General features: G+C 36.0%; 8 protein-coding genes and 1 pseudogene across 11 annotated transcripts; 6 read left to right on the top strand and 3 right to left on the bottom strand.

Annotated features, from left to right (window-relative positions):
• The first annotated feature begins 26,203 nt into the window (after positions 1-26,203).
• On the top strand, positions 26,204-26,794 carry LOC120128847. The gene has a single exon (XM_039146467.1). The coding sequence runs from the start codon at positions 26,204-26,206 to the stop codon at positions 26,792-26,794; it is 591 nt and encodes a 196-aa protein (XP_039002398.1).
• A 14,319-nt stretch (positions 26,795-41,113) lies between these two features.
• On the top strand, positions 41,114-41,578 carry LOC120128849 (ethylene-responsive transcription factor ERF020-like). Its single transcript, XM_039146468.1, has one exon. The coding sequence runs from the start codon at positions 41,114-41,116 to the stop codon at positions 41,576-41,578; it is 465 nt and encodes a 154-aa protein (XP_039002399.1).
• A 1,158-nt stretch (positions 41,579-42,736) lies between these two features.
• Positions 42,737-44,429, top strand: LOC120128850 (probable serine/threonine-protein kinase At1g09600). The gene is made up of 6 exons (XM_039146469.1): positions 42,737-43,006; positions 43,093-43,377; positions 43,476-44,021; positions 44,131-44,231; positions 44,316-44,365; positions 44,419-44,429. Exons 1-6 carry the CDS (start codon positions 42,737-42,739, stop codon positions 44,427-44,429), a joined length of 1,263 nt encoding a protein of 420 aa, XP_039002400.1.
• Positions 44,430-58,397: 13,968 nt separating this feature from the next.
• On the top strand, positions 58,398-59,624 carry LOC120128668 (acetylglutamate kinase, chloroplastic-like). Its single transcript, XM_039146306.1, has one exon. It carries the CDS (start codon positions 58,449-58,451, stop codon positions 59,517-59,519), a length of 1,071 nt encoding a protein of 356 aa, XP_039002237.1. The 5' UTR covers positions 58,398-58,448; the 3' UTR covers positions 59,520-59,624.
• A 3,456-nt stretch (positions 59,625-63,080) lies between these two features.
• On the bottom strand, positions 63,081-66,345 carry LOC120128763. Of its 4 annotated transcripts, none has more exons than XM_039146394.1 (6): positions 66,032-66,345; positions 65,864-65,919; positions 65,607-65,754; positions 65,294-65,395; positions 64,990-65,217; positions 63,081-63,351 (listed from the first exon to the last, which is right to left on the bottom strand). In XM_039146394.1, exons 1-6 carry the CDS (start codon positions 66,176-66,178, stop codon positions 63,208-63,210), a joined length of 825 nt encoding a protein of 274 aa, XP_039002325.1. In that variant the 5' UTR covers positions 66,179-66,345; the 3' UTR covers positions 63,081-63,207. The 4 variants fall into 4 exon arrangements, with proteins under 4 accessions (XP_039002325.1, XP_039002324.1, XP_039002323.1 ...); XM_039146393.1 differs by lacking the exon at positions 63,081-63,351 and adding an exon at positions 63,449-64,098 and having other exon boundaries at positions 64,990-65,214; XM_039146392.1 differs by lacking the exon at positions 63,081-63,351 and adding an exon at positions 63,449-64,098.
• A 6,591-nt stretch (positions 66,346-72,936) lies between these two features.
• On the top strand, positions 72,937-74,584 carry LOC120128851 (beta-amyrin 28-monooxygenase-like). Its single transcript, XM_039146470.1, has 3 exons — positions 72,937-73,940; positions 74,016-74,209; positions 74,285-74,584. Exons 1-3 carry the CDS (start codon positions 72,968-72,970, stop codon positions 74,582-74,584), a joined length of 1,467 nt encoding a protein of 488 aa, XP_039002401.1. The 5' UTR covers positions 72,937-72,967.
• A 4,109-nt stretch (positions 74,585-78,693) lies between these two features.
• Positions 78,694-102,860, bottom strand: LOC120128852 (annotated as a pseudogene).
• Positions 102,861-106,964: 4,104 nt separating this feature from the next.
• LOC120128801 (carboxymethylenebutenolidase homolog) lies at positions 106,965-108,321 on the top strand. The gene is made up of 3 exons (XM_039146432.1): positions 106,965-107,173; positions 107,272-107,543; positions 107,634-108,321. The coding sequence occupies exons 1-3, from the start codon at positions 106,985-106,987 to the stop codon at positions 108,160-108,162; spliced, it is 990 nt and encodes a 329-aa protein (XP_039002363.1). The 5' UTR covers positions 106,965-106,984; the 3' UTR covers positions 108,163-108,321.
• A 21,837-nt stretch (positions 108,322-130,158) lies between these two features.
• LOC120129026 (patellin-3-like) lies at positions 130,159-132,357 on the bottom strand. Its single transcript, XM_039146625.1, has 4 exons — positions 131,173-132,357; positions 130,953-131,077; positions 130,716-130,857; positions 130,159-130,630 (listed from the first exon to the last, which is right to left on the bottom strand). The coding sequence occupies exons 1-4, from the start codon at positions 132,340-132,342 to the stop codon at positions 130,376-130,378; spliced, it is 1,692 nt and encodes a 563-aa protein (XP_039002556.1). The 5' UTR covers positions 132,343-132,357; the 3' UTR covers positions 130,159-130,375.
• Between the last annotated feature and the right edge of the window lie 11,822 nt (positions 132,358-144,179).

The following is a 144,179-nucleotide window of genomic DNA, read 5'->3' on the forward strand; positions in this document are numbered from 1 at the left end:
TTACAGAGCATGATGCTAATGACTCTGATATATTATTAATTACTTCATCATCAACATTCCATTAAGATGATTAGATATTAGATTCAAGTTGTACCTATCATATGTCCCCTAATCGGGAGTAGTTCTCCGATTCAGTATAACTAACTGCAAAAGTTATTTATATGGGCAATGAAAATGCTTGTAAAACTGTTGGGATAGGTTCAATTCGATTGAAGAATCAAGATGGATCAACCAGAGTTATGATTGATGTTCAATACGTGCCTAGTTTGAAGAAAAATCTCATCTCGTTGGGAGCCTTGGAATCCAAAGGCTCAGTAGTCACTATGAGAGTAAAAGTCACATCTGGCGCACTTGTGATGATGAAGGGCATCAGGAAAAATAATTTGTATTACTACCAAGGTAGTACAATTATTGGAGCAGTTGCAACAGCTTCCGGAGGCGATAATTTGGACACAACCTAATTGTGACATATGCGGTCGGGACATGCTGGAGAGAAATCCTTACAAATTTTGGCAAATAAATGATTGTTGAAAAGTGCAAAGGCTTTCAAATTGAACTTTTGCGAGCATTGTGTTCTGAGAAAGCAGAAGAGAGTGAAGTTTGGCACCATTATACAAAATACAAAAGGTATTATGGATTATATTCACTCAGATGTATGAGGTCCTTCAAAGACACCATCTTTGGGAGGAAACCATTATTTTGTAACTTTTGTAAATGAATTTTCCAGAAGAGTTTGGGTGTATCCGATAAAGTCTAAAAATGAAGTGCTCTGAATTTTCCTTAAATGGAAAATTTGATTGAGAACTATACTGGTAGAAAGATCAAATGTCTTATGACGGACAATGGAGGGGAATATAAAAGTGATCTATTCTTTGACGTTTGCCATAAGTATAGTATTGTTCGACACTTCACTGTTAGAAATACACCAAAATAGAATGGGGTGGCAGAGCGTATGAATCGAACACTATTGGAAAAAGTTTGATGTATGTTGTCTAATGCTGGGTTAGGTAAAGCATTTTGGGCTGAGGCTGTGACATATGCTTGTCATCTCATCAATCGTATGCCATTATCAGCGATGGGAGGAAAAACACCATTGGAGGATGGTCTGGAAAATCTGCTACTGATTATGATTCCTTACATGTATTTGAATCCACTGCTTATTATCATGTGAAGCAATACAAGCTTGATCCGAGAACAAATAAGGCTATCTTTATGGGAAAGAACCCATGGAGTGAAGGGATTTCGCCTTTGGTGTTTAGACACCAAGAAGATAATTTGTAGCAAAGATGTTACCTTTGATGAATTTGCCCTAGTAAAGAAGGTAACAAATGAAGTTTTCCAGACAAGTAGTACTCCGCAACATGTGTAGCACACTCCAAAACAGGTGGAGTTTCAGGAGACGATGATTCCAGAAGTTGATGCAGTTGATTCTTCAAATCTAATAGAAGAATCAGAAGATGAAGAGGTTCAAACCCAAGAACCATTAGAGACACCAGAACCACTTGCAGTTACTAGGCCAATGAGAAAAATTCGTAGACATGCTCGATTTGATGATATGGTGGCCTATGCTCTTCCAGTTGTTGATGATGATATCCCTATCATTTACCAAGAAACAATACAAAGCTTAGAAAGTGATAAGTGGAAAAGTGTCATGGATGAAGAAATACAATCTCTCCAAAAGAACAACACTTGGAAACTAACACAATTACCGAAAGGTAAAAGAGCAATTGGATGCAAATGGGTATTTACAAAAAATGATGGATCTCATAGCAAGAAAGATATTTGCTACAAGACAAGGTCGGTAGCTAAAGGCTATGCTCAAAAGGAGGGAATCGACTACAATGAATTATTTTCCCCTATTGTGAAGCATTCTCCATTAGAATATTGTTGGCGTTGGTAGCACAATTGAATTTGGAGCTAGCTCAACTTGATGTAAAGACGACTTTCTTGCACGGTGATTTAGAAGATGCGATCTATATGACTCAGCTAGAAGGATGCAAAAATGGTGGTTGTGAGAAATGGGTTTGTAAGCTGAACAAATCGCTATATGGATTAAAGCAATCTCCAAGGTAGTGGTACAAGCAATTTGATAGTTTTATGAGGAGGCAAAAGTACACTAGAAGCAAATATGATCGTTGTGTGTATTTGCAAAAGTTTAAAGATGGATCTTTCATTTATCTCCTCTTATACGTTGATGATATGTTGATCGCTTCGAAGAGTCAAAAGGAGATGGACAAATTAAAGGCTCAATTGAATCAAGAGTTTGAGATGAAAGATTTAGGTTAGGCCAAGAAAATTCTTGGTATGGAGATAAACTGAGAGAAAAACTTTGTTTAACACAGAAGCAGTATCTGAGAAAGATATTACAATGTTTTGACATGAATGAAAATACCAAACATGTAGGTATCCCACTGCTTCTCATTTGAAACTTAGTTCTCAGTTATTTCCTAAAACTAATGAAAAACGAGAGTATATGGCAAAAGTTCCATATGCTAATGCAGTTGGGAGCTTGATGTATGCAATGGTGTGTACATTTCCTGACATTTCACAAGTAGTTGGAGTTGTGAGCAGGTAAAAGCATGATCCTGGAAAAGGACATTGACAAGCTATGAAATGGATTATACGATATCTCCAACAAACCGTGGATGTTGGTTTAGTTTTTGAACAGGATGAAGCACTTGGTCAATGTATGGTTGGATATGTTAATTATGACTATGCTGGTGATTTGGATAAGCGTCGATCAACTACTGGTATTTGTGTATTTGTTTACTCTTGCTAAAGCCCCAGTAAATTGGAAGTCTACTTTGTAATCTATGGTGGCTTTGTCTACTATAGAGGCAGAATACATGACAGTTTCAGAGGCTGTAAAGGAAGCAATTTGGCTTAACGGGTTGATGGAAGACTTGGGAGTTGTTCAAAGTCACATTATTCTCTATTGTGACAGTCAAAGAGCTATTCACTTAGCAAAAAATCAAGTCTACCATTCAAGGACTAAGCATATCGATGTGAGGTATCACTTTGTGCGTGAGATCTTTGAAGAAGGAAAGATTCTACTTCAGAAGATTGCGACAACAGAAAATCATGCAGATATGATGACCAAGGTGGTAACAGTAATCAAGTTCAATCATTGTTTGAACTTGATTAACATCTTGAAAGTTTGAGCATCTTCGGGTGTGTGGCACTTGTGAGCGCAATTAGAGGCACTACATTAAAATAACTTCATCAAATTTGGGGAGTTGAATAAGTTGAGTAGGCTTGGTAATTTCAAGTCAATGTGGAGATTTGTTAAGTGTGACTTGAAGGCTTGCAAGTTGGTAAGTGGCCAACTTGAGCACATGGGATAATTGATCCTTGGTTGACAAGTTGTGCAAGTGGCCAACTTGTGCACATGGGAATTTCATCTTTGGTCACTAAAATATTAGGTTATTTATAAGTTTAGCCCTTAAAACTCAACTTTAAATAGGCCTAAGTATTTCCATTAGAAATCATCCCAAAACAAGTTTTCTCTTCCATTTGTTTTCTTCATTCTCTCACTTTTGGAATTCTAAAGAATTTCATTTGTTGTAATATTGGCGATATAGTGAAGTTATCATCCGGTGTGGTGCCCGAGGAGTAGACGATATTTTTGTCGAACCTCGTAAATTTAGTGTGTTCTCTCATTTATTGTTCTTTATTTGGTTTTTCAATTGTGTTTCAATATTCAATAGTTTAACGAGTTTGTCCGTTGTGCAAGCTTTGGTGGTTTTGATCTTGACATTTCAAATCAATTTTGAAATTACGGTCGTCTGGGAAATAACTCGGTTTCCCCAACACATAGTGGCCAACATAATGAATACTATATATATATATATAAAAGAAATCGTAACATGGTGATTGGTGTATGAATTATTGAACGAATTTTTTATTCATTAGATCATATAGTAGAAATTTTGCCAAGAAAAGCAAAACTCCAAGCCCATGCTGCTAACTTTGTTTGTTGAGAGACAATAAAGTTCTATCTGCAATGCTTGTTAAATATATCAGTGCTTCATTATTTTTATCCATAATTCATTTACATTTTTAATAACTTATAATTTTTAATAATTTAATACTTATGTATAAAAATAAAATAGTTGACGGTACATTTGATAAAAAAATAATACAGATTATGTCAATTTTATAAATTTATTATTATTTTTTCAATTGGTTTAGTTTAACAAAAGATTAAAAATTTATAGATCAAAAGAAATATAGCTATTAAAGGATTAAATTTTTATTTTTAAATACAATAAAGATAAAAAAATATCATTAAACTTAAATTTTATAACTAAATTTGTATCCAACAATTAAGAATCTAAAAAAATATATACAAATAAAATAAAATAAAAATATCCTAGCATTATTGAGACAGTAGGAACAAAATTCAACTTTTTGCACACTTAAGAAGTCCACACATTATTTATGAAAAAGAATAGATTCAGGTTGAGACATTATTAGAGGTTGTCTCATGTACGATAATTTTATTATACAGTTAAAGAAATACGTTATCAAAAATATTATTATTTTTTTAACATTTTCAGTAAAATGTTACGTAGAATATTATTTATACTACTGAAAATGTTAATATTGAGCATTACTTAAAATATTTAATATTTTCGGTAAAACACTACTTAAAATATTATTTTTTTATCAAAAATGTTAATATTAAATTCTACTAAAAATTAATTAACGAAAATAATATTTTTTGTAAAAATAATATTTTAGATAATATTTTAATAAAATTTTTTTAAAAAATAATAATTTCAATAAAATTTTTCCTTAACAATATATTAAATATGCGGTTATGCTGTCAACCTTTTTACTTCTGACTCATACTTTCTTCAAAGTCCATCCATCCCCCTGTTTTCTTTCTACAAACCCAAATTGCTAGCTTTTATATTAAAGTCGTCACTTGTCAGCATTGATTTTATTTTTAAGTCTGAATACGCCACGCCCCACCTAAAATGACTCAGATAATTTCAAGTCAATTTAAATTGAAATCATTCAAACTGAAATTAAATATATTTGTTTCAGAAATCCGAAATAAAATAGATTTGTTTAAAAAATAATTTGATAAAAAAATAACATCAAAGATTATTAATTGGTTTTAATTTATAACATTTAATCTGCAATTGCTATTTTGGAATATCATAGAGGATGTAAATACAATTCAATTTTTACAAACTGATACATTATATTTATTCTCTTATAAATTTATAGTTAATATAATTATGTATTTCTATTAAAAATATTATATAAATGCTATTTATGATTCATTTATTGTTTTTCATGTCGGCCTAACATAAATTATTAATTGTTTGAAAAAAAATCCACCCACGTTATCAGATGAAGTCAATCTAGGACTTATGACCTATTCGGTCCAACAATTCTTACCAACCGATTAAAAATTAGTTCAAAAAAGAAAAAAAAAGTGGGTTAATCACATAAGAAACATATTTATGTATTGTATTTTGGCATGTCAAACCTAAACCTGTATTATTTATTATTGTTAAGTCAATCACTCAAACAATAATAATTGAGTCTGAGTATAAATTTATGTTCATACGTTTAAACTAATAGTTTAATTGCATATTAAAATGATTTATTATAATTATGATTGTTTTAGATGTTAGATTAGAATTGTGTTTATATTTTGTTGAGGAGTAACACGTAAGATATGTTAAAAAAACATGTAAGATAATAATTCATGGCGATCTAAATTCATTTTAAAAAAATTCACTATCCAATCTCAAATGAGGGAGATAGTACCTTCTTTGTTTTTGGAAAGCTACATCATATACTTCAAATGTTTAAATACCACATAATCATTCACATGTTAAAGAAAATATAATATTTAGTAAGCCGAACTAAATTATTATAAATATGATGTAGGGGTGACCTATGTTTGATTGTGAATTTAGGACGGAAGCAAACTTACAAGTAAGTGAAGGCTTCAAAAAAGATAGACTTAGACGGTTGATGTAAATGGTATAAGGGTGGGCTTGAAATAATGAAAAGAGGGGTTGGTTTGTATGATAAGGGGTCGTGGTGTAGGTTTATGAAACAATGGCATGGTGAAGTGAAATAATATCTTAAAGAAGGCTCAAAGAAGAACCTATGCTAGAGATCATAGATCCAACCTTTATATGCTTCTTTAAGGGGTGGTAAACAAGGACTTGAACCCACTATCTATAAAGAGATAGGAACCACAAGTATCTATGGAAAATAGAGAGAGGTTGACGTCACAAGTATTGCTACTTGATAAGTCGATAAAGTCACAAAAGGACCAAGGAAGATAGAATAATCTCATACTGGTATTAATGATCAAATGATGAAGAAACCGAAGGCTAACGTTTTCACCGAACGTTGTGTTGTTTCAGAGGAAGAGGATGAAAATATTAGTACTTCTTTGAAGAATCATGATGATTGGAGTCAAAGAACATAACTTGATTTGAAGGTTCATGTTGTTTCCAATTAACACCAGGGACTCCAAAAAGTAAGTATCCCTTCAACCCAAACAACCTATTCTTTCATTTTGCAGGATGATTCACGTGAAAGGCAATCTTCAAAGGGCATGTCCTTTGAAAAAGACTTTTTCCAGAAAGGTACATGTTGGCAAGTTATTATCCAAAGAAAGACCTATGAAAACTCTTTATGAAAAGTCACATTTTAAAGAAGACCTATTCTAAAGGAAGTACCATGGTTCGTGGGAAGAAGAGACTCTTATGTCCTATATCTTGTTTATGAAGATGAAAACTCTAGGCGAGAGGAAACCAAGAGATTCAAGCATTCAGCCTTAAAGGAAGAAATAAGAAGATGGTGTGATTTAAAGAAGGATTCAAACCACCCTACGGAGGAAGACTTTAAAGGAACAAAGAACTTTGATTTGATGACAAATCGCGTCAAAGAAGAGAGGATGATACAATTCTACTTATGCACCTATTCATCTTCTTCATACTTTTTATGTTACACAATAATGAAGGCCAAGGGAGTTTTCAAATACTTTTTATATCTTTTCTTTGAATATTTCATACTTAGTCACATTATACTATCCATTAGACATATGTTTTATGTTAGCATCTTCATTCTCTATTATTATGCTATCTTACCTTATGTTATGCATCTTATGTTTAGATTATTGATTTTGTACATTAATCATCATATTATGCATGTTCACTAAGTATTTTGGCATGATAGTAGCCCCACATCTTTATACTTAGTTTATATCATATTTATGTTAGTTCATGCATCATATCTTAGCTCATTTGCATAATTAACATAGGCTTTAACATACATTTTGATTGTATCTAGCTCATAAACAATTAACTTGATTATTTTTATGATTTGCATAGGTGCACACAATGGTAAGGTATTATAAGGCAGCTTGGTAGATCAAAACTGAAAGCATAACAACTCAAAGCTAGCTCAAAACAAGGATAAAAAAGCTCACCTAGCTGAAATGAGCTCAAAACATGAAGATATTAACTCAAGGCTAGCTAAAGGAGCTGAAGGTAGTTGAAGAGTAGCTGAGGACTTGGTAGCTGAGCTAAGAACTGGAAGCAGCTGGAGGGAAGCTGAGTAGTTAGAGTGTCACTAGCTAGCTAGCTTGAGTTTACCTAGCTCATACTCACCTAGCTTAGAGTAGTTAGAGTGTCACCTAGCTTGAGTTTACCTAGCTTGAGCAGTTGAAGAGTAGCAGCTTGATGTCACCCGAGCATCAAGTGAGCACCATGGTCGAACCTAGCACCATCATTAGGCGTGGAAAACATGTGACATCAAAGCAACCTAAGGCATGGAAGGCATGTGATCCAAGAAGTGTTCTAGTGCAAACCTACACACTTCCTTACCATATGACAACCTTATGTGCCAATTTCAAATGAAAGGAATGCAAGAACTCGACTAAGGCATGCCTCATCACTTAGGCGCCAACATGAAATGATGTAATCCCTATTCTTTGAAGGATCACCACCCCTCATACTAGTCGAACCACTATCACTCTTTAATCCTTTTGTAATTCAAACAATTATGACTTTATGAAAGTAAACAAGGGCTTTCCAAATCAACGTGTTTCCATTCGGTCAAATCCTTTCATTTTCTATAAATAGGCTAGTCATTTGCATTGTAAGACATCGTCCTTTGATCATTAATACAAGTGTAAAATTATTCTCTATTCCTTAGTTCTTTTGTGACTTTATCGACTTATCAAGTAGCAATACTTGTGGCGTCAACCACTCTGTATTTTCCATATATGCTTATGGTTTCTATATCTTTAAAGATAGTGGGTTCAAGACCTTGTTTACCACTCCTTAAAGAAGCATATAAAGGATGGGTCTATGATTTTTAGCATATGTTATTCTTTGAGCCTTCTTTAAGATACTATTTCTGTAACACCCTAGTCCAATTAGACCCGAAGATCCATGGATTACAATGTTACACACGACTACTGAATAAGTAACCCAAAAATTTTCTTTTAAAATTGCTTGCTAATCTCTGAAATTTAGACATCCATGAAGTAATATAAAAACATAATAATAATATGAGTTTACAAATAATGGGGAGCTCCCAAAATACATTCAAAAAATAATACAAAATACTGAGTTTCAAAAGAGTTACGACTGAATACATAACATGGTCCATAACAGTACATTCCCTTTAAAGATGACTCAAGACATACTCTGAAAGGTCTCTGAAAATCTGAACATGCTGCATTGGAATACCTAATGACGATAGCTCCCTACGACCTGCTCCCTAAGAACCTGCACACAAAAACACATTCTGAACAATGAGCTTACAAGCTCAGTGCCTCACTAAAAACCATACTATACTATATGCATTCACTAGATGAAGTAACAAGTGGCACATGTCTGAGCGTACAACTATTGGACTGCTAATTTATGGTTGGCATCATGGTGCGACTGAGGGATTTTGCATGTCGGAGCTCACGTACCCTTCTAGCACTACCGAAACACCATCGGGTACTCTTGGGTAAGATCCAAAATTCTGCATCGGAACATACACCCACTGACTTACTCCATCGAGTCTTGGGCCATCTGTGCCCAGTCGGCTACTATTGTGTCGTGGAACTTGTCGTAACCGGTTTTCGTCCGGGCACGAAATTTTTACTCGGCAGGAAAAGTGATGTGAATAAATGGTTTTTAAAATAATTTGGGAGTCGCCATCGGCCTTTTGGGTTAGGTAGGTCGAATACCTAAAAATTATCTTTTAAAAGAGTTTTAAGAAAACATCAGTTAAAAGATGAATTGATCTGCGTTTATAACCAAAAATTCGTTCTTTTTAATAATAAAAAGGGATTCGTGGTCGATTACGTTTAGGGAAGGATTAGCACCCCTACAACGCCCAAAATTGGTACTTTTTTAATTATAAATTGTCTCTATTATTAGAAATTTAAAAATTTCTAGATATATTTAATTCATAAGTCTGTTATTTCAAATAATTTTAAGAAAATATATTAATATACATAAATAAGATATTTACTTATTTAGAAATATCAGAAAAGGACTTCCAGGTGCTTTAAGACAGCTCTTTTCTTCGATATTAAAAATAAATAAATATCAAAATATGATTATTTTTCTTAAAAGTAATTTATAAAATTAAATTTATAAATAGGAAAATAGAATAAATAAATAAATATTATATATATTTATAAGACTATATATATTGACATAATTAATAAATAATAATAGTAATAGTAATGATAATTAAATATATATAAATATATAAAAATAACATATGATTAAATAATGTTTAAAATAAAATTAAAACATGGTATGAAAAAAAAATAAAAAGTAATAAAGCTTGTAAAATAAATGAAAATATTAAACTTAGGGACTAAATTATAATTTAATAAAATTAAATACCTAATTTGTAATTAATTATTTAAAATTACAGGGATTAGACATGTTATTTTGCCCATTTATTAATTTAGTGACTAAAATAAAATTATATAAAATTTTAACATCAAATTAAAATAAATTAGAACATACTGTTCAGGATTAAAATATTAATTAACAAAATTACAAGGACTAAATCTATTATTTATCCTAAAATATATTATTTAATACTGGTAAGGACTAAAACATAATAAAATAAAATTCGAAGACTGAATTAGAATGTTCAGAAGTTAGTTTCAGTGACTAAAATGAATAATTACAAAACTTGGATGGTTGCGGAAAGGGTTTGGCCATGCACGAAATTACTGACATACCCCTCCCCAAAACGGCGTCGTTTGGGAAGGGGTATATATTTTCCAAACAGCTGGCCCGAAGGGCCAGCATCCTCATTTCTGTCATTTCTCTTCTCTCTAACTGAGAGAGAATTTAACATTCTCTCTCGGTTCTCTCTTCAATTCCCTCATCTGAGGGAAATGAGCTCCGGCCGACGGCCACGCTTCGGTCTCGACCACCGCCGCCGGCCATTGTACGTGGTGGCCGAAATTTGATAAAATAGCCCCGAATGACCCTTTTTTTACTCTAAGGTCGAATATGGCCTCTCTTTTTCCTAAAACCCTATAGATCTTCCTAGATCTAAAAAAGACCGTAGGTATTACCTTCGGTTTTACAGTGATTCCGGTGAGCAGAAGAAGTTTCCCTCTCTTTCCCTCGTTCGTTACTCTCAGTTACTTTCAATATGTTGCTTGTTGTTGGTATTTGGAACCTTGCTGTTAGCTCGGGTGTTGTTGTAGTGGTGTTGTTGTGTCTCTATGTCTTCCGTTCTTCTCTCCGTTTTTCTTTTTTATTTTCTGGTGCTCTCTCTGTCCCCTCTTTTTTTTCTTTTGCAGGATCCGATGGCTTTTATAGCCACAACCGGTGATGGCTTCAGACCGGTCCCAATAAGGTTGCTTAGGTGAGTCACCATAGCTATGGTGGTGACTCACCGTAGAGCTCAACATGTGGAGAGGCAGTTGGCCTTCTAGAGACTTCGGCGGCGGACGTGTGTCCTTCTGGAACCAACAGCGGTGGACGTGTGTCCTTCTGGAACCAACGGCGGCGGACGTGTCCCTAGGGTTATGATACCCTAGGGTTTTATCTAGAAAGATGTGGACCGTTTGATCAAACCAGATCCAGTGGCTGAAATTGATGCTGGCGGCTGAAAAAGATGAAACCCTAATTAGTTTAGGGTTTCTATTGGGCTGGCTCGAATTGGGCCAGAACTGGGTATTGTTGTAATTGGGCTCCGGGTATTGGGCCTGTAATATGTAATAATAATTTTTATTAATAAAAATATAATAATAGTAATAATAATAATTATAACAATTATAATAATAATTATAACAATTATAACAATAAAAATAATAAAACGGGCAAAAATTTAATGTCTACAGCTGCCCCTCTTTATACATTCTTGTGTTAACAAGAATAGGGCAAAGACGAAAAGATAATAAATTTTTGTTCAGTTGACTTTTCTTGATTAAGATGGAAATGTTGAACAAGTTCTTATTTGTTTGGATTAGTTCTTCTCATTATGAACTTTTCCATTCTTCCACTGGGGATGACAATTTATCTTCTTCTATGATGTAATCTAGCAAAAAGTTGAACAAATTCTTCTCATTATGAACTCTTTCACTGGGGATGACAATTCATTTCCTTCTGTGATGTAATCTAGAAATGTTGATGCTGATCTATCTCCTTCTGTGATAGAATCATGCAAAAGATTGACCAAGTTCTTCTCATTATGAACTTCTTCTTCCTTCTTCAGATGAGTTCTTCTCATTATGAACTCTCTCTGGAAAAGTTGATCCATCGAGTGATGAATTCGAGCAAAAAGTTGAACAAGTTCTTCTCATTATGAACTTCTTCTTCTTTCTTCATATGAGTTCTTCTCATTATGAACTCGCCCTGACAATGCTAATCCATCGAATGATAAATTTAAGTGAAAAGTTGAACAAGTTCTTCTCATTATGAAATTTTTCTTCATTCTTCAGATGAGTTCTTCTCATTATGAACTCGATCTGGCAATGCTGATCTATCGAATGATGAATTCAAGTGAAAAGTTGAACAAGTTCTTCTCATTATGAACTTCTTCTTCCTTCTTCAGATGAGTTCTTCTCATTATGAACTCGACCTGGCAATGTTGATCTATCGAATAATAAATTCAAGCGAAAAGTTGAACAAGTTCTTCTCATTATGAACTTCTTCTTCCTTCTTCAGATGAGTTATTCTCATTATGAACTCGACCTAGTAATGCTGATCCATCGAATGATGAATTCAAGCGAAAAAGTTGAACAAGTTCTTCTCATTATGAACTTCTTCTTCCTTCTTCAGATGAGTTCTTCCATTATGAACTCGACCTGGTAATGCTGATCCATCGAATGATGAATTCAAGCGAAAAGTTGAACAAGTTCTTCTCATTATGAACTTCTTCTTCCTTCTTCAGATGAGTTCTTCTCATTATGAACTCGACCTGGTAATGCTGATCCATCGAATGATGAATTCAAGTGAAAAGTTGAACAAGTTCTTCTCATTATGAACTTCTTCTTCCTTCTTCAGATGAGTTCTTCTCATTATGAACTCGACCTGGTAATGCTGATCCATCGAATGATGAATTCAAGCGAAAAGTTGAACAAATTCTTCTCATTATGAACTTATTCTTCCTTCTTCAGATGAGTTCTTCTCATTATGAACTCTTCCAGAAATGTTGATCCATTGAATGATGGATTTGAACTTTGCTAAAATTTTTGAAATTTCTGTCAAATATTCAACATGGATAAAATGAATGAAAATGCTCCTATTTTGCAAATGTCTAAATATGATGAATGAATGTTGATGCAATCTTCATTTGACTTCAAAATGGTGAACTCGGTTTTCCTCCACTTCATCATTTATTGCCAGGGTCACCTCTGGATATCAGTATAGCAACTTATGTTATCAAGCTTGCATTTCTGAAGAACCATCTGATCAACTTGTATCTTTATGTCTTTTTTGTTTCATGAAAGTCTCATAAGAATTGTTTCATTTGTGGAACTCCTGTCGTAGTCAGAACTATACCTTGATGCCCCATTTTGTCTTGGATAAAACCAACTTTCTTTGCTTGGAGTTGTGCAGAAATCCGATAAAGCTTTCATCTTTGAAAAGAGAATCTGTCATCTTTAAAAAGGGAATCTATCATCTTTGAAGAGTGTAGATGTAGATATGCCTGACTCACCAGGGATTAATTAGGAGAGTAGAGTCTGTTCTGATTTGACTCTTGAAACATATCACAAGGAGGATTTATCCTAATTCCTTTCAGATCTCCACATCTAATCTAATCTCGAATACGACAACTTGGACCATATCATATCGAGATGCTTAACAACAACATGTCGTTCAACCATAGTTGGCTCCACTAATTTCTTGTTGTTAAAATTTCTGCTTCCCTTCTGCGGAAAGAAATCTTCATCATATCTTAACTTATAATCTTGAAGCTGGAGAAGACAAACTTCATCTTGGATCAAAAATGGAAACCATATGATCACAACATTGGTTCAGCATCAGAATAACTGGTTCGTAAAACATTTGACAACACATGCATCATCTCATGTGGTTTTTGCTCATATGTAAAACACTTGACAACACATTCATCCTTTTCTGTGGCTTCTTCTCAGATTTCTCAATTATTGAAGCTCTTTGCCTAGTGTTCAAAGTTTTTGTATGATATCACAAGATCACTTGAGAACAAAACTCAGTGGGGATACAATTGAGATGTTGGTAGGACCAAAAAGTTGGTCAAATTCACGATATATGCTAGTGTCGAGTTGAATAAAAGATACCAACTGATCTCGATATCATCTCAGGCAAGGGCAAGTGTGATATTGATCACGTTTTCTTCTGTAATGAGCGTTGTAGGAATTAGAAACACATCAGCTATAGAGGCCATGTACAGAAAGAGGTTCATGGAATTCTTGCCGCTGGGGATGAAACGCACATGATTAAACCAAAATAGATGAAAACTCAGTTTAGTCTAGCAATGATGATCCCAATAACAACGGGAATAACAGTAATATAAGTGAGAGTCGAGTCTCCCTTTTCAATGTCATCAAGTAAGCAAAAACTGATGTGAAAAATAGCTTCATAATCTCAACATTATGGTTGAAACTAACTGCCAGGAATCTCAAAGAAATATTTCCAATCATCACCGACACACAGAATGCAAAATTCAAAGTCTAGATCTTGAGGAACTGAACCCTGGATTGAACGGTCTGCATGGGGACCAAATTTATCCATGCAACCATGTTGTAGCTTAATAAAGAACACACTGTCATGCGACACATGGTTAAAAAGGTTAGGTATTTGAAACCATACTTGCTGAGTAAATATTTGTTCAACAATAGGACCCTAATGTAACTTCATGATGAACGAATCAATTATGTATAGATAGCTCGACTGTCACTGTTTTACCCTTTTCATTCTTCATATCTTTCTGTCTGATTGGAAATATTTGCTCAAAATCAATGATCTTTAACACATGATGATGTGGGCCTTCAGCATATCCCAGCATTGCTGATATGAACGTTCAAAAATGCATCAACAGTCCTAATTCTGATTGAAATGGGCTTTCAGCATGCCCCGATATTTGCTTCTTGTTAATCTGAGCCTTCAAAATGCCCCACATGGATCTGTCTGAAGGAACCTTTAAAATGCCCCAACATTTGCTGATACAGATGTTAAAAGTGTGCTCAACATTACTTCTTGTTGAGATGAGCCTCCAAGAATGCCCTAATATTCTATTTCTGGTTGAAATGGGCCCTCAAGATATCCCTCTAGATCTGTCTGAATTGGGCTTTCGAGATGCCTCAATTTTCTATTTCTGGTTTACTCTCGACGTCTGTTTGATCGAATACTTCTTTAGACAGTTCTCCATTCAAGAATGTGTTATTCACATCAACTTGACGCAAGAACCAATTTTTAGTAACAGTAAGCGAGATGACAACGTGGTGAATTTTACAATTGGACTGAATGTATCTTTAAAATCATATACATGGACTTGTGAATACCCCTTGGAAACCAACCGTGACTTATATCATTGTACAAACCCATCTGGATTCTTTTTTATTTTAAAGAGCCACTTGCACCCAACTATATTGCGTCCTTTGGGCAAGAGACCAAGTCTTGTTATCTTGTAATGCGTCAAGTTCTGCATGAATAGTTGCCTTCCAACAAGGAGATTGTAGCGCAGCTCGAACACTGGTTGGTATCACATCATCAAAGAAGCTTGTGTACACCTTTGGTTTAAAGACACCACACTTGCTACGTGTAAGCATTGGATGTACGTTTTCAGCATTCTCACCACCACCATGCTGCTCTTGAACAGACATTGATGTACTGTCTACCTCTTGAATAGGCATTGATGTACTGGCTACGAGTTCATTAGAGCCATTATGAACCGGACTAGATAAGTGGAGAGCAGTAGCTTCACTACTGTTATTTGAGCTCGAATTCACTGCCCTCGATGCTTCCTCATTACCAGTAGATGAACCGGCTTCAACTAGTACTGATCTTACACTACCAGAGCCATGTCCCATATTCAACAAGGTAGAACCTTCATGTCCTCTGATTCTATCCACATCTGTAACCACCTCTAGAGACCGAGGTTGTTGGCATGTTCTTGAAACTAAAGATCTTGTTTGAGTAGCACTTGCAAAAGGGAAACTTAACTCATTAAATACCATATGTCGTGACACATACACACAACCATCAAGTGCGAGGCATTGAAATCCCTTGTGATGAGGGTTGTATCCAAGAAATGTACACGGCTGAGATCGAAATTCAAGTTTATGTTTTAAGAAATGTCGCAAATATGGAAAGCATTGGCATTCAAACACATTCAGCATCTCATATTCTGGTTTCTTGCCAACAATTTTCTCAAAAGGTGACATTCCTTGCAGCACCTTTGTTTGCAACCTATTAACCAGATGTACTGCAGTGACAACTGCATATGACCAAAACCAAATTGGCATGGATGCTTGAGCAAGAAGGACAAGTGCGAGCTCGATGATATGTCCATGCTTGCATTCTACCACACCATTTTGTTCTAAAGTGTGTGGGCATGTGAAACGATGCAAGATGCCTTATTTGAGCAAACAAGTCGATAAGTGCCTATACTCACTACCTCAGTCACTTTGGACTGACTTAATAGACAAATTAAACTGATTCTTGATCATATGCTAAAATAAACCAAATGCATAAATAGCTTCTGCCTTATCCTTCAACAGGTACAACCACGAATGCCTAGTGCATACATCAACAAAGTTGACATAATATTTAAAACTATTCGAAATGACTAGTACATGCCCCCATATGTCTGTAAACACAAGTTGAAATGGAGTATCATACACAGTTCTTGAATCATGAAAAGGTAACTTGTGGTTTTTTCCCATGTGACAAGTAACACAAGTTTTATTTATTGCACTTGAAATTTTTACATTCAACTCTTTATAGACTTTGGCTAAACTATCATGTGAAGGATGTCCCAATCGTCAATGCCAAAGTTCATAGGTGTCAAGAGGTGCAGACATAGAGTTTGCTTCTACAGCCATAATGAGCTTCCAATTTGGAATCAATAGTAAACGAGTATAAACCACATTCTTCTTTCCCACACAGTAAGATACCACCAGAGTCTTCATCACGAACATAACACTCATGTGCATGAAACTCAAAGAATGCATTATTATACCTAGCAAGCTTTGAAACAGACAAGAGATTCTCGGTCATTCTTGGCACATGCAATAAATTGTTTAATAACAATGCTCGAGAGGATAAGTAGAGTGTAGTATTACCAACAGACTTAATATCCAACGCTACTCAATCACCAACAATCATCTTACATGGACTATTATAGTCATTCTTGTGGCTAAGAATTTTACCATCTGGGGTAACGTGATGTGTAGCACCAGAGTCTACCACCCATCATTCATGAGCTGCTGTTGAAACATGTACTTGAGGATGAGACTCAACCTGAGAGCTACTGCTTTGAGTACGACCACACTCGCATTCAACAGTTTTATTTTCATACAGTGAATAGTATATATTTCCAGACTGATCCTTAGAATATGCCTTGCTACCAGTTGTAACCCCAGGAAAGTCTTGATTAAAACTATTCCAACAGGTATCCACAAGATGACCATTCTTACCACAAAGTTGATATTGCATATGTCGACCACGACCTTGACCTCTTCCAGTAGAACGCCCACCAGACCCAGCTGAAGTCCGAGAAGACTTGTGATCGTAATAGTAATTTAAACTTGAGGATTTGCTCGAGTCTGTTCCTAAAGAAACATTCGCACTCATTGGTAACACCTCAGATTGATCCCCAAAGCCAGCTAATTATGTTTCTACATCCATCAGTACGGCGTACACAACATCAAGAGTTAAAGAGTCTTGTGTGGTGGTTATAACCGCCACAAATGGTTGATACTCATGAGGGAGGCCTTTTAATATACTAGTAACATGCTCAGCTTGTGACACAACACTGCCATACGACTCCAAAGTATCGCATACCTCTTTTACACGCGTTATGTACACTCTCATTGAGTCATCACCTTTCTTAAGAGACTGTAGCTTATAGTGTAAACTAATAACAGTAGTCGTGGACCTATTTCCAAAGAATTGAAGTACTTTATTTCAGACCACTGATGATGTTTCTGCACCCACAAAATGAGGTAGGAGCTGAGGACTAATCGTGGAGAGTAACCAGGACGCAAGGGCGTTGTCCTGAGCAACAAAGTCCTCATACAACTCATTCGGTATGACTTCACCATCATCACTAACCACTGTTTCAGGCGGATGTCGCATTGTTCCCAACAAGAACCTCTCAAGACGATGACTCTGCACCGTTAGAAGAACTTGATGCTTCTAAAGAAGGAAATTAGTCTCATCAAGAACCACATTGAACTTTTTATTGGAGAAAGCTTTAGCATTTCTTGCAGAAAACTCCATGAAGGGAGAAGATCCACCCCATTCATTATGGTCCGCAGGAGCAACAACCACTTCTTTACAAGAACGAGCCTCTACGCAGTGAAAAACATGACTATTTCCCAGGAAATTTAGCGAATGATACCATATTAAAAAGCTACTTTATGCTTTAAGAAAATGAATGAAAATAAGTCTTTTCATGTATATTCAATGCACCGACTATATGACTTTTATAGCATCTTTATAACAAACTCTAACTACCCAGCTAACAATTTCAACCTCCTAAGTAATCGGCTAGCAATTTCAATTTATTAAATTATCTTACTTTAACTGCTCCAATAAAGCATGATGTATTTGTTTTAATAACCTCCCGATTTGTTATATTTTCTGCTTCATTCTTCTTCTTCTTTGGTCATCTTTGGTGATCTATAGCCACCATCCAAGGGCTATATAATTCACTCATTTTTTTCCGATTCAGGCCTCATAGTCTCCCTTGCTGGTTGTGAAGTATTATTTCCTTGTATGTCGATTTTTTCTTTAGGTATACCACAGGTCTCTTGTGAGTGACCGTAGATGCCACACTTGAAACATTTATTCTACAAGCATTCATATTCTAGTTGTATAAAATTATTGATACCAATGCATGGTAGTAAGGGTTTATGGAGATCCATTGCCACTGCCAATCTTGCAAATTTACCTCTGTCTTGTTGTAATCAATCTTGATTACTTTGCCCAATTCAGCCGCAAGAAATTGGAATAAATATTTCGTATAATATCAAAATGGTATTCCTAGTAATCTTACCCACACTATCACTTTTGATGGGTAATTTTCCGATGTTGTGAAACCCCTGCTCCAATGTTGCACAGTAAGGTAACTCCCAAATATCATCCACGGACCATCCGTGAGTACCCTTACATAATCTTCCTTGTTTTCAAAACGCATTAGATAATCATTATTTTCTAAGTCAACTAGTTGAAAACATCCTTGTGGTTGCCATATAACGTTAATTTTGTTCTAGAGTGCCTTATATCCAATGGATTTCCCCAACAATCTTATAATCGTAGTTTGTTACATGTTGTGGCCTATTGAATCATGTACCCTATCACAAAACTTAATGATAGGGTATGGTCCACTTTGATCCACGACCACGTCTCCATCTTGAATAGATACGTCATCCTCCCCAAAACTTGGAAAAGCCTACGAACTATTCTTCCCTCCTCCTGTCACCATCGCAACATAAGTTTGTTTCTTCAATGGTTCACTTGAGACTTGTTGCAATGATTTCGAATGGAATACAAAAAGGATTAAGAAAATAGAGAAGAATAGGATGAAAGAAAGAACTTCATAATATTTTCATTCATAATTTCATTTGTTTTTACAACCAGTATATAGTGAATTTGTTAAGAATTTAGTGTCAGTTGTACTGTCATTGTATAACAACTAGATTCCTTTAACTGATTTTATCTTTTAAATTCCATGGCAGGCTGTTGGGCTCATTTTCTTCACTTTGGGCTCGTTCTTCTCTGGTCCACTCCCATCTGATCCAGGCAGCCCGTTCTTCTCTTCAGGTATGTTTCCTGCTCCCACTTGATCCATAAAATTAAATCCTATTTCTCCCAAAATCCCTAATTCTCTCATTTTCCCCAAATCCTTCTCATCCCTCTCAATTTCTGCCTCATGGTTCATGATAATACCCCAACTGCAATCGATGCTTGTCCCTAAGGATCGAAATCAGGAAATTGAGAGCGAAGCATCGTGAAATCTTCCCAGGTAACATTTTTCATCCCTAAATTCGACCACTGGATGAGCAGTTGAGTTACTGCCTTGTTTTTTTGTTTGATAACACGCTTATCTAAAATAATTGCAGGATAAACCCCTAGTTGGCCATAAGATGTAAGTTCAGGTGGGTATGTGGAAGAAACATCTTTGTTTCTAATTTTTCTTCTTCAAAAGGCTAACGTGAAATACTAGATGTAGCCTAGAATGAGTGGGTAATTCCAGTTGATAAGCGACTTACCCAATTCTCTTTGTGATTTTGTAGGGACCATAATAATGAGCAGATAACTTCAGATTCTTGTACAAGGCTAAAGAAATATGTTTATAAGGTTGAAGTTTAAGGTACACTTCATCTCCTTCTTTAAACTCTCGATCACTCGCTTTTTATCTGCATAATGCTTCATTCGGTTCTGTGCCTTGGTAAGTTGATCGAGTAGTATATTGTTTACATTATCCTGTTCTTGCATAAATTGTTGCACATTAGCCACTCGTGATTCAGTCACCCAGGTCATTGTAGATGGTGTATAACCATATAGGTCAGTAAAGGGAGTAGTACCCAAAGCTGAATGAAAACGAGTATTGTACCACCATTCTACATGAGAGATCCACTTAGCCCAAGAATTTGGCTTTAAAAAACAAATGCCTCTTAGATACTGCTCCAGGCATTGATTAAGTATCTCTGTCTGGCCATCTGTTTGAGGATGATAAGAAGTTGTAAACAGAGATGTAGTCCCTAATAACTTCAGTAGCTCATTGCAAAATATACTAGTGAAAATTTTGTCTCGATAAAAAAAAACAACTTTAGGTTGACCATGAAGTTTGTAGACCTGATCTAGGTAAACTTTAGCGACTTCATGAGCTGTGAAGGGATGAACCAGGGGTAAAAAGTGCCCATATTTGGTGAATTTATCAATGATCACCAAAATAGAATTGTATCTATTAGAAGTAGGCAAACCTTCAATAAAATCCATGGTCATAAACTCTCAAGTTTGCTGTGGAATAGGTAAAGGCTGTAGTAGCCCTGGCTGTAGGACATGTTCAGTTTTAATTCTTTGGCAAACATCACATTGTTGAACATATTGTTTAACCAATGTTTTCATGCCCTTCCAATAAAAATATAGCTTCATTCGATGGTAAGTAGCTTGTATCCCAGAGTGTCCCCGTTGTGGTGAATCATGAAGTATGGCAATGAGCTGATTCCTTAAACCACCTATCTCACCAATATATACTCTACCTTTATATCGTAAGACACCCTTAGTGTAAGACCAAAGTGACATATTCTGATTATCAAGTAGCAGCTTAGGAATTAAATCCATAGCAAAAGAATCCCCTTCATATCTGTTTCCAACTTCATGTACCCAAGCAGGAATTATTACTGTTGTAGATAATTGATGTAATTCAAAAGTTTCCTCAAACCTCCTTGATAAAGCATTAATAGCTTTATTGTGTTTCCCTTTGTTAAATTGTATGTAGTAGTCTAATCCCAACAGTTTAGTAAGACCCTTCTTTTGAATAGTAGTAGTGAGTTTTTGCTCTAGCGAATGCTTCAAAGACTCATGATCTGTTTTGATTGTAAATGGACCTCCTTCTAGATAGTGTCTCCATTTAGAGATAGCCATTAGAATGGCTAAATATTCTTTCTCATATATGGACAAGTCAACCTGCTTTGGTCCCAAAGCTTTACTAAGAAAAGAAATTGGCCTACCCTCCTGAGATAGGATTGCCCCTATACCTTTGGAACTAGCATCAGTTTCCAAGTAAAAGCTTTTGTTGAAATCAGGTAAGGCTAACACTGGAGCCCAACACATAGCCTTCTTAAGGATGAGAAATGCTTGCTTAGCTTCTTCAGCCCACACAAACTGGTCTTTCTTTAGCATTGTAGTAAGAGGCTTACTAATCTCCCTATAAGCTTTAATAAACTTTCGATAATAGCCTGTGAGACCCAAAAAACCATGCAAAGACTTCAAATTCTTTGGAATAGGCCACTCTTAAATAACTTGAATCTTGGAAGAATTTGTAGCTACTCCATGTTGAGAAATAGTATGTCCAAGATATTTCACTTCTGTTTGCCCGAAAAAACATTTACTTCTCTTAGAAAAAAGCTGATTTGTCCTTAGAATCTGCAAAATAGTTCTCAATTGTTGCACATGACTAAGTAAATCAGAACTGTAAATTAAAATGTCATAAAAAAAACTAGAACAAATTTTCTAAGGTAGGCACCAAATAGATCATTCATAAGAGCTTGAAAGGTAGTTTGTGCATTAGTTAGCCCAAAGGGCGTCACCTTAAACTCAAAATGACCATGATGTGTCCTAAAGGCTGTTTTAGGAATATCCTCAGGTGTAATTCTGATCTGCCAGTAACCAGATCTTAAATCCAGCTTAGAAAAAAATTTAGCTCCAGCTAATTCATCCAAGAGATCATCCACAACAGGAATAGGAAACTTGTTCTTCACAGTTAGGGCATTTAACTGTCTATAATCAATGCACATTCTCTAGCTACCATATTTCTTTTTGACTAATAAACATGGTGAGGCAAAAGGGATTTTACTAGTTTAAATGATTGATGCAACTAACATGTCAGCAACTTGTTTTTCAACCTCAGTTTTCTGATGGTAAGGCATTCTGTAAGGTCATACATTAACTACTTCAGTTCCTGTTTTTAAGGTAATAGAATGATCATGCTTCCTTCTTGGAGGCAGTCAGCTAATACTGCTTGAATTTCAGGAGGTATATCAGTGTTACTAACCTCTGCATTTAACATATAAATTTACCCCACTAATTCCGAATTGTTTTTCATCAGCCTTTGCATTCTAGTGCCTGAAATTACCTTCATTGCAGCAGTGTTCACTCCTCCTTTTAACACAATATCTTGATCACCCATTTTAAAACTAAGAGTCGTATCATTAAAGTCCATCAATATTGGACTGTATTTCTTCATCCAGTCAACTCCAATCACCATATCACTACCTCCAAGAGGTAAAACTCTGAAATCATGGATAAAAGTGAAGTCTTGCATTTCTCAACTGAGTTGTTTACTTTTTGCTGTGCTATAAAGTTTATCACCATTAGCAACTATAATTACCAATGGATTAGTTTCTTCCACTTCCAATCCTTTCTTTTCCCACCTATTAGTGACAAAACTATGAGTACTGCCACTATCAATCAAAATACTGAGTGGTTTTCCTTTAATGAATCCTTGGATCCTTAATGTTCTACTGCCAGAATTGCCTGTTATTTCATTCATAGAAATCTCAGGATCATTTTCCTCTGTTGTCAATTTCTCACAAATATTCTGTATTGTCTGTAATTCTTCTTGCTCATCCACCTCTTCCATTGAATTTAACTGTTTCAGTTTGCATTGATGGCCTGAAGTGAATTTATCCCCACACCTATAACACAGATTATTAGCTCCTATGTATTCTAACAACGACTGTTTGTTTTGGGCCAACCTTTGGTTTGCTTTTAATGTTGAATTCAGGGATGAATTAGATGTTCTGTAAGCAGTGTTATACCCTTGCACTACTGGCTTGGAAATACTTTTTAATTTCTTATTTTCCACTTCCAAGGATAGTTCATAAAGTTTAGCTTTCCTAGCAGCCTCAGCCACAGTTTTAGGCTCCAAAACCTTTACTTTATGTTTCAGTTCCTCTTTAAGGCCACTCAAAAAACTTGAAACAAAATACTCCTCTCCTAATTCAGGGTTAAACTGAAGAATGAATGGTTGAAGTTCTTCAAACTGAGCTTCATACTCTTCTACAGAAGATATTGAGTTAATTTATTAAACTCATCTATCACATCAGTATATCTTTTAGCATAAAATCGATGACATAATAATGCCAGGTAACTCGACTCTTCTTCATAACATATCCATCAAACCATACTTCTGTCTTATCAGTGAAGTACATAGCAGCAACCTCTAACTTTTGAAATTCAGGAACAACAAAAATAGAAAAATATTTTTCACATTTCCTGACCCAACTTCTAGGATTACTACCATCAAAGAACTGAAGCTCTATTTTGGGCTTTGGAAAAAACATGCTAGTATTAGTTTTGTTTGGCTGTTTTTCCAGAAATGGATGGCCTTTCATCGTCGATTGTTCCCCAGAATCAGTTGTACTTACTCTTACTTTCATCTTAAAAACATCATTTGTTTCAATAAGATCTTGGTGAAAAGTAGGTTTTGAGGCTAGAATCCCTGGTTGTCATGGTTGAAAGGAATACTTTTCACAATCATCAATAACTGTAACTTGCAAGGGCAACTTACTTGTTGTTTTAGTCTGAACTGCTGGTAATGGATGTTGTTCAGCAGGAGAAGAATGGCCAGACTCTGTTCTAGCTTTCTGCATCAATCCCAAAAGTTGTTGGAGCAAATTTTTAGTTTCATTTGTTGTTGTCTCCAAAGTCTGCATCCTATGCTCCAAAGCACTTTGTTGATGAAGCCACCAAGTTGGAATTGCTTTGACATCAGAAGACTCTATTGGATCAGGAGGAATAACTGGTGGTGGATCATTATGAGTCATTTGTTGATTTTTCTTTGTTTTACCCAGTTTGAAATTTTTTTTTTGATACTTTTGGATAAAAAAACAACCTTGCTCTGAATACCAATTTGCAATGATTTCGAATGGAAGACAGAAAGAATTTAAGAAAACAGAGAAGAATAAGATGAAAGGAAGAACTTCATAATATTTTCATTCATAATTTCATTTGTTTTTACAACCAGTATATAGTGAATTTGTTAAGAATTTAGTGCAAGCTGTACTGTCCTTGTATAACAACTAGATTTCTTTAACTGATTTTATCTTTTAAATTCCATGGCAAGCTGTTGGGCTCATTTTCTTCACTTTGGGCTCGTTCTTCTCTGGTCCACTCCCATATGATCCAGGCAGCCTGTTCTTCTCTTCAGGTATGTTTCCTGCTCCCACTTGATCTATCAAATTAAATTCCTTTTTCCCCAAAATCCCTAATTCTCTCGTTTTCCCCAATTCCTTATCATCCCTCTCCATTTCTGCCTCATGGTTCATGACACTTGTGTCTGTTCATGACGGTCTAACTCTTTTATATTACCTTCTTCTGTTATTTCTCCATGTACTTCAAGTTCTAACTCCATGTTATCCTCGATAACTTTTTATGCTATATCTTCTTTACTTTCTTGGGTGCTCGTTTGACTTCAAGAGCCATGGGGGATATTGGTCTTTCGAGCACCGGGGAGATATAAAACCAGCCGTTTCATCGGCCGGTTGTTCAGATTCAATCATGCAATCCTTAACAAAAACGAAACCCTGGCCTTAGTTAATTAATGAGACCGTATATGTTTATTTTCATTTTACCTAGTTATTTTGGATAAACTAAAGACTCTTGAAGCCTTTTCCTTTCTGCTATTCGTTTTAGTTTTTTCATTCTTCAAAATCGTATGCTAATCCCGATTATTCAGGAACTTATTTTTTCAAGTTCGCGTGCTAATCCTAATTCTTAAAAAAGAAACCGGAAGAAAATAGTGATTCATATAAATGACAAGCTAATAATATTATTTCTAGAAAAACAGAAAAAAGTATTACGAAAAGACACGTACTTGATATCTCGGCCTGTTCGGGATTAAGCTTGGCGGAGAAGCCGCTGGCAGGCGTCTTGTAACTGTAGATCAGGGCATCCTTAGCAGCTTCTTCGCTGCCGAGGACGGAAGCGAGGGTTCGGAGATGGTAGGCTTCAGGCTGCTCATCCTGAGGCTTCTCGGTGTATACGATGTGGACCGCCGCCGCCGCGTCCTACGACGACGTCGATAACGATGATTTCGTAACATCTGCAGATTCAGCCATTTCGATCAAACAACACAAAGCAATTATCAAAAAGAATAAAACCAGATATATTTTTCTGTTCATATCGAATATATATGTTTGGCTCTGCTTTTATCTATTGAAATTCGAGGGTCCACAATTTTGACTTAATTATATATATGTATGTACGAAATTTATTTATTTATTGATTACACGTTAAACAATTAAAACGATGTTCAAAAATTAATATCCTCTTGAAAATGTATCGTAAAAATAACTTTAGCACATATAAAAAGATATTAATAAATACTATTTATAATAAATAATTACATAAAAATAAATATGTAAACAAATAAATAAATAGTGCTGAAAATAAAATAAATAAAGATATATTAAAAACAGAGATTAAACTACTAAATATTGTTTAGTCCTTATCACCACCGCCATCACAATTTAGTTTTCCTTCAATGCTAACTCCTTTTCTTTCTTGCCTTTTTCATCAATGGCTTGCCCACTGTCATGGACTCATAGGGTCGACTTTTTGTTAATTAATATTGATAACATTATAATTCTTTTAATATACTCCAAAATATATACATCTCTCTCTATGTAAATATATATACAACAGTAGGTATGAAATTAAAAAGGAAACAAAAATAAAATCAAAGAACCATATATAATAACCCAAACTGGTGTCCTCTGTCCCTCCTTTTTTTTCTCTCTATATCTATGGCTTCCATAATTTCGGCGACCAAATACCCTTCTTCCAGGCGAACGCCTTCGTTCTCTTCGTCTTCATCTTCTTCGTCGTCATCAGCAACATTATCATCATCGTATTTTCAAGACGATTCGCCTCTTAGTCCGGTGGTTCCGGTCCGGTTTTCAGGCGTACCATTTTCTTGGGAACGTTTACCAGGGATACCTAAGAAGCTACAAAACCACAAGAATAAAGAATCCATCAAGTTGCTGCCATTGCCACCACCAGCTACTCCACCGACCTCCAGGAAGAGCATTTTGAGGAAGTTGCTATCTCGGAAGAAAACTTCCACTGCCTCCACCGTGGCTCCCGTCGGTGCTGAGATCTTCCGGAAGGACCCGTTTTTCACGGCGTTGGTTGAATGTTCCAAGGATGACGACGACGATGAAAACAAATCGTGGAGAGCAGCAGGAGCTAAGGTTACAAGGAGTATCAGTGATAGGTTCGGATTCGGTAATCTTTGTTTCAAAAAAAGTTATTCAGTTTCGGAATCAATACTCTATCTTCCAAGTGCTAGCAGCAGAACAGATAATTATGGCCTAATTAATCGTGGCTCTCGTTAAATGCAACACCCATTTGTTATTAGTTACTGGGATTACTTAATCATGTTATTATCACCCTTTTTTTCTTTGTATTTTCTATGAAATATGAGGGGAAGAATGATGAATGAAGATTGCACTCTGGAACTCATCTCTAGTAGTGTTCCATGTGATGTTTAATGAGAATATGAGTGAAGATTGCATTACTCCATGTGGGAGTTAAGTTAAGCGCTGCTTCTGTATGTATCAGCTTCTTTATTCCTATTCATTTGTTCTCTGCTATCTGCAATACTGCATATTTTACTCTTAATGTAAACTTTACATTTAATCATCCAATTATCACTTTGGTCCTGTTTTAGTCACCTAATTATTTCTTTTAAAATCATAATTAATATTACGTTTTTGATTTCATTTCTATCATCCATCCTTAATAACTTAAAAGGTGATGTTAACATGTAATAATTAAGTATTGTCACTCGTCATTGAAAAATATTAAAAATATTATAGGAGGCGTTTGATTATTTTTTAACAATAGATGGCTAAAATAAAATTATAATATAATGTTAGTTATAATTTGAAAAAGATAATTCAGCGATCAAAATAAAACTAAAATAATAACTAAGTGATTAAATACGTAGTGTATCTTTGCATAAATAAGGATCCATTTTAAATTTTAAATTTGTAGAGAATGGACTCGTTTAGGGATGGCCATAAGACCCGAATTCTACGGGTTTCGACCCGATCGATCTAATTAGGTTGGGTTTTTTTATAAAAAAAAAATAGGTTCAAGTCGGGTCGGGTCGTGTTTTTTAAAGGTGATATTCGGGTTGGGTTGGGTCGGGTTCGGGTTTAGGGTGAAAAATACCCAATCGGACCCTTAAAAAATATAATTTTACATTATATATTTAGGAATAATTATAATAATACCCCTCTATATATAATTTTCAATTAAATCATTGTTAAAAATAATATTTTTATTATTATTTCGGGTTAAGTCGGATCGAATCGGGTTCAAATTTTATCTCAAAAAATTGAATCGAATCGGGTTGGCCAAAACACGACTTAAACCCGACCCGTGCCGATCCCTAGACTCAATTTAACATCATCATTAAATTATGGATGTGTTTGATCTCTCACGCAAAAAAATGTTGCCAGCTTTGACATCAAATGCAAAGTTATGTGGGTTTAATTACTGAAAATGTAGGCAAATAATAATTAAAAGGTATGATCCATGTCTAAGATTAAATGCAATGTTTGTGAAGAATAGATGGTTACGTCTCTTACAATATTTGACGACCGTGTATAAGCATGAGACCGGACATGAATTTCTTGCGTTTCAAGTATTATCGGCACCCAACATGCATATAATGTCACATATGGTGTAATAAATTTGGCATCAACTGCAAATTAGTAGGGATGGGCATGAGTCGGGTTTTTGGTCCACCTGACCTAAGATCAAGTAATCCTCCACTCGAGACCCGACCCGACCCGACAAAAATAAGATTTCATCCGACCCGAATCCAACCTAATATATAACTTAAAAACCTAACACGATCCGACTCGACCCGAAATAATAAAAAATATTATTTTTATTCAATAAAAATAGTGGCTTAATTGAAAAAAATAATATATAGAGAGTTATTATTGTAATTATTCATAAATATATAAGGTAAAATTATAAATTGTTTTTGGGATCGGATCGGGTATTTTTCACCATAAACCCGACCTGGCTTGTAACACCCCAACCCGTATGTCACATTAACTTTTTAAAACAATATTCTTACAAAATAACAAAACGTTTGAACTTATATTAAGAAAATACGATAATATACCGTTGAATTATGTTCGTTATAACACATTTAAGGAAAAATATGTTTTTATGAACAATAATATATGGTACGAACAATACTGTGAACAATATCATGAACAATACATTTATTTACTCTCTTTAAAGCCTATGTACACTTCTGAGAACTTAAGGTATGTGAGTACATTGAGGTTGTGCACCACTATGCTGTCACCACAACTCGTGTAAATGTCCCGAAGAACCAGTCTATAGATCCCGAAGAATCTAATCAGTCCATATGTCCCGAAGAACATAGGTAAACAGTCCATATGTCCCGAAGAACATAGGTAAACAGTCCATATGTCCCGAAGAACATAGGTAAACCCTCGACTCTTGGCATGCCAACTATACCACTAGCTCTCATATCACATAAAATGAGCATTATCATTTATAACAGTTCACATATTCACATCACTTATTCATATCATTTCTCTTATAGACACATATCTCTTCTTTTCTGTCACTTATCACATGTACGTATAATCATTGATCTTTTAACATATGACTTTATCGTATATTTCATATCTCATTACCACGTAGTCATTTCATTCTCTATGTCCTTATCACATAGCTTATTTCACATTCATATGTCACATAGTTCATATCACTTTGCATGTAATCACATAGATTATATTATATAACTTATATAATTTCTCATGTTTTTATGTAAACACATATGTCATATCTTGCTCACATATGAATGTATTCACACCAATCAAAATCACATAAAATAACATGTGACCCATATTCCCATTTTCATATACTCATACATACATAAGAATCATATCAATCATACTCAATGATGTATAAAACATCCATATATAAAGTTATGCATGTACCACAAATCAAATAACATTTTAGGAGTCACTTCTTACCATAGTAACTCCGTCACTGGCTCGTCGCAAGCCAATGTTTATTCAATAACATAAGTACAAATTAAATTGCACTCACCTTAGCCTTGCTTAATTTCCAATCCACCTCTAATACTTCCTTCTTTGAATTGAATCCTAATTCCTCGATTGTTTCATAACGGAATTACGTTCTATATCTACATAACAATACATTTATACATATCAATATTCCAATCAACATACTTTAATCTTTCTTTTCTTAATTAAAAGAAAGGTTATTTTCATTTATTATTTAAGGTAGGTATCGGTACCCTTTATAGGGTATCGGTACACCCCTAACTGAGATATCGATACCCTGCCTAAGGTATCGATACCCATATTGAAATCTATAAATTTTTGCCCAGAAATCACTATTCAAGTACGAAAATTCACTATTTTCAGCTTTAATACTTCATGTTTTATTCCCTTTTTATATTATTAACTCAAATACACATACTTAAACCAATTTATATCCATTTATCTCATCTTAAACCTCAAAATCCTCTCCTCGTTATGAACTTCAAGAATCATACCCAATTTTCAACATGTTTTAAATTCAATTCTATCACTTCATATCTCTTAATTAAGTTAATGACAAGTCAAATCCAACTTTCAATTCTTATTATAAGCTCTATTTCAAGATTTAACTCAAGAACTTCCAAATTTTTAATCTTTCCTAACTCCTTTTTCTTTTGATTTTAAGATAACTTAAAGCTTTCCTTAAGCTTAGTTATCATCTAATGATCAAAACCCAACCATAAAACCAACAAATAATCAGCTAACAAAGAAACTCACATTTGCCTTTAGGGGTTCACGGTGAAAAGAATAACAAAGAAGAAAGGAGAGTTATCTAGAAACATTTGTTTCATACACATGCTCCACATGGGTATTAAAATACCCATAATTATTATTTAATTATTATTCTTGTCAAATGACTAATATATCATTTATCTCATTCTTTCTTAGACCTATAGGCCAATCTCGAATTACATCCATGGGAGCCTTTTGATTTCTTTTCCCATTTTCTTGTGCCCGATATTCTTCATAGGATTTAGTTACATTAGTTTCTGTTGCAACAAAGGTTTCTGAACATTGAACCTTAACCCATTCTTTTATCTTGCATTTTTGAATTGCTTGCTCTTAAGGGTCTTGGAAATTTCCCTTAAGGTTACCAGGAACCTTAGCTGAACAATTTGGAATTCCAGTCTGATTTATCCAAGGAACTTCCTTATAGGTCCAATTCTCATTTGGAGGCCACTGTGATTGATCAAGTTGTGGAGTAATTGATCTGGCTGAGAGCATTTTTGGATGTAATTTTTCACTCGAACAATGGAAGGGAGGAAATTGAAATCCCTGCACATTCTTTTTCTTCTTGATCACTCAATAAGGTTTGGCACCATGTTTAACTGAATAAGACCTCACTGTATTAACCCCAGCTTCTTTCTTGACTTTAGTATTGTTAGAGCCTCTTATCTTGCCATTCTTGATAGCCATTTCGATGATTTCTCCACTTATGATGATGTCAGAGAAATTATTAGGGACAACCCCTATCATGTGATTAACATAAGGAAATTTTAATGTGCTGATGAACAAAGTAGTGAACTCTTTTTCAGTCAATGGTGGATGTACTTGAGAAGCAACGTCTTTCCATCGTTGTGAATATTGTCGAAAGCTTTCATTGCACTTCATATTCATGCTTTGCAACATTGTTCGATCAGGGGCCATATCAGTCATGTGCTTGTATTGACCCAAAAAAGCTTGAACTAAATCCCTCCAAGAACGTATTTGAGTACGTTTTAGCTGATTATACCATCTGGATGCAGACCCAGATAAAATGTCTTGGAAACAGTGGATCAACAACTTTTCATTCTCTACATAGCCAGTCATACGACGACAATATATAGTGATATGATATGAAGGGCAAGTGGTCCCATTATACTTCTCAAAATCTGGAACCTTGAACTTTGGTGGAATAACCAGGCCAGGGACCAAACTTAGTTCTTTGACATCAAACTCATAAAATGACTCAACTGTCTCTATAGATTTTATCACCTCTTCTATATTTTCCAATCGTTGAGTGAATTTTTCCTTCTCAACTGATTTGTTTAGGTCAAGGATCTCATTACTAATACAAAATTCATCAGGCTTCAACTCAGAAGTAGTAGGACAATCAGTGGGGAATGATGCTCCAGCTTGATATGGTGAGTTCTTAACAGCGAAGTAAATTGGTGATTGAATTTCCTGGGGTACAGAGGTGAACTCAGGAATATGAACAGGTGTAACACCCAAAGAATTTATGGGGTTTTCAACAAGACTCTTTCCAGTGGTCTGGTGCTTCTCAATCATTTCTTTCATATTGTTCAGTAGATTGATATGAGAATTTGTGATATTAGCTTCAATTTGTGCCAACTTGCTCCTCAATTCCTCTTGTATTTCTTTCTGCTCTATCTCAAATTTGGCTAGCCTATCTTCAGTTTCTTTAGACATTTTTCTTGTGTCGTGCTGAGCGTTCTTGCTTCAAGGAAAAACCAAGATCACTTCGTTTGAAATCCTTATTTTAATGAATGAATGTTTTAATGTATTATAACATAAAAAATGCAAAGATGCCAAATGCAAATGTAAATATGTGAATGTAATAATAAGAATACAAATTGTGCAATACAAAAGCAAACATAAAAATACAAATGCAAAGATGCCAAATGTAAATATGCAAATGTAAATGTAAATTATTTAAAATACCAGAATAGGACATCCAGTTATATTAAGACTGCCCTTTTCTTTGATATTGAAAATAAATAAACATTATTATTTAATTAAATATGTTTTAATGCATGATGTAAGTTTAAAAATGTAAATGTAAATACAAACGTAAAAATGTACAAATGCAAAATACAAATGCATGTATGAAAAGGTGTTACTCAAGAGTGATCATCTTAGAACAGATTTCATTGAACGCAAAAGTTTCGGTACATCAAACAAAACTTTACATATAGGGATATATTTCATTCCTAACTTCTCCAAAGCCAAATTAGTCTATTAGCTTAAGGGACATATTGCTTGTCTGGACTGCAACTTCTTCCATGACATTCTCCTTCATCTTCTGTGTCACTTCTCGGAGTTGCTCATTTTCCCTTGTAAGAGAACCTTTCTGTCCAAGAAGTTCTTGAACAAGATCTTCATATATGTTGCAGTTCTTTTTCAGCTTGGTGACCCATGTGATCCACTCTTATGGGGTGTTTCCTATGCCAGCATTTTGAAAGGCTTGACTAATCTTCTGGAAATATTCATGCATGGCTTCTATTTCTGTGCTCAATTTCTTGTTTTGGTCCTTCAAATAACACGCTTGAGCTTCATAAAAACCTCCTCTATTCTGTGTGTCCCGACTGATACTCTTACCATAGACTGCTTTTGGTATCAATCTGGCAGGATCTTTGTGGAGTACTTTTGGTATTAATATAACAGGATCTCTGTGTGCATTGCTTGCTTCTATCCTCAGGGTTTCCTCAGGATGTCTTTCCTTGGCCGCATCATATTTTGTTTGATCATAAAACTTTTTGTCCATTTACGATTTCTTTCCAATATGATGAACAGTCTTTCAAGTAAACACCTTTTGGTTATGCCATGATCATGCAATGCAAGCAAAAGAAATAAGAAAAAATAGAATAGTTAGTACCAATTAATGGGGGAAAAAAATCTATTTATCAAGGTATAAATCCTAACCTCATGCTTTCTAGTTCCATGCTTTGTTTGGAAAAATTAGCTTAACCGCATGATTTTTAGTTTGCATACATTTATTCAGGAAAAAGAAAAGGAAATAAAAGCTAGAAATTATTTCTCCTTTGTGTATACCTACTAACAAAATTTTGGCATGGTTTCAGATCGGGAGAGTTTCTAGGTTTAATATATGCAGGGCTTCAGTTCTAGGAGTAAAGGTACTCGAACTGTCCTTGTTGATGCCACCTTGGGTTGTCAAACCCTCAATCCTAGTACATCACAGACTTAAGCGGATCGAGTTCAATTCGAGGGGACACATTTCTTTATGCCTGACACGGAGAATAAATTCTCACGAAGACATAGAGCATATGAACCCCGAAAGCTACTTGCTAGGTCTGACACGGAGAATAAATTCTCACGAAGACGTCGCTTTCACTCCCACTTAAAAAGGGACAAGCTTGATTAGAAAGCTTTATGTTATGCAATGCAAGTATTGTGTGTGAGGAGAAATGTTCAAACCTCTGACAAACAATTAAATGAAAAATTTAATATTTGAAAATAAAGTAAAAATAAAAAATATAATAAATATTATGAAAATCATAAGTAATAAAAATTTTGAAAAAAAAAAGAATTAAAAATTAAATAAATAATTTTTTAATTTCTAATTAATAGAGACAATTTATAATTAATTTCAAAGCATGACCGGTCCCCAGCAGAGTCGCCAAGCTGTTGTAATCGGTTTTCGTCAGGGCACAAAATTTTTACTCGACGGGAAAAGTGATGTGAATAAATGGTTTTTAAAATAATTTGGGAGTCGCCATCGGCCTTTTGGGTTAGGTAGGTCGAATACCTAAAAATTATCTTTTAAAAGAGTTTTAAGAAAACATCAGTTAAAAGATGAACTGATCTGCGTTTATAACCAAAAATTCGTTCTTTTTAATAATAAAAAAGGGATTCGAGGTCGGTTACGTTTAGGGAAGGATTAGCACCCCTACAACGCCCAAAATTGGTACTTTTTTAATTATAAATTGTCTCAATTATTAGAAATTTAAAAATTTCTAGATATATTTAATTCATAATTCTGTTATTTCAAATAATTTTAAGAAAATATATTAATATACATAAATAAGATATTTACTTATTTAGAAATATCAGAAAAGGGCTTCTAGGTGCTTTAAGACAGCTCTTTTCTTCGATATTAAAAATAAATAAATATCAAAATATGATTATTTTTCTTAAAAGTAATTTATAAAATTAAATTTATAAATAGGAAAATAGAATAAATAAATAAATATTATATATATTTATAAGACTATATATATTGACATAATTAATAAATAATAATAGTAATAGTAATGATAATTAAATATATATATAAATATATAAAAATAACATATGATTAAACAATGTTTAAAATAAAATTAAAACATGGTATGAAAAAAAAATAAAAAAGTAATAAAGCTTGTAAAATAAATGAAAATATTAAACTTAGGGACTAAATTATAATTTAATAAAATTAAATACCTAATTTGTAATTAATTATTTAAAATTACAGGAATTAGACATGCTATTTTGCCCATTTATTAATTTAGTGACTAAAAAAATTATATAAAATTTTAACATCAAATTAAAATAAATTAGAACATACTGTTCAGGATTAAAATATTAATTAACAAAATTACAAGGACTAAATCTATTATTTATCCTAAAATATATTATTTAATACTGGTAAGGACTAAAACATAATAAAATAAAATTCGAAGACTGAATTAGAATGTTTAGAAGTTAGTTTCAGTGACTAAAATGAATAATTACAAAACTTGGATAGCTGCGGAAAGGGTTTGGCCATGCGCGAAATTACTGACATACCCCTCCCCAAAATGGCGTCGTTTGGGAAGGGATATATATTTTCCAAACGGCTGGCCCGAAGGGCCAGCATCCTCATTTCTCTCATTTCTCTTCTCTCTAACTGAGAGAGAATCTCGGTTCTCTCTTCAATTCCCTCATCTGAGGGAAATGAGCTCCGGCCGACGGCCGCGCTTCGGTCTCGACCACCGTTGCCGGCCACCGTATATGGTGGCCGAAATTTGATAAAATAGCCCCGAATGACCCTTTTTTTACTCTAAGGTCGAATATGGCCTCTCTTTTTCCTAAAACCCTATAGATCTTCCTAGATCTAAAAAAGACCGTAGGTATTACCTTCGGTTTTACAGTGATTCCGGTGAGCAGAGTAAGTTTCCCTCTCTTTCCCTCGTTCGTTACTCTCAGTTACTTTCAATATGTTGCTTGTTGTTGGTATTTGGAACCTTGTTGTTTGCTCGGGTATTGTTGTAGTGGTGTTGTTGTGTCTCTATGTCTTCCGTTCTTCTCTCCGTTTTTCTTTTTTATTTTCTGGTGCTCTCTCTGTCCCCTCTTTTTTTCTTTTGCAGGATCCGGTGGCTTTTATAGCCACCACCGGTGATGGCTTCAGACCGGTCCCAATAAGGTTGCTTAGGTGAGTCACCATAGCTATGGTGGTGACTCACCGTAGAGCTCGACATGTGGAGAGGCAGTTGGCCTTCTGGAGACTTCGGCGGCGAACGTGTGTCCTTTTGGAACCAACGGCGGCGGACGTGTCCCTAGGGTTATGATACCCTAGGGTTTTATCTGGAAAGCTGTGGACCGTTTGATCAAACCAGATCCAGTGGCTGAAAATGATGCTGGCGGCTGAAAAAGATAAAACCCTAATCAGTTTAGGGTTTCTATTAGGCTGGCTCGAATTGGGCCAGAACTGGGTATTGTTGTAATTGGGCTTGGGGTATTGGGCCTGTAATATGTAATAATAATATTTATTAATAAAAATATAATAATAGTAATAATAATAATTATAACAATTATAATAATAATTATAATAATTATAACAATAAAAAAATAAAACGGGCAAAAATTTAATGTCTACAGAACTAACTTGGATCCACTGACTGTCGTATTTCTGCTAAAAGGAAACTCGGGTGTCCTGATTGTTTCCCGAGCGTCAACCAAGGCTAGTTTTATGTAAACCTATCTATTTTTGTTTCTACTATTATGATATTAATTATTGTTCTCACTTGAAGTCTTATTTGAGGATATACTAAAGTGTTAGGGTACCTCGAGTCTAACTCCCTTAAAAACTAGCCTTTTGTCCAAAACAGACTGAAAGTATCGATACTATCCCAAGAGTATCGATACTCTTGTAAAAGTTTTGATACTTTATATAAGTATCTATAATATCCCAAACATCGGATCAGTGACTAAAGTGTAAGAATTCAAAATTTAGTGGTTTGATTTAGATAAATTGAAATGTTCAAGGATTGATTTGGGAATTTTTGTTTAGGATTAATTCTCAAAGATTGAAGGATAAAAGGGAAAAATGATCTTTTGTCATGATATGAATTTAAAATTCAATTTTAAAGTTATATAACATGTGAGGAAAAAGGAAAGGCGTAGAACTATTCTCTTCATCTTCTCTTCTTCCTTCTTCCACAGTGAGCTCCATTGCTAAGGTAAGTGTTCTTGAAGTTGGTTGTTTCTTTCAATTTTGAATTGGTTTTGAATCTTTAGGTGGTATAGAAGCTTAAGAAAACTTAAAGATGACTAAAAACTATGAGATTGATGAGTTAATGATAATTTGGTAAAATGAGTTTTAAGGGAGTTGAAGAAAATTGGTTAGTAATTGGATTTTAAAGGTATATTTGACTTGTCAAAGGTTTGAATAAGATGTTTGAAGTATTATAAAGAATCAGAAACAAGTTTGAAGAATGGGATTGATTTTTAGTTTTAAGTGTTCTAGTGGGAATTTTGGATGTTAAGGGGATTTAATTGATGTAAGTTGGTTGTGATAAGTTTTATTGAGTTTAAGGACATGAAATGAGTCAAAAGTATGAGATTTATGTGAGTTTTGGGTAAAATTCAAAATGAAATAAGTGAAATATGAGTAAGGGTATCGATACTGGAAGAGCAGTACTGATACTATAAGGTTAAATGAAAAGAAATTATATGAATCGGATAAATAGTATCGATACTGCATGGGTAGTATCGATACTAGGGGTATCGATACCAATAGTGAGGTATCGATACTATAATTGAAGAGGAAATTCCATAATGCAAATTGGGTATTGATACTGAAGTAGGTATCAGTACCGTAGAAGGGAAATATCGGTACTGGGTGTAGAGTGTCGATACTGTTCAACATGAAATTGTGAATTAAGTGTTTTATTTAGTTATGTAAATGCTTATTGATTTACAATTAATTAAGCTCCGATATTCATATTGGTCATGTTAACTTGTAGATTCGATCGAAAGTGAAAGTGAAAGTGAAAATGATGTTTGCTTAGGGCTTAAGTGAGGCAAATGTGAGTGCAACTTAATTATTTTATATTAGATATGAGAACGACTTGTGGTAAGCCAACCTCAAAGGTTTTTTTATAAAAAACAATTTTAATTATTTTATGTAATATCTTTATAACGTTTTATATAAATTGTATTTCTGAAGTATTGTTTTGATTTTATTAGTATGTGAACATGTTATATGTGAATGTGTTCTATATGAAAATGTTCTATGTGAATGTGTTCAACGTGGAAAAATGATACTTTGAATAATGTAATGTGAAATAATTATATGGTTAAAACCCAAAGTACATGTTATGAGAATTAGAGGTATAGTTGGCATGCCAAGAGTCGAGGGTTCTACGCGGTCCTTCGGGACAATTCTATATGGTCATTCAGGACAATTCTACGTTGTCCTTAGGGACAAATCTATATGGCACTTTGGTGCATATTCTACGTGACACTTCGGTGCGAATTCTACGCGGCAGTTTCGACTGCAATTATAGTGCACAACCTCAAAGTACTCACATATCTTGAGTTCCCAGTGATATGTGTTTGGCTATTTAAATAAGTTAATATGAATTGAACAGTGCTTAAAAGTATATGTTATTTATATGAAATGCATAATGTTTTCCGTATTCAATGTTTTTTGGTATTCAATGTTTTCTTTGAAATGTTTAAACAAGTGTTTTAAATATTTTATTATGCTCATTTATGTCTCATTAAGTCATAGACTTAGCTTGTGAGTGTTTTCACACATAGGTTCAGAGAAGACAGTGAAGTAAACTAGGGAAGGACAACATAACGTTGAAGAATATCATATCAGACTGATTTGAAGAGTATGTGATTTTGTTATTTGAAATTTGGTTGGCATGTACTATTAATGTTTAAATCGTAAATACCCTGATATGTCTTGTAATTATGTTTTCATTGTCCAATAAAAGTAAAAAGTTAAATTTTAGTCAGATTTTTCAAAGAGTCAAAGCATTGAAAAGTCAATGTGACACCTCAGATTTGTATCCAGGTCGGGTACGGATCGGGGGTGTTACAGTACCGATACTTTTAAACATTCTGTTCTGCCTAGTTTCGAAACTTTCTGGGAATTTCGAAACTATGACCAAAAGTATCAATACTCTTGAAATAATATTGATACTCTTGGCCAGAAACTCACGAGTTTTCCCGAGAAGAAGAACAAGTTTCGATACTATCACTCTATTATCAAAACTCAACCTACATAGAGCATAAAATAGGTACAGAAACTCCTATTCTACTATCCCAAAAACCTTAGTGAGGTCCCCAAACATTATTAATGTTTTATAAAGATATAAATGAGCATAAATAGGGCTTTAGACATGTTTATAGCTCTAAAACATGAAATCTATCTTGGGAATGCTTCAAGATTATGCAACCTACTACATTTCATCTAAATGGCTTACATATGGTATAATTGAGTCAAGAGTGAGTTACCTTTGATGTTATACTACTGGAAATGTCAAAGGCTCAGCCCAAAGTAAGCTTTTTTTCCCATTAGATTTGGAGCATTCTTCAAACTCTTGCATTAAACAAAACCAAATGCAAGGGTTACTAACAGTTTCTAGGGATTAGGAGGGGTTTAAAAACACTTTTTAAGACTAGAAATATATGAAAAATGGGTTGGAACCATCTAGTTCCTAAAACCCTTCTAAACCCGTTCTTGCAACTATTGTGAAATGAGTGTCTTGAGAGCTTGATACAAAGTTTGGGATACAAGGATCATGATTCTTACCTTTAGGTTGCTGAACTAGGGTTGCAAGACTACCAAATTTCTATATTTACTTGGTTCTTGGAGAGGAAGAAAGAGCTATTAAGATGAAGAAGTGACAAAGGAGAGTTGAGAAAAAGAGGGTGTATCAGACATGATATCACCAAGCAATTAAGGATTTCAGCCTTAATTTTGAACAAGGGTAAAATTGCTTCTTTGGTCCCTCCAATTCTGACTGCAGATTAAAAACACCCTTTTTAATTCACTATTGGGCTCAACTCAAGCCCAAATCCTCTTCAATTTGGGTTAAGGCTTCCTACAAGCTAAGGAATTAATTCAAGGCCCATCTCAGTTTAGCTCAATACTTCTAACCAAGTATTCGGGGAGTTAAAATTTCACTTCACCATCTCACTCTTTCATAAACTTACACACACCCCTTATCATACAAACCAACCCCTATTTTCATCATTTCAAGCTCACCCTTGTACCATTTACATCAACCATCCAAGCATATATCTTTTAAAGTCTTCACTTATTTGTAAGTTTTTTGCTTCCATCTTATATCCACAATCAAACATAGGTCACCCCTATATCAAAATACATTGTGTTTATCTATTGACCCTTCAAAATGGACTTATCAAGGTTATCCATATTGATAATTGTTATATTATGGAAAATCGATTTGATGTGCATTACGAAATGTAATATCGAAATTATTTTATTAAGGATGATTTTAGAGTAAATTTTTGAACTAATTTATAAGTTGTCAATATTAAATAAAGAAAATTGTATTCTATTTAAATAATTTATTTTGCATTAGTCGACAAGTTATCCATTTAAATGTTTGAATCAAATTATTTTAATTATAATATTATAATTGAATGTAATTAATTTATGGGTCGAGTCAATGTTTAAAGTTATTAATTAATAGGAAGGGTGAATTTCCATTTGAGATATGATGGGAGCCACGTAGGAAGTGTGGAAAATGGTGACGTATTGCATTATGCAAGCTGGATATATGGTGGTGGCAGCCACATGGCCATTTAGTGTGGAAAATGGTGATGTCATGCCTTATGGAAGCTTGACCTTGACGGTCCTCACTCGCTCATTCTTAATGTGTGTGTGTGGGTGTGTGGGGGGCTTCTACTTAAAAGATCTTGGACACGTTCTTATCTCTAGACTTCAAACTACCACTTGACCTTCTCTCTCACACTTCTTTTTCTTCGTATGCTTTCCAATGTTATTTCATTAATGGATAAGAATAAAATTTTAAAATAAAATAAATAAATAATTAAAACATATTAAGATTTCAAAGTGAATAGGCACTCGTCCTAAACCAGCAGTGCATCTACTACGGATTATAATGATATATTTGGGCATCAAAATTGAAAAGAGATCAATTATAAATAATAATAAAATAAAATTTATAATTGAATTGTTACGTTATTAATTTAAAATCTAAAGATTAAAAGTTTTAATTAATTTTAAATACAATGAAAATGAAATATGAACGCGAAGGATTTATAATTATTATCACTCCCAACTTCTTGATTGATTGTAGAAATATTTCGGAAGGCATCGTCCGGTCCACTTTGACCTTTAATATTTGACCTCTCCCTTCAATCTCCATGGATCAGTTCAAATATAAATATTTTTCATATATGATTATATAAAATATTTTTTTTTAAAGTTGAGTTTGACTTTTTCTTCTTCTCAACCTATATAAGCTGCTCTTACGTATCCTCACTTGTGTTATCTCATTTCCTTGCCTGCTTTCGACTTCAATCCTTAATATTCGTCCTAAAGACATGAGTGGTTTTAAAGTAGACGAGAGCTTCGGAAACGGAAGCAGTGGCGAAAGGAAGTACAGAGGAGTCCGTCGTCGGAGATGGGGGAAATGGGTGTCCGAAATCCGAGTCCCCGGCAGCCAAGAACGTCTTTGGTTAGGCTCATATTCGACGCCGGAAGGTGCCGCCATGGCCCACGACGTTGCTTTCTATTGTCTGCGGCAGCCGTCTTCCTTGAATGCTCTCAACCTTCCGACCATGTTGCCTCCCTATGTCGATGCCAACATGTCCCCCAAGTCTATCCAGAGAGCCGCATCGGATGCCGGCATGGCCGTCGATGCCGTCCGGGTGATGGAGATCAGTCCAGTCGGCAATGAGGCCGAAAAGGTTAACGGAAACGTTGGGATCATGGGCGTTGTGGCTGAGTGGTGGGAAGTAGGAGGGGAGGCGTTGAGCATCTCTGTCGATGATTATCTTGAGTGTTGATACTACAATCACAGCTTTATCCATCTGCCGTTATCTCACATGCAGATCAATTTGTACATACAAACTATGATTAGGGATTTGTACTGCTATTGAGATGAATGACGATCAAAATCACAAAGTAAACAGCGGTATTCTGAAGGTCGTTTAAATCCCTTAATAATTCATTAATGAGAAAGCAGCCGCTTATTTTCTTAATTCACAAGTATTTTGCAATCTCTACCAACTCCATACGTCATGTAATTGAATTACTTCTAATTTTTCGACTAATTAATAATTTTTTTTTTGAAAGATACCCTTGAGCTTTACTACAAAAGAATAATATTATATCATAATAAACTAATCAATTTAAATGCTATTAAATTTCTCTGCTGTCTTTGTCATATAATTTAATACTTTTCCTCTCAGCAAAATATTATAATTTATATCCTCGTAAAACATTTTATACAAAATATTTCCTTTCTGTCGTATATTACTATGCCACATATCAACTCAATTAATAAATTATCAAAATATATTTAGTTTTAAAAATAATCAGTATTATTATTATTTGTTCATAATAGAAATCAAAATGAAACAGAAAAAACAGTTGGAAGCGAAAATTAAAGAGAAAAACATTGAGCGTCTCAAAAATCTTTGGTTTGTCGCAATGTTAGGAGCTAATCTCACGATGTGGTTTCCCACCCACTTTCCTTCTTGTTTTCTTTTTTACTTTCACTTTGATTATTTTACAGTATTGTCGTCTATTTCCTTTTGTTCTCTGCTTTCATGTTCCAGGATAAACAAAACACATATGTTTTTGTTATTCTGGAAACAAATAACTTCAATATTTTTTATTCTTTTGGATTTCGTACTAGTTTTTCTCTACCACCCATTTTCTCATTGCTCCTCTAACATTAGATATTTGTAAAAAGAAAAATACTGTTTTATTCATTCCGCGGTTCCTCAGATTTTGATTGCTTCACTGTAGATAATCATTTTTCACATTGAAAAGCTGGAAAAAAAACCCTACAAATATACATATTAATTCTCTGGAAAGAGTGTTGAGTTGAGGTTTTCCCTTGAATGGTGAAAACTAGGTTGGCTTTTATACACATTTGGGCAATGCATGTATTTAAACATCTATTCAAGAACAAGGTATCCTGTAAGAAAAACAATATTATGGGCTGCATTTACTCAAGGGGAGCCAAAGATGTCAAAATTAAGGACAAACTCCGGAAGAAGATCAAATGTAAAGATAAGGCATCATCAATGCAATTGGTTGTTCCTTTACCCTCACAAGACGACGATAATTTCAACGGAGACGAAAAGCTCGGCAACGGTGGCCAACTAGATGCACCTGAATGGCCATCATGGCTAGCTTCGGTTGCCGGAGAGGCTGTTAAGGGATGGAAGCCTCGGCGGTTCGAATCTTTCGAGAAGTTAGAGAAGGTAATGAGTAACATTATTAACATGACTTATATGTTAGCTTTACCTGATTTTTGTTTCCCCTATTGACATAATTAGTCGTATTGTAGATTGGTGAAGGAGCTTATAGCAGTGTATATAAGGCTCAAGATCTTGAAACCGGTAAAATAGTTGCCATGAAGAAGGTTCGGTTCGTTAATATGGATCCAGAGAGTGTTCGTTTCATGGCCAGGGAAATCATTATTTTACGGAAGCTTGATCATCCGAACGTTATGAAGCTCGAAGGGATTGTAGCTTCGAAGACGTCGCAGAACCTGTATCTTGTTTTCGAGTACATGGAGCATGACCTTGCAGGGCTTGCAGCAACTCCTGGCATCAACTTTACTGAACCACAGGTATAATAAAGTTTAGTGTTCAATTCTTTTTATATATGACCTCGAGTGTTATATATATATCTTCTGTTGGTCCTATAAGAAGGTGATTTTTTCTGTAGATTAAATGTTACATTCAACAACTGTTCCGGGGCCTCGAACACTGCCATAGCCATGGCGTCCTGCACAGAGATATCAAGGGCTCGAATCTTCTGATCGACAACAATGGAGTTCTTAAGATTGCAGATTTCGGTTTGGCTACAATCGTTCAGGCCAATTCGAAACAGCAGTTAACAAGCCGTGTCGTAACTCTTTGGTACAGGGCACCCGAGCTTTTGCTCGGTGCCACCGACTACGGAGTTGGTGTAGATTTGTGGAGCGTCGGATGCATAGTTGCCGAGTTATATGCTGGGAAGCCTATCATGCCTGGAAGAACAGAGGTGGAACAAATGCACAAGATATTTAAGCTGTGTGGTTCACCCTCAGAGGAGTACTGGCGGAAAACAAAGCTTCCACATGCAACAAGTTTCAAGCCTCAGAAACCTTCCAAAAGCCGGATCGCGGCGACTTTCAAAAACTTCGCTCCTTCTGCCTTGTCTCTTGTCGAAAAACTCCTTTCGATGGAACCGAAAAACCGAGGGACCGTTGCTTCAGTACTTAAATCACAGGTATTTGCATACCCTTGTACTGTTGTACATATATAAAACTTATCATGCTTGTTTACTAATCTTCTTCAAATATGAATTCACTTACATTTACTGTGTTTCTCCTTTTCAGTTCTTTAAGAAAGAGCCTGTGCCTTGTGATCCATCAAGCTTGCCAAAGTATCCTCCCAGCAAAGAACTAGATATCAAACATCGTGATCATGAAGCAAGAAGGTTCTTTTCTTTGTCAGACCCATTCGTTGTCACCTCCATGAAACCTAGACTTGTGTGTTCATGTTGTGTTCATATTATTTCCAGGAAAAGAGCAGAGACCATAAAAGGGCCTGGACCTGCATCTGTTAGAAGAGGTTCAAGAGATATTAAGGCAGTGCCTACACCAGAATTCCTTGTTGAGGGACAGTCGAACGGTGAGGAAGATTCTACAGGAAACAGCGGAGAGTTATCGATGCAAACACTTCAGACAGCCAACGGTTCCCTTAAGACAGGTGACAGAGCATCGAGCAAAGGCTATGCATCGGTAAATAACCACTGTTTCTGCTTAATTCTAACAATTATCGTCGTTGTTTGGAGCATTCAAGTGACTTACCATCATTTTCTACAATAATTCTGCATGTTTTTACTAAATATAGCTGAGACCATGAGACTGCAGATTATCAGAATATACAAATTGTGATGGTTGGCAGGGTTATGCACCAAGGAACAAGAAGATCCAATACTCAGGACCAGTGATGACTGCTGGAGGAAACATCGAGGATATGCTGAAAGAACATGAGAGGCATATCCAGCAGGCCATACGAAAAGCACGTCATGAGAAGTGAGTACCCAGTAACAGCTGCATCATAATGGACAATAATTGATGATGACGACTCCATCAGACTGTTTTCAATGGAAAAAAATGCAAGTCCGAACCCTCGTAAACCTACTTTGTACATAGTCACAACAAAATACACTGAGATTGTAATGCTATATAAAATTAGTGTAGTGAAAAAACCTATTTGTACATAGATAGTCATAACTAAACGTTGCAGTATACTGCAGTACAATTGTGAAAAAACCTTCTTAATAAACCTAACAATTTAGAAACGTAATAGAGGCTATACGAGATATAAATCGTCTGACAGGCGTAGGCAGGAAATGAAGATAACTCCTGCTTAACAACTTCCTGTAATGTAAACATGAGTCTGAATAATACAAAAAATGGTTATGTATACATAATTTTTTAATCTTGTTGTTATACACGAGATATAAATCGTCTGACAGACCTTTCATGATGGCGTCGACAATAAATGTGAACAATGCCTTCCTTGATGGAAAGCTACGTGATGAAGTAGTTTTCATGATGCAGTCGCCTGGATTTGAACAGTTTACGGTTGATGGTGCTTGTGTTTGCAAACTAAAGAAGGCTTTGTATGGACTAAATTTGTGTCCCAAATTTTGGACTAATAACTAAAATGTAAAATTTGAAAGTTTAGTGACCCAAGTAGAAATTTAAGAAAAGTTCAATGACCAAATGGTAATTTTCTCAAAAAGAATTTCTATCATGTAAATGAATAGTTCACCTCTAAGAATGATATTTATGTGTTTCAGATTTTTGATATCGTATTTGTATAAAAGATTATTAAGTGATAAATTTCGATAAAATATTCAGATAACCGAATCAAATAAAAAATTTACAAAAAATTAAGAAATAGTAGTAGAGGGTTAGTAATATTATTTTGATATTTTTTAATAGCAGAATTTAACATGAATCAGGTGCTTAACATGTCAACAAGTGAAAGATGAATATCAAATGCTTTTAGAACTTTTGCAGCCGATCTCCATTCCTCAATGGAAATGGGAGAGAGTCACGATGGATTTTATAACATAACTACCATTAACACCAAATAAGGAGGATTTAATTTGGTTCTAAGTCAATTTAGTTACAAATGTGTTGATATGGATATACACTTATTGTTTTAGTCATAATTTTGATGTTTCTCTACAAATCGTGACTTGGTGCTTGGCAATATTGAAATTTCATAAAAGAGTTTGTTGATACTTTTGGTGAAAAAAAGAAAGAAAAGAAGAATAGAAAATGAAAAAATGAAGTATTGTCTACTAGTGATGTTGGTGTTTTATGCTTGTTGTAGGTAGCCATTGTTAATCATGGGAGCAAAGAAGGATTTGTTGATGCTGAAAACAAATTTGTGTTAGTTCTTTACTCAAGAGAAGTTCGTTTGGAAGATTATTTAGATTTTTTGTTTTTCTTCTACAAGTTAATATAGAACTTAATGCTTAACAGCTGAGTATCCATCGTGAAGGAAAAATTCTGGGAAGAGTATAATATTTAACAACCTAACTTTTCTTCTCAAGATGAGCTTCAAATGCATCTAGAAGTTTGAAGTCTAACAGCTTTGCTTTCAAGAAAAAGATGGATGAATAAATACTGTTGTGTGCATAATGAAGAAAAAAGAAGAAGAAGAAAAGAAAAATATTGATTGAGTTTGTTTGAATAGTAGCTCACTGTCAGAGTAACAAGTGGTGCATTGATAAAACCACTAGTTGATAACAAAAATCTTTTCAAGGAAATTTAAAAGAAGAAGAAAGAAGAAAACATGATGAATGTTAGAATGTAATTATGTTGAAAACATTTTGATATTTCGATATAACAAATTCAGTTAAATGAATTTTAAGATTTTCCAAAAATTTTCTAAGTATTTCGATATAATTCGAATATCAAAATAATACTCCAAATCTTTCAAATGTCATTTTAATCCTTACTCAAGGTAAAATTAAGTTAATCTTAAAATAATTTCAAAACGATTTTACAAAATATTTCGAACCATCTCAAAGCCAAAAATTCCAGATTGCTCAGAGGGAATTTTTAATCCTTACTCAAGTGTAAAATTAAGTTTTAATCTTAAAATAATTTCAAAACGATTTTACAAAATATTTCGAACCATCTCAAAGCCAAAAATTCCAGATTGCTCAGAGGGAACCGATTCCCTTCTAAAAGGGTATCGATTCCCCTCCAAGAGGGTACTGATTCCCCCTTAATGGTTTGGCTCCGAGAATTCCAGTATGCTCGGAGGGAACCGATTCCCCCCTAGGGGGTACCGATTCCCCCCTATGTAACGGTCGAAATATTTGAATTTTACACTTAGGGAACCGATTCCCCTTAAGGGGTACCGATTCCCCCCACGCTCCAAACTGTTTTATTAATTAATTTCACACTAAAACGACTATATTATCTTCATTAATGATCCCCAACGTTCAAAAGTGATTCAAGGTGTATTTAAGCAAGCTTAGAAGTCATTGATCAATAACAAGAAACATCAAGTAACTAAAATCAAGAGAGAATCAAAGAGAAAGCATCAAACCTCAAGTTTGAGCATTTCAAGCCTATTTTTCATTCAATATTCATTTTGCTTTCAAGAACACTTATTATGCTCAATTGTATTCATTCCTGAGTGTTCTTTTCTTTGTTCTAGAATTGTGCAAACAATCCACCTTGTGAGGATTTCCTTGTAAGTTTGCAAATTTGTATTGTTCTCTTTGGGAGAGAGTGTTCTCAAGAATTTGGGGTATAATTCTTGAGGGTTTTTAAGGTTACTCTTTGTCCTCAAAAGAAAGACAAATTAGTGAATTTGTGGAAAATCCTTAGTGTGGATAGCTAAGGTAGTGGACGCAGACTTTGGTTGAGAAAGTCGAACCACTCTAAATTGTTGTGCAATTTCTTTCAATTTTCTACAAAAGCTTCCACCAAAATTTTATTGCCAATTCACCCCCTCTTGGTCGATTCCGTCAATCGATTAACTCAATAATTGGCATCAGAGCCTAACTCATTTGAAGGTTTAATCGCCTCTTGAGTCGATTCGGGAAGAGTTACATCGATAATCAAAGTCATCAATGGCCTCTACTTCAAACTTCGACTCTGGTCTCGATTCGATGCCCGTCAACAAGCCTCCTTTCTTCAATGGGGATAATTATGCCTATTGGAAAAATAGGATGATGTACTTCATTCAAGCAAGTGACATGGGAGCATGGAATATTGTAGAAGAAGGATACTTCAAGCCTCTCACTCATCCAAGATTATGGAGTGAAGGAGAGACAAAAATGTTCCAGCTCAACTCCAAACCATCCATATCATATTTTGTGCTCTTGGACCATATGAATACGGAAGAGTTTCATCTTGTACAACCACCAAAGAAATATGGGACAAACTTCAAGTCACTCATGAAGGTACCGATGTGGTAAAGAAATCTAAAATTAGTATTATAACGCATAGCTATGAAAATTTCAAAATGAAACCAAATGAAGATATCAAAGCTATGACAGATAGATTCTCAACGATTGTCAATGGTCTCAAATCATATGGAGAGATCATTTCAAATGAAAAGCTTGTGAGGAAGTTAGTCTACTCCCTCCCAAAATCGTGGCAATCAAAGAAGACGGCAATCATCGAGTCTAAGGATCTAGCATCCTTAACTCTTGAAGAGCTAATCGGTTCACTCCTCACTCATGAAATGATGCTTGAAGATGAGGTAGACCTTGATAAGATTGAAGAGACACCAAAGGAGAAGGAGAAGAAGAAAAACATTGGAGTTTCTGTCAAATCCACAAAAAATGAGAGTGATTCAGATGAAGATGACGATGACGAGGAAATGGCATTGTTTGCCAAACGGTTCAGAAAAATGATGAGACCTTACCGAGGAAGAAAATTCAAACGAAATGAAGGCCTCAAAAATGAACCAAAAGAGAAGGACCTGATCATTTTCTATGATGCAAAAAGCCGGGGCATGTCAAATATGATTACCCACAACTGAAGAGAAAGGGTCAATAAAAAAATAAGCACAAGGCTCATATGGCTACATGGAGCGATGAAAAAGGTTCTGATGAAGAGGAACAAGAAGTAGCAAACTTGTGTTTGATGACATTCAGGGAAGATTCTAAGGTAACCTCTAACTCATCTGATTTTGATGATTTATCCTATGATGAGTTATTAGAGGAATATAATGGGTTGGCTACGGATTATGAGAAATTGTTTTTAAAATATAAAAATGATGTTTCAAAATTGAAAAATGAAAATAAACTCATATCCAAAACCAACAACGATCTTGAAAGTAAAATCAAAGATTTGCAAATCAAACTAGAAGAGTTTGAAAAGAAAATTTTGGATTTGCAAAATTTACTTTCAAAGATCAATGATGATCATCAAAAGAAAAATTGATGATCTTAAAATTTCTTTTGATAAAGTTGGAACAAAACGTTTTGAAAATTCAAAATCTAACTTTGTTAGAAAAGTTTTAAAAACTACAATCATAGAGGTCCTCAAAGAACCTCTAATGGAAAAATCGTTAGAAGTATATGGGTTCCTAAAGAGCTCATTACTACTAAAAATAAGGATATTCCACACAAATGGATACCTAAGGGGACTAGGATTTTGGAAACTAATGAATATGGACCCAAAAGAATTTGGGTACCAAAAATTAGAAATTAATCTATGTTTGTAGGAAAAGGAGCATTGCTACAAGGCACGGGAAACAAATCCAAATTCATGGTACCTTGATAGTGGATGCTCAAGACACATGACCAGAGATAAAAACCGGTTCATTGAGTTTAACGCCAAAAATGGAGGAGAAGTGACTTTTGGTGATGATTCAAAATGTCACATTGAAGGTATTGGTACTATTGGTAATACCTCTTCCATACAAATTAAGAATGTTTTATATGCAAATGGATTAAAGCATAATCTATTGAGTATTAGTCAATTTTGTGATAAAGGGCTCAATGTCATGTTTGATATTAATGGTTGTAAAGTCATTGACATTGCATCTAATCGGATTATGCTTGTTGGTCATAGAATAGGAAACATATACATGGTGCACTTAGATTCTATTGATATTACTAATTTGTGCCTGGTTGCTAAAGATGAACATGATAGTTGGTTATGGCATAGGAGACTAGGACATGCTAGTATGAGTGTTTTGCAACGGTTAGTTCAAGGAGAATTAGTTCGGGGGCTACCTAAACTAAAATTTGATAATGATAAAATCTGTGATGCTTGTGCTAAAGGAAAACAAAAGCGAGTTTCTTTTAAATCCATTAATGATGTGTCAACTAGTAGAGTATTACAATTGATCCACTTAGATCTTTTTGGGCCATCTAGAACTACTAGCTTAGGTGGAAAACTATATGCATTTGTCTTGGTAGATGACTATTCTAGATATACTTGGGTTCTATTCTTAAGTACTAAAGATGAAGCATTAGAAAAATTCATCATATTTTCAAAAGTAATCCAAAACGATAAAGGTTACTCTATAACTAGTGTTAGGAGTGATCATGGCACTGAATTTGAAAATCTTGGATTTACTGAGTTTTGTAATTCTAATGGTATTAGTCACGATTTTTCAGCACCTAGAACCCCTCAAAAAAATGGAGTTGTTGAGAGGAAAAATCGAACTTTAGAAGAAATGGCTAGAACCATGCTTTGTGAAAATAATTTGCCAAAATATTTTTGGGCGGAAGCCACAAATACCGCTTGTTATGTTGTAAATTGAGTAATGATTAGGCAAATTTTAAAGAAAACTCCATATGAAATTTTCAAAAATAAAAAGCCTAACATTAGCTATTTTCATCCTTTGGATGTAATGTTTTGTTTTAAACAACAGTAAAGAAAACCTTGGAAAATTTGATGCTAAAAGTGATGAAGGAATTTTTATGGGTTATTCCCTAAATTCTAAAGCTTATCGAGTATTTAATAAAAGAACTTTAGTTGTAGAAGAGTCTGTTGTTTTCGATGATAATCCCCTTCTGAGAAAGGATTCTTGTGTTAACGATGATGTAGGGATTATAAATATAAATGACGTTAGACATGACGTTGGAGAATCATCATCAAAGGAAGAAACGAAAGATGAGGAAACTCATGATCCCCTCGAGAATCCAACCATTGAAGAAAGGGAAGTATCTTATCCAAGAGAGTACAACTATGTCAAGGATGGTGAGATTATACGTGATCCATCTAAATGGGTAACAACTCGATCTTCTCTTAGAAATATTTGTAATTATGTTGCATTCATTTCATGCATAGAGCCTAAGAATATTAAAGAAGCATTAAATGAACAGTGGATTATGCTATGCAAGAAGAATTAAATCAATTTGAGAGAAGTAAAGTATGGACATTAGTTGAAAGGCCTAGTAATAAATCTACTGTAGGTACTAGATGGGTGTTTAGGAATAAGCTTGATGAGAGTGGTAATATAGTGAGAAACAAGGCTAGACTTGTTACTCAAGGGTATACTCAAGAAGAGGGCATAGACTATGATGAAACATACGTTCCCATAGCTAGGATGGAAGCAATTAGAATGTTATTAGCATTTGCATGTTTTCATGAATTTAAATTATATCAAATGGATGTTAAAAGTGTATTTTAAATGGTTTTATAAAAGAATAAGTGTATGTGAAACAACCTCCAGGTTTTGAAGATTCAAAATTTCCAAATCATGTTATTAAATTGACAAAAGCATTTTATGGTTTAAAACAAGCTCCAAGAGCTTGGTATGAAAGATTGTCAAACTTTTTAATTGAAAAAGGTTTTTCAAAAGGGAAGGTTGACACTACATTGTTCTTAAAGCATAAAGGTAAAGATTTATTAGTAGTTTAAATTTATGTTGATGCTATAATATTTGGTTCTACTAATGATGTTCTTTGCCAAGAATTTTCTAAGCTAATGCAAAGTGAATTCGAGATGAGCATGATGAGTGAGCTCTCATTCTTCTTAGGACTCCAAATCAAGCAAAGAAAAGATGGCATCTTCATCAATCAAGCTAAGTACGTCAAAGATATGCTCAAGAAGTTTGGACTGGAAAATGACAAACCTCATGACACTCCAATGAGCTCTTCAACAAAGCTTGACTTAGATCAAGGAGGTAAATGTGTAGATGTTAAATTATATAGGTCAATGATTGGATCTCTACTTTATCTAACTGCAAGTAGATCGAACATTATGTATAGTGTTTGCTTATGTGCTAGATTTCAATCATGCCCTAAGGAATCACATTTACTAGTTGTTAAGAGAATCTTTAGATACCTTTTGGACACTCCTAGTTTAGGACTTTGGTATCCTAGAGACTCTAGCTTTAGCTTGCATGCCTTTTCTGATGCAGATTATGGAGGATGCAAATTAGATAGGAAAAGCACCTCCGGTACTTGCCAATTCCTCGGAAATATGCTAATTTCTTGGTTTTCAAAGAAACAAAAATGTGTTGCATTATCTACCACTGAAGCCGAATATATTTTAGCTGGTAGTTGTTGTGCACAAGTTTTATGGATGAAACAATAACCTTTTGATTATGGAATTGAAGTAGGTACCATTCCTATCAAGTGTGACAATACTAGTGCTATTTGTCTCACTAAAAATCCCATCCAATACTCTAGAACTAAGCACATTGAAATAAGACATCACTTCATTAGAGACCATGTCACTAAGGAAGATGTAGTTCTAGAATTTGTTGATACTTTGCACCAATTAGCGGATATCTTTACAAAACCTTTAGACAAGGAAAGATTTTAGACACTTAAGAGAGAATTAGGTTTGACCAACCTATATTCACTTAGTGTTTAAAATAATTTTAGCACTTTTAAGACTAAATGAAAAATGCTTAATTTTTTATTGCATTCATTGCTATTAGTTAGGGGGAGTTTATGATTATGGATTCGCGCTTTACTTCTATAGAGTCCCATTTATCCACAATGGGAGCTCAACAATTAGAAATCCTCCGAGAGATGCGCACAAACAACGCTTCGATGAATGAACGTATTGATGCACTCTCACACGAGATGGCCGCTATGCATGCTTGTTTTCCTCCTCCCGATCCGGATGTTTAATTTTGTGTTTAGCTTTAGAACTTTGAACTAAAATATTATTGTTTCAACATTTTGAATATTTTGGATTGTTTGATTTTGTGGATTGTTAGACTTTGGATTTGTTTGGATGTTTGAACTTATATATTGTGTGGTTAAATTTATTCATTATTGCATCATTTACATCATGTTAGATATATGACCAATTTTGCCATGTCACATTAATTATGAATATTGATTATGAAACTAATGGCTAACATTTCTCTTGCTTGTGATCTTAGCAGCTTAAACTATATATAATTGGCTAAATAATTTGATAACCTTGTTTACATTCTTTTAAAATGTCTTTTTGATTTAACAAAAAGGGGGAGAAGTGTTAAGTGTTTTAAATGGGAGAAGTGTTAAAGTAAGGGGGAGTAATTTTCAAAATCTTAAAATTACTAAAATATTTTGTTATATCAAAAAGGGGGAGATTGTTGAAAACATTTTGATATTTCGATATTTCGATATAACAAATTAAGTTAAATTAATTTTAAGATTTTCCAAAAAGATTTTCTAAGTATATTTGATATAATTATTCGAATATCAAAATAATACTCCAAATCTTTCAAATGTCATTTTTAATCCTTACTCAAGTGTAAAATTAAGTTTTAATCTTAAAATAATTTCAAAACGATTTTAAAAAATATTTCGAACCATCTCAAAGCCAAAAATTCCAGATTGCTCAGAGGGAACCTATTCCCCCCCCAAGAGGGTACCGATTCCCCTCCAAGAGGGTACCGATTCCCCCTTAATGGTTTGGCTCCGAGAATTCCAGTATGCTCAGAGGGAACCGATTCCCCCCAGGGGGTACCAATTACCCCCTGTGTAACGGTCAAAATATTTGAATTTTACACTTAGGGAACCGATTCCCCTTAAGGGGTACCGATTCCCCCACACTCCAAACTATTTTATTAATTAATTTCACACTAAAACAACTATATTATCTTCATTAATGATCCCCCAACGTTCAGAAGTGATTCAAGGTGTATTTAAGCAAGCTTAGAAGCCATTGATCAATAACAAGAAACATCAAGCAACTAGAATCAAGAGAGAATCAAAGAGAAAGCATCAAACCTCAAGTTTGAGCATTTCAAGCCTATTTTTCATTCAATATTCATTTTGCTTTCAAGAACACTTATTATGCTCAATTGTATTCATTCTTGAGTGTTCTTTTCTTTGTTCTAGAATTGTGCAAACAATCTACCTTGTGAGGATTTCCTTGTAAGTTTGCAAATTTGTATTGTTCTCTTTGGGAGAGAGTGTTCTCAAGAATTTGGGGTATAATTCTTGAGGGTTTGTAAGGTTACTCTTTGTCCTCAAAAGAAAGACAAATTAGTGAATTTGTGGAAAATCCTTAGTGTGGATAGCTAAGGTAGTGGACTTAGACTTTGGTTGAGAAAGTCGAACCACTCTAAATCGATGTGCAATTTCTTTCAATTTTCTGCAAAAACTTCCACCAAAATTTTATTGCCAATTCACCCCCTCTTGGCCGATTCCGCCAATCGATTAACTCAACAAATTAGATATAATAATAATTAGTTAAGAGGTTGTTAGTATTAGTTAAAAGTTTTTTAGTGTTTGATGTTAATTTGGGTTATGAGTCTTTATTTTTTTTTTGAAAAGGTTTGTGAGTTCTTCTTCACACACACAACACATGAATTTGCATATCATAAGCCCTATACCCAAGCTATGTCCCGTTAAGTAGGAGTGAGTCATTAGTGCCTTTGTGAGTGACCCTCTGCATAGACTAGTGAATTACTCTCGGAGTACATGCCCTTATGATCTTCGTGAGCAACCTTCCATGTTAGGCATAAGAAATGTACTCCCTCGAATTGAACTTGATTCGTTTAAGTCTATAATGAATGAGGATTGAGGGTTTGACATCCAAGGGGGCATCGACAATGATAAATTCGAGTACCCTTTTTCTTAGGACCGAAATCATACATATAGTGAACCCTTACCCATCATAAGTAATGTTAAAATTCCGTCTAATAGTATTTACTCTAATAAGTGTACATAAAGGAGGAACAACTCTGAACTTTCTCTCTTTACTTTAAATTCATAGAATAACTTTATTTTCTGATGAAGGCATGTGAATTAGATACCATATAATTAGGACTAATTTCCTTAAACAAATCATGTCCAGTAAAAAGCATGTCCGGTAGGATTGTTGTTTTAATAAAATCATGTTTGGTTAGATACATAATGGGGTAAGTATTATATTCATCTTTCAATATCATTTTTATCTTTATTGGTTATTTTACCTATTCTAGTTCAATTTTCTCATTTTTTGTTATTTTTCACCTTTATGCATTACATCATCATCTTAGACAACATGAATGTTTTGATTCACAGATGACTCTCTAATTGGAAAATTTTCATAAATAGAGAAAAAAAAATTATCAATCAAGTAGTCGCATACACATACATGCACAATTGGCTAATTGAAGCTTGGAGTAAACGAGGAGGAAGTTCTCTTGAAGATCAGACATCAAAGTTGATATGTAGAACAACACTCAAGATTTGAGAGGTGATCATTTGATCCGAGCAACGATGCATTTACAAAATCTTACCTACAACTAATGTAATGTACAACTCTAGCATCGTAGAGGCATCATCTGAGATGAGCCGTGTTTTGAATAGAGCTTATACACAAGTCTAGGAGGTCATAGAACACTTGAGGGATATAGTTTTCGAGGGTGAAGTTCCAAAAAAAAACATCGACTTACTTTAGACCAAGCGTACAAGCAAAATCATGTATGTGAAAATGGATTATCTTGAATAGCGAAGACTGTTATCTCAAATGGAACTTATTCTATTATATTAATCTTTGGGATAAATACTTTTTTTACATTGCATTCACATTAGCATCTTTGCATTTTGCATCTATATTGCATTTATTTAAGCATTTTCGCATGCATCATTCATGAAAATACGTGTTTAATTCTTGGAGGATTCCATGACAATGGTCCTGATCACACGACAAGATACTAAAAATGAAAGTAACATTTGAGAAACTGAAGAAAAATCTAAAAGAGAATTTGCAGAGAATGCAAATAGATTGAGAAGCCAAATTGAAACGATAACAAAAGACTATTATGGATCACATCTTGCAAAATTAGGCTAACATAGCCGATCATATTGTTAGATATTTTTTTAAAAAAAAAGGTCAATTTCTTTTTTGAAAGGTCTCAAAACCTTTTTTAAGAGGGTGCCATTTTTTTCTTTTATTTTTTATATATATAATTTATATGAGCAAAAAATAAGTTTAGAAACTTTTAGTTGATAAGATTTCTCTTTCTATTCGATTAATTTATGGAAGGCATTCAAATATCTAGAGTTCCCTTTTGAAGATTATTTGAACGAGAGAGATTTTTTCAATATTCATAATAATATTATTTTAATAAAAAAAATCAAAAATTAAATTATATTTATTTTATGGGGATACCTCAAACGAATAGCAATCAATGGGAAAACCTCAAAAATATCTGGAGTTTGATTCCTCAGAATGCACGAGTGAAAGAACACCCTATCAATTTTAACTTAATTAATAAATAATTTGTGTGTAAATATATATTTAATTTCGTACATTTTTTTACATTTCATACCATTTATTATTGTTTCATTCATTAATACTTCATTTAAATTTTCTCATTTTTGTAAAATCGAAGGCAACATTGCTTTATATCGTAAGTTAATAGAATTACGTCCAACATAATTGGATCACGATTTCTATTAATTTTAGTAGTAAAGGGATATATTTTTAAATAAAATTGAGTGAATTAAATACTTTCCATTGAGTTAAATATTTCTTTTAAGAAAATAAATTTACTGATTTTTAAATTTATCGAAGTAAAAAGATCGAAATTTAAATTTTAGATTCGAATATTTCAAGTTTCATTACTTAGGCAATGTAAAATTGATAGGTACTAATTTTGGACGATGTGGGGTGTTAACATTTCCCCACGCGTAATCAACTCTCGAATCCTTAAAAATGAATTTACGGCAATACGCATACCAAATTTTTTTCTTTAAAATAATTTTTCTTAAAATTTTTTAGACGTTTTTAGGTATTTGACCTACCTAACACAAAGGTTGATGATGACTCTAAATCCAAACCGATTCGAATTACATGCCTTTAAATTTACCAATTCCAGTGATTAAGCTTCTTTTGTATAACATGACTGCAACCCTAACAATCAGATCCTAGCGATGATTTTACTAAGGTAAGGCTGAGAGGTAAAGGAATTCTCTGACCACGGTTTAGTGATTAAATAGTTACCAAATATCGTTCAAGGACCGTTTACAAGAACTCCAAATAGTTGGAACGGGTATGAGAAGTGACATGAAAATAATCGTTCTCTACGTCTCTCAGTCAAAATGCTTGAGATAGTTTCCGAGTAAGGCATTCATCTCCCCAACAATTTTAACTACAACTGTTTGAGCAAAGCTTTCGACAACCAAAGCGTGAATCCAATCGAAAGTATACCATAAAAAATTGTTCGAATGACATCCTCATCGAGGATTTTAATCTCATCTTCATCAATGATTTTCTGATCTATAACCGCTCGACTCATAGTGTCTTCGACAAGCATATCCTTATAAGAAATTGAGATCGAGGGTTTTGTAGCAATCAAAGTCGTTCCCATCGTAGGATCTCATCTTGATCTATTATTAGCGGTCGGAGTGAATTCCATCTCAACATCCTTCATAGCGGAATCTAGGAGGTTTCTCGTCACAGCTGCGGGGCATTTTGCTTTAAGGTTTCATGATAGTGGCTGAATATAGTATCGATACTATTACCAAAATATCAGTACTGCCTAAAATTATTTTTGGTAAAGCTGACTTAAATTTGTTAGGACTCCATAAAAACTTGTATAAACACTATATACTCATGTTTACTTCATGCAATATCAAATACCCATTTCATACATGCCAAACATCATACTTAAAATCAATGCATTGATTTTCAGTGTTTTAATCCATTTAATATAAAATTTATTGATAAATTCAATACAAATATTAAAATTCAAGGGTGTTTAGAACAATTTACCCTAATATCAAAATACGACAATACTAAAAACAAAAGTACATTAATTTCCCAACAACCATATTTTGAGAAAGGAAAATAATAAATGAGCAACAAAAAGTTAAGAGTTTTTCATTTTAGTTCCTCTATTTTTAAAATTTCAATTTTAACCTAGTCATCATATATTTAAGTGAAATTCCGTTATTATTCTTTTTAGTTAAATTTGTTATTAATCTTTATATTATGTGTAAGTTGCAACTTTATTTATTTATTCATTCTAATTAGACTATTTTAGACCTTATAATTTAATTATATTGTCATCGTATAGTATGTATTTTTTAAAAATTTAAAAATATAAAATTAAAATTAAGTAAATCAAAAGATAGATTAAATCTATAATTTACGGAGACTAGAAAATAGAAATTGGTATACGTAATACGTTTGAGTTTTGATTACAGCCGTCAGTCGTCAATTCAGTCTCAGGTGCAGCATTAGGTCTCTCACCAAAAGCAGAAGAAATGGGCGCAATAGCCACCCCCAAATCTCTCAATTTTTGCTCATCACAAGAGCCCCTTTCATCTCTCTCGTTAACAATATCGAAAACCCTAAACCCCAATGTCAATTTCTCAAAGACCTCGTTAGCCCCCCCTTCTCGTCGTCCTCATCTTGCCGTAAGAGCTTCTTCAACCTCCCCCACCGCTCTCAATGACCCGCCTAATCCCACACTTAGCAATTACGATCATCAACTTCGAGTCAAAATCCTCTCTGAATCACTTCCATACATCCAGAAATTTAGGGGAAAGACCATTGTCGTCAAATACGGCGGCGCCGCCATGAAATCTGCCGAGCTCAAGGCCTCCGTTGTTAGGGATCTCGTCCTTCTCGCATGCGTTGGCCTCCGTCCCGTCCTCGTCCACGGTGGTGGTCCTGAGATCAACGTTCTGCTCAATCAGCTCAGCATTCCCTCTCAGTTCCGCGATGGGCTCCGTGTGACCGACGCCCGGACCATGGAAGTTGTTTCCATGGTCCTTGTTGGAAAAGTTAACAAAGACCTTGTCTCCCGTATCAACTTCTCTGGAGCCACCGCCGTCGGCCTTTCTGGTATGGACGGCCGTCTTTTAACTGCCCGGCCCAGCCCAAATGCTGCACAGTTGGGGTTTGTCGGAGAAGTTGCGAGAGTGGACCCTACAGTCCTCCAAACGCTCGTGGCTAACGGAAGCATCCCGGTGATTGCTTCAGTGGCGGCGGATGAGTACGGGCAGCCTTACAACATCAATGCAGACACTGTTGCTGGAGAGGTGGCCGCGGCATTGGGAGCAGAGAAACTGATCCTGTTGACCGACGTTGCAGGGATTCTGAGAGACCGCGAGGACCCTGGAAGCTTGGTGAAAGAAATTGATATAAAAGGAGTGAAGAAAATGATTGAGGAAGGGAAGGTGGGCGGTGGAATGATTCCGAAAGTGAATTGTTGCATTCGATCCCTTGCTCAAGGAGTCACCACTGCTAGCATTATAGATGGTCGTGTCGAGCACTCCTTACTTCATGAGATTATGACCGATGAGGGCGCTGGAACTATGATCACCGGTTAAACATTGGCATACTCTTTTCTTTTTTGTTAGTTTTAATGTTGTAAGTCACCTATTTATTGCGGTTATGAATGCATCGCTACAAATTTCAATGCCTTTTTTGCATTAGTTCCTGAGCATGTTCCTTTTCGAGCTCAATTGTGAGATGTTGAAATTTGCTGGCTCTGGATTGAGCATTCTTCTGCTTCAATCTCGCCTGGCAAGAATAAAACGGGTAATATGGAAGCTGAGCACAATTTTAATTAAGCTGCATATGTGTGATACTGGCAGAGGCTGTAGCTTTATGTTTCATTTTCTCTGCCTTGAATCACCTTCTTTAACTTCTATACGTTCCTCTCTTTATGTGTTTATATCTTTAATATTTTTTCGTTGCATTTAGTTTTATTTGGATTCTCCCTCTTTTCTTTGGCTATTATTTTTCTTGCATGTAGGGATGTTGGTTCACTGTGACTTAATGTTTTATTTGCTTTATGTTTCTGGTTTATTGGAATATCAAGTTGCTTCAGTCGCCCTTCTTTGTATGGTAGATTAAGGAACTCCACAGGTTCCTCCTATGGAGCTGTATTACCTGGATTCAGGATGAGTTTCTTATGTTTGTCACAGGCATGTTTCACTTTTTTTAAAAGTCCCCCCCCCCCTAATATTTGGAGAATCATACCGCATGCTCATGTCTAAATATGTGTCAGACATATGTACTTCAGGAAAACAAATAGTCTAGGTAACTGGTAACATAGTTATAGAGCGGGTTACTTTTATTCTTTATCTGCAAGCAGCATTTTTTACCCCCTTTATCATTCCATCCTTTCAAGTTGCTTTCCACTCTACCAAGGAAAGCCTTAGGGATGCCTTTTATGACTGAGTTATATGCTGTGTTTCCTCATGGCATTTTAAAAGCTTGCAATATATGAGCAAGCTAAGGGAAAGAAGTTAGTAATCAACGGGAAAGAGTAATAGAGAAAGGGGAACTAAAGTTTTAGTGAAATGAAATTTAGAAATGATGATTGTTAAAAGGAAAAGTGAGAAAAATGTAAAATTAATTACATTTACCTGAGTAGATTTTTTTATTATATATATATAAATATATATATATTAATGATGATGATTGTTTAACCAATCTTTATATCATTCTATCTCACTTGGATTCGGATGCTATTAACAAGACCTAGCTGGAGAACTGTTAACATTAGCATCAAATATTTCATCTTAATCTCTATTTGATGCTTGTTTTGAATCACTATCCATCTAAATTAACTACAAAATTTAATCTTAATGTATCCTTGACAACAACATGCATACATAAAAATACTAGGCAGTAATGTGAACTGAGTATAGTATAACAGCAAAAATGACCACATCTATCTGATAAGAAATATCGAGTTAGTCTGGTTGGTTCTTGGAGGAAAGAACTCGAATTTAGTCTCTTCCTACATGGCCATTCTACTTTCAGCTGAAAACTGATGAGTGCTTTCCCTGTCCTACAAAATCATGCTAATTAAAACATAAAACAAAAGAAATAGCAAACTCGTAAAAATGCAAATCTATGTTGTTCTTAACTCTTCAATTCTGTTGAGGTAATTGTATCCGACATCCGTGTCAGACATTTTCAGAAATGATTAGAGAGATGGTTCCTCTAAGGACCCTTAAAATACATATTGGAACTTAGGAAAAGATTGAACATATTGGAACTTAAAATACCCGTGTTTGTCATGTGCCTGTATTGGACACTCACATCACATGTCTGTCTAAGTAACATAGATGCAAATGATACAAACATCATTACTTATTATAAGTGCTTCAACTCAGGTATGCTAACACCAAGCTTGTAGGTTTCATGCCCTTTTACTTTAAATGTGTCGTAAAGGAAATATATATTCAGAATATGCTTGACTTTCCAATGATCCAAACCTCCATTGGGCAACAATTTCCGAGCGAATTCCTTGGACATATCATTAAATGATAGAGCCTTAAGACATTTTAGATAGGAAATGCCTGCAGGCAATTCTTATATATATAAGAAATTGAACTCTTTGTATATGCCAGAAAAGCAAGGTGATGTTATTTGTAACATAATATTGTTAATGTTCATAAGTAGGGTTTGGAAGTCCAAACTTGAAGGGGGACATAAGTAGCATGGGACTCTCTTTCGACTCAACTACCGTACTTGGACGCTAGCCCATCTTGTGCTTTCTTAAACATTAAACTATCGTGTTTGGTTAAAACCTTTAAATTATATTATTATTTTTCAATAAAATAAGTTTTTGATTCATCCAAATGTATTTTTATATCTTGACCTGTATCTTTATAAATTATTATTTTAAATCAGTGTTGATTTATTTTAACATGTAAGTTAACTATTAGTATTTATTTGATCACGTTCCAAAATTTTATTTGGATACAAATAAAAAATGAAAGAGACTTTAATGTAAACTAAAAATTAAGGACTTAATTAACTTTTAAAAAATTAAAAATACTTTATTATTTTAACTAATAGAAAATAAATATATTGATTGAATCACATAAAATAATAAAAGATTTATAATAAAATTTCCAACTGGTCCATATTTTAAATTCACTTTTTCTTATAAAAAAAAAGGAAAAAATTGATATTAAACACAAAATATATCAATTAAAATTAAAATATTGTTTGATCTATGCACATTAATCTTGGTCGATAAATTTGGTTTTCTAAAAGTAATCATTGGACCGTCATCCCTCCAACGACTTGCGAACATAAGAAAGTATATAAAGTAAAATGAAAGGAATTGATTGAAGCCACGACCTTAGCAACCCTGCATTTTTTTTTATTTTATTATTTGTACCCAACAGCCAACAGCAACCTTAGTAGATTTCCTATTAACATCATAACCACCCTCCTTTCCTTCTACTGTAATATCTCAATTTGTGTATGTACCCACGTTGTATTTCATATTATTTTTTCGTCTTATAAATTATACCATATTTGTTTATGCTCACGTATAATCCATATTTCTATTTGTGTTGTGTTTATAATAAATGTACAATCAATTATAATTTGAATAATGTCGCTTCCTAAATTTTATAATTTTACGTCTCTTAAATTATAAATTATAAATTTTGCATCCCTATGTGAAATTTAGTTTGGAAAATGAATCCAGTTGACTAGCCCCTAAGCTATTCTATCCATTCATTTAAATCCTTATTTGGACAAAAAATGTCTGGTGAATGGTAACTCTGATTTCCAGTTGAGCCACCATTGTCTTGTTTAATTTTATGTTTCCACTGATGGGAGAAAGAATTAATAAATTTAATAATAGTTTAATTGAGCCAAATTAAAATAAAATGCACGTGGCTATGATACTTCGATTATGTACTTTTTATATTGTATAATTAACAAATTACACCACTAAAATATCAAATAGTCATTTTTTATATTACAAATATGGTTTTAAGTATAAATTTGCCAAAATGATTATATAAAGAGACAAGTTTCCAGTGATAAACGGATAGTTTTAACTGTTTTAATCACCACATTCGACATGACTGCAAAACACGTCAAAGCTGCCTATAAGCCAATGATTGTGACTGAACCCACAAGCAAAAGCCCAGCAAAAAGAAACGTGCAAAGCAAGGCAAAATCACTATAGCTCTGTACAAGTATCCAGTTTCTCTTCTCTGCTGAGGAGAGGTGGATTCATGGTAGGTCAAGGTCCAATCAGGCACCAGGTGAAGCATCCCGCCAATATCCACATTCAGTAATGCCACATTCTGAAAGAAATTTCTGATAATCATCTTCAAGTCTACCATAATCCTCAAGTGCCTCCTCGTACTGGATGCATGCTTCATCTTCTGAAGGACCCTGCACAACAGTTCAAAATTAACTTAGCATCCAACCCCAATTTTAGCAGACACCTTTTGGCTATCGAACAAATAAAAAACAATAACTATATTATGATTGCTAATACTCTTTATATGCGACTGCTTTTGTGTTTTCGGTTTCATTGATCTCTAGTGAGCTCATTCAGTAGGGCTTGTCATTGCTAATTGGCAGCTTCAGGCTTCTCCATACTGAATGAATTTGACAACAAGAGGTGCAAAACAATACAGCAGACCTGGTGTTCCTGGTTTTGCAGGCAAGCAACAAGGTACAAATCCGGTGTTACCAATCCCTATAATCATGGAGAATTTTTTCAACTAGTGTTATCAATTCCCATGTGTGCCATGCATATCATGGAATCGTCCGGTCCCTTGTGTCTGAAAACATAAGAACAATCAAGGTCACATGTATCACCATTGGCTTCCCTTTATGCGTAGCATGATGAATGAATCATATAAGTAAAAAGGTCTTGGGCAAAGCAGCACCAAATGGAAAAGATTGGAGTTCCATCATTGTCACCCGGACAACAAACATACAAGGAAACCATATCAACCAGTAGGCCACTGCATAAGTGAACAATCATCCTTGAAAGTGTATATTATGCATCATTCTAGTATGCAGTACCTGCCAAGCTGTTAGGCATTCTTCCATAGCAAAACCCATTATTGTATCTTCAATTTCGTGAGCAATGCCAAGCCCTATGTAGCATGTATTGAGCATTCTCCGGCTCTGGTAGCATCATTAACTTCCACAGACAGAGTGTCAGTATATCACAATCATATCTCCCACCTGAAATGGATGTAGTGTAATGCTGCCTTATGCCATCAACAGTGCCACTGAAGCAAAGAATTATAATGCAACTTATTGTCCGACAGACAGTTTTCTACTCTTCGGCATCGTCAGAAACACAAGAATCATACACTTGGAAATACCGCTTCCAAACAAATAAACTTGCAATGATGCCACACCCAAGGCAAGTGATTCCCAGCACAAAGGGTCATTTACCTGAAGCTGTGAGACTAGGTTGCCCAGTGTACAATCATTGAGTCAGCAAAAACTTAACAGAAGAAAAATATTTCTACTATTCATAGGTGATGGCATAAGGATTATAGGGACTTAGTTTTTCTGAATTCCTATGGGTTACTTACCTGCTCTGCTTGAAATTCAAAGTTCTAATTTTGAGGCTCTAAGCCACTTTACATGGATACTATCCTTTTCATGGTCACTCATGTCAATATAAGATCATATGGTCACCTTAGCAGGCACATCAAAACAGTTTTTCTTTTTGAAATAGTTTTAATCTCAGGAAAAAAGGGAAAGCAATATGAAGCTATTCCAGATAGCAATATAAACCTGTGCAATAGGGACTCCAACCGATCAATTTACTTTAAAAAAGAGAAATATAATGGTATTTTATCTGAAGAAAGAAACACGACTAGATATCGGTTGAATACTACATTTCTTGCAACTGAGTATATCAAATGTGCTATATTCTATGATATGGGTATAGAAAGATCATGGCAGATAAGGCTCAAGCTTAAAAAGAAGACAAGAAATTGGCTTTCCTAAAATTCTGCATTATATGCTTGACATATACTACATGTTGAACTGAGTACTTACAATAGAATCAAGGCCTAATTCGGAGTCGAAAACATTTCCTTCTACAGTGTCACTGAGGGCATACTTCCATCGCATGCGTTTTGCCCCACAGTGAAGTGCTTGAGACTTATCAACAGCTTGCTGTCTTATGCCTCTGGCAACTCTTGTGTGAAAGGTACTGATTACACATCCGATGCAAAACGCTATAAGAGGAACCACAACTAGAAAATAACCAGTGGATCTAGCCTGCTAATAGAGTGGGAAAGCCTGTTGAGCTTGCATAATCAAGGAATACCACTGTGATGGTTTTTATAAACAGACTTACATTTGATTGATGATGTGAAGTTAGCACGGTGAACAATGTTTTCTCTGAAGGAACTTTAAGTGCACGAATGGAACGCCACAACTTACTTTTCTTGACTCGGTCCTGATTAGCAGAAAAGAAAACATACACGACCAAGGTAAATTTCAACAAAAATCTGATTGAAATCCCAGCGTTACCCAACACAATTCAGGCTGAAAGTTTTAAACTAAGTCCAAACTACAATGTTGCCTTGTTAATTTGCTAGAGCATTACAATTTTTGAAACATGAAAGAATATGGTAATAGCTCAACAAACTCGAATAATTGGTACTTACAAATTTAGTGTCTAGAAGGGAAGGAGCAGGGATGTTAAGGAGCTGGCCTTGGAAGACAAGGTCAATATCCACTATGTTCTTATTAGCAGCTGCAATGGAATGAACAGACACCCCATACATCTTTGAAATGGAGGACAAAGTTTCACCTCTGCAGTTGAGATTACAAACTTTTCACCCCAGATAAACTTTGCACACTAAATCATGATCAAAACCCAGAATTTAGAGAAAAAAAGGAAGGTAAAGGAGTTTCGTCTAACTCTTTCACCACATGACCGCAGGAATAGTCCTTTGTCTCGTTCTGCAATCTCCATTTCTGACACCAAGAAACCAAACCATTCGTTTTAGCAAAGCCTACAAAAAGTCATCCTACTAGTGAAGTAACTATAATTCTTACGAAAATATGGTGTGGGAAGAGAAAGAAAAACCTTCACTAGGCCTTGAAACCGTTGGATTTCAGCAGCTGCCCAGGGTTTAAAATTCAAGGTGCGGGTTGGGAAGCTTGCTTTTGTATGGTCCGAAAGAAGAGATTTTGAGAGCAAGAAATGTTTTTTATGGCTAAGCTTCACTTCCATGACATGAGAAACCAACGAAAATGGAGAAGGAAACAAGAAGAGAAGAACAATAACTATTTTTCGGACAATTCCAACCCTTCATTTATGGTGGGTTGAAAGCGAGAAATGGGCACTGAAGGGAACGACTCTTTTGTATTTTCTTGCTAGATTCCTTGGGCCCTTACACAGTTAGTGAATAGTGAATGCGTTTGCCATAATTTCTAAATTTGAAAATGAGTTCATTTAAGGACTTGTTTTAGCGGCATATCAGCTGCAATTAACCAAATCACAACTCAAATTACTGATTTTGTTGTCAAACATTGAGAAGCAATGAAAATGTTAAACCAAGTTTGGGGTGTAAGACCATACAATTGTGTTAACCTAGAAAACACGATTGGAATATCAAATCTTTTTTTTCTTCATATCTACGTAATACATGTACAAATATATCCCATCATACCACCATTCAAATTCTTTACATGCTCTGTTAATATTGAATCTCTTAGTCATATCCCATTTTGACTTGTACATTCTCAATTCAACCGATTCTTCAAAATCTAAATACAAGTATGAGAATACGACGTCAAAAATATTTGAAATTGGTTATAAAAAAAAACTTAAAATATAGTGTATACCAGACAACTCTGAATCCGAACAAAATAGTCTACTGATACAGTGAACACACTGTCTATTCTATCTAAATAGCAAGTTACAGAACAAAGAAATAGAGTGTGTTCCCAAAGCAAATATAGAAAACTGGTTCCACGTAAGTGTAACTCAGAGGAAATCAACAAACCTAGACATGTGAACATTGAAGTCATTTTCTTATAAGAAAAAACTCATTCCCACTCCTGAGTGGGCAGCTAATGATAGGAAGGGTGAAAATGAAATAAATGTGTAGAAGCCAAGGGTGGGGACAGAAAATCGCCTGAATTTAATCAAATGTGATAGAGAAATGCTCATTTCTATTACATATCACCTCACACGGCAACTGTGGAAAAGTAAGTACAATATTCATATAATCTACAGTCAACTGGGTGGACAAATAATAACGTCTTTAACGGTCAACAAAATGTAAAGCTCCCAAGTCCGGTGAGAAGCTTCACCTCTAAATGTAATTTTCTCTGCTCTTCAAACATCACTATTTATGTATTAACGTACACTGGCAGTCTATTGAACAAAAAAGAGGCAATCCTTTGAGTAGATGGAGAAAGATGACTATATTATCCAATGAAACCGTACAACATTATACCCATTGTTGCCATCCGTTAATACAAGTGTTGGCCAACACGGAGTTCCTCTGCGGAGGTTGCCAAACTCTCGGTTACGCCACAAGGTTTCAATGTGAACCATGCGGTTTAGATCTCCATCATCACTGGGCCGACTGCCCTATGGAAATCTCTTCTTTTATGCACCAACTAGTCGTTTGCAAGCCAGACCGTGTGTGACGACCCAGTAGAAGGACTTTTCTATAGGTGCCAGATATGTGATTTCAATGTGCACCTTATTGTACGCAATTACCTGAATCTACACGGCATGCGATGCATAAGGATCATCTTTTGTGGGTGCCCGTCGGGTGCATGGTCTGTAAAGATATGTGTTGTAATGGCGTTATAGATGTAAGGATTGCGGCTTCCATCTTCACCTTGACTGTATTTTAGCACCTTGTGAGGAGGAAATTAGGACTCGATCGTTGGGAACAATAGCTCCACCACCACGATCAGCTTGGCCGCCTGCTTATAATTGTGGTTATGGCCGCCTGCATACCTCCTCCTCCTCGGTACTTTGCACATCCTTCATTTCCTCATGCTCATGGTTATGGGGCCATTCCTCCTCCTCATCAGTACTATGCACATCCTTTAATTCCTCATGTTCATGGTTATGGGGGCATTCCTCCTCCTCCCCAGTACTTTGCACATCCTTCATTTCCTCCTCATGATCATGGCTATGGAGCCCCCTCTAGCAATCATGCTCAAAGTAGTGGCAATCAAGTTGAGGGACCTGGTGGCAAGGTTTGAAAGCCAATCTACGCTATTGTTCAGAGTCTGGTGTTACAGAATACGGCTATCGGATAGAACAAAATCACAACTGATAATTTGAGAAAAATAAAAAATGAAGATAAAAGAGACACAAAATTTACGCGGAAAACCCCTAAATAATATAGGGTAAAAACCACGGGCAACGGTAGAAGAATTTCACTATGAGAAAATATGAATTACAACTCCTCTCGATCTACCAAGAAGAAAACAATGATAATTATCTCTTGATAAAAAGGAGAAAACAACTCTCAAGAAACTCTCTAAATTCTCTAGTATTGTAAGAAAGCTAGAATGCTTTGGGATGGTTTTGAAGTTAAATGGGTTGGGGTATTTATAGTTAAAACTTAAGGACTAATCTTGTAAATACCCTAAAAGTAAAGTGACTAAATTGGGTATTTTACCCTTTATTATTTTATCAAATTTGGTGGCCAAATTTGACTAAAATTAGCCGCCCTTAATATTGCCAAGCCGCCCCATTTGTTTCATTCTCTTTTTTGACTTTCAACAATCTCCCACTTGAAGATTTGATTGGAATAATTATATCTTCACACCATTCTTTAATCATGTCTTGACAATGCAATGCATGGCGTGTCTCACCCACAATATTGTTTCTGAGATTTTACTTGTCCGGGACGAATATAAAATTAACTCTCTAATAATAAGTATAAAAAATTAAATTGTAAGAGTGATAAAAAATAAATAAATTTGTTTGTAACTATTTTTTATTACGTTTAATAAACTATCTAATAAATACATAAATGTCTTAGACATTTTCGAGACCCGGAGGCGAAACTAAAATATAGACCTTTATAAAACCAAAATATATTATAATACTTTGAATAATTAATTTAATATTACATTAATAAATCATATAAAAATGATTAAATTAGGGGTTTAAACTATAAAAGTAAAAAGTATGATTGAAAAAATTAGGTACCTCAATTATAAAAGGTAAAAATTGAGATTAAAAAAATTAGGGGCCTTGATTTTAAAGGTCAAAAGTGAGATTGAAAAAATTAGGGGTCTAAATTATATACTTAAAAAATGGGATTGAAAAATTAGGGGCCTCAATTACAAATGTAAAAATTGAGATGGAAAAAATCAAGAGTTCAATTATAAAGGTACAAAGTGGGATTGAAAAACTTAGGATCATCAATTATAAATATAAAAAAATTGGATTGAAAAAATTAAAGGTCTCAATTATAAAGATCAAAATATAGGATTACAAAAACTAGAGACCTCAATTATAAAATTATAAAACTAAAATTAAAGAAAATTAAAAAATTAAATTGTAAAAATAAATAATATAATAAAATAATTAGAGGCCCTTTAAATGGGGCCCTCAAATTTTGTTGAGGGTGCACCCTTAATAGCAAAAAATATATATAATTTTAATTAAAAGTAATTTAAAAATATCATATCAATATCGTTATTGATTTTTTAATGATGGATAACTATGTAATGTTAAATATAATTTTAAAAAATTAATAATTATATAATTAAAATTAAAATAATAAAGAGATAATTAAACCAATAATTTATTATATTTTAATTATATATAAATTCTATAATTTTAGACTCCGGGCAAGGCCTGGGCATAGGGCTGTAAGTGAGACGAGACAGATCGCGAGTTACTCGAGATCGACTCGATTAAGGCTCGATAAATACTCGGATCGAATGGATTCGACTCGAGCTCGAGCTCGACTCGAGTTCTTAACGAGCCGAAACGAACTACTCGATATTCGACTCGAAAAGCTCGTGAGCAGCTCGAAAATATAATATATTAAGATTTTATTTTTTTAGAAAATAAATTATTAATAATATTAAAATTTATGTATTGATTTATTTTTAAAATTAAGTAAGATTTTTATCTATTTAAGGTTCATGTTTGAGTTTGAGTTTGAAGCTTCAATCGAGTTAAGTTTAAGAATTTTTTTTTTCATTTCGAGCCTTTTCGAGCTTATCACGAGCTTCAGTTCAGGATTTCGAATTCGAGTCGAGCTTGAAAGTTTTAAACTCGCGAGTTTTCGAGTCGAGTCGAGCTTCATTTCAGAGTTTTCAAGTCGAGTCGAACTCAGCAATACTCGAACTCGACTCGACTTGTTTACACCCTACTGGGCAAGTGCGTTTACCGGTATAATATCAATTCAAGTGGATTTTCCTTTTTCCGATTAGTTTTCGTCAAATTATTTTCAATGTCGAGAGTTAATTTCTATAGTTTAATTCAGTTAAACCATTGACACACTGACTTATTCTTAAGTAAGTATTATAAGACTCATGAACTCTTCCTTTATTATTTTTTTCAAGAATTTAATTTTAATTATAATTTTAATGGCATGACATGCTAATTATATATATATATATATATATATCTAATTTTTACGTTATTTTTATTCTTTATCTGTTAGTATTTTTAATTAGTTTTATTCAACCCAAAACCTATAACCGACCCGATTATTAAATTCCTCCACCTGATACTCGACCCGACCCATGATTGAGAAGATTCTATTGGACCGAACCCGATGCGATTACATTAAAAAATCATCACTGAAGCAACACTCAAAAATTAGGGTTCATTAAAAATCATAAAAATAAACCCAAAAAAAATCAGCATATACAAAATTATATAAACCCAAAAAAAATCAGCATATACAAAATTATATAAACCCATTGCTATACAAAATCATGCAAAAGGAAACACATCTGATTTTGCAGCTATCATTTTCAATTTAATCGACCTATTTGAATTCGAAGATGATTGTATAAGAGTTGAGAGAAAAAAATTGTTATACTTGAGATTTCATGAAAGTAATGGTTAAAAAATAGAAGAAAGAAAAGGAAAAAGCAAGATGAAAAATGAAATAAAGCACAACAAGAAACATGCACAGAGCACATGAATGTATAAGAGTTGAGAGAAAAGAGTTGGAGAAGAAGATTAGGAAAGCAGGCGGTAGGGAAAAAAACGAAAATGGCAAAAAGCTGATATATATATATATATCAAGTCGGATATTTTTAATGTATAACCCCGAACCTGACCCGACTCGAAGACCACTCTCTTAAAATCCAATCCGACATGATTTGAATCTAATTTTTTTTAAAAACTCGATCCTATAAAATTAGATTGGGTTAGAATTCGTCAGATTCGAATTTCATGCCTATCCCTAACCTAGATCTCATACGTTGCTCTCAACCACTTAGTTATGTTAGTTATTTATGTTAATTTCACCATATTTTTATAATCAACTTATATAATAGTATCACTACAAAAATAATATTTTTGGATAATTCTAAAATTTGAATGTGAGAAACTTTAAATTAATGATCGAAAGTTTAGTTACTCAATTATATCGTGAATCTAGTTTTATTATATTGAGCTTAATAAATAAATAATTATTTATATATTTTTGATAGAATGTATATTGAATCATTTTAAAAGTATATTTATAATATTATAAAAATATTTTAAAATATTTATTTAATTTTTAAAGTTATATTATTTATGTATTTTGAATAAAATTATTTTGAAAATATTTATTTAATTTTAAATAATATTATACAAACCAAAGTGATAGCTGGTACAAAACGTATAGTCTAACCTAAATTTTCAATAATTTAGAATTAAATAGATAGTTTAAAATATAATATTATTTCAAATAAATAAATATCGTGATTAAAAAATTAAATATATATTTAAAATATTTTTATAATATTATAATTATACTTTTTAGAATGATTTAATATACATTTTATAAAATATATAATTATTTTTTATTTCTAAATAAAATGAAAATTATTATTTTTAATTTAGTAATGATATAAGTAAGTATTAAGTTGATATAATAAAAAAAATCAAAATATAGTTGGAGTGGCTAAGCTTTCGATCATTAATTTAAAGTCTTTCATATTTGAATCTTATAATCATCGAAAATATATATTTGTAGTGATACTTTTATGTAAGTTAAATACACAATGTGATTAATTAAATTTAAACAACTAACTTCGATCAATGATTAGTATCTTGCAACGGATGAAAGAGACTTTGATTCAATCTATGATGCCACATCAATATTATCTTATATATTTAACGATGGGAAACTAAATTAAAACATAAATTAAACTCAAGCATAAGGCACAACGTTGGCCGATTGTAGGACATAAGCAATACACTATACATATATGAGAATGAGCATCAAGGAGCCGTAGAGCCTCATGAAGATGAAACCGAGGAACAGAAAGGTCGAGATTGCGACGATGGAGTTGACAGCTTCGCTTTCAGTAATAATGCGAGGTGCATCCAAAGTAATACCTAACCGGACCGGATGCCAACATTAATCGCATATGCCTGAAGCGTCACCAACAATGTTCAGAGGTAACGACTGACCATGCCATACTCATCACGAGCTAGTCAATGTGTTCAGTATAAAAGAGATTTAATCATCGAGTGTATCTTAAAAACAATGTTAACAATCGGTTAAAATATGAAATCTTTACATTTCCATACATAGCTAGTTTGAGTAGAGGCATCGAAGAAATCAAAATTTAGGATCGTTGATGGGAATATTATATTAGGAAGACTTCCATTAAAAAACAGAGCCCAGATTCCCAATTTTGATGGAGTCTGAACTTATTATCGTCCATGACAACAACAGGGATTGGTTAGCCCTTTGGAAACCGATTATGATGAGTATATATAAACATGGCCACCAAATGTGACATGTATATTCATTATTAATCCTCCATCAATTAACAGTTTGAAGAACATCACAGCAAGATGAAGGTCGCAGCCATGGACGCCATTGATTCTTTGACGCCATACTTTCTCCACTTGGTAGTTCTATACGTGTCCGTCGTTGTCATTTACTTGCTTTACAAATACAAATCCAACGGCGGCGGGGCCACCCCCAATCTTCCTCCTGGTAGAAGGGGTCTTCCATACATCGGTGAAACCTTGGATTATGTGTTGGCGTCCAGATGGGGCACTCCTGAGAAATTCATAACCGATAGAACTTCCAAATATTCACCCGATGTGTTCCGCACATCGTTGCTTGGAGAAGACATGGCCATCTTTTGCGGTGCTGCCGGTAACAAGTTCCTTTTCTCCGGCCAAAACAAATACGTCACTTCATGGTGGCCCGATTCCATCAAGAAAGCTCTCATGGATCCGGCCAGTGTCGACAATTCTTCCAAGGAAGAATCCACCAAACTTCGAGCCTATTTGCCCCCCTTTCTCAAGCCTGAGTCTTTGCAACACTATATACCATTGATGGATACAATGGCGAAAGAGCACTTGAATCAACACTGGTTCCCCTACAATGAAGTCAAAGTTTTCCCGCTCTCAAAGAAGTACACGTTTGCACTTGCCTGTCGTCTTTTCATGAGCGTCACGAATCCAGATGAGATCGAAAACTTCGCAAAGCCTTTTGCTCTTGCAACTGCCGGTCTCATATCGGTGCCCATTGATCTTCCTGGTACAACATTCAACCGCGCGGTGAAAGCCGGCAGGCAGATTCGGGAACAGCTATTGGCCCTCATCACGAAGAAGAAAAAGGAGATAATAGAGAAAGGGAAAACAGAGGCATCAGACTTGGTGGATAGCATGTTGATGGATGAAATGACGGAGGTTGAGATCGGCAACAAGATTGTTGGCTTCTTCATTGCCAGCCATGACACTACAAGCACTGCCATCACCTTCCTTGTCAGCTATCTCTCGGATCATCCTGACGTATATAACAGGGTCCTTGAAGGTACCTACTTTCTGATTTGGATTTTAATTATTAAGCAGCAACAATTAGGTGAATAAATAAGATTGTAAACTGCAGAGCAAATGGAGGTTTTAAGAGGGAAAGAGGGAGGGGATGAGGCCTTGAGATGGGACGATATACAGAAGATGAAGTATACGTGGTGCGTGGCATGCGAAGTAGTAATGAGGCTGGCTCCACCTGCTAATGGTTCTTTTAGAGAGGCCATTTCCGACTTTACATACGCTGGTTATACCATCCCAAAGGGTTGGAAGGTAATTAATGCCTATATATTTATGGAATAGTCTAAAGATTATTAAATGATTCATGGTTATTTTGAAATGGTTCAGGCGTTTTGGACGGTGCATACAACCAATAAGAATCCGAAATACTTTCCGGATCCGGAGAGATTCGATCCATCGAGGTTTGAAGGGAATGGTCCAGCGCCCTACACATTCGTACCATTCGGGGGAGGGCCTAGAATGTGCCCAGGAAAAGAGTATGCACGACTCGAAATCCTGACTTTCATACACAACCTCATCACCTCCTACAAATGGGTCAAAATCAATCCCAATGAGAAGATTTCCTATATTCCATCACCCATTCCTCAGGAGGGCCTTCCCATCAAGATCCAAACCATACTAAATTAAGGAACGGGTTAAAAAACTCAGCTGGCAAGCCACTTTTATTATTATTTGTTTTCTTTTTTTACTATACCTAAAGACATGTGTTACCTAGTTGAGTTTCAGACTCCTTTTAAAGTTCCCACACTTGTTATGTGATAATATCTTTTAAATTAATTATATAATAAACCTTTTTTAAGTTTTTCTGTTTTGTGACACCTGCAATAATAAATAAATTCCCAAGATAAGTTGAAGAGCAATACATTTTTATGTTTTTTATTCACATACTCGATTGAAATTTCAACATTAACTTTTTTATATATGGGCCTCGTAGATCAATTAATCGGCAACCAATGTGGGTTTAGGCAGGCTAATAATTTCGAATGTTGTTTTCGTAGTTAAAAGTTATTCTAACAAAACAACTAACCCTAAACCAAATACAAAGCCAAATGATGAAATGAAGAAGAAAGCATAGGGTACCAAAAAGGCCAAAACTTTGGTGTCTCCTTGGAACCGACTGATCCATTTAGAAATGGGGCACTCCATTTCAATTCATGCCATGCATTATACGGTTGTACCCCACTCCCATGTGAGACCATCCCCTTCGGCCTTCCTGTCCCCCCCCCCCCCTTTTTCTGAAAGGAATCGCATATAATTTCACTAAATGCATTGTCAAACCATTAACTTAGTAAATAACACATCTCACCGAGGGTGGAGATGGATACAACAAACCCCTTATCTGTTTTTCCACGAAACAAGTCTAAATCAATTCTGTACTTATCCATTTTGAATGGGTGGATTTTGTTAGAAGGGATTAGGTAAAACAATTATCGATTAAAGTTTGCTCAAATTCGTCCTCTTTTTCACTTCTAATTTTTTTGCTCCCTTTGTTATTGTTTTATGTAGCATGTTTATATTTTAAATATATGTGCAATAAACATATGTTAAATGGAATGTTTTTCTATGGACAACAATGAACATATTTAAATTCAAGATGAAAATAAACCCAAAAAGATGAATTCGATAATTTTAATTGTTATCGACAACTTACTATAATAGTTGATAATGACCCATTTGGCCAAGTCCAACAACATGGGCACACCTACAACTTGTCAATCTTTTAGGTCCTTTCCCAGAGAGAAATGAGAGGCAAATAGGAAAGGAGAAGAAAAAATAGATACGTTAAAATTTTATAATTAATATTATAAGCATAATAATATAATATAATATTGTCAATAGTTTCAAGTTTTCATCTAAAATTTAAGGTCAAATTAATACCTCATCTAAGGTTAAGGGTTAAATTAAAAATTAATCTTTGTGTTAACATGTCAAGTCATCTAACTAACATAAATTAATGAATTACGGATAAAAATATAACAATTAATAATGTAAATGACCGAAATGTATTTTTTTTTCAAAATCAGTGATCAAAAGTAAAAGAAAATAACTAAAACAAATGTGACTATTCTGGTAGTTAATTCACCTAATTAAGAGAACATAAGATGAATGTGCAAATATTCATTTACTCAAAATCTAACTTTTACTGTCAACCGTTGTATGCATGGGGTAAAAGAGTTGGCAAAAAAGAATCCATGTATGAAATCAATAAATAAGCGTAGACAAATGTTGGTTCTTTGGTGGCCTAACCAACCTGCCATGAAATCAAGTCTCAATTCTCGAGTGAGCGAAGCAAATGCATGAATCATTCATAATCCATCCAGTTTCGGCCACCAAACAAGACACAGCCATGGAGTTTCCAAAGCTATACGGTAGTGGAACTCTTGAATCATCAGAAGAAGGGGAGAGATTCGGGGTGATATTGAGCAGAAGCCGTTCGGTTTCGAGTGCGTCCACCGTGGCCCTGAGAGCCGAGAAACAGAGCACCGCACTCGAGAACGCCGTGAAAAGGGCCTTCTCCATCACCAGATCCAGATCCACTTCTTATTGTGTTTCCACGGGCAGGGGTGGATATTACAAAATATTCCACCATTTCGATGATCCTGATCCCATTGCTGTCCATGAATTTCATAACGTTACCATCAAATCAAGAAAAAGGAGGGGCTCCAAAATATTTGAAGCTTGCAAGCGACTCATTGGGTTATAACGTTAATCTAATCTATATTTCACCCCCACCCGACCCGATTGTCTACTTTCGGACCCTGTAATTGTAAGCTTTCCATTTCACATTCTCGTTAAGCCTACTGTTCCTTCTTAGGCTCGGCTAGTCTGAGCTATTCTTCTTTGGAACACACAAAGCAAATCTCTGTTTGCAATTTTTTTTATTTTAAAATTTTAATTTAATTACATCCTATCCATATTACTAGTAATATCTTTCTTGTAGTGTTTAAATATTTTTAATAGTCTAAAATAATTATAAAATAATATTTATTCATATATTTTTTAATTTATTAATAATACACTCTCCTTTTATTACCACCAAGGTTATTCAATTATTCAATTTAAAAATAATACTTACGACAATACTAGCAAAGCATATCATTGCGAGAAAGAAGTGCATAATTTAAAAATCATAAATTTTTAAACAATTGGTTGATTAAATTGCTTATCCTTATTATCTTACACTCTTATAGATTAGATTATAAGTTCTAAACTCGTTAAGAACACTTTCATACCTAACTCGAGAGTCATTGAAGAATTGATATTACATTTAAAATTCATAAAAAAAATCATGAATTTTAATTTTACAAGCATCCTAAACAACCAAATTTCTTTTTTACAATTAAAAACCAAATTTATTAATGAATAGCTATGCAACAAATCACGAGTTTGAAAAATGATTACCAATATTATGTGTGAGTTTTTATCAAAATTTGAATTCATATTCTGAAACATAAATTTATGGTAATATTGTTTTGTTTATACAAATATTGGAAATTAACAATCTTGGTGGACTCTTTGAACAAATATCATTTTGTGGAAATTAAAAGAAAGAAATTTACTAAAAGGAGAGAGATCGTTCGCATGGAACTCAAGACCAAGGTTTGTCCAGTTGGTGTAGTTAAAACTCTTATCTTTCACTCAGGATCCTATCTTCATAAAGTTCAAATGCAATCAAATTGATGTAAGAAAATGTAAGTTGATAGTCCACAAAAAGTCTCCACCTATCACTACAGGTCAACAAAGTTATTAATTGTTTTCCAAAATACAACAGCAGCCATCCTTAAGAGTGCGTTTAGTTCATGGAATGTAATATTACTAGTGGGAATAAAAGATTACTAGGGAATAAGATTACTGAGAATGTTGTATTTTGTGTTTGGTTGGTTTAACAGGAATGTAAAATTACCGTGTTTTGTTAAATGAATAAAATATTATTGGAATGTATATTTGACCAAATTATCCTTATTATATATTTGTTTTTTTAACAAGTTGGAAAATATTTATATATTTTCTTTAAAAAAATTAAATTCATAAAACTTCTATAATTTTTTTTACAAAATTGAAAATATAAAAAGGTTTAATGAAAGGATAAAACTTTATTTTAACCCATAAACTTCATATAAAATTTTAATTATAGATTTTTTTTTGTAAATCTAAAATAGTTTAAGAATAAATTTGTAATTTAGCCTTCGTATAATTTTTATTATTCAATGACAGAATAAATATATTTTTGAAAAGGAAAAAAAATTTAAGGGTATTTTAGTCCAAAACGTCGGTAATGCAACAATACCTAAGGAAAGGAAGGTAATGACATTCCCGGTAATATACCCCAAAAAATACACTATTGGTAATATAAGATTACCGGGAATGACATTCCTGGCCAACCAAACGGGGGAATGTGGATTCTATTCCCATGTGAATCTCATATTCCCCACCAAACACACCCTAAAGGTCAACAAAAATATTAACTCCTTTTACCCCAATGTTAACAACTCTAGCCTTCAGTCCTTTCTAAGCCCATCATTTACATGCAAATAACAGAATTCACAAAACTACAAAATGGTATTTGGTTCAAGGAAATGAGTGTTGTTGTTTTGGATTGGAACAGACAATTTTTAAGATGACATATAACACTACCGATACCCCTTCATGCAATGCTTGACAACCAGTTCTGATCCTAAAGCATTGTATATCGCACTTACTGCATATTCGAAACCTTCGAAAGGTAATCTCTTTGATCAGCACCACTCGAAAATCTTGTAGAGCTTCTCCAGTGGAGCTACCCGAAAATACAAATAAAAAAAGGTGGGCAATATTACTGATTAGTGTGTGATGAACTATTCTTATTTAGTAGCTTAGCAATTGAAAGCAAAATGTGTTCTTCTATTCATTCATAACAGTGAAGGCTTTATGCCTATTTATACAACTTGTTTACTAACTAACCACAACAACTTGTAACAGTTTCATAACAAACCACAACTGTTCACACACACACTCAACAACCTCACACGATGCACACCAGCTCAACTCAGCTGATACTAACTTCACTGACACTCAACCCTTATATGCTAATATTCTCCTATCTTTCTTCTTCTCCTTTTTTCTTCTTCTTCATTCAACATTATTGAACATGAATTATGTCTCAAAAAGCATGAAACGACGCCTTAGCCAAAGGCTTGGTAAATCCATCAGCAAGTTGAAAACCAACAGGAACATAACTCACCCTCAGTTTACCAGCTGCAACCTTCTCTCGGACAAAATGAATGTCAAGATCAACATGCTTTGACTTCGCATGATACACTGGATTGGCAGTCATTGCTACCGCACTTGTGTTATCACACCAAATAATAGGAGTATCGAGTGAATGCAGCCCTAGATCACTTAACAAAGCATCGATCCAAGTTACCTCTGCAACAACTTCTGTAATGCTTCGATACTCAGCTTCCATCGTGGAGCGTGACATTGATTTTTGCTTCTTAGACGCCCAAGTAACCAAGTTGTTACCAAGAAACACTTCATACCCAGTCATCTAACGCATATCTCCTGTATCACCCGCCCAATCAGCATCAGAAAAGGCTCTTATACATAACTTAGTATCATCAGCCGAGAAGACTAAGCCATAATCCAATGTACCAGCAAGATAACGTAAAATGCACTTAACAACAATGAGATGTTCTTCACAAGGTGATTACATGAATTGCGCCACCTTATTAACAACAAAGACAATGTCAGGTCTAGTATGGTAGACATATAACAAAGCACCAACAACACTTCGATATTCACGTGCATTAGCTAACAACACACTTCCTTTTGCTGAATTTTTCATAGCCACTACCATAGGTGTGCAAGTCGAGGACGCTTGAAGCATATCTGTTTTTTCCAACAGCTCGAGTATGTATTTTTTTCTGACTTAGAGCTAAGCCATCACTAGTCCTCTTAACCTCAATACCGAGAAAGAACGAAAGTGCTCCAAGATCTTTTAAAGAGAACTGCTTGTCCAATATACGAATAACATCATCAACTTCCGCATCGAAACTTCCTGTAATTATTATATCATCAACGTATACTAAAATATATGTGCATGAATCATTCACAATTCGAACAAATAGAGATGTATCAGCCCTTGACACCATTAAACCAAGCTCAAGTAGACTATTCTTGAGTTTATCATTCCAGTTTCGCGGAGCCTGGCGAAGTCCATACAAAGCTTTCTGCAGCTTGCATACTAAGGGAGCCCCATTGGAGCCAAGCTGTTCAAAACCGGGGGGCTGTTGCATATAAACATCTTCAGCCAAATCACTATTCAAAAATGCATTATTGACATCTATTTGTCGTAACGACCATCCTCGAGTCACTGCTACTGCAAGAACCACATAGGCAGTGGCAAACTTAACAACTGGACTAAATGTGGCCACAAAATCATGGCCAGAAACTTACGAAAATACCTTAGCTACTAGGTGAGCTTTATATCGATGTATAGAACCATCCGGGTTCCGTTTGAGCTTGAATAACCATTTACAGCCCATAACACTCTTATCACGAGGCAGCTCAACCAAACTCCAAGTTTGATTTTGGATTAAAGCAGAGTACTCCGCATGAACTGTAGCTGCCCACTTAGTTGACATTAACGCATCATGAACATTAGAGGGAACACTATCATCAAGAATAGTAGTGTATACCTTGGGCTTGTAGACGCCACATTTTCTACGAGTTAGCATGGGATGATGATTGCTTGTAGATTCTTGAACAGAACCAGGGGTGCAACTGCTCTTCCTGAACTAGATCATCAACATTAGTTCCACTTGGACACATAGACTCATTTGAGTCCTCAAGAGCATTTCATCAAGAATAGTAGTGTATACCTTGGGCTTGTAGACGCCACATTTTCTACGAGTTAGCATGGGATGATGATTGCTTGTAGATTCTTGAACAGAACCAGGAGGTGCAACTGCCTCTTCCTGAACTAGATCATCAACATTAGTTCCACTTGGACACATAGACTCATTTGAGTCCTCAAGAGCATTCGAGGAAGCAGAAGAACCAGTGACAGAGCTCTCATGCTCATGAACAGGAGCATGCTGATGTCCCGATACGCCAGCATCTTTAGTAAGTAATCGATTTACATATACCACAACGTCAAGAGGTTGACTCTTTTGACCAGATGTGCAGCAAGAGCTGTGACTGGATTCAGCAACAAATGAAAACTGCCATTCATCAAATTTCACATACCTAGACACATATATTTGCCCGTTCTTGCCAAGGCACAAGAACCCTTTGTGTTGATGACTCACACCAAGAAACGTACATGACTGTGAACGAGACTCCAATTTATGACGGTTAAACGGTCTAAGGTGTGGAAAACACCTACAGCCAAAGACCTTTAACAAACTATAGTCAGGTTGCTTATGAAACAACGACTCATATGGAGACAAACCTTGCAACACCTTTGTGGGCAATCTGTTGATGAGATGAACAACCATAATTACAGAATAGGTCTAAAATTTAATAGCCATAGAAGCCTGAGCAAGCAACACCAATGCCAGCTCAATGAAACGCCTATGTTTGCGTTCAACGACTCCATTTTGCTCGGAGGTGTGTGGGTAAGTTACACGATGCACAAGAACACGAGAGAGACTTCGAAACTCTCCTCCCCAATCACTCTGCACAGCTAATATTTTTGAGTTAAACTGCATGGACACAAGCTGCTGAAACAACTGAAAACCATGAATTGCTTGGGATTTATCATACAACAGATATAACCAAGTGTGTCGTGTACAAGCATCGAAAAAACTAACATAATACCTATACCCATTTGAAGCAACAGGTGAAGGTCCCCACAGATCAGTATAGACCAACTGGAACGGAGCAGTATAAGTTGATTCAGACGCATGAAAATGAAGCTTATGACTTTTGCCCATATGGCAAGCAACACAGTGTTCATTCTCATTCTTATCAACAATTACATTTAACGATTTGCAAACTTGCTCTAGGGTCCCATATGCAGGATGCCCTAGGCGCCTATGCCAAAGTTCATACAGTTTATTCGAAGAAAGTACAACATAAGTTTCTGCCAAACCACTAATCCTAGAATCTGTATTCGACTAAAAGAAATACAGACCACCACGCTCTTCACCACGCAAAAGAATTTCACCAGAATCCTCGTCTCGAACACAACAACTCGAAACTCGAAATTCAAAGTAAACACGATTGTCCTTAGCAAGCTTTGACACCAAGAGCAAGTTTTTTGTTATCGTAGGCACATGCAACAAATCATTTAACAATTATGCTCGAGAATTAGATGTTAAGGTAGAGTTACCAGTAGCATGAATAGATAGTGGCACACCATTGCCAACAATTAACTTACTTGGGCCTATAAAATTGCCCTTATGACTAACGACTGAAGCATCAGGTGTGATATGGTGTGATGCACCAGAATCAACCATCCAAGAGCCACTAGAAGTTGTAACATTATGAGCCTCAACAGATCCTTTAGCACAATAGGAACATGCTACATTTTCTGCAGCTTCAAGACTAGAATAGTGAACACTGCCAGAGTTATCTCAGAATGAAGTATGAGCAGAACCTTGACCAAAATTTTTTTGATCAAATCGATGCCAACAGTCAACCACTAGATGGTCATTCTTGCCACACAGCTAGCACTGAACCCGCGACCTTCCACGACCTCGTCTTCGAGTAGCATAACCAGACTCATTACGATAGTCTGATTGATTATACGAATTCATGTTGCTCGATTTGGAACCATTACTCATATTAGCAACATGAGCACTTATTGGAAACTGATCATCTCGAGCATCAAAACCAGCAATTTGAGTTTCAGTATCAATCAACAAGGAGCACACATTATCAAGAGACAACGAGTCTTTCATCGTAGTAATGAACGCGAGATAAGGCTGATAATCCCTGGAGAGACCTTTTAGGATGCTGGCAACCTGCTCTGCTGTGGAGACCGCGCTGTCACACGAAGCTAGTGCATCGCACACCTCCTTGATCTGAGTGAGATAAGTGCTCATTCTATCATCTCCTTTCTTAAGTGACTGAAGCTTGTAATGAAGACTGATGACTGCTGTTGTAGAGCGATGCGCAAAGAATTGTAATACTTTGTTCCAAACAGCCACTATTGTCTCCGCGCCAACAAACTGAGAGAACAGGTGGGAGCTGATGGTTGACAATAGCCACGATGCCAGTGCACTATCTTGTGCTACAAAGTCATCGTATAACTCGTTCGGCACAGATTCACCATTTGCATCAACTACAAACGCAGGCGGAGGTTGCAATGTACCAGTTAATAATCGCTCGAGTCGATGGCTACGAACGGTTAGCAGAACTTGATGCTTCCAGAGTAAAAAATTTGACTCATCAAGAATTACATTCACCTTCTTGTGAGTAAACATCTTAGCAGCTACAGCGTCCATATCCACCAGCAAACGAAGCAACGAAGCAAAGTACCTCAGGAATAAATGGCGAATGATACCATGATGAACTATTCTTATTTAGTAGCTTAGCAATTGAAAGCAAAATGTGTTCTTCTATCCATTCATAACAGTGAGGGCTTTATGCCTATTTATACAACTTGTCTACTAACTAACCACAACAACTTGAAACAGTTTCATAACAAAACCACTACCGTTCACACACACACTCAACAACCTCACACGATGCACACCAGCTCAGCTCAGCTGATACTAACTTCACTGACACTCAACCCTTATATGCTAATAGTGTGTACTTAACTATTTGAATATGAGTTCCTTGAGAACACTGGAAAGGAGGGTGGGTCTACAGGATACAAAGATATACACACGGACTGGCCTAAAAATTAAGATCTCTTATTTTAATAATGTTCTCTAGACTATCTTAGGCCTCAAATATTATGTTCAATCCTGGACTAAGTTGCGCATAAGCGAGTGGCCAAGCCCTTCAACTCCTATAATTCAAGGTTATTCTCCATCATGTAACCAATGGGCTTCCATACTTGCATAAAAAGGGTGAGAACTTTTGTTGACTCAGATACGAATATAAAAATCCCCCGAGGGACCTCATAGCAGTTAGAACTTCAGTGAACCCCATGGGTAGAGAGCCATAATAAACGAATCCGCCTATAGTAGAACTTGTTAAGAGTATAATCTGCTTACCCTGACAAATGTTCCATTAACATCCATTGAATTTGGAGGTTTTAGAAATAGTCTCATGGACGAAAACAAGACATGTTGGATCAACCATTCACGCTGGGCCCAAGCAGTCTCAGCCTCTAATAGTAGCTCATGCTCAAATTCGTCCTCTTGCAATATCATCCCCTGTGAACACCAAAGAACAACAAGGCTGATCATTAAGCAGTACGTCATTTTGATGTCAATGATGTAATTAATTTTGAAAAAATAAGCATCAGACCACAAATTTAAAGGGTAAAAGAAATGCCAGGCACTGTTATATTAAAGTATGATGAGTCTAAATTTTAGAGATCATCTGTCTTTATTTGTGATTTTCTATCTCTACTACATACTACCTGTAACAACTATATTTGTTGTACATTAAAAACAGACCTTATGGAACTCAGCAGCTCTGTTAATCTAACTCTTCATTTTTCTTTAAGTACCCATGTCCGACACTCATGTCTTTCACATGGTATGGGAATATGACTTCCAAGGATCCTCCAAATACATGGAAAAACTTTAAAAAAATCTAACCATACTTTTATGTGTCACGTACCTATATCTGATAGACACCCAATTCCAAGTAAAATAGGTTTGCAGTACATTTCTAAAACTTCGATTTAATAACTGAGGCCAATATCACATTTGCATGCTTTCTTCTAGTATGGCAGAAAGGGCCCTATCATCAGACAGAAATAAACACAATGAGATTCACACATACCCACGTGAGAAGAAGGTTTTTCTCCATCTTGAGGACCCTTCCCATGTTTCCTCTTTCTGTAAAATTCCAATCCTTTGCCTGATGGATTTGGCAACAGAGGCGGATGCATAACATAAAAATTCCCAAGAGCAGCAGCAAGTGATTGGAAGCAAGTCTTCTTTTTCCCAATCAACCTACAATAAATATGAAAAATCACGTTTATAGAATCAAGTATTCAAGATGCAACTTTTGCATATACAAAGTTTCTGACGCTTTTATGTAAATAGTATCAGCTACCACAACCAATATAAAGCACATCTTTGTGCAGTAGATGAGACAAGCTCTAGAACAATGCTACATACATCATTGCCCAAACATAGTGCAAATTCAGGTACACAGTCCATGTCTGGAGTGTACTGGTCAAGTATTTTTGGCAGTCTTGAAAAGCTCCCATCTGAATCAATAAAAATGCAGAAATACTCCTCTAGCATCTCAGCCTTTTGGTTAAGCAGCTGTGTGTTCATCTACAGAAGATCAAATGTTTTCTATAAGTGCAAGATAGGTTGTAGAGAGGCACATACAACGAAGCAGTAAAAGAGACCTATTATGTACTCAAAAGTAAGTTTCTAAACTTCCATGAAACCATCTAATAGATATATGACAAATAAGGACCAGATGCACCAATTTATTAAGGAAAAAAGAAAAGAAAAGCAAGAGAAAAGCTAGAAATTATGTCATACAACATTTTCACCTTTTTCTAATTTTCTTTTTGCTAGTACGTTTCTCTTCTATGCTTAGGGTGAGGATTCACAAAACTGTCAAACAAACAGAGACATATGGGGAACTGTACCTGCTCAGCAATTTAAATGATTTACAGATATTTAAAACTAGAGGTGGTAAAATAAATCAAATCCCATCAGAAATGGATCAAACCTTGACTGTTCATACCAAACTAGAACAAAAAATTGACTGAAACACAAACTCAAACTAGACTACAAAAGCATGCTACAATGATCTAATCCTTTTCTGCAGAGATTCTCCAATGCAGATTTTAAATATTAGGAGAGTTTTGAGGGTGATCGGTGTTATGTCAGGGTTGCATTTAAACCTGTCTAAGAGCACTTAGTTTGGCGTTAATTTGGAAGTTGACACGATAAAAGATTGGGCTAAGAAAGCGGGCTGTGGAGTGAGGTCTTTTCCCATGTCTTATCTTGGTTTGCCGATTGGTACAAGGAAGAATTCTGAGGGTATGTGGGAACCTGTAATCCATAATTTTAATAAGAGACTAGCAGGTTGGAAAGCAAATTCGTTGTCGTTGGCGAGAAGACTCGTATTGGTTAAATCTGTGTTGTCCTCCTTACCGATTTTTTTCTCTCTATTTTCAAAATACCACTCAAAGTGACTCAGAAGTTGAACTCTTTGATGGCTAACTTCCTTTGGGGACAAGACCATGCTAAGAAATGAATTCACTAGGTGAACTGGAAATCGGTTTGTCAACCTTTTGAAGAGGGGAGGTTTGGGAATTCTCGATTTAAGTTTGATTAATAGAGTCCTGCTTGGGAAATGAGCTTGGAAATTTGCTAATGAAAAGAATAATCAATGGAAAAAGTTGATTTGCTGCAAAAACAATGTTAGTAACCTGTCTCTTTCAATTTCTAGTGTTGTTTCATCTTTAGATTCTTGGATATGGAGAGGTATCCTGAATAACTATGCGAACAATGATCAGATTGGAGATTGTTTGAGAGATAATTTAAAGATCCAAGTGGGAAATGGTAGGTCGATAGCTTTCTGGATTGATGTTTGGGTTACTAATTTGTCTTTAAAAAATCAATTCCCCAAAATTTTTACTTTGTCAACTAATAAATGGGGGAAGGTATCTGAGTTTGGTGGGTTTGAATATAATGTTTGGGTATGAAATATTCAACTAAGAAGAAATCTATGTGATTGGTAATTGGACCAGTGGATCGATTTAATGTCGTTGATTGACAATATTATGCTTTCTGGTTCTGTGGATGATTTTTTGGGTTGGTCGGGAAGGGGATGGCATGTTCTCGGTTCAAGTCTTGTAGATTGACGTTATATGCAGTTCTGAAGGGAGTTTTGAGTGGAATAAGTGGGTTTGGACTGGATTGAACCCTCATAAAGTTCAAACTTTTTTGTGGCAGATTTGTCATCGCAAAATAGCAGTGAGAGTGGAATTAAAAAAGGGATTCCCATGGCAGATGTGCTTTGTCCCCTATGCCATTCCCATGAAGAAACCATAGAACACCTGTTCTAATTGTGTTTTGTTGCTAGGGAAATGTGGAACATATTTCTAAGGTTATGGGAGATCTCTACTGTTCTGCCTCAAGATCCTTCTTCCCTTTCTTGTTATTGGCCGAACCTTACGTAGAATTCTCCTATTTGGAGGTTCATCCCGACTGTTGTTTTCTGGTCAATTTGGAAGGCAAGGAATCTGGTTGTGTTTGAAAATGGGAATTTGACAGCTTGGTTATGTACTTTATCATTAGATTTAGGTTGGCTAAATGGTATTTAGCTAAATACCCTACTGTTCGGATTCAAACAGACCTTCTAGTAGGGGATCCTTCGCGGGATGATAAAATTCATCATTCTTCTACTCCGAAGAAGGTTATTGGCTGGACTCCTCCAACGAATGTGTTTAAACTAAATGTGGATGGGGCAGTTAGTGGAGATGGGATGCAAGGTGGAATTAGAGGTATTTTGAGAGATTCTAACAACTATTCCTTAGCCTTTTTCTCTACTGCAGTAGGGCATGTTCTTCCTACTTTGGCAGAACTGAAAGCTATTAAGGAAGTAATTGATTTCTTCTATTCGTCTGATTGGGTTAAAAAGGGAAGACTAATTATAGAGAGCGATTGCAAAAATACAGTGGAATGGATTTTAAAGCAGCAATCTGCCCCTGTTTTTTTAGTGATCTGGTGGAGGAAATTGGGACTTCAATTTATGCTAAGGGTTGTGTTCTTAAATGGATTACTAGGAGTTGTAATATGGAGGCTGACATGCTAGCTAAGCAGGGGATCGGCTGAGTGTAGCAGGTTTATTGTTGTAATGTTTTCTGATTTTTCTTCGGGTTGTATAGGCTCAAACTTTGTAATAGTTTCACTAGTTTGGTAATCAGGACTCACCATCAGATGCTGGGGACCTATCTTAGTAGGTTTAGTCTAAGTTAGTGTTGTTTTTTTGGTTGTTTGAGGGTGTTGTATGGTTTTATGTTTTAGATAAGGGTGTTGTCCTGGTTGTATCTTATGTATTTAAGTTGTTGAATGAAATTCTAAGACACTCTTTTCCTCCTTCCAATGATTAAGGTTTCTTTCCAGCTCTATTAATTAAGAAGGGGGTTTTTAATGAGGCCTTCAATTCTTATAAAAAAAATACGTCTTTCAGAAAACCTAAAAATGATGTATTCCTTGAACCCAGGTTTGATCCACAGCTGTAAAGGCTTGAACCTCCTAAAAAAAGCTGAAAGCTTAAACAACATGAACTCAAAATGGCCAAATCCTAACCAAGCCCAACAACCCAGTTGCCACCTCTACTTTAGATGAGATATTATTATCATGTTTATATTAAGAAAAGGCATTTAACATTGAAACATATAATAAGACCCTTCCATATATATATATATATTGTATGTATGTACGTATTATTAGCCATTATTTATGACAATCTCAATCATGATAGAAAAAAATATACATATAAATTTCAATCAATTATGGCCAACAGAAAGGATGTTACGTCTGCAATCTTCTCTTTGAGGTCATCATTTTCATTGCTTTCTAGGTCCAAGTCCTCCTTCAGGGCCAACATAATTAATTCATGAAAAGGAGCTGGTTCACTTAGTTGTATAGCATTAAAATGACCAAACCGGCGAATAGCTTGCTGATACATAAGGTTCTTTGCTGCAAATGCAGACAAGAGAATTTGAAAATAATAAATATCTGCTATCAGGGAGAACTTAGCGAACGGAAGCAATGCATGAAATTAAACTCAAGTATACAAGGTTTCAATGTTTATTATCTCCTTTTATAGTTTATACATTTGTGCATGTTTCGTTAGCAAGCATATTGCTGCATTTCGTTTAGTAATTAATTTTTTTCTGGATTTAAACTATTGCATAATCTAATATTTTAAATTTAATCCTTATTTATACTTGTTTCCAACCCAATACTCCATAAAATCCAGATAAATTCACATTTTAGTAATCTTTGAGTCAAACTACTGCAAACTCTCAAGAAAAAACTTTAGTCTTGTTTCCTATTGAATACTCCTTACAATTCAAACAAACTCAACATTATCACGCTTCTCAACCCATTTACATACTATTGAATACATACAACCAACTGCAAATTAATCTTGTCCGTTCAATTCTAACCGTTGTCTGTGTTCATGCAGGTGCTACATTCTTATTTTCATTTAAGTTGTGCTCTGCAACTGGATTGTCGCAATTTGCAAGATCATATTCCAATGAAGATCTTAAATTGTTCCTATGTCATAACTCATAAGTCCCAAGTTTTCCTTTGTTATTGTGAGTTAGTATGTCTAATGAGCTAAATGATTAAGATGGTGAAGACTACTGACAGTGTAAAAAATCCAGTCAGTTATCTAATTATTGCTTTTACTTTAACTGTCTTGATGCTGGGTTCTTTAATGAGTTATGTTCTAAATTCAATTTGGTTGCCTTAATGTCTGCTAATCTGATGAGCTGATTTTTTCCCAGATTTATTCGCAATATTATAAAATAAAATAAGTAAAGCAAAAGTTTTACCCTACGGTTCCACAGGGAAGACATAGGCATAAGCACGTGATAAAAAAACATATAAGATTTCATGAATTTGTGGAAACATTACCTTAAGTTCACCACATTAGCAAGAATTAGCGGAGTATTGAGCTGAAGCAATGCAAAAACATCATCTGCCATTCCAACATATGTGCATTCTCTCACAATATCCAGCAGACCTGTATGGTATATTTTGGTAAGAACTACAGGATAAGTCCACCCAATCTAGTTTTCCTGCATAACAATTACTGTGAAATTACCAGAGTGACATTTGCTATCAGTCTCATTAATAAGCTCCTGAATGCTAGTAAGATCTGCTGTTTCCTTCAGGTTCAACAGATGACCTGTATGGAATATTAGACACAGACCAATCTATCAAAGTAATTTATTTTATGTAGAAACCTCTACAAATGCTGGGGAATGATTTAAAAAAAAAACTTTCTCTGAGTTGCTGTGAAACAGATTAACTAAACATTTTGGTCAGGAAAAAACATCAAAGGAAATGGACGGTAAAACAGAGGCTAGGTACAAGGAGAACAATATTTGCCATCTCTTTCAGATAAGTTACAGTCCAGCAATGAGAAAAGAAAGAAAATTTTACACCTCTATAAGCATGAACTACAGGTCCTACCTCACAGCTGTCAACATAGAATCTTTCCCATGGTGTTTCTGGGTAATATAAGTAGGCATGCAACCGTCCAGCTGGATCTTATGAATCTGTTCTCACTATTTTTTGCACTGGAACTTTCTGTGATTTTGATGTTGAGAATTAAAATACACATAAGGGAATAAATATTATTGAAAAAAAATGTTCAGCGCTGAAATCCAACTGCATGCTACAGTTACAAGGAACCAGTTTACTATAACATTACCAGAGGGTGAGGGACTAAGATATAAATCATTTTTTGTAACAGGGGGGACAGATGGAGAGGCTCCAACTGCCTGCCATACGCAATAGACACAAAATGGAAAAAGGGAAAAAAAGTCGGTCAGTACATTTCCATAAAGAAAATCAACACTTGACTAACATGTACACAAGAACAATGATCTACACACAATTTTGATGACCATGGACTTAGATATTATTAAATAAGGGGAATACAAAAAGAAATTAATCATCCCCCTGTGTCCCCCAATGAGAGAGACATGTTTTGCTGAGTTTACCTCAAAATCTTTACAATTCTCAAAGAAAAGAAGGATAAAAAAGGTAGAAAATAAGAATACAGATAAAAACTTCTAGATATACTAAATGTCTTAGAAAGCAGCAGACATATCCAGCTCACCACACTTCAAAATAGGTACAGAAAGTATAGATGATACAAGAACATATTATCACAGCACAAAGAAATGTACAGTGAACCAGCTATCAACATGAACATATCAGTTACAACATTCTCAAACTTTTCATGATAGGTTAAGAAAAAGAGAGAACTGATTTTTTATACATCATTATGCTTTTAAGGCAGGTATACGATCTAAGATCTCCTAGGTATGGAAAGCTCAGATAATGCACCTTAGTATAGAGAGGTACTCTAAAAAAACAATATAGATAGGGAAACATTTACCTGTTGTTCTTGAAATGTCATTAACTTATTTCAGTTCCTCAACACCGATTCAACCAAAGACTGTATATTTTCAACAATGACTTCCTGGTTTAGAAGGCTTACCTGCACAATAACGTGTGCATGGAAGCAATATTGTTGTGCTTAGGGAGGAAGAGGCTGTGTGTGTGTGTGGCGCTTGCCCGGGTGGCAGCGGGGAGGTGAGGGAGTTCAAACTTGGAGCACCTGCTTTAATATCACCATTTCCATCTTATTTTAGAAAGAAAAAAAAATAAGTTATAATCTTTCTCATGCTAAAGAAAACAGATTCAGGCATTTGATTGAGTCTTCTTGAGATGCACGAGTCACAACACAACCATTTGCTTATATTTGTTGCATACTCATGTATCAAGAAGGTGAACACAAAGAAAGCTAGCATTGCTTTATTAAGTATATGACTATAGTTTAATCCCTTTACATATTTTCTATGGTTAGTTACTTGTTTGGACATTGTTTCCAAATGCATGATGGATTTTCCATCAGTTTTTTGGTTATACCATTAAGAGATTCATAAGTGGATGATTTCGTTCATGTTGAAAGTCAAATAAAAAAAGGAGATTTGCAAGTGGGGCGGCTGAACTAAATCATTATGGGCGGCTAGATAATTCAACAAAAATCAGGTTTGCCTAATTTTGTTGAATTTTGTAATAGGGTTAATTACACTTTAGTCATTACACTTTAGGGTATTTTCAAAGATTAGTCCCTAAGCTTCAACTATAAATACCCTAGCTCATTTAGCTTTAAAATTATCCCAAAATCCCAAATCATTTTCTTTCTCACAATATAAGAGAGCTTTCTTGTGAGTAGTGAGTGTTTTGTAAACACTTGTAAATTTTCTCTCTTAGTAAAAGATCTGCAGTAGTCCGGAGACGTAAGCAAAATTGGTTGAACTCCGTTATCAATTTCGGGTATTATTTTTCCGCTTTTATTTCGCATTCTCACTAATCTGGTTATAGGGAAATTACTTGTTTTTATTTTATTTCTCAACAACTGGTAATCAGAGCTTTTGGTTGTGAATTTGTCAATTTTTTGCGAGGTTACTATTCATGTGAATAGTGAATTTCATGAATAGTAAAATTTTGTCGGCGATACGAATTTGTCGACGGAGGTGTTATAATACACGGCGGTTCGCGAAAATTGTCAGAACGATCCAAACGAAACCAGATTTGAGTGGGAGCGATGGCTGCAGACGAAGGGAAGGTGAAAATTGAAAAGTTCGATGGTGCGGACTTTGGCTTTTGGAAGATGCAGATTGAAGATTTTCTGTACCAGAAAAATCTATATCAACCTCTCTCTAGAAAGAAACCAGAGGGCATGAAGAATAAAGACTGAGCTCTTCTCGACAGACAAGCCCTCGGAGTTATCCGACTGACGTTGTCCCGAAATGTTGCTTTCAACATAGCAAAGGAAAAGACCACGACGGGTCTTATGGCAGCTCTCTCCAGTATGTATGAGAAGCCATCAGCCTCAAACAAAGTTCATTTGATGAGGCGATTATTCAATTTACGGATGGCGGAAGGGGGCATCGGTGGCTCAACACCTAAATGAACTCAACACAATCACAACCCAGTTGAGTTCTGTGAAAATTAAATTCGATGATGAAGTTCGAGCTTTAATTCTCTTATCATCTCTACCAGACAGTTGGAATGCTACTGTTACAGCAGTCAGCAGCTCGTCGGGAAACAACAAATTAAAATTTGACGATATTCGGGATCTGGTATTGAGTGAAGAAATTCGACGGAGAGAAACAGGTGAAGAATCAACCTCCTCAACCTTGCACACGGAGTCCAGAGGGAGAACTTCAGAAAGAAATTCAAATCGTGGCAGATCGAAATCCAAAAGGGGAAAATCAAGAACAGGAAAGAAAGAATTTACCTGTTATAATTGTGGCAAGAAGGGTCACTTTAAAAGAGATTGTCAAGCACCGAAGAAAGATACCGGCGCACAGGAATCTGCCAACATGACAGAGGAGACATGTGATTCCATGATTCTAAGCGTCAACAGTCCGATTGAATCATGGATCTTTGGATTCAGGGGTATCTTTCCACTCCACCCCATGCTATATCAGTGGTGATTTTGGGAAGGTTCATCTAGCTGATGATGAAACCTTGAAGATCGTCGGAAAAGGAGACATCCGATTAAAGTTGCCAAACCATACCACCTGGACGCTGAAAGGAGTACGACATATTCTTAGCCTTAAAAGAAATTTGATTTCTGTAGGATAGCTTGATGGAGAAGGATATAGCACAACCTTTTCATGCTGTGAATAGAAGATTACCAAAGGAGCACTCGTCATTTCTCGTGGTAAGAAGACTGGTACTGTCTATGTAACTTCAAATTTAGAGAATATTATTGCAGTAGCAGATGCTGATGGAAAATCAAACCTATGGCACCAAAGGCTTGGCCATATGAGCGAGCAAGGGATGAAGACACTTTTGTCAAAAGGGAAACTATCTGTCACGGACTTAATCGCTCAATAAGCCTCGTGCGGCCTTAGCTCCTTTTCGCCCCTCGCGATAGCTAAGTCAGCCTCACTCGAACTCGTGCTAGAGAAAGGATTGGCAAGGAAACAAAGAAGAAATGAAAGAACTTAGAGAGAAAGCTTGTTGAATGCTTGAATGCTTACAACTCTTGGATAATTTACAAATGAGGATTCTACACCTATTTATAGCATCCTACCTCCTCAATGGATGATGGAGATTGATTTGATCCTACGGTAGGGAGAGATTCTCTAGAATTCTCCATTATTTTCCTACCTAACATGGAAGACTCTAGAATGCTTCTAGAATATGTACAAGTCTTGAGTGTTCTAGAATAATCTACACTATTCTATCAACCTCCAAGACCAATTGTGACCCAACATAGCCAAAATAGCCCAAAGTGTGGGGAAAAGGCCCAATTTCGTGACATTCTCCCCCACCTATTCTGGCGTCGTCCTCGTCGCCTCGTACGCTTTGAGATGTTTTTCGAACTGCCACAAGTCTTCAGCTAGTTCCCATGTTGCCTCAACCTCTGGTAGTCCTTTCCAATTGATTAAATACTCGGTACGCGGTGGGACTCCTCTCTTGCGGACCGTCCTGCTTGTGAGCACCGTTTCCACCTCTTTATCATAAGACTTGGTTACTACGGGAGGTGTTCGATGCGAATACCCTCGGCTTGGGTCTTCCTTGTCGGCATGATATGGCTTGAGCATACTTACATGGAAGACCGGATGAATCTTAAGTGTACTTGGCAAGTCTAAGCGATAAGACACTTTTCCCACCTTGGCAAGTACTTGGAATGGTCCCTCATATCTCCGTATTAGTCCTTTGTGAATGCTTCGAAGGGCTTTGAATTGTTGTGGCAAAAGCTTCACAAAGACTAGGTCTCCAACGGAGAACTCTCGATGTCGCCTCTTTCTCGTCCGCCCATTTCTTCATCTTCTTTCGTGCTTTCTCCAAACATGCGCGGGCGATGTCGGCGTTCTCCTCCCATGACTTAGCCATCTTGGCGGCCCCGGGACTCTTACCCTCGTCAAGTGGCATTGTCAGTGTGTGCGGCGTGAGCGGTTGTTGTCCGGTCGCAAGCTCGAATGGACTCCGACCTGTGGCTTCACTTCGTTGCAAGTTATAAGAGAATTGGGCGACGTCTAGCAATTTAGCCCAATCTCGTTGGTTAGCACTTACAAAGTGCCACAAATAACACTCCAACAAACCGTTCACCCGTTCGGTCTGCCCATCAGTTTGAGGATGAAAGCTTGTGGAGAAATTTAACTCGGTTCCAAGGAGCTTGAACAATTCCGTCCATAGGCGTCCGGTGAATCGAGGGTCTCGATCACTAATGATACTCCTTGGTAAGCCCCAATGCTTCACGATATTCTTGAAGAATGCTCGTGCGGCCTCCTCCGCAGTGCAATCCTTGGGGCATGGTATGAAAGTCCTATACTTAGAAAATCGGTCCACGACGACCATGATCGAACCGTATCCCTCGGACTTGGGTAATGCACTAATGAAATCCAAGGTGATCGCATCCCAAGGTCTTTGGGGGACTGGTAAAGGTTCCAGTAATCCCGCCGGCTGTCGGTTCTCCACTTTGTCTTGTTGGCACACAAGACAAGTCTTCACGTAAAGCTCCACGCTATCCTTCATATGGGGCCAAAAGTATGCCGTCTCTAGCAATGCCATAGTGCGCTTTTGACCCGGATGACCAGCCCACACTTGGTGTCGTGGCACTCTTTGATAAGATCTCACCTTAAGTTGTCCCACTTTGGAACATAGATTCGCCGCCCCTTGTTGTAAAGTAGACCGTCCTCTACCCAAAATCGTTGGGTTTTGCCATCGCTAGCCAGCTTTACTAATTCTCTTGTCATTGGATCTCGCTCAAGGCCCTCCTTGATGCGCTCCAACACGGTTCCCTTGGCTAGAGAGATCGCGGCGAGCTCCGCCTTTCGACTTAAGCCATCGGCTACAACATTGGCTTTGCCCGGCTTGTATTCCAACGTGTAGTCGAACTCGGCTAGGAAGTCTTGCCACCTAGCTTGTTTTGGTGATAGCTTCTTCTGGGTCTGAAAATAACTCGTCGCCACGTTGTCGGTCTTGATGGTGAAATGCGCGCCGAGTAAGTAATGTCTCCATACCCGTAAGCAATGGATGATGGCCGTCATCTCCTTCTCTTGCACCGTGTACCGCCTCTCGGTGTCATTAAGCTTGCGGCTCTCAAATGCTATCGGATACCCCTCTTGCATTAATACTCCCCCGATAGCGAAGTCGGATGCATCGGTATGCACCTCGAACGGCATGGTAAAGTCGGGTAAGGCCAAGACAGGTTCTTGGCTAACCGCTGCCTTCAGGTTCTCAAAGGCCTTCTGACATTGTTCGGACCACTCCCATGTCTTCCCCTTCTTGAGTAGGTCCGTCAATGGTGATGCTCGCGCTGAGTAGCCCTGTATAAACCGGCGATAATAATTTACTAGACCAAGGAAGGACCTCATCTCACTTACCTTGGTCGGTGGCTCCCACTCGGTTATGGCCTTGATTTTGTTCCTGTCCATTAATAGCTTCCCGTGACCGATTACATGTCCAAGGAAGTGTACTTCCTCGGTGGCAAACGTGCACTTTTCCTTCTTGACGTACAACTCGTTTTCTTGAAGTATCTTGAACACAATCCTCAAGTGGTCTACATGTTCTCCGATGGAATTACTGTATACCACGATATCGTCCAAGTACACCACCATGAACTGGTCCAAGTACGGTTGGAAGAGCTTGTTCATGAGCGTGCAAAACGTCACCGGTGCATTGGTTAGACCAAAGGGCATGACCAACCACTCGTACGATCCGTATCGGGTGATGCATGCAATCTTTGGCTCGTCGCCTTCTGCTATTCGAACTTGGTAGTAGCCTTTTTGCAAGTCCATCTTCGTGCACACCTTGGCTCCTCCAAGTCTGTCAAATAAATCGGCAATCAAAGGGATCGAGTAGCGATTTTTAATGGTTACCTTGTTAAGTGACCGGTAATCGACGCACATGCGCAATGACCCATCGTGCTTCTTTTGGAAGAGTACCGGTGCGCCATACGGTGCCTTCGAAGGTTGAATCATTCCCATATCTACTAGCTCCTTGAGTTGCCTTCGAAGTTCCTCAAGTTTGGGTGGGGCCATTCGGTAGGGGGCCAAGGCTGGCGTCTTTGCACCGGGTTCCAACTCAATTTTGTGATCCACCTCACGCCTTGGGGGAAGTTTATTTGGTAACTCGGGCGGCATCACGTCCTTGTTCTCCTCTAGGACTTCACGAATGATCAATGGTAGGTCATCCATTTTCTCGATCTCGTCATCTTCCTTTAGCATGGCCAAGTAAGTAATGTCCCCTTTCTTGATGCCTTTACCAAGTTGTATGGCCGAGAGTTGTGTGGCATCTTGACCTTGCTCTTTCGGTGCCTCGACCGTGGGGATCATGCAAGGAGACCCTTTCTCCAAGATACAAACAGAACTAAAGGAATGCATAGGGATAGCGGTTACCTGTCGGAGAAAGTCCAACCCCAAAACAACCTTGAAGTCATCTATGGGAATGACAGAAAAGTTTACTTGGCCCTTCCAAGTGCCTAAGCGTAGCTCGACCCCTCGTGCCACGCCATGGAGTGGTACAGCTTGTGTGTTTACCGTCTTGAGCCATCCTGTGCTCCCAGTGTACTTTAGGCCCAAACGGTTGGCTTCGTCTTTAGACACGAAATTGTGGGTAGCTCCCGTGTCCACCATGGCTCTTGTCGGCTTCTCGTTGATCACCGCTTCTACATACATGAGCCCATTACTCGATGTTGGTGTCAATGGCTTGGCCTTCAAGGCGTTTAGAACTTGGAGTGACCCCATCTCGGCTTGAGACTCTGTGTCTTGACGATCGACGATGGCAGACAATGAACCAAGTTTGGGACAGCTACTCATCGGATGCGGTCCTTTACATAAGAAACATCCTCCTTTGGGGACGAAGGTCTTTTTCTTCTCTTCATCGTCCCTTCACCCCGGACGTCGATCACGATCTCCCTCTTTAGCTTGTGGCCTTCGGTGATCTCGGTCTCGGTTGCCTTGGTAATTCTCCCGCCGTTCTCCCCCACCTTTGGCTGGATACTTATCTTTATTTTTCGTCGCATTGGTGTGGGAGTAGGGTTGGAAGTCGACGAGTGACTCGGCGATGGCAATGGCCTCATCAACCGTTTTAATGTCCCGATGGTGCATCTCTTGCTTGCCCCATCCTTGTAGTCCGTCAATGAAGTAGAACAAGAGATCTTCTTCGGACATATTGGGAATTTGAAGCATAAGGGTTGTGAATTCTTTCACATAGTCCCGCATAATACCCCGTTGCTTCAATTCCCGCAATTTCTTACGAGCCTCGTAGACCACATTCTCGGGATAGAAGTACTTCTTGAGTTCTTTCTTAAACTCATCCCACGTGTCTAACCGACAAGCCCCTCGCTCGATGTCGGCATGTTTCCTACGCCACCATAACATAGCAGTATCGGAAAGATATAAGGCAGCGGTCTTTACCTTGGCGGCCTCATCGTTAAGGCTGATTCCCTCGAAGTATTGCTCCATCCGCCATAGGTAGTTTTCGACTTCCTTGGCGTCCCTTGCCCCGTTGAACCCTTGCGGCTTGGGGCACTCGACCCTCGGGGTGGAGACATGGTTAGCACTCCCGCTAACGGCGGCTCTCTTGCAGAGCGTCAAGTCCTCCCGCATCCCCTCGATGCTTTCACGGACGGCTTGGATCATATCCTCTAACTGTATGAACCGAGCTTTCACCTCGTTGTTGGCCTCTTCGGCATTTCCTTTGAGTGTGTCAACTTGCTCCAAGACATGGTCCTCCAAAGTCTTGAAGTCGTGCTGGACCCTTTCTAGCTTCTCGCCAAACTCTGCCACCATCGGTTCTAAGGAAGCGCTCTCGCGGGCCTTACTTTGGTCCCTTTTTTTCTTCTGGTTGGTGGGTGCAGCTTCTCTCCCACGTTCCTCAGTAACAGTCGACTCGTTGGTGCTCTTCTTCGGGTTGGTGGGTGCAGTTTCTTTCCCACGTCCCTCATTAGCAGTCGACTCGTTCGAGTTCCCGGCCATTCCTACAAGATACGTGCATGATATTGATGCTTTAACCGACTCTGATACCAACTATCACGGACTTAATCGCTCAATAAGCCTCGTGCGGCCTTAGCTCCTTTTCGCCCCTCGCGATAGCTAAGTCAGCCTCACTCAAACTCGTGCTAGAGAAAGGATTGGCAAGGAAACAAAGAAGAAAGGAAAGAACTTAGAGAGAAAGCTTGTTGAATGCTTGAATGCTTACAACTCTTGGATAATTTACAAATGAGGATTCTACACCTATTTATAGCATCCTACCTCCTCAATGGATGGTGGAGATTGATTTGATCCTACGGTAGGGAGAGATTCTCTAGAATTCTCCATTATTTCCTACCTAACATGGAAGACTCTAGAATGCTTCTAGAATATGTATAAGTCTTGAGTGTTCTAGAATAATCTACACTATTCTATCAACCTCCAAGACCAATTGTGGCCCAACATATCCAAAATAGCCCAAAGTGTGGGGAAAAGGCCCAATTTCGTGATATGTCGGATCTAAAGAGTGTAGATGTCGGACTATGCGAGGATTGCATCTTTGGCAAAAAAAAGAAAGTCAGTTTTGCAAAGATTGGCAAGACACCCAAGGTAGAAAAGTTAGAGTCGGTTCATACTGACGTATGGGGACCATCTACAATTTCATCTCTTGCAGGCTCATTATATTATGTCACATTTATCGATGATTCTATAAGGAAGGCGTGGGTTTATTTTCTAAAGAAGAAATCAGAAGTCTTTGATACCTTCAGAAAATGGAAGGCTATGGTGGAAAATGAGACTGGTTTGAAAGTTAAGCGGTTGAGGTCTGACAATGGAGAAGAGTACAAAAATAGAAGATTCAGAGATTTCTGTGCAAACAATGGGATCAATATGGAGACAACAGTTCCCATGAAACCGTAACATAATGACGTAGCAGAGCGCATGAACAGAACTCTGAATGAACGTGCCAGAAGCATAAGGATACATGCCGGATTGCCCAAATTTCTATGGGCTGAAACTATCAACAATGCAGCTTACCTAATTAACCATGGGCCCTCAGTTCCATTGGATGGTGGAATACCGGAGGAAGTTTGGAGCAAGAAAGAAATAAACCTTTCACACTTAAGAGTGTTTGGTTGTATTTCTTATGTACACATAGACTCTACTGAAAGAAGTAAACTTGATGCTAAGTCCAACAAATGTGCCTTTGTTGGTTATGGTGGTGATGAGTTCGGTTACCGGTTTTGGGACTACAAAAATCGAAAGATCATCAGAAGCAGAGATGTCATTTTCAATGAGAATGTGATGTACAAAGACATGTCAACCATAGAATCAAGTAGCTCAAATATCGAAGCTGAAACAAAGGAATTTGCTGAGTTCGAGGATATTTCTGGAAATGATGTTCAGATCAGTCCTGAAGCAGTTCAAGAAGAACCACGCACACCAGAACTAAGACGTTCATCCAGAATTCCTAAACCAACCCAGTGTTATTCGCCTTATTTGCACTACTTGTTGCTGACTGACAATGGTGAACCAGAGTGATATGATGAAGCAATACAGGTGGAGGATTCAGTCAAGTGGGAGTCTTCCATGAAATATGAGATGGACTCACTTATGTCAAATCAGACTTAGGAATTAGCTGAATTACCACCAGGAAAGAAAGCACTCCATAACAAATGGATTTACAGGATCAAAGAAGAGCACGATGGGAGCAAATGCTACAAAGCAAGATTGGTTATCAAAGGTTTTTAGCAAAAATAAGGTATTATCTATAATGAAATTTTCTCTCCAATTATAAAACTGTCTACAATCAGACTGGTGTTGAAAATTGTAGCTGTAGAAAATCTACATCTTGAGCAGTTAGATGTAAAGACAGTTTTCCTTCACGGTGATTTGGAGGAAGAAATCTATATGAGGCAACCAGAAGGCTTCATAGAGGCATGCAAGAAAAACCTGGTATGCAGGTTGAAGAAGAGCTTGTATGGTTTAAAGCAAGCTCCTAGACAGTGGTACAAGAAGTTCGATAACTTTATGAGTAGCAGTGGTTTTACCATATACTAAGCATATCATTGTTGCTACATCAAGAAGTTCGACAATAGCTTCATTATTTTATTGTTGTATGTTGATGACATGCTTGTTGCATGTTCAGACATGTAAGAGATTATAAACTTGAAGCAAAATTGTCGAAGTAGTTTGCAATGAAAGATCTGGGCACAGCAAAGCAGATTCTTGGGATGAGGATCAAGAGAGACACAAAGTTGGGGACTTTGATGCTATCACAGGCTGAGTACATCAACAAAGTACTGTCCAGGTCAAAGTACTATCCAGGTTCAACATGCAAGATGCTAAACCAGTAAGTACACCTTTAGGTGTTCATTTTAGACTCTCCAAAGAACAGTCATCAAAGACGGAGGAAGAACGTGCACACATGGTGAAGGTGTCGTATGCCTCAGCAAATGGAAGTTTGATGTATGTCATGGTTTGTACTAGACCAGATATTGCTCATGTAGTGGGAGTTGTTAGCAGGTACATGAATAATCCGAGCAAGGTACACTGGGAAGCAGTCAAATGGATCATCAGATATCTGCGGGGTACTACAAACAAAGCACTTTGTTTCAAAGGTAGAGATACGATATTGATATGCTATGTAGATGCTGACTTAGCCGGAAATATTGACATCAGAAAGAGCACTACAAGGTATGTCTATACTCTAGGAGAAACCGTAGTGAGTTGGGTTTCTCAACTATAAAAGATAGTTGCTCTCTTCATAACTGAAGCAGATTATGTCGCTGTTATGGAAACCAGCAAGGAGATGGTTTGGCTCCAAAGTTTCTTGGAAGAGTTAGGCAAGAAACAAGAGAACAATGTTTTGTATTGCGACAGTCAAAGTGTTATGCATCAAGCAAAAAAGCCGTCTTTTCATTCCAGAACGAAGCACATACAATTGAGATATCATTTTATCTGGTCTCTTCTGGAAGATGGGATTTTGAAACTTGAAAAGATCAGTGGAGCTCAAAATCCGGCAGACATGTTGATAAAGACAGTGACTACAGACAAACTGAAGTTATGTTCAGCTTCAGTGGGTATGCTAGAGTAACAAGACTAGAAATGCTGCGGCATTGATCAAGGTGTGAAGACAGATTAAAATCAGTCTTCAAGTGAGAGATTGTTGAAAGTCAAATAAAAAAAGAGATTTGCGAGTGGGGTGAATGAACTAAATCATCATGGGCGGCTAGATAATTTAACAAAAATTAGGTTGCCTAATTTTGTTGAATTTTGTAATAGGGTTAATTACACTTTAGTCATTACACTTTAGGGTATTTTCAAAGATAGTCCCTAAGCTTCAACTATAAATACCCTAGCTCATTTAGCTTTAAAATCATCCCAAAATCCCAAATCATTTTCTTTCTCCCAATACTAGAGAGCTTTCTTGTGAGTAGTGAGTGTTTTATAAACACTTGTAAATGTGCTCTCTTAGTAAAAGATCTGCAGTAGTCCGGAGACGTAAGAAAAATTGGCTGAACTCTGTTATCAATTTTGGGTATTATTTTTCCGCTTTTATTTCGCATTCTCACTAATCTGGTTATAGGGAAATTACTTGTTTTCATTTTATTTCCCAACAGTTCACTACTGCAATCTTATCATAATGTCTCACCTCTAAGTTAGTTAAACGTGCAGTGAAGAGATAGAAAGAAATCCTCCATATGTACCTCTTCATTCGGCTATACCATTAAGAGATTCATAAGTGGACAATTTCGTTCACTGCTTCCATCTTATTCATAATGCTTCACCTCTAAGTTAGTTAAAAGTACAGTGAAGAGACAGAGAGAAATCCTCCATATGTACCTCTCTTTTTGTTGGGTGCACATTCACATCAACATGATCAGGTGGCAATATGATTGGCATATATATGAAAGGTTTTGATGCTTTTGGTAAGGTTACAACATAAAGAACTTCAATAGCTCTCTTTAAAGCAATGCATTCGACCAATCTGTCTGGGGTAATTGACAAAGAAAAATATAGGAATGTGAGATAAAAGATCAAATGAGATCCTACATACCACATGTGCACCATTAACAGAAAACTAAAGTACAAAAGCCATACGATTAGTACAATGGAGGATATTGGCAGAGGCAATTCCGAATAAAGCTCTAGGGCCAGATGGGATTAATTTGGGGTTTTTCAAAAAAATTTGGACTTATATTAAGGAAGATGTTATGAAGTTTTGCAGGGATTTCTTTGTTGGAAAACAATGAGAGAGAGGTATTAACCACTCTTTTATTACGCTGATTCTGAAGAAAGTGGGTCTAGAGTGCATTGATGATTTTTGTCCCATTAGTTTTGTTGGGGGTCTTTATAAAATCATTTCAAAGACATTAGCTAGAAGACTTAGAGGTTGAATGGAATATTTAATTAGGCCATCATAATTTGCTTTTATCCTGGATAGACAAATTTTAGATTGTTCTTTCATGGCAAATGAGGGATTGAATTTTGAAGGAGGAAAGGGCTAGTCGGTGTTACTTTTAAAGTTGATTTTAGGAAAGCGTATGATTCGGTTGACTGGACTTTGCTTATTAAGGTCATGGAGCTAATGGGGTTTGGTGAAATATGGATTTCATGGATTCGGAAATGTATTTCATCTGCTTCGGTTTCTATTTTAGTAAACGGTTCGCCAACTGAGGATTTCAAAATAGCTAAAGGTCTTCGCCAAGGGTGTTCCCTATCACCCTTGCTGTTTAACTTGATGGGAGAGCTCCTGAGCCGGTTGTTATCAAAAGATGTAAATTTTAGGTTGTTTGTTGGGTTTACTATAGGGAAACGAGGTTAGGATTTTAATCTTTCACATTTACAATTTACTGATGACCTTTTAATTTTTTATGGGCCTTCGGTTAATCAATTGAAGAATGTTATGAGGGTATTGCTGATTTTTGCATTATTATCGGGTCTCGAGATAAATTTAGTCAAGAGTAAGATTTATGTAATTAATGTGGAGGAGGGTTGATAAAAGAATGGGCATAAAATATTGGTTGTTCGGTTGGTTCTTTTCCATCTGATTATTTGGGAATTCCTCTTGGAACTAGGAGGAATTCTGCAGCTTTGTGGGAACCAGTGGTGAGGAGATTTAAATCAAAACTTTCTGGATGGAAAGTTGCGACTCTTTCGATGGCAACAGTGCTTGTAAAGTTGGTGTTGTGCTCTCTCCCTATTTATTTTTTTATCCATATTTAGAATTCTTGCTTCGGTATTGAAAGTTTTAAACTCTATTATGGCAAGATTTTTGTGGGGAGGATCGGATTAGAGGAGAAAGGTGCATTGGGTACAATAGTCTGTTGTGTGTTTGCCTAAGGGTTGTGGAGGGCTGGGGATCCCTAATCTACAGTTGGTGAACAGAGCTTTATTAGGCAAATGGATCTGTAAATTTTCTTCTGAAAATGATACAGACTGGAAAAAGTTGATATGTTGTATATATAATATGGACTTTAATGATATTTTTGTGAAGGAGGTTACATCCAACGTTTCTTGGTTATGGAAAAATGTTGCACAAAGTTGGATGAAAAAGGATGTATTGGGCGAGGTTGTTCGGAATAAGATGGTTTTGAATGTTGGGAATGGGAAATCATTTTCATTTTGGCATGATGTTTGGATTAAGAGGGTGGCTTTAAAGGTTAGGTTTCCAAGACTATTTGTCCTCTCAGTTAAAAAAGAGGGGAATTTTTTTGATTTTGGTTATTTTAGCTTGGCAAAGTGGATTTGGGACTTCAAATGGAGGAGGAATTTAGCAGATTGGGAAGTTAGTGTGTGGATTGATTTTATGACTTTATTGGATACTGTCAATATTGAACAGAATCGCGTGGATGGATTATTATGGAAAGGTTGTGGGGATGAGGTATATTCGGAGAGGTTTTGTTTGAAGGGATGGTTTGAAGTCCTTGGGGTTGAACAACATTAAAGTCGGATGGTTTGGTGTGGCCTTGTTCCTCCGAGGGTGGAATCTTTCATTTGGCAGGTGATGTCAAATAGGATGGTTGTAAAGTGTGAGTTGGTGAAGAGGAAGATTTCGGGTATAGTGGATATTTCTTGCCCATTATGTGGGTTGTTTCCTGAATCGATTTCGTATTTATTTTTTACTTGTAATGTTTCCTGGTTGTTGTGGTATAGATTTTTAAGATTTTGGAATGTTCACTCTTCTTTGTATTATGGCCCTGATGTTTTTCTGCAAGCTTGGTGGGGGTTGATTAGGAATTTCGAAATCTGTAAGGTTATTCATGGTGCAGTTTTGTCATCTAACTGGAAGTATAAGAACAGACTGGTATTTGAGGGTGGGCATTTGGATCAAATTAACCTGTTTTTCCTTGCTAGATATAGACTAGTGGCATGGTTCACTGCTAAACATAATGGTTTTCAGGGTTGTTTGACTGCCTTATAGGGGATCCGTCTGTGGCGGATTCTTGGAGTAAACAGGATAGTAAGATGGTTTTAAGACCTATATGGGTTCCTCCTCCTGAAGGCTTTTTCAAATTAAATGTTGATGGTGCTGTCACGAATGATTGGATGAAAGGAGGTATTGGTGGGATGATTAAAGATGTAGAGGGTACTTTGTTGGCTTCATTCTCTGAGGCAATTGGGTTAGGAACTCCTACAGTAGCTGAAATGTTGGCCATTAAAAGGGGTTTGGATATTTTCTTTGGTTCTCAATGTAGTTACAAAGGAAGACTTATAGTTGAGTGTGATTGCCTAGTTGTGGTTAATTGGATTAAAAATTTGGGTGGTTGATCGAAACAGTTGTGTTCTCTGTTGAATCAAATCTTAGAGATTTTCAATGATAAACACATTTCCATAACGGCTAATAGGGAGGCGGATAAGTTAGCAAAAGATGGCATTGTATGAATGGGGTTGTGTGTAGGAATTATGTGTTAGAGTTGGGGGTTTTGATTTGTTTTGGTTTATATTGGATGTTATGTTCTAATGAATTCTAAGTTGTAATGTTCGATGTTGTAATAAAATTATGAGACACTCTTTTCCTCCTTCCAATGCTCGACGAACTTTCATAGTTCGTTGAGTATGAAGGGTTTTTTTAATGAGGTCTCCCTTTTCTATCAAAAAAAAAATATAGGTAATGACAATTTGGTCACCCAACAGCTAGAAAAGTATTTGTAGCAGAAAGTGGGGAACTAGAATGAATTTCCAAACCATATGCCGCAATGAGCAACCAAAAAGGAAAAGGGAAAACTAAAAAAAAAGTATACGAACTCTAAAAATTTATTCTACACGTAAACTCAAAAAAGAAGACAAATTTCAGGCTTGCCAAATGGAGGTTGATTAGGAGGTACTGAAAGAGATTAATAGATAATGCTTGATGTTTTGGCCTAATATTCCAAGTATGAAAGATAGAAAGCGAGGCAGCAGGAAATTTTTTAGATAAAAAATGAATGGATTATCATCATTCATAAATGAAAAAGCAGCTAATTCGAGAGATTACAGGGATTATACGGCTCTCATTTGATTCAAACATTCCAGGAAGGGAAGGAAACGTTAAGAGTGTAAATACCCGTCTTCCTCTCCATTCACCTCTTCGAGAAACACCTACTCCTTCCTAAAAGGATAACTACTTACTCATTTTGGGTATCAATAGGATTTATGTTATCAACAATTGAAAATCCAGTAATAATTATCCTTTAATTCCTTTGGGTATCATTTAATCATCCTTTCGATGATACATGATAAATTTGAGGATGAAGTTTATTTTCATTTATTAAAATTAGGATCAAATTGATACAATATATAAGTAACAGTGACCAAATGTATAATTATATCAAATATTTTAATCGTCACATCAATTTTTCCATTAAATATTGACGGTTAATGGCTTAATTGAATGCTTTTAAATAGTTGAGTGACCTTATTGATAAAATTTCAAGAATAATGATCAAAATAAAAAAAGACAATAATTAGATAATCACTAATATAGTTTACCCTTTGTTTTAAATAAATTTAATGATACTCATCACATGATGAACTTAACAAATTTTCGAGAGATTTAAATAAAAAAGTAACCCACAAAATTGAAATAAGATAGACAAACAAATATTTCAATCTAGATTATTTATTAAAGTATACAAATATCTTTTATATTGACATTCCAAATACATTTTGTCCACAAATACAAAATATCTTCAATAAATTCATCTCTTCCACAGATGTGTGCAAACGCTGCAACCGCAGTATCCCTTTCATTCACTCTGACACAGTCGGAAACTCAAGATATGGGGCTGGCTTCCACCACCTCCACCTCCTCCCTGCTCTCCGCCACTTTTTGCACCGCCAGAAGAGGCTTTCCTCCGCCGCGCCATGCCCATCATAACCATTTCCGCTTCCTCTCAACTCTTGTACTGTTCATCTAGCCTTTTTCAACTCTCTTATAAGTTATAACTGATCATATAAAATATCTGCAGATTCTGACTTTAAAGTTTCAGTTTGTGTTCAGAAAAAATGCAATTTAAACAGGCAAGTACCGGTAGGAAAGAATAGAGGTGAGAGAGTAAGGTGTAGTGCAGTGGAAGTGGAAGATGAAGCATGTGAATTAGTCAATGGAGTTGAGCTTTCAATTGGTGAAGGAGATGACAATATTCAAGCTTATCTCTTCAAGGCAGTGAAGAACAATAATGGATCAGGTGTGTTGCTTTTATCTGATATCTTTGGGTTTCAAGATTCAGCCACAAGAGATTTTGCATACCAAGTTGCCTGCCATGGTTACAAGTATGATTCCTAACCTTTAAACACAAAAGCTTTTCTTCTGCTTTTATCTTGCTGTGTATTTATTCCTCACATGCTTAAATGAGATTGCAGTGTCCTTGTTCCAGACCTATTTCGTGGTGATCCCTGGGCAAAGAACCGGCCGAAAACAATGTTTGAACAATGGTTGGCTAACCAAGACCCTCGGAGGGTTGCAAATGACATTGCGACCTCGACAAAATGGATGGTCGATGAGTTTACAGCCGCCGGAATTTCAAAGAAACTTGGTATCATCGGTTTCTGTTTCGGAGGCGGGCGAGTGATAGACATTTTAGCTGCAGACCAGGGTGCTTGTTTTAGCACTGCTGTCTCGTTTTATGGCACCAGGATGGATGAGGCAGCGGCATCTAAGATAAAGGTGCCTGTTTTGTTCATTTCAGGAGACGATGACCCGCTCTGTCCGGTTAGTGTTTTGAGTGAGTTTGAGAAGATCATCGGCAAAGGTTCCAGGGTTGTAATCTTCGAAGGAAGAGGTCATGCCTTTGCCCATCGACCCGGATCTCTGGAAGAGGATGAAGACGCAGAGCAGGCGTTTACGTTAATGAGGAATTGGCTACATGATGCCCTTGTCATAAACAGTTGAGCGCATGTGTTTATGGTTATCTTGTAGGTTGTTGAAGGAAGAATTGGTGCATCGTCCTTGTAATACCCTGAACAAGCAATTTGTTCTCGATAATGTATATAAGCTAATGTCCTTTTTCATCTCATTTACATTGCAAGAATTTCCAGAATCCCCTTTTCAGCTTAAGTGAGGGTTATTACATAATTAGGAGTAACCGAAAGGCTGCAGATGTTAAAGTTCAAATCTAAACTTGCTAGACAACAGTTTAAAGGATTGTGAATTCATTGTCAAATGATTGAGAATTTTTGAATATATATTGCCTTGTATTTATCTCAGATTTTAAAAAAATCCAAACTTGCCAGACACCAGTTTTGAAGGATTGCTACATGAATAGATTGTGATAAACTCGGTTTTTTTTTCTCGTTAGATACAGGAGTTAGGATAATATCAGGTGAAACTCAGACGCCATCTCAAATGAACAGATTCAAAATTGTGTTCTTCTCATGATAGAATTACAGAGTAAAAGATAAAGGGACTCATAACGAACTTTTGATGCATAAAGTTAATTGCTTGCCCGCCAACATATTAGTAATACAAATTCAGAATACACTCCCGGGGGAAAGACTAAACAATATCGGCTTATGAAATTCTGAAGCCTGTCAACTAGAACTTCAAATACATCAACTCACTCCTGATCCTGAAAACAGAAAGAGAAGTAAATTAACTTTCTTATAGAGATTCTTGAAACATATAATAAGTAGAATAATGTCAAAAATTTGGAAACTTTATTAACGAAAAAATCTTTAGGTACCTCAAGTTAACTTGCGGTATAGTTTGAGCACTTTCTTTTGTATTAAGCCTAAACTAAACTTCAGATGCATCCTTGATATGCTGATTTTTTATAATGTTAAAACTTAATTGACTGTAACTAAAAGTGTCAGAAAATTTGACAAGATCATCTACTCTGGACAAGGAAAAATGAAAAGCATTCTTGATACGCTGATTTTCATCAGTATCACAGGTTCACTGTATACAATATTTCTTTTCTATTTTTATTAAATCTAGTTGTTATAAGAAATTATCTTAAGAAAAGAGTCCATTCATCATACCAATTTTTTATACAAATCGACGACTCCAACATGACACTAATAGAGTTGGTTGGGTCAATGTTGAAGTAGGCAATTGTAACCTAACCCAGAATGACCCTACTAGTGCTCATGCATATACTCTCATTTGAGGCCTTGAAATAACTTCTAATAGGCTGAAGAAAATTTTACTATTTATAAAGAAAAAGGATTAGCGCTATACAATTAAAACATGAAAGTGCAACCTAGAAAAGGAAGAGTCAATAAAACATTAGGCCAACCTTTGGTGCAGGAGCATCGTCAAGCTTAGGAGGAGCCAACTTAGGAGAATACCCACCAAAAATACTATAACAATCTGTGTATGCAGATCCAATTCCAACCCCGGCACCAAAAGCTACAGATGCCCATCGAGTCATTCGATTCCCTGGCATGAAAAATCAAAGTTATGAATTCAAGAAAAGATTAAGGAAGAAAAGCAAACGAGAAAGCACAAAAATGGAAAAGCACAGTAGTGACAATTCTTGAACATACTACTACTACAAGCAAACTCAGTTTACTTTGTCTGCAGCCTAGATGAACGTCTAGTAAAAGGTTAAATGCGTAATTACTTTAACTGCTGAGGTTTTGTTTGGTAGAAATGATAAAAAAAAGTTTTAACTCATCGATTGAAGTTGGTTAGGAGGCATAAATTAAAAACCTTTCCTTTTCCTTCTTCCCTACAAAGCAAAGCATTAATCAAGTCCTTCAACAAAGGCAAAAGGAGCTACTTCTGGTATTGGAATATAAGGTGAACCAAAACCAACACGTAGAGATGCAAGGTGCAAGAATATCTTAGAATAAGAGTCCCATACGATACTGTGACCATGATACTTTTCTCCTTAAGAAATCCACTTTGTCTCAACCAACTAAATGGGCGCTAAAGAATACAACACAAATTTAAATAGCAGTCGCATTTTTCAGCTCCATCTCTCTACGCCGTCAATGTTCACAGTAGATGTTTGCTGCAATCGACTCATTTCGTTCTCAAGCACAACAAAGAAACAATGCGTCCAAAACGTGTCCACTGACTGCAATTTAAATCCTACCTATTTCATGTACGTGTAAATTTGAAAAGCTAATGCTACCAAGTACAAAACAGAATTGAAAGATAAATGGTGACAACAATTAAAAGAAACATGGAAAAAATTGTGGCAACCAGAAAATCAGAACATGAAATTTTCTAGAACAATTTAGACCAGTCTGCAATCCATACTACTACAAATCCTAAAATTCATAAATTTTTAATTATCTAGTTGAATAATACTAAATTGTAGTCATTAACTGCGGAGAAATTGGGCAAATCGAAAACAAGACCTTAAAAGTTGAAAGAAAATGATATAATTAGGGAAAGAGAGACAAACTGAAGAAAATGACGCCAGCGCAAGCGCCAGTCAAGGAAGAGTAAACGAAGCGGCGGAGACTTAGATCGATGCAGGCGTCCCATTTATCATTCACGTCATACATTGACGCCGCCATTTCCTTGTTCTCCCCCATTTCAAAACCTTCTTTACAACTATTACTTTTGTTCTTTGTTCGGGTTGCTGCTGAGATTTCCCTTCATTTGCTTCGTCTTTTGTGTTGTTAGCGATCTGCAGCCATGGTTAGAGGATAGGTGACGACGATTCTCTGGTTGATGTGTTTCTGACTCGCCGATACCAATCGTTTTTACCTAATTGTCCTTATGTTCCTAATCGAGCCAATTACACGTTAAAGTTCAATTTTTTTTAACATGGTTTTCTCTTGTGCATTTTTAGTTTTATTATTGATTATTTAATTTTTATTTTAAATTATAATTTAAGTATTAAAAAATTAAAATTCGTATATTAAATTTTTTTTGTAATATATCTTAAAATATTAAAAATATTTTGAAAGTCATGTAACCTTGTTATAATAGATCTATAAAATTAAGATCAATATTGAGAATGACTGAATTATTAAGTTTCAAAATAATAAGATTTATTAAATATTTAAATTAAAAAATATATTAAAATTAATTTAATTATAATTTAAACTAATAGAAATTTAAAATGTTATTTGATGAAAAATTAAAGAATCAACACCCTCCCAACTTATATTATTAAGGCAAAACGCCCATCCCCAAGTCCAACCAAACGTTTTCTGCCGCATGCCCAATTGGGTGGGAACACAACTTAGGCCTGTGTTCTTTAAACATCTTATTTGTTGTGCCTCGAAAGTTTTATAGTATATTTAATATTTATGTTATGATTTATATTTAAAATATATGCTTATTAAGTACGGTGCTTTTTTTTTATATTATTAAACTATGTGGGGGTGGGTAGGGCCTGGGGGGCAATACAAGACATCACAGTCTAAGGAAGGGTTCAGTTCCCAAACTTTGTTTTAATGATTTACAAGTTGTAATCTTTTGCTTTCGACAGATTAGACATCAAATTCACAAAATTGATGGACTCTGTTTCAGATGTAAATAGTATGGTCCACTTAATATATAAAAATAATTATCATTTAAGTATATTCTGCCCAAACAACTAAGATAATTATGAGTTTTAGTCAAGTTTATTTAGATTATTTAAATTCCAAGTGACAATGTTATGTCAAAGTCTAGCTCATTTAATATATAAATATATTATCCTAATCCGTATTGGATTGAATAAATATTTTCTTATATTTAAGAAAATCAACTCATAAATACTTTAAACTTAAAGGATAGTTATTAGTAGGAATTTTTTTGTAGCTATAAATTTAATTTATTAATGGTATTGCCCTTTTCAAAAAAAAAATATTAATGGTATTTATTTGTAGATATTCTAAAATAGTTGGAGTTTGTAATGAACTCCCTCAACAATGGATTGAGTTGAGTTGATTAACTAACTTAGCCCTTAATTTAGCTGTTAAGACAATGATATTTGCTAAATCTGCCTGCTTGCTTGCCATGTGTTGGATATGAAAGCTTTTAAAAATGTCGATTAAAATCTTAAACACTGTTAGTCAGGAGCAGTGGATAAGGATGATTCATCCATTTTAATTTATTTTTTCTTCTAGAAGCATTTGACAGCACAAATATCTCCATCTAAATAACGTTCGCGGTCACGTTTTCAGTCGTGTCACGTTTATCACAGTAATAGACATTGAAGACACTGAAATTCGCCCATCATAATACATACATATATTATATTATGTTATAAATTATAATATAATTTATTTACATCCTTGAATTTCTGTTACAGGCCCAACAATAAAGGCCCAAATCCCAAGTGCCCCAGCCAAGACCCAAACCCGTGCATACTTAGGGTTTCCAAAGAACCCTAGCTTCACACACTCCATCAGCGCCGTTCTCCCCCTTTGAAGACCCAGCGCCGTGCAGCAGTCCCAACTCCCGAGTTTCACGGCCGCACGCCTCCTTTCACAGTAATTTCTCGCATGTTCAACAAGCACAACGACGTGAGTTACAAGGATACATCCACAACCAACCAAGCAGTGATTTAGTCCAAATAAAATGCTAGAAAATCGGGACTAAGACTAGTATTCTTAGACTATAAATACATGTAAAGTGAACATGATTAGGGGGGAATACACACAAAAATACTGAAAAAACCACACATCTATAGCAAATATAGAGAAGCAAGCCGAATCTTTGTACAACGTTTGAAAGGAAATAAAGGTAGCATTTTTACCTTATTTTGTTCGTTCTTGGTTACTTGCATGCGTAGTTACTCGCGTTTTGTGCTTGAAAACACCAAAGAAAAAACGTTTTGGCCGATGACAGAGGAGTGGATCTTTTGAACCTTCGATCTTAGATTTACACTCCGAGGCTTGTTTTCCTAAAAAGTACTCGGATATTCTGAAAAAGGAGGCAAAGGGCTCTTAAAAAATCGAAACTTTTTATATTTTGTCGCCGGCGAACGGCGGTCGGAGCCAGCAACGACGGCCAGAATCTGGATTTGGCGGCGGCGTTCATGGGTTCATCAAGAACACATGAAACGTCCAGAGAAACGAGAGGGAGAGAGGAAGGGATTCGGTTTGGAGGAAGGAAAAATGAGAGTTAAAACAGATTTTTTAACTTAAATACACGGCCCGCAGACCCGACCCGCCTAGCTAACCCGCTTGTTTTCACTGTGAAATGAGTAAATCTCCGTTTTGGTCCATCGCATTCTAAAGAGGCTTCATTCTGACCCTAAATCCGATGTCCACATCATTTTATCTTCTAATCTGGCCACTTAAATTATTTTTCTTTTCAGTTTAATCCCCAGTTAAACCCAATTCATATATTAATTTTCAATTTTGTTTTTTAAAATCTTTAATTATTTTTTTATTTTATTATGTTTTATTATCATATATATTATTATTCTTTTATATATATATATATATATATATATATATATATATATGTAATTATCTCTATTTATTTGTTTTATTAATCATTGCATATATATATTTTCCTTTTTGTTCCCCTTTATTTTTTATGTGTCATGCATTCTATTTCTGTATTATATATTTCGCTTTTTACACATCTACTTTTTTCCTTCGACATTTTTATTTTTATGTGTATTTATTTTAGTATTTTGCTCACTTTTCATCTTGGTCTCATTATTATTATTTTATTTATATGTATGTTACCTCTAGTTTCATTATTCCGTTTATTTATTTATTTTACTTTGCTTATTTACCTTTTTTATTTTCTATTTTATCTTCATGTTTGTTTCTTTTTTTTACTTTATTCATTCTCGTTTTTTAACGTCTCTATTGTTTTTAAGGGTATCTCAAACAATCAGAGGTAAGTAATCTTGGGATCGTTATCTTACCTTTTAATTTAAAGGTGCAATTTTCTTAATTAAAGACAATTGGAAATTATATAGTACCGAAAGGACGGTTCAAGGGTGCTAATCCTTCCTTGAACGTAACCGACTCCCGAATCCGACACATTTCTGGTAAAACGCAGATCAGGTAAGATGGTGTCCGATCAGCCTAATTTTTTTTTTGATCGGTGGCGACTCCAATCCATATTTTTCTAAGTCGAAGCCTAATTCCGGGGCCCAACCGAAAGACGGTTGCGACAGCTTGGCGACTCCACTGGGGACACAGGTAAGTGAGTCAGGCTAAGGTAATTTCCAGTTGTCTTTTTAATGAAAAGGTAAGTTTAAATTTTAAGGTAACATTTCGATCCTTATTACTTACTTTTGATTATATTTTCGAGTAAATAGTTGTACTGACCGTTTTTTAATGATTTCAGCCCTTAAAGATTTTTCATCCAAAGGCTCTATACCCGAGCTCCGAACCCGTTTTAAGTGGGGGTGAAAGCGACGCCTTCGTGTGAATTTATTCACCGTATGGGCCTAGCAAGTAGCCTTCGGGATTCATATACCTTATGCCTTCGTGTGAATTTATTCTCCGTATGGGCATAAGGGAATGTGTCCTCTCGAGTTTAACTTAGTCCACACAAGCCTGTGATGGGTTTCTGACTAAGGGTCTGGTCGGTCCAAGGGGGCGCCAGCAAGGAGAACTCGAGTACCGTTTTTAGAACCTAAACCGGGAGACTTTGAATAAATAGAGCCTACCCCAAAACCACATTCCAAAACCTAGGACATTTCTTTCCTAACCTTTTTTTTGTGTCCTTATGTTTTTTCCTTTACCATTTATTTTTTATTTATTTTTATTTATTTCTATTTTACTAACCTTTTTGCCTTTGTGTTTGTTTTTAGCATTTGCATCATAACAAGAGGCCATTGATCCCTAAAAAGGTGTTTATTAAAACTCAAATAATCTGAATTCATGGACAAAGGTGTTGTAATACAAGAGATTGAAAACGCTGAGGCACGACTATGGTCCGAGAAGACTCAAAGTGAAAAGGGAGACAGTCTTCAAGGAAGCTATGTGTCAGAGTTGGTTCGCTACATCCCTATCAGCCTAAAACAGAACAATGTACAAGAGCTTCGAGATATCTGAGATAGTTGGAAGAATGATTGGAGACAGAAGTTCAGCCAACGGTACGGTGACATTGCACTCTTGCTTCATGTTAAGACTGATGAGCCCTTAATCAGAGCCATGGTTCAATTCTGGAACCCGGGATATAGTTGCTTCACTTTTAACCAAGAGGACATGGTGCCCACCATCGAAGAATACACTACACTGCTGCATTGTGAAAGCATCAAGCTTGAGCGAGCCTACATTAAACACATCAAAAGCCAGCCCTTCAAGAATGCACTGGCCAAAGTTGCGGGAGTAGATGAGAAATGGGTAATCGATCGGACTCAGCGTAGAGGCAATGGAGAAGGAATTGAATGGATTCACATAAAGCAACTAATGAAAAACCACCCTGATGAGTGGAAGACTATAGACCTTTTTGCACTGGGTCTGTACGATTTGATCATATTTTTGAAGGCTTTGGGGTGCATTGACGCTGCCGTGGTGGAACTATTTGAGCAACTTTCTAAACGAGTTAACCCAGCACCAGCCATCTTGGCCGAGACCTTTCGATCTCTCAACCATTGCCGAAGAACTGGCGGAGGAAGATTCACCGGGTGCATTCAGCTCCTTCAGGTCTGGATTCACAGCCACTTCTGGAAGACTGACGGGGTTGCCTACCGCCGTTTCAGCACCACCTATTCACCTCTAGGTGAATTTATCACCTTAAAATGGCATGAAGGCGCCTCGAAAGAAAAATGGATGAAGGTCTTTACGCATCTTCAAGACCGAGATATTGTCTGGAGAGCCCTCTGGTTATTCCTCAATGATGTTCTTTTTCGATGTGGTGACTCCAACACTGTGACCTTACTTGGACTTTGGGGAGCAGTCGGGTATGCTCCGCTATTAACACTTAAACAGTATGGAGCACGTCAGTTTGTCCCAACAACGTGCGGGTTGGCTAGGTCAGAGTTTGAGTATCATGGCGACAGCTATAAGAAGATGATCAAAGAAGCAGCCGATTCGTGGAGGAAAGTATTCCGGATGGATGTTGTAGCTGCCAGAAGCATGCTCACTCCGGATTATGTGGTGTGGCGAAGATTGAGAAAGAATGACAACATCCCTGTGCCAAACTGTGATGACACCCGAACCATGGAAGAACATCTCAGGCATGTCCCTTCTGAATTCGAGATAGCCAAGACCGAGTTTAAAGCCGTGAATAGTGAGCTGAAGCAAAGGATAAAGGAACTTGAAGCCGAGCGTTATCAGTGGAAGCTAGATGCTGACTCTCAGAAAGACCGGGCAAATAAACTGGAAAGAGAACAGAAAAGAGTCTGTCTTGAGTTCGAAGACTTGAGAAAGGGGTATCAAGATAAGGTCAAGGATAACGCCAAATTGAAGGTAACCTCTGAATACTGGAAAGACGAAGCTCATAGCCTGAAAAGGAAGTTTGAGGGGCCTGATGAGAAAGCTTGGAAGGAACAGATGAAGACTGCCCAAAGACGCTTGGCAGATAGTCAATATCAGAACCAGGGCTTGAGAGTTCGGGTAGCTGACTTAGAAAAACAACATGAGAAAGATGGCAAGACAATAGCTGAGTTAGAAGCTATTGTAGATGGGTTCAAGAGGCAAGCAAACGAGCTTCAAATGGTGCCCTTCGACGGAGGATTACAATGGCGTTTCCGTTGGGAACAAGCACAGCGAAGGGTGAGGGCCCGAGACGCAACCATCCGAGATTTCCTGGATCAAGTGCAAAAAGCAGCCCGTCATCTTCATGGCCTAGCAAGGGAAGCTGGTGTGGTTCGACAAGGCATTCAACCAGTGACAGATGAAGGCAGAAGACTTGTCAACCTACTGGAAGCTGTTCGGGGTTTAGAGGATTTAGTCCGAATGTACCTTTAATCTGTTTTTATGTCTCTTAAAAGATAAGACATTTTTGTCTGAACAAGGGTTATTTATAATAATGAACACTTTTCTGGATCAATGCCTCCAATTGCATACATCATGCATTGTATTTCTTGTATTTTATATTTCATGTCTGTTTATTTTATATTTTTTCCATGTTTTTACATTCGTATTAACTAACAGAACATGTCTCAGACACCGAGCTTACCACCACAAGCATCAGATACACATCACCCGCACAATACTCGAGCAAAAAAGAGACAAATGGAAGCCAGAATGGAGAAGATCGAAGAGCACATGGCAAGACTTCAAAAGGAACTAGAAGATAAGATGGCTCAGAACAGTGAAAGTACTCTTGAGTCCATCAAGAAAAATCAGGAGTCCTTGGTCGACCAAATCGTAGCCAAGTTATCGGGTCTACAGCAAGCTAGTACATCAGGGGGCATTTCTTCCGAGGGAGTGGCCATACCACCAACCCCGCAAGTGGTTATCTCACCCGGAATATTACACGGGGACGCATCTGCTACTAAAGGGAAAGCAGCACTACCCGGGGACTCATTCGTTACCAAAGCGAAAGTTGTACCTGCTGTGAAGATACAAACTTCTACAATCATCCCTGATGATCATCCGGATGATTATCATGTCCCAGACTTTGATGTGGAAGATAAAGCCAAAAAGATGGAAGAAAAGATAAAAATATTAGAAGATCAAATAAAGATGGTCCAGGGAGACCATGATTATTATGGAGTGGACGCAATGGAGCTGAGCCTAGTTCCAGACTTGGTGCTTCCACCAAAGTTTAAAGTTCCTGAGTTTGAGAAGTTCGACGGGAACAGTTGCCCTTCAGCCCATATCACTATGTTCTGTCGAAAGATGACAGGATATGGCAGGAATGACCAACTCTTGATCCATTGTTTTCAGGAGAGCTTGTCCGGTTCAGCTATTCGGTGGTACAACCAGCTTAGCCGAACTCATATCAAGACGTGGAAAGACTTAGCCAAGTCTTTCTTGGAGCAGTATAAGCATATCAACGATATGAGACCAGACCGGGTCATGTTACAAAGCCTAGAGAAGAAACACAATGAGAGTTTCCGACAGTACGCACAGAGATGGAGGGATTTATCTGTGCAAGTTCATCCACCCTTGGATGAAAAGGAAACAAGAAAACTGTTTGTACAGACCTTGAAGGCACCTTACTTCGGGCACTTGGTAGCAATCACGTCGGGAAGTTTCTCAGATTTAGTCATGGCCGGTGAAATGATCGAGTTGGCCATTAAACAAGGAAAGATTGAGGGAGGAGACTCCAGTAAAAAACCTCCTATGAAAAACAAAGAGCGAGAGATCAACAATGTAAACACCTACAACGTCAGCAAGGGGGTTACGATCTCAAGCTCAAATTCCACAGCAGCTGTACCATCCGGTACTTCTAGACAGAACCAGAGAGAACCAAGAAGAGAAAGAGAAAGGGAGCAGTTTGACCCCATTCCCATGACGTATAAAGAATTATACCAACAGCTCTTCGACACTCATGCAGTGTCGCCTTATCCTATAAATCCAATAAATCCCCCTTACCCGAAATGGTATGACGAGAACGCTCACTGTGAATACCATGACGGTGTGCAGGGGCATTCGATTGAAAGTTGTCTCGCATTCAAAAGACTTGTGCAACGAATGCGGAACAAGAATTGGATCACTTTCAACTCCGGAGCACCAAACGTCGCCCAGAATCCCTTGCCCAATCATCAGGAGACGGGAATCAATGTCATTACTACTGAATGGGGCAGGAGAATTAAATCAAGTGTTTCAGAAATTAAATCTCCTTTGGCTTGGGTATGGAGCCAAATGGTAAAGGCATGATTTCTTGCACCAGATACGACAGAAAATGAAGATGGTAACCATTGTTGTTACCACAACAAAGAAGGGCATAAAGTGCAAGATTGCCTAGAGTTCAGATTTTTAGTCCAGCTCATGATGGATCGGAAGGAGCTGGAGTTTTACGAAGAAATTCAAGAGTCATTGGAAGCAGATGTTTGAGCCACTGGAGAATCATCAGACAGAAGATTCGGTAGGGGTAGTCCTTTGATAATTACCCCTAAGGCAAGCATGACAGTAACAACACCAGCCAATGTGGTAATCTCAGCACCTTGGTCTTTTCAATATAAGGACAATCGGCAAGTGCCATGGAAGTACGAATGTCAGGTGAGTACTTCCGGAGGATGTAATAGTAAAGTGGGGCAAAGACCACTTGAGCCGTTCAAAGAAGATGTGCTAATTGTCAATGAACCTATAAAAAAGGAAGAAGCTAAAGAGTTCCTCAAGATCTTGAAGCACAGCGAGTACAACATTGTAGAACAACTCCACAACTTACCTATACGTACTTCAATGCTAGCACTATTTTTAAGCTCGGAAGCACACCGAGAAGCGTTGTTGAATGTCCTTAATCAAACGTTCGTGCCATAAGACATACCAGTCAGCAAAATGGATCGACTGGTGAACAATATTCAAGCTGATAATCTCATCTCGTTTTCAGATGATGAGATTCCATCAGGAGGAAGAGGCCGAACGAAGGCGTTACACATTACTACCTACTGTAAGAGGCACGCTTTACCAAGTGTCTTAATCAATAATGGTTCAGCCCTGAACGTAATGCCTTCGATTACATTGAAGAGGCTACCAATAGATACCTCTCATATGAGAGCTTGTCAGAATGTGGTCCGAGCATTTGATGGGACCAAAAGAGAGGTAATCGGAAAGATCGAGGTACCATTGACCATCGGACCAGCCACCTATGATGTTGAGTTCCTTGTGATGGATATCATGCCGTCCTATAGCTGTCTTTTGGGAAGGCCGTGGATTCATCAAGCAGGTGCAGTACCCTCCACGTTGCACCAGAAAGTTAAATTTGTCATTGATGGGGACTTAGTAATTATCAACGCTGAGGAAGATATCGTGGCAAGCGTGACCACGGAGGCTCCATACATCGAAGTAGACGAGGAAGCAGTAGAATGTTCGTTCCGCTCCTTGGAGTTTGTGAATGCCACATTCGTGGCGGAAGGAAAGAGAACCCCAAGACCTCGACTCTCCAAATGCACAAGGATGGAGATCAAGCAAACCCTGGGCCAAGGCGCCAGAACCGGGAAAGGTTTTGGGAAATATTTGCAAGTGATGATCAATCCTGTCCTTCCTATCTCAAAATTAGACCAATTTGGGCTCGGTTTTCAGCCCAGTTATCATGAAAAGAGAAAGGAGATCCAAAAGAACCGGGAGAGAAGATTGGCCAGATTGACTGGGAACGAATTCCAATGGAAGCCCATGACATTCCCGCCGCTTTTCAGAACATTCAAGTCAGGTGGTTATGTGTTTGAGACCACCATATCCGAGTTAGAAACGGCTCTGGAAGATCTGAACGTTAATGCCATGACCACAGAAGATGTTGACAACGGAGATAGATCCGGGATATGCCTTCTGCCACATGGGTTCGTGCCTAGCAGTTGGTCGGTGGAAGAACTACCTGTGGTTTACAAGAATCTTTCAGAGTAATATTCGAACTATCCCTATTTGCCTATACCCGGGGCAATAGGTGATCTTTTGTAAGGGTGAATAAATATTTTGTTTAAGTTTAATAAAAGATGTATTTTTCTTTTCCATGGCAAACAAATTTTTCTTTTATTTTGAATTCATTATATGTCTCCTTCATTCCAGTACTTCATTTCCAGTTACTCTCAAAGTTAGTTCTTGACCGTTCCGTGTGGGATATTATCCTCTCACACATGCACATTTTCCTCCTTTCAGGTTCCCAGATAACGATAATGTGGGCACTGATGATCCTGATCCGGAGGTGGATTTTGAATCAACCATTTGTCTTGGGGAATTTGATGAATGCGATAATGAAAAGGAGTACAACTTGCCTACCGAATTGTTGAGAATGATAGAAAGAAAAGAAAAGCAAATACTGCCACATGAGGAGGCGATCGAAATCTTAAATTTGGGTACTGAGGAAGATCGAAATGAGGTTAAAATCGGCACAACTCTTTCGATTGAAGCAAGAAAAAACCTGATAGTCTTACTTCAGGAGTACGGAGATGTGTTCGCTTGGTCTTATCAAGACATGCCGGGACTAGACACAGATATGGTAGTTCACAAACTGCCAATCAAACCAGAATTCAAACCTGTGCAGCAAAAACTGAGAAGAATGCGACCAGAAATGCTCCTTAAGATCAAGGAAGAAGTCAAGAAGCAATTTGATGCCGGTTTTCTCCAAGTAGCCAAATACCCAGAGTGGGTGGCCAACATAGTGCCTGTGCCGAAGAAGGACGGGAAAGTACGCATGTGTGTCGATTACCGGGACCTTAACAAGGCAAGTCCCAAGGATAACTTTCCTCTGCCACACATAGACACTCTGGTGGACAATACGGCCGGGAACGCATACTTTTCGTTCATGGATGGATTTTCGGGGTACAATCAGATCAAGATGCATCCCGAAGACATGGAGAATACCACTTTCGTCACAATGTGGGGAACTTTCTGTTACAAAGTGATGCCTTTCGGATTAAAGAATGCTGGGGCAACATATCAAAGAGCTATGGTGACCTTATTCCATGACATGATGCACCAAGAGATCGAGGTTTATGTCGACGACATGATTGTCAAGGCACATACCGAGAATGAACATGTCGAGAATCTGAGAAAGCTCTTCCAAAGATTGAGGAAATTCCGGTTACGACTGAACCGTAGCAAGTGTACCTTCGGGGTGACATCCGGGAAACTATTAGGCTTTATAGTCAGCAGAAAAGGCATTGAGGTTGATCCTGATAAGGTTAAGGCCATCCAGAGTCTACCTCCTCCACGAACACAAAAGGAGGTCCGAGGTTTTTTAGGAAGATTGAATTACATAGCCCGGTTTATATCTCAGTTAACTGACAAGTGTGATCCGATCTTTTGCCTTCTCCGAAAAAACAGCCCTGGAACATGGGATGAAAACTGTCAAATTGCATTTGAGAAGGTAAAAGAGTACCTGTCCCACGCTCCTATACTGATGTCCCCTATCCCAGGAAAACCTCTGTTCTTGTATCTCTCCATATTCGAGAGCTCCATGGGGTGTGTCCTGGGTCAACATGACGAGTCCGGGAAGAAGGAAAGAGCCATCTACTACTTAAGCAAGAAGTTCACCGATTGTGAGATCCGATATCCTCCTATGGAGAAGGTTTGTTGTGCCCTGGTCTGGGCCACAAAAAGACTCCGACAATACATGTTGTATCACACTACTTGGCTGATTTCCAAGTTAGACCCATTAAAATACATGATGGGTGTACCTGCTCTATCCGGAAGGTTAGCCCGATGGCAGATGCTTTTGTCTGAATTTGACATCGAATACGTAAGCCAAAAAGCGGTAAAAGGCAGTGCCATATCCGATTTTTTGGCAAGCAGAATTGATAAGAGCTATGAACCGCTGGACTTTGATTTCCCAGATGAAAACTTGATGGCCATATCTTTAGAAGAAGCAGATACTTCAACAGACAGCTCCTGGAGAATGCATTTCGATGGAGCATCAAATGCGTTAGGACATGGCATTGGGGCAATCCTGATCTCTCCGGAAGGGAGTCATTACCCATTTACCAGCAGACTAAACTTTGATTGCACCAATAACATGGCTGAGTATGAAGCCTGTGTCTTGGGAATTCGGGCTGCACTGGGGCAAAAAACAAAGACTTTACGGGTGTATGGTGACTCAGCCTTAGTAATCTATCAGCTCCGAGGAGAATGGGAAACTAAGGATATAAAACTGTTAGAATACCGGAGACTAGTGCTGGATCTACTCGAAGAGTTCGACGAAGTCACCTTCCACTACGTGCCTAGAGAAGAAAATCAGATGGCTGATGCTTTAGCTACATTGGCAGCCGTGTTCAGGGCTGGTTGGGAGTCTGAAATGATGCCAATCAACATGCAGTCGTATGAGTACCCAGCTCATTGTTACCAAATTGAAGAAGTGAAAGATACTAAGCCTTGGTACTATGACATTCTGCAGTATATCAAGCATCGGAGTTATCCAGAAAAAGCCACCGAAACCGATAAGAGAACCCTTAGAAGGTTGGCAGCTGGATACGTCCTTGACGGAGAGGTTTTATACAAGAAAAGCCATAACCAAGTTCTGTTAAGGTGTGTCGATACTGAAGAGGCAAAAATGATAGTGGAAGAAGTACATGATGGAGTTTGTGGAGCACATGCAAATGGGCATATGATGTCAAGACAAATAATGAGATGCGGATATTTTTGGTCCTCGCTGGAAAGCGATTGCATCAACTATGCTAGGAGATGTCATAAATGTCAGATTTATGGAGACAAGATAAATGTTCCACCCCATCCGCTTCATGTAATGACGTCACCATGGCCTTTCTCTGTGTGGGGCATGGACGTTATCGGGCAAATCCATCCGAAGGCTTCGAATGGTCACCGTTTCATTCTCGTAGCAATTGACTATTTCACGAAATGGGTAGAGGCTGCGTCATATACCAGTGTCACTCAATCCACTATTTGCAAGTTTCTGAAGAAAGAAATTATATGTCGGTATGGTCTACCTGAAAGGATTATCACCGATAACGCAACAAACTTGAATAACAAGATGATGAGTGCTGCTTGCGAACGGTTCAACATAAAACATCATAAATCCACTGCTTACAGACCAAAGATGAACGGAGCAGTAGAAGCAGCAAACAAAAACATTAAGAAGATAGTGGAGAAAACGACTGAAACTTACAAAGACTGGCATGAGAAGTTGCCTTTTGCTTTGTTCGCTTATCGAACCTCGGTACGAACTTCGACTGGGGCAACTCCATTTTCATTAGCCTATGGAATGGAAGCAGTGCTACCCATTGAAGTCGAGATTCCGTCTCTCAGGGTCTTGTCAGAAGTTAAACTGGATGATGCAGAGTGGGCACAATCCAGATATGATCAGCTTAATCTGATAGATGAAAAAAGACTAAAAGCCATTCATCATGGTCAAATCTATCAGAAATGAATGATCCGAGCACATAACAAAAAGGTGTGCCCAAGAATATTCCGCGAGGGAGATCTAGTGCTAAAAAGAATTTGGCCAGTCCAGAAAGATTTCCGAGGAAAATGGACGCCAAATTGGGAAGGACCTTATGTCGTGAAAAAGGCTTTCTCCGGAGGAGCCCTCATCCTGGCTGAAATGGACGGACCTGAACTGCCACATCCCATCAACTTGGACGCAGTCGAGAAATACTTCGCTTAGAATGAAAACCTGAGAGGGCATCCTAAGTTGAAAAAAAAAAGAAAAAAAAGAAAAAAGAAAAAAAGAAAAAAAAGAAAAGAAAATAAAGTGGGTTCAAGATGAAAACCCGCAAAGGGCGTCTTGCAACCAATGATGGGTCCAAGTTGAAAACCCGAAAAGGGCGATTTGGATATTAACAGTGGAAACATCCCGGCACATGAATCTTCTTCAAACTCAACAAATCGGAGAAATGTTGCAATCTCCTGAACGTTATCGCATTTTCAAAGATCCTTTGGCAAAGGCTGCATGCAAGTTCACCAAACGGCTTTTCAGCTCAGAAGTGCTCACATTATCGAAATCTAAGATGTTCATTTACACATCATCGTGTATTCGTTTGCTAGAATGTTTGCCATGTATTATTTGTTTTTCTCATCCCTTATGAATAAAGACAATCTTTCCTCTCGAGCATCTTGAATTAGATTTAAACCTAATGATTTATTTACTTTTGCAAAAAATAATCGCATATTACTGTACAAAGATTCGTTGAAAAGTACAGGTATCCAAAAACCGATCAAGGCTCATGCACATACTTGGGATGGTTGATGAGCATCTCCCAAATAAAAAAATAGAACGTGCTCACCAGTTTTAAACATTTGAAGAATTCAAGATCAGATTTCAAAACCAAGAGTCAACAACGACATTCCACCGGAAATCGAGATTTCTCTTCAGAGCCCAGAATAACATATGTTGCATATGCATTGTAGGCATACCTAAGAGCATGACATCCATAACATCACATATATGCATATCTTTGCAGGTTTTACCCAGAGCCAATTTCAACTTAACAACGAAGGATATTGGACTCCAGACAACGCAAGTTCAACTTCACGACGAAGGGACCGCTGGTTGTCAACAAACATCTCTCAATTTCAGAGCCAATTTCAACTTCACAACGAAGGATATTGGACTCCAGACAACGCAAGTTCAACTTCATGACGAAGGGACCGCTGGTTGTCAACAAACATTTCTCAATTTCAGAGCCAATTTCAACTTCACAACGAAGGATATTGGACTCCAGACAACGCAAGTTCAACTTCACGACGAAGGGACCGCTGGTTGTCAACAAACGTTTCTCAATTTCAGAGCCAATTTCAACTTCACAACGAAGGATATTGGACTCCAGACAACGCAAGTTCAACTTCACGACGAAGGGACCGCTAGTTGTCACCAAACGTTTCTCAATTTCAGATCCAATTTCAACTTCACAACGAAGGATATTGGACTCCAGACAACGCAAGTTCAACTTCACGACGAAGGGACCGCTGGTTGTCACCAAACATTTCTCCAATTCAGAGCCAATCTCAAGGATATTGGACTCCAGACAACGCAAGTTCAACTTCACGATGAAAGGACCGCTGATTGTCAACAAATATTTCTCCAATTCAGAGCCAATTTCAACTTCACAACGAAGGATATTGGACTCCAAACAACGCAAGTTCAACTTCACGACGAAGGGACCGCTGGTTGTCAAACACACATTTCTCAATTTCAGAGCCAATTTCAACTTCACAACGAAGGATATTGGACTCGGAACAATACTTGGATTTCCACTTCACGACGAAGGATATCCAATTCTCAGGCTCAACTTCACGACGAAGGAGCCATATACAAATTCCAACTTCACAAACAGATTGACTCAACTTCGCGACGAAGGAGTCATCTGTAACACCACAACGCCATAGTCTTCAGATCAAGGGTCACCTTCACGACGAAGTACCTTGAACCAGAAGATGATTCAGAGGCCACTTGTCAAAAGCTTTGAGCTCGTCTTCAACTTCGCAACGAAGGATTTCGTGCTCAGAATCTTCCAGTTTTGACTCAACCTCACGACAAGGGAGTCATTTCTTGATCGAATTTTAACTCTGTGACAGAGGATAGTTGATATGGACGAAATTTGTGTCTTTTAATCTTTGCTCTATTTTCATTACACGATAATGAGCAAAGAGGGGCAGCTGAAGACACTGAAATTCGCCCATCATAATACATACATATATTATATTATGTTATAAATTATAATATAGTTTATTTACATCCTTGAATTTCTGTTACAGGCCCAACAATAAAGGCCCAAATCCCAAGTGCCCCAGCCAAGACCCAAACCCGTGCATACTTAGGGTTTCCAAAGAACCCTAGCTTCACACACTCCATCAGCGTCGTTCTCCCCCTTTGAAGACCCAGCGCCGTGCAGCAGTCCCAACTCCCGAGTTTCACGGCCGCACGCCTCCTTTCACAGTAATTTCTCGCATGTTCAACAAGCACAACGACGTGAGTTACAAGGATACATCCACAACCAACCAAGCAGTGATTTAGTCCAAATAAAATGCTAGAAAATCGAGACTAAGACTAGTATTCTTAGACTATAAATACATGTAAAGTGAACATGATTAGGGGGGAATACACACAAAAATACTGAAAAAACCACACATCTATAGCAAATATAGAGAAGCAAGCCGAATCTTTGTACAACGTTTGAAAGGAAATAAAGATAGCATTTTTACCTTATTTTGTTCGTTCTTGGTTACTTGCATGCGTAGTTACTCGCGTTTTGTGCTTGAAAACACCAAAGAAAAAACGTTTTGGCCGATGACAGAGGAGTGGATCTTTTGAACCTTCGATCTTAGATTTACACTCCGAGGCTTGTTTTCCTAAAAAGTACTCGGATATTCTGAAAAAGGAGGCAAAGGGCTCTTAAAAAATCGAAACTTTTTATATTTTGTCGCCGGCGAACGGCGGTCGGCACCAGCAACAACGGTCGGAATCTGGATTTGGCGGCGGCGTTCATGGGTTCATCAAGAACACATGAAACGTCCAGAGAAACGAGAGGGAGAGAGGAAGGGCTTCGGTTTGGAGGAAGGAAAAATGAGAGTTAAAACATATTTTTTAACTTAAATACACGGCCCGCAGACCCGACCCGCCTAGCTAACCCGCGTGTTTTCACTGTGAAATGAGTAAATCTCCGTTTTGGTCCCTCGCATTCTAAAGAGGCTTCATTCTGACCCTAAATCCGATGTCCACGTCATTTTATCTTCTAATCTGGCCACTTAATTTATTTTTCTTTTCAGTTTAATCCCCAGTTAAACCCAATTCATATATTAATTTTCAATTTTGTTTTTTAAAATCTTTAATTATTTTTTTATTTTATTATATTTTATTATCATATATATTATTATTCTTTTATATATATATATATATATATATGTAATTATCTCTATTTATTTGTTTTATTAATCATTGCATATATATATTTTCCTTTTTGTTCCCCTTTATTTTTTATGTGTCATGCATTCTATTTCTGTATTATTTATTTCGCTTTTTACACATCTACTTTTTTCCTTCGACATTTTTATTTTTATGTGTATTTATTTTAGTATTTTGCTCACTTTTCATCTTGGTCTCATTATTATTATTTTATTTATATGTATGTTACCTCTAATTTCATTATTCCGTTTATTTATTTATTTTACTTTGCTTATTTACCTTTTTTATTTTCTATTTTATCTTCATGTTTGTTTCTTTTTTTTTTACTTTATTCATTCTCGTTTTTTAGCGTCTCTATTGTTTTTAAGGGTATCTCAAACAATTAGAGGTAAGTAATCTTGGGATCGTTATCTTACCTTTTAATTTAAAGGTGCAATTTTCTTAATTAAAGACAATTAGAAATTACATAGTACCGAAAGGACGGTTCAATGGTGCTAATCCTTCCTTGACCGTAACCGACTCCCGAATCCGACACATTTCTGGTAAAACGCAAATCAGGTAAGATGGTGTCCGATCAGCCTAATTTTTTTTTTTTAATCGGTGGCGACTCCAATCCATATTTTTCTAAGTCGAAACCTAATTCTGGGGCCCAACCGAAAGACGGTTGCGACAAACATAACGGCATTGCGGTTTCCGCGATCTTTACTTTTTTTTTTTTTTATTTCACACCCTTACTGCTACACTCTCGTTAGTCTTTTAAAATCACCTCTTTTACTTTAGTAAGCCAACTCAAAGGCTTACTTCTGAATATCTTACCCTATCTCCCCCTCTTTTGGGATCTCCTTATCTTTCTTTTTCACTTTTGAAAAAAACAAAACAACTCTTCAGCGTTGATTCTGGCCTGCCATTGACTGTAAACTGTAAAGATGGAGCACCATTCTTGTTGCAACAAGGAGAAGCTGAAGAGAGGGCTATGGTCACCTGAGGAAGATGAGAAACTTATTAACTACGTTACAACTTATGGCCGTGGTTGCTGGAGCTCTGTACCTAGACTTGCTGGTATAGTTCTTTTGCCCATGTCAATTCTCGAACGTTGGGCTGGTTCTTACGGAGCTAGAGCTGCTATCTGATCTGTGAAGCTTCTCTAGGAGACCATGCTTCTTCTTCTCCTCTCCCTCTTTCTCTGACTTTGATTCTTCAATCTTAACCTTGTCAAACTCATTTACAAGAGCCTCCTCTTGGGGCTTCTCCTCTTCTTTCTTCCCCATGAAATCAAACAATCCTCAGTCCTTCGACTCCACTGCTTCTTTACCGGCGACGCTGCTCTCGACCTCATAAATTTTTTTTAAAGTCACGGTTGAATAAATATAATAGTATCCCGTTATCGACTCTATTTACTGTTAAATACTAAATTACAGTCACAAAAGATCGTTATTGTCGTTATTCCACTACCCACCGTAATTTTCCCGAATATTAGTTTCGAATGGTGATATTACCGCATAATAACGACCGTTATTACGGTTACGTTCCGCTATTTGAATCCCTACTCCCAAGTCATATCCATTCTTCACATACGTAAGTCAAATGACATCCTATCCAACCATCAATTTTATCGGATTTTTCTTTTTATCATATTTATTTTATATCTAATATTTATTATCTATCAATTAAAACTAATTTTATTTATAAAATAATAATTAACATGAAATTGGGTATTTTTTTTATTAAAATTGAAATTATTATTATAGAATAAATCTAATAAAGAATTAATAGTAGAAAGTAGAAGAATTTAATGATGATATGAGAGCAACATCTTGGATTAAGGTGGCGGGGCATATGATATCATATGTACTTCTCATGCATTAAAAATCCGACTAGTATAGTTTTTGGGCAAATTACACGTTTAATATTTAAACTATAAGTTTTGATTCATTTTAGTATTTAAATTTTCAATTTGTTTTAAAAGCATACCCAAAGATTAGGTGTTGTTTCATTTTAGTACCACATTTAAAAATTTAATGTTAATTTTTTTTTAAAGTTTAGGTACTAACAGACAAAAATTGAGAATTTATGTACTAAAAGCGTTAAGTTTTTAACGGTTAGGTATTAAAATGAAACAAAAAATTAAACTTTAGATATGATTTAAAAAAATAAAAGTTTAAATATTAAAACGAATCAAAATTAGTAATTTAATTACTAAATGCTTTTTTGGGTTGATCTTAAGGGGCTTTATGCATGAAAGATGATACATAGATGGTACATTTATATAAATTTAAATATCATACATTTCTATAAATTTTCATGTCTATAATTTATGTTACGAGGTTTCATTTTTTGTGTATTTCTAATATTTTATTTTTTTAAATTATTTTTCATCTTATGCTTATTACATTAATATATTTGTCATTAGTATTTATATGGATAAAATTTGTTATAAATGTTTAATTAATCAAGGCGGAGTAACAATCCCTTTTGTCTTCTCTTATTTGTATAGTTTAAATATTTAATTTTCAATTAAGCCGGTAATTATGTAGGTATCGAATTTTGACGGTTTATTTTGCGTGGCTTGATTATTGTGTAACTTTCATGATTGAATCGCAAACAGAAAAAGGGAATTGGACAAATCCACAAGAGAATACACCAAGAAATTTACACAAACTTTACAAAGGTCAAAACAAGGATGAAGAACAACACTTTGTTTTTCACATTGCGCACTCCATTCACAGTCTTTTTCTCCAATAAATATAAATAAACCCCCCCAACACTAAATTTATAAAATTAAAATTTCCAAACAAAAATAAACCTTGTTATCTGCCCATGACCAAAGGAAGTAGCTTCAATCGGAATATGGTTTGGCCTTGGACCTATACAGAAGCTTCTTCTTCTTTGTAGTTTGATTATCAATGGTGAGAACAATTTTCCCAGCCTCACCTGTTTTGAAGCTGTCGGAGATCACAGTTTCATCGGCCGGACCTACTTTTCTTGTCTTCGATACAATCACGGTGTATTCGTCTTCAGCTGTGGGCATGAATTCGGCCCCGTAATTCACGTCCCACCCCACAACTCGTACCTTCCAAACCAGGGCACATTTCTGCCAATCCAACGACCAAATATCGTTCATGTGCTTTTAGTTTTACGTTTAATTTAAGTTTCTAAACGATGTTCTCTTATCCTACCTCAGTTATAGGGAATTCAACAGTGTGCTTGGTTGCTGGTTTGATTATATCCTCCGTTGCAGCATCAGCATCGGTAAATTCCTGTTCACCCTCCCTGCTCAATCCACCGTACTGAACCGGTACTTGTTCAGGGGCAATATATCTAAACACGTGATGTCTTTTATTTATTTTTCACATATATTCTAGTCATAAATAAAGCAAATTTGGAAGAGATTGGAATTATTGGAGTCCACTCGCCTGAAAAGGATATCGGCTGATTTGGATGGACTTGCAAAGATGAACTTGCTCTTGGTTCTCTGGGTGAGGAAAGGACTAATCATTATATTAAAAGCCAAGTACCACCACGGAACATTTATAAACACCTTCAAAATCCATAACCAACATTCAAAATTTGTTCATATTTAATAAGATGTTACAAAAAGATTAAGATATTTACATATTTTTTAGAATTTAATACCTGTTTGGCCACAAATTCTGGATAGTTATCCTGAAGCAAGTTAAGAGCATCGTTGGTAGCTTGCCTGAGCACCTTTTTGCTAAATCCTGGGGAATTCTTGAGATCGTTAACCTGAACTATGGTAGAAATACCTGTGGGACTGAAGTCGAGCTTTCTGATACTTTTTTCCAGGAACTGAATTCTCCATCTCAAGAACTTGGATCTCTTTTCATCGTCTCCGAAAGTATTCTGATATAGCTCTTTGTTTTGGAATTCTCCGTAAGCGTTGTAACATACAGGATGGCCTTCTTTGTCGAATCCGTGCATGAAAACCACTTTCTCCAATTCGTTTCCGAGGTCTTCTTCGAGCAAGCTTTCAACTCCGAACTCCTTTCGCCAGATGGCAGTGTTTTTTATCATGCTGCATGCGTCCTTCACTTTGAAATCCCTTGCCCTTAGGAATTTCAATAGGATCACGTCGCTCCTTTCGCCTGCGAGGAGCGGGATTCCCCATATAGACACCTCTTCAGGCGGAGGTGGAGGAACTTCAGCTTCCTTTGGCTCGTCTTTCGGAACCTCCGGTTCCACAGAAGAAGAGGCAGTTTCCTCTGGTTTCTCAGCTGGAGGAGGAGCGGCCACTGCTACGACTGATTCCTCGATTTCTTCGACAGTCTTGGCACCATCTTCCTCGACGGCTGGAGCTTTTTCAACCACCTCAGTCTCGGGTGCCGGTGCCTCGGCGGATGGTGGAGTCTTCTCTTCTTCCTTGACTTCAACATGTGTTGCTGCTTCAGTTTCTACTTTTTCAGGTGCTTTCTCTTCAGTTTCAGCAGCAGGCTTGTCTTCCTCTTTCTTTTCTTTAGCCGATGGTTCAGCTTCTTTTTCCTTAACCGGAGGAGGTGGGGGTGGAGCACTGAATTCGTGCTTGTTAAGAGCTTCTTGAATAAGCTGCTTAAGCTCCTCGAGAGCCTTCTTTTGTGCGTCAGGAAGTTCACCAACTATATTGGATTCTTCTTTGAAAGACGCGGACTGAGTCACCTTGGCTTCCTTCTCTTCCACCTTAGGCTCCTCAACAGCTTCCACCACCTCAGCCTGTTTCTCTTCAACAACCGCAGGCGGTGCAGCCTCCTCGGCTCTCTCCTTCTCCACCACCACTTCCTCGGCAGCCGCTGTTTGAGTCTCTTGGGCCATGGATCAGATACACGATGGTGATTAAAAAAAAAACTGAGATGAAAAGAGAAACGAGAGCAGAGAGGTTGGGTTTTGAAAAGTGAAGGTGGGGAATAAAATGGGGAGAATGATAAGAAAAAAATTGAGAAAACCAGTCTGTCAGGCCCGTTTGCCAGCTGTAATTATGCCACTTTGTTATTGGACCCCACGTAATTCCCTATAAAGTTGATGCTTTCTCTTCATAATTATATATATATATTAAATAGTATAATTATATTTTTTTAAATGGTAATTATCTCACGTAATCCAAAACTCCAGATCTACCTTATTTTCCAAGTAACCTTAAATCTAAACTCCTGTCCCTGTCAGTTACCACTTTTCATGTACGTGTAATTCTAAACTCTTGCCCTGACCGCTGTTTTTTTTTAGATTCCCTAATTTTTCTTATATATGCTTGAAATTTGTTACCAACCTCGCCTTCAACATTTTACTTTGATTTTGTCATTTGTGTGTATATATACTCTACACTTCATTATTCAAATTAGCCATTTTATTTATACAAATAATAAAATTTTTAATATATATTATATATTTAGTTTTTTAATTTGTATTTTAATTTTAAATTACTTAAATTCATTTAATTTTATATATCCATATACTATCACGTTTTAAATTAAATAAATTCAAATAATTTTAAAGCAACATAAATTTAAACGATAATATTAAAATAGCATGTAGATATATTTATATGAACGAATATGTTATGTCGTAACCGATTTCTAGCGATGCGACGAGTATCGACTGATTTTGTGAAAACCTGATTTTGTAAAAGAAATGTTTTGGAGTCGCCATCGACCTTTTGAGTTAGGTAGGTCGAACACCTAAAAACGTCTTTTAAAAATAATTTTAAAAAAAAATCATTTTTAAGACAAAAGCTGGTTTGCGTTTACCAAAGATTCGATGAAAACGGGTTCGGGGGTCAATTACGTGTGGGAAAGGATAAACACCCCACAAAGCCCAAAATTAGTACCTATCGATTATATATTGTCTCTAATTAGTAGAAATCTAAGAATTTGAATACATATTTAAATCACGATTCCATTATTCCGAGTTCAACCATACAATTTTATAGAACAAAAATTCTAAGGAAAAATAGAAAATATTCTCATATTTCCAATTGAAGAGAAAATACTCCCTAAAATGATTTAGGACGAATATTCCTCTTTCCAACTGAAATAAAATGAATATAATAATTTTTCCTAAGAATTTAATACTAAAATAATTTTCTTTCTACCAAAAAAAAAAAAAGAAATTAAACCTATCATACTTACATCAACATGTGACAAAGACTTTTATTCTAAACAATTAATATCCGAAATAATATACATTACAAACTGTACATATATTAATATGTAATTCACAACAGGGACTTAAATACAAAAAAAAAATGAAAACATAACATACTAAATTATAAAAAAGGAATTAGTTATACATATTAAACTACTAAATCACGTTAAAAAGAAGATCTTACTATCTAAAATGCAAACAAAATAACAATTAAGGCATAAATACGATATTACCACATTGAGTACTAACAATATTACAAGGAATTAAAACAGAATAAACCAACATATACAGGACTAAAACGGAAAAACATAATATCATATCAAATTCGAACAAAAATAATACATCCAATCAGATGGCTAAATTGAAATAATGTAAAATCATGCATTCAATTAGGAAATTCTTGAAAATAAACATAAATGGGGACCAAAATGTAACAGACGTTAAACTTGAAGGGGCCTAATGCCCGATTAACCCTAAAAGTTACTAAAACACAAATCACCTTAAACAGAAAGGACCAAAAGAGTGATTTAACCTAAAACTAATAACCAAAATGCTAAACACGCTAAAGGTCTAGTGGCCTTAGCGTGATTTACCCAAAAATCCTAATAATCAATTCTTCCCCTTTCCAGATTCATTTCGCACGATGGCTCACCCTAACTCCCTCTCTTTTCTTCTTATCTCAACCCACGGTGGCAGTCCCCTCTAAACCGACTCAGGCCACCTCCCCGGCGACCCTAACGTTCCGATGAACACCTCGGCAGTAAGGTATAACCCATCTCTATCTCTATTTTCCTATTTTTTGGCATGGTATTGCAGTAAAGAGGTTGATGATGGCAGGGTATGGCCCTTTGACTTTTAATTTCAGTAATATATTTTTGGGGTAAAAATTGGTGCTTACAGTAATTATCTCACGTAATCCAAAACTCCAGATCTACCTTGCTTTCCACGTAACCTTAAATCTAAACTCATGTCATTGCCAGTTGCCACTTACCATGTACGTGTAATTCTAAACCCATGTCCTTGCCGCTAGTTTTTCTTTTTTAGATTCCCTAATTTTTCTTATATGCGCTTGAAATTTGTTACCAACCTCGCCTTCAACATTTTGCTTTGATTTTGTCATTTGTGTATGTGTATATACTCTACACTTCATTATTCAAATTAGCCATTTTATTTATACAAATAATAAAATTTTTAATATATATATTATTAGTTTTTTAATTTGTATTTTAATTTTAAATTACTTAAATTCATTTAATTTTATATATCCATATACTACCACGTTTTAAATTAAATTAATTCAAATAATTTTAAAGCAACATAAATTTAAACGATAATATTAAAATAGCATGTAGATATATTTATATGAACGAATATGTTATGTTGTAACCGATTTCCGGCGATGCGACGAGTATCGACTGATTTTGTGAAAACCCGATTTTGTAAAAGAAATGTTTCGGAATCGCCATCGACCTTTTGAGTTAGGTAGGTCGAACACCTAAAAACGTCTTTTAAAAATAATTTTAAGAAAAATCATTTTTAAGACAAAAGCTGGTCTGTGTTTACCAAAGATTCGATGAAAATGGGTTCAGGGTCGATTACGTGTGGGGAAAGATAAGCACCCCACAACGCCCAAAATTGGTACCTATCGATTATATGTTGTCTCTAATTAGTAGAAATCTAAGAATTTTAATACATATTTAAATCACGATTCCATTATTCCGAGTTCAACCATACAATTTTATAGAACAAAAATTCTAAGGAAAAATAGAAAATATTCCCATATTTCCAATTGAAGAGAAAATACTCCCTAAAATGATTTAAGACGAATATTCCTCTTTCCAACTGAAATAAAGATATAAAATTTTTCCTAAGAATTTAATACTAAAATAATTCTTTCTACCAAAAAAGAAATTAAACCTATCATACTTATATCAACATGACAAAGACTTTATTCTAAAACATTAATATCCGAAATAATACATTACAAACTGTACATATATTAATATGTAATTCACAACTGGGACTAAATACAAAAAAATGAAAACATACTAAATTAAAAAAAAGGAATTAGCTATACATATTAAACTACTAAATCACGTTAAAAAGAAGATCTATCTAAAATGCAAACAAAATAACAATTAAGGCATAAATACGAATACTACCACATTGAGTACTAAATAATATTAAGGAATTAAAACAGAATAAACCCAACATATACAGGACTAAAACGGAAAAACATAAATATCAGTAGTCAAATTCGAACAAAAATAATACATCCAATCAGATGGCTAAATTGAAATAATGTAAAATCATGCATTCAATTAGGAATTCCTTGAAAATAAACATAAATGGGGACCAAAACAAAAGAGACGTTAAACTTGAAGGGGCCTAATGCCCGATTAACCCTAAAAGTTACTGAAACACAAATCACCTTAAACAGAAAGGACCAAAAGAGTGATTTAACCTAAATCTAATAACCAGAATGCTAAACACGCTAAAGGTCTAGTGACCTTAGCGTGATTTACCCAAAAATCCTAATATATCAATTCCTTCCCCTTTCCAGATTCATTTCGCACGATGGCTCACCCTAACTCCCTCTCTTTTCTTCTTATCTCAACCCACGGCGGCAGTCCCCTCTAAACCGACTCAGGCCACCTCCCCGGCGACCCTAACATTCCGATGAACACCTCGTCAGTAAGGTATAACCCCTATCTATCTCTATTTTCCTTTTTTTCGAAATAGCCTAGAATAAATAAATGAAACAAGTATTTTAAAACCTTCAAAAGTTTGATAGATCAAAAGAACTTGTAATCTTCTTTTCCTGTTTTATTTCTCTCTTAAAATCCCCCTTTTTACATTACTGATTTCGTGGGTTTTATACCCTTACAAAATTTACAAAATTTGATGATGAAGTGATCGGGTATGGGTTGCTGGAAGGGTATGGGTGCTGCAATTGAGTTGGTGTAGAAGGCATGGTGTTACAGTAAAGAGGTTGGTGATGGTAGGGTATGGCCCTTTGACTTTTAATTTCAGTAATATATTTTTGGGGTAAAAATTGGTGCTTACAGTAATTATCTCACGTAATCCAAAACTCCAGATCTACCTTGCTTTCCACGTAACCTTAAATCTAAACTCATGTCATTGCCAGTTGCCACTTACCATGTACGTGTAATTCTAAACCCATGTCCTTGCCGCTAGTTTTTCTTTTTTAGATTCCCTAATTTTTCTTATATGCGCTTGAAATTTGTTACCAACCTCGCCTTCAACAATTTGCTTTGATTTTGTCATTTGTGTGTGTATATATACTCTACACTTCATTATTCAAATTAGCCATTTTATTTATACAAATAATAATAAAATTTTTAATATATATTATATATTTAGTTTTTTTAATTTGTATTTTAATTTTAAATTACTTAAATTCATTTAATATTATATATCCATATACTACCACGTTTTAAATTAAATAAATTCAAATAATTTTAAAGCAACATAAATTTAAACGATAATTAAAATAGCATGATATATATGAACGAATTTATGTCGTAACCGATTCCGGCGATGCGACGAGTCGACTGATTTTGTGAAAACCCGATTTTTTTTAAAGAAATGTTTCGGAGTCGCCATCGACCTTTTGAGTTAGGTAGGTCGAACACCTAAAAACGTCTTTTAAAAACAATTTTAAGAAAAATCATTTTTAAGACAAAAGCTGGTATGCGTTTACCAAAGATTCGATGAAAACGGATTCGGGGGTCGATTACGTGTGGGGAAGGATAAGCACCCCCACGCCCAAATTGGTACCTATCGATTATATATTGTCTCTAAAATATAAATAATTTTAATACAATATTAAATCACGATTCCATTATTCCGAGTTCACCATACAATTTTATAGAACAAAAATTCTAAAAAAAAAAATATTCCATATTCCAATTGAAGCGAAAATACTCCCTAAATGATATGAATATTCCTCTTTCAAATGAAATAAAATGAATATAATAACTTTTCCTAAGAATTTAATACTAAAATAATTTTCTTTCTACCAAAAAAAAGGAATTAAACCTATCATACTTATATCAACATGTGACAAAGACTTTTATTCTAAACAATTAATATCCGAAATAATAGACAACTGTACATATATTAATATGTATTCACACCGGGACTTAAATACAAAAAAATGAAAACATAACATACTAAATTATAAAAAAAAGAATAGCTATACATATTAAATTACTAAATCACGTAAAAAGAAGATCTTACTATCTAAAATGCAAACAAATTACAATTAAGGCATAAATACGAATATTACCACATTGAGTCCTAAAAAATATTACAAGGAAAAAACAGAATAAACCCAACATATACTAAAACGAAAAACATAAATATCAGTAGTCAAATTCGAACAAAAATAATACATCCAATCAGAGGCTAAATTGAAATAATGTAAAATCATGCATTCATAGAAATCCTTGAAAATAAACAGAAATGGGGACCAAAACGCGAAATATCCGAAATAATATACATTACAAACTGTACATATATTAATATGTAATTCACAACCGGGACTTAAATACAAAAAAAATGAAAACATAACATACTAAATTATAAAAAAAAAGAATTAGCTATACATATTAAATTACTAAATCACGTTAAAAAGAAGATCTTACTATCTAAAATGCAAACAAATTAACAATTAAGGCATAAATACGAATATTACCACATTGAGTCCTAAAAAATATTACAAGGAATTAAAAACAGAATAAACCCAACATATACTAAAACGAAAAAACATAAATATCAGTAGTCAAATTCGAACAAAAATAATACATCCAATCAGAGGGCTAAATTGAAATAATGTAAAATCATGCATTCAATTAGGAAATCCTTGAAAATAAACAGAAATGGGGACCAAAACGCGAGAGACGTTAAACTTGAAGTGGCCTAATGCCCGATTAACCCTAAAAGTTACTAAAACACAAATCACCTTAAACATGAAGGATCAAAAGAGTGATTTAACCTAAAACTAATAACCAGAATGCTAAACACGCTAAAGGTCTAGTGACCTTAGCGTGATTTACCCAAAAATCCTAATATATCAATTCCTTCCCCTTTCCAGATTCATTTCGCACGATGGCTCACCCTAACTCCCTCTCTTTTCTTCTTATCTCAACCCACGGCGACAGTCCCCTCTAAACCGACTCAGGCCACCTCCCCGGCGACCCTAACATTCCGATGAACACCTCGGCAGTAAGGTATAACCCCTCTCTATCTCTATTTTCCTTTTTTTTCGAAATAGCCTAGAATAAATAAATGAAACAAGTATTTTAATACCTTCAAAATTTTGATAGATCAAAAGAACTTGTAATCTTCTTTTCCTGTTTTATTTCTCTGCCAAAATCCCCCATTTTACATTGATGATTTCGTGGGTTTTATACCTTTACAAAATTTACAAAATTTGATGATGAAGTTATCGGGTATGGGCTGCTGGCAGGGTATGGGTGCTGCAATTGAGTTGGTGTAGAAGGTATGGTGTTTCAGTAAAGAGGTTAGTGATGGCAGGGTATGGCTCTTTGACTTTTAATTTCAGTAATATATTTTTGGGGTAAAAATTGTTGCGTACATTAATTATTTCACGTAATCCAAAACTCCAGATCTACCTTGCTTTCCACGTAACCTTAAATCTAAACTCATGTCCTTGCCAATTTCCACTTTCCATGTACGTGTAATTCTAAACCCTTTTCCTTGCCGTTGGTTTTTCTTTTTTAGATTCCCTAATTTTTCTTATATGTGCTTGAAATTTGTTACCAACCTCGCCTTCAACATTTTGCTTTTATTTTGTCATTTGTGTTTGTATATATATTCTACACTTCATTATTCAAATTAGCCATTTTATTTATACATATAATACAAATTTTAATATATATTATATATTTAGTTTTTAAATTTGTATTTTAATTTTAAATTACTTAAATTCATTTAATTTTATATATCCATATACTATCACGTTTTAAATTAAATAAATTCAAATAATTTTAAAGCAACATAAATTTAAACGATAATATTAAAATAGCATGTAGATATATTTATATGAACGAATATGTTATGTCGTAACCGATTTCCGGCGATGCGACGAGTCTCGACTGATTTTGTGAAAACCAGATTTTGTAAAAGAAATGTTTCGGAGTCGCCATCGACCTTTTGAGTTAGGTAGGTCGAACACCTAAAAACGTCTTTTAAAAACAATTTTAAGAAAAATCATTTTTAAGACAAAAGCTGGTCTGCGTTTACCAAAGATTCGATGAAAATGGGTTCGGGGGTCGATTACGTGTGGGGAAGGATAAGCACCCCACAACGCCCAAAATTGGTACATATCGATTATATATTGTCTCTAATTAGTAGAAATCTAAGAATTTTAATACATATTTAAATCACGATTCCATTATTCCGAGTTCAACCATACAATTTTATAGAACAAAAATTCTAAGGAAAAATATAAAATATTCCCATATTTCTAATTGAAGAGAAAATACTTCCTAAAATGATTTAGGACGAATATTCCTCTTTCCAACTGAAATAAAATGAATATAATAACTTTTCATAAGAATTTAATACTTAAATAATTTTCTTTCTACCAAAAAAAGAAATTAAACATATCATACTTATATCAACATGTGACAAAGACTTTTATTCTAAACAATTAATATCCGAAACAATATTTACAACTATACATATTAATGTAATCACAACCGAGACTTAAATACAAAATGATAACATAACAAAATAACAATTAAGGCATAAATACGAATATTACAACATTGAGTACTAAAAAATATTACAAGGAATTAAAAACAGAATAAACCCAACATATACAGGACTAAAACGAAAAAACATAAATATCAGTAGTCAAATTCGAACAAAAATAATACATCCAATCAGAGGGCTAAATTGAAATAATGTAAAATCATGCATTCAATTCGGAATTCCTTGAAAATAAACATAAATGGGGACCAAAACGCAGGAGACATTAAACTTGGAGGGGCCTAATGCCCGATTAACCCTAAAAGTTACTGAAACACAAATCACCTTAAACAGAAAGGACCAAAAGAGTGATTTAACCTAAAACTAATAACCAGAATGCTAAACACACTAAAAGTCTACTGACCTTAGCGTGATTTACCCAAAAATCCTAATATATCAATTCTTTCCCCTTTTCAGATTCATTTCGCACGATGGTTTATGACACTTTGGACTTCAGTTTATGCCAAGAATCGACTAAACCTTAGCTCTGATACCATTAAATGTAACACCCCCAACCCGTACCCGACCCGAATACGAGTCCGCGGTGTCACATTGACTTTTCAAACTTTGACTCTTGACAAAATTCAAAGAAAATTTAAAGCTTTCATTAAAGTAAAAGCAGTTTAGTTACATAATTTGACCACAAAACGATCAGAGCATATTTAACTCAATCAATTAGTACATGCCAACTATATCCAAAATAACAAAAATCATTTAACTTATATATTTTCTGATCTGAAATCTTGTAAGGGAGATGTTGACCTGTATTGCTCCTCACAGCTTCTATATTCACTTTCTGTAACCTGCGTGTAAAACACTCACACGCTAAGTCGATGACTTAGTGAGGCATAAAGAAAAACACATCTAATGGAATTCATACCCACTAATCATCCATGACTATTTTATGCTATCAAATTATACAACTCATTTACATATACATCAACATATATTCATGTATATTATGTAACAGATACCATAACCCCTATCACACATATATCATATCATGCAATTCATATCACACATCATAATATATATCACATACATTGTCTATTATCACCAACCTATTTATCCTTACTAATTCCCTTGTCATTACTTCAATTCCGTCATATGAGCATATAATGAATATAAACATATTATATATATTTTAATATGCCACAATACATTACTAATTTCTATAATCATATAATACATAAACGCATAGCATCTCATATCACCATGACATAAATGCACTTCTACCATGTCACGAGAAATACACATATCATTATATCAAATTATGTTCTCTTTTTAAAGCCCATGTACACATGTGAGAACTATAGATATGTGAGTCTATAGAGGTTGTGCACTATGTTGTCACCACAGCTCGTATAATTGCACCGAAGTGCCACGTAGAATTACACCGGAATGCCGTGTAGAATTGCACCGTAGTGCCATATAATAATGTCCATAAGGACCACATATCATTCCTTAAGAATCATATACATATACTAGGGATCAAGTATGTGTCTCACCAGACTTCACACATGTTCCAAAGAATACATATATGTCCCGAAGGACCACATATCATTCCATAAGAATCATATACATATACCAAGGATCAAGTATGTGTCTCACCAGACTTCACACATGTTCCAAAGAATATATATATGTCCCGAAAGACCGCGTAGACCCTCGATTCTTGGCATACCAACTATACCCCTAGCTCTCATGACACATAACATGGGCATTTATATTTATGTTAACATACATTCACATATACACATAGTCATGTAGTTCTTTCACATAGCTCATCGTCATATAAATCACATATCCCACATACATATAAACAGATGGTTCACTTACGCGTAGAACATTTTCATATAATCGCATAGTCATATAATATTTCATATAACATCTATTTTCTCTTTCATATATCTCATATCATGTATCATATCTTGTGATCATATAATCATGTTACTTATAATCACATAACTTCTACTCATAGGGTTCAACATCATTAAACTTAGTTCCCTTTTTCATATCATCATACATTTATAGATTCTTATATGTCCTATCAATAACCTATAAACTTACTCATATTCTCATATATCATATTTTAATATAATTTGTATAGTAATGCTCTATAATTGTATCATATAATGATTTTACCCAAGTACTCATTTATAAAGTTTATATTACAGGTTCAATTAGTCTCATTCTATCTATAAATAATTTCCACTTATTTATATCATTTTCCTTTTCCACTCACATAAACCATCTATTTTTAGTTCAATTTCTCATGACTTCCACAATACTCTTTAATAAAACTTTGTAGCTATTCACTTTAATACATAAACCATAGTTTCCTTTAATTTATCAATCTTCCCTATATAACTTATGTATCCTTATTTATGTTTATGCCCTCGAATTTATACTATCCTCGTAGAGTCTCCTAACATTTCTCGTATAATCACTTATACCATATCATATGACTTATACTTGATTATCTTATTCTCTCATGTTCATTTCATTTCTTATGACTCTATCATATAACTTATTCCATGTTTTTCCATTATTATATCATAAAGTTTTACATAAATCATATAACATATACAAAGCATATCATTATCTTTAGTCATGCATACATACAATCAATGTAATACAGATAATCACATATAATTATAACAACACATAATCATGTCCATGACTTCATGCATATTACTCTAGGAAATAGACTCATCGCAAGTCTTATTTCCATTAAACACTACATATCACTAGTATGCACTCACCTTGGCCTCACTAGTCAGTTCCAATCTCTTATCTTTCCTTTGATCGATCTTACTTTCCAAATGTTCTGGAATTGCTTTACGCGCAGAATCTACATAAATGTACATTTTGAGGCAATCATTAGATACCTACACCTTGTAATTGGATACTAGAACCTTAAACGAACTTATTAAACCAATATTCATATTTTTCCTTTAGGGGGAATCGATTCCCTCCTGTGGGGGAATCAGTTCCCCTATGAGATTCTGGAATTTCTGGTTCGCTTGAGGGGTATCGATTCCCTATTGAATGGGTACCAATTCCCTTGAATGGGTACCGATTCCCCTTGCCCAGAAATCATATTTTCAGCATGAAATTTACTTTATTTCATCTTAAACACTTCATATTTCAACCTCTTCTATATACTAAACTCAAACACACATACTTAAGCCCATTTGTACTCATTTAATCCATCTTAATTCTCAAAATCCTCTCCTCTTAATGAAATTCAAGAATTATACTCAAGTTTCAACATGTTCTAAATTCCTTTGTATCACTCCAAATCTCTTAATTCAACTATTGACAAGTCAAATTCAACTTTAAAATTCAACTTATCAACTTTATTTCAAGATTTCATTCAAAAACTCAAAATCTTTAATCTCTCATATACCTTTCATCTTGTTGTTTTAGAACCAATTAAGCTTTCCTTAAGCTTAATTACCATCCAATGATCAAAACCCAACCTTTAGTTGAACAAATAATCAACTAATGAAGAAACTTACCTTTGCCCTTGAGCTCTTACGGGAGGAGAAAGAAGAAAGGAAGAATAAATGTTTTCATCTTCCACGTTTTAATCTCCTATTAAAGGGGATAAAAATATCTTTATTGTCAAATGACCATTTTGCCCTTTACTACTTTGGATAATTACTAAAACCTTCAAGGGATTATCTCCATATAAATCATTGAAC

This window comes from Hibiscus syriacus, unplaced genomic scaffold (assembly GCF_006381635.1).
Source record: "Hibiscus syriacus cultivar Baekdansim isolate YM2019G1 unplaced genomic scaffold, ASM638163v2 tig00110482_pilon, whole genome shotgun sequence".
In the NCBI taxonomy this organism is placed as follows: Eukaryota; Viridiplantae; Streptophyta; class Magnoliopsida; order Malvales; family Malvaceae; genus Hibiscus; species Hibiscus syriacus.

Bases quoted from the DNA above. Each gene is read 5' to 3' on its own strand.
- LOC120128847 (XM_039146467.1), top strand. From the start codon at position 26,204: ATGGCTTCCATAATTTCGGCGACCAAATACCCTTCTTCCAGGCGAACG.
- LOC120128849 (XM_039146468.1), top strand. From the start codon at position 41,114: ATGAGTGGTTTTAAAGTAGACGAGAGCTTCGGAAACGGAAGCAGTGGC.
- LOC120128850 (XM_039146469.1), top strand. From the start codon at position 42,737: ATGGGCTGCATTTACTCAAGGGGAGCCAAAGATGTCAAAATTAAGGAC. The intron at 43,007-43,092 runs GTAATGAGTAAC...GTCGTATTGTAG, and splicing joins CTTTCGAGAAGTTAGAGAAG to ATTGGTGAAGGAGCTTATAG. The intron at 43,378-43,475 runs GTATAATAAAGT...TTTTTTCTGTAG, and splicing joins TCAACTTTACTGAACCACAG to ATTAAATGTTACATTCAACA.
- LOC120128668 (XM_039146306.1), top strand. From the start codon at position 58,449: ATGGGCGCAATAGCCACCCCCAAATCTCTCAATTTTTGCTCATCACAA.
- LOC120128763 (XM_039146392.1), bottom strand. From the start codon at position 66,178: ATGGAAGTGAAGCTTAGCCATAAAAAACATTTCTTGCTCTCAAAATCT. The intron at 65,920-66,031 runs GTTTTTCTTTCT...TCTTGGTGTCAG, and splicing joins GGTTTCAAGGCCTAGTGAAG to AAATGGAGATTGCAGAACGA. The intron at 65,218-65,293 runs GTAAGTCTGTTT...CCACTCTATTAG, and splicing joins CTTCACATCATCAATCAAAT to CAGGCTAGATCCACTGGTTA.
- LOC120128851 (XM_039146470.1), top strand. From the start codon at position 72,968: ATGAAGGTCGCAGCCATGGACGCCATTGATTCTTTGACGCCATACTTT. The intron at 73,941-74,015 runs GTACCTACTTTC...TGTAAACTGCAG, and splicing joins ATATAACAGGGTCCTTGAAG to AGCAAATGGAGGTTTTAAGA. The intron at 74,210-74,284 runs GTAATTAATGCC...GAAATGGTTCAG, and splicing joins CCATCCCAAAGGGTTGGAAG to GCGTTTTGGACGGTGCATAC.
- LOC120128801 (XM_039146432.1), top strand. From the start codon at position 106,985: ATGTGTGCAAACGCTGCAACCGCAGTATCCCTTTCATTCACTCTGACA. The intron at 107,174-107,271 runs GTACTGTTCATC...GTTTGTGTTCAG, and splicing joins TCCGCTTCCTCTCAACTCTT to AAAAAATGCAATTTAAACAG. The intron at 107,544-107,633 runs GTATGATTCCTA...ATGAGATTGCAG, and splicing joins GTTGCCTGCCATGGTTACAA to TGTCCTTGTTCCAGACCTAT.
- LOC120129026 (XM_039146625.1), bottom strand. From the start codon at position 132,342: ATGGCCCAAGAGACTCAAACAGCGGCTGCCGAGGAAGTGGTGGTGGAG. The intron at 131,078-131,172 runs GTATTAAATTCT...TGGATTTTGAAG, and splicing joins CAGAATTTGTGGCCAAACAG to GTGTTTATAAATGTTCCGTG. The intron at 130,631-130,715 runs GTAGGATAAGAG...TTGGATTGGCAG, and splicing joins TTGAATTCCCTATAACTGAG to AAATGTGCCCTGGTTTGGAA.